Source organism: Morchella importuna, assembly GCF_003444635.1.
Source record: "Morchella importuna strain M04M26 chromosome Unknown Morimp01GS002, whole genome shotgun sequence".
NCBI classification, from domain to species: Eukaryota; Fungi; Ascomycota; class Pezizomycetes; order Pezizales; family Morchellaceae; genus Morchella; species Morchella importuna.
This window is the reverse complement of record NW_025763399.1, coordinates 1,736,713-1,873,784: the sequence shown is the minus strand read 5'-3', so window position 1 is coordinate 1,873,784 and position 137,072 is coordinate 1,736,713. Positions and strand designations below refer to the sequence as shown.

At 47.7% G+C, this 137,072-nt stretch overlaps 35 protein-coding genes across 35 annotated transcripts; 17 read left to right on the top strand and 18 right to left on the bottom strand.

Annotated features, from left to right (window-relative positions):
• Positions 1 to 779: 779 nt before the first annotated feature.
• On the top strand, positions 780 to 1,357 carry LAJ45_01341 (uncharacterized protein; the record flags this gene model as incomplete). Its single annotated transcript, XM_046110936.1, has 2 exons — positions 780 to 1,142; positions 1,220 to 1,357. The coding sequence occupies 2 exons, from the start codon at positions 780 to 782 to the stop codon at positions 1,355 to 1,357; spliced, it is 501 nt and encodes a 166-aa protein (XP_045976114.1).
• A 4,278-nt stretch (positions 1,358 to 5,635) lies between these two features.
• On the top strand, positions 5,636 to 6,550 carry LAJ45_01340 (uncharacterized protein; the record flags this gene model as incomplete). Its single annotated transcript, XM_046110935.1, has 3 exons — positions 5,636 to 5,763; positions 5,840 to 6,404; positions 6,485 to 6,550. 3 exons carry the CDS (start codon positions 5,636 to 5,638, stop codon positions 6,548 to 6,550), a joined length of 759 nt encoding a protein of 252 aa, XP_045976113.1.
• Positions 6,551 to 7,787: 1,237 nt separating this feature from the next.
• Positions 7,788 to 8,257, top strand: LAJ45_01339 (uncharacterized protein; the record flags this gene model as incomplete). Its single annotated transcript, XM_046110934.1, has 2 exons — positions 7,788 to 7,895; positions 8,012 to 8,257. The coding sequence occupies 2 exons, from the start codon at positions 7,788 to 7,790 to the stop codon at positions 8,255 to 8,257; spliced, it is 354 nt and encodes a 117-aa protein (XP_045976112.1).
• A 648-nt stretch (positions 8,258 to 8,905) lies between these two features.
• Positions 8,906 to 14,110, bottom strand: LAJ45_01338 (uncharacterized protein; the record flags this gene model as incomplete). Its single annotated transcript, XM_046110933.1, has 8 exons — positions 8,906 to 8,980; positions 9,078 to 9,988; positions 10,044 to 11,326; positions 11,386 to 11,567; positions 11,622 to 12,458; positions 12,581 to 13,646; positions 13,706 to 13,826; positions 13,894 to 14,110. The coding sequence occupies 8 exons, from the start codon at positions 14,108 to 14,110 to the stop codon at positions 8,906 to 8,908; spliced, it is 4,692 nt and encodes a 1,563-aa protein (XP_045976111.1).
• A 1,125-nt stretch (positions 14,111 to 15,235) lies between these two features.
• On the top strand, positions 15,236 to 17,046 carry LAJ45_01337 (uncharacterized protein; the record flags this gene model as incomplete). The annotated part of the gene is made up of 2 exons (XM_046110932.1): positions 15,236 to 16,138; positions 16,192 to 17,046. The coding sequence occupies 2 exons, from the start codon at positions 15,236 to 15,238 to the stop codon at positions 17,044 to 17,046; spliced, it is 1,758 nt and encodes a 585-aa protein (XP_045976110.1).
• A 1,043-nt stretch (positions 17,047 to 18,089) lies between these two features.
• Positions 18,090 to 18,480, bottom strand: LAJ45_01336 (uncharacterized protein; the record flags this gene model as incomplete). Its single annotated transcript, XM_046110931.1, has 2 exons — positions 18,090 to 18,262; positions 18,336 to 18,480. 2 exons carry the CDS (start codon positions 18,478 to 18,480, stop codon positions 18,090 to 18,092), a joined length of 318 nt encoding a protein of 105 aa, XP_045976109.1.
• A 1,430-nt stretch (positions 18,481 to 19,910) lies between these two features.
• Positions 19,911 to 23,307, bottom strand: LAJ45_01335 (uncharacterized protein; the record flags this gene model as incomplete). Its single annotated transcript, XM_046110930.1, has 6 exons — positions 19,911 to 19,987; positions 20,055 to 20,755; positions 20,808 to 21,563; positions 21,636 to 23,037; positions 23,095 to 23,169; positions 23,268 to 23,307. 6 exons carry the CDS (start codon positions 23,305 to 23,307, stop codon positions 19,911 to 19,913), a joined length of 3,051 nt encoding a protein of 1,016 aa, XP_045976108.1.
• A 521-nt stretch (positions 23,308 to 23,828) lies between these two features.
• On the top strand, positions 23,829 to 24,759 carry LAJ45_01334 (uncharacterized protein; the record flags this gene model as incomplete). The annotated part of the gene is made up of 4 exons (XM_046110929.1): positions 23,829 to 24,077; positions 24,155 to 24,168; positions 24,330 to 24,415; positions 24,497 to 24,759. The coding sequence occupies 4 exons, from the start codon at positions 23,829 to 23,831 to the stop codon at positions 24,757 to 24,759; spliced, it is 612 nt and encodes a 203-aa protein (XP_045976107.1).
• Positions 24,760 to 26,336: 1,577 nt separating this feature from the next.
• LAJ45_01333 (uncharacterized protein) lies at positions 26,337 to 27,154 on the bottom strand (the record flags this gene model as incomplete). The annotated part of the gene is made up of 2 exons (XM_046110928.1): positions 26,337 to 27,024; positions 27,114 to 27,154. 2 exons carry the CDS (start codon positions 27,152 to 27,154, stop codon positions 26,337 to 26,339), a joined length of 729 nt encoding a protein of 242 aa, XP_045976106.1.
• Positions 27,155 to 28,876: 1,722 nt separating this feature from the next.
• LAJ45_01332 (uncharacterized protein) lies at positions 28,877 to 29,410 on the top strand (the record flags this gene model as incomplete). The annotated part of the gene is made up of 3 exons (XM_046110927.1): positions 28,877 to 28,949; positions 29,013 to 29,110; positions 29,186 to 29,410. 3 exons carry the CDS (start codon positions 28,877 to 28,879, stop codon positions 29,408 to 29,410), a joined length of 396 nt encoding a protein of 131 aa, XP_045976105.1.
• A 364-nt stretch (positions 29,411 to 29,774) lies between these two features.
• Positions 29,775 to 30,653, bottom strand: LAJ45_01331 (uncharacterized protein; the record flags this gene model as incomplete). Its single annotated transcript, XM_046110926.1, has 3 exons — positions 29,775 to 29,956; positions 30,033 to 30,128; positions 30,203 to 30,653. 3 exons carry the CDS (start codon positions 30,651 to 30,653, stop codon positions 29,775 to 29,777), a joined length of 729 nt encoding a protein of 242 aa, XP_045976104.1.
• Positions 30,654 to 33,919: 3,266 nt separating this feature from the next.
• LAJ45_01330 (uncharacterized protein) lies at positions 33,920 to 34,844 on the bottom strand (the record flags this gene model as incomplete). The annotated part of the gene is made up of 4 exons (XM_046110925.1): positions 33,920 to 34,210; positions 34,276 to 34,479; positions 34,577 to 34,757; positions 34,807 to 34,844. The coding sequence occupies 4 exons, from the start codon at positions 34,842 to 34,844 to the stop codon at positions 33,920 to 33,922; spliced, it is 714 nt and encodes a 237-aa protein (XP_045976103.1).
• A 1,694-nt stretch (positions 34,845 to 36,538) lies between these two features.
• On the bottom strand, positions 36,539 to 38,790 carry LAJ45_01329 (uncharacterized protein; the record flags this gene model as incomplete). The annotated part of the gene is made up of 12 exons (XM_046110924.1): positions 36,539 to 36,779; positions 36,842 to 36,901; positions 36,952 to 37,028; positions 37,099 to 37,407; positions 37,465 to 37,851; positions 37,906 to 37,994; positions 38,050 to 38,134; positions 38,200 to 38,333; positions 38,398 to 38,449; positions 38,515 to 38,563; positions 38,631 to 38,664; positions 38,727 to 38,790. The coding sequence occupies 12 exons, from the start codon at positions 38,788 to 38,790 to the stop codon at positions 36,539 to 36,541; spliced, it is 1,581 nt and encodes a 526-aa protein (XP_045976102.1).
• Positions 38,791 to 44,194: 5,404 nt separating this feature from the next.
• On the bottom strand, positions 44,195 to 46,910 carry LAJ45_01328 (uncharacterized protein; the record flags this gene model as incomplete). The annotated part of the gene is made up of 12 exons (XM_046110923.1): positions 44,195 to 44,208; positions 44,296 to 44,345; positions 44,440 to 44,441; positions 44,497 to 44,501; positions 44,642 to 44,668; positions 44,731 to 44,748; positions 44,814 to 45,121; positions 45,178 to 45,559; positions 45,612 to 45,737; positions 45,796 to 45,969; positions 46,037 to 46,374; positions 46,426 to 46,910. 12 exons carry the CDS (start codon positions 46,908 to 46,910, stop codon positions 44,195 to 44,197), a joined length of 1,929 nt encoding a protein of 642 aa, XP_045976101.1.
• A 448-nt stretch (positions 46,911 to 47,358) lies between these two features.
• On the top strand, positions 47,359 to 47,763 carry LAJ45_01327 (uncharacterized protein; the record flags this gene model as incomplete). The annotated part of the gene is made up of 3 exons (XM_046110922.1): positions 47,359 to 47,439; positions 47,497 to 47,660; positions 47,730 to 47,763. 3 exons carry the CDS (start codon positions 47,359 to 47,361, stop codon positions 47,761 to 47,763), a joined length of 279 nt encoding a protein of 92 aa, XP_045976100.1.
• A 1,286-nt stretch (positions 47,764 to 49,049) lies between these two features.
• On the bottom strand, positions 49,050 to 52,636 carry LAJ45_01326 (uncharacterized protein; the record flags this gene model as incomplete). The annotated part of the gene is made up of 12 exons (XM_046110921.1): positions 49,050 to 49,403; positions 49,460 to 50,494; positions 50,547 to 50,937; positions 50,995 to 51,056; positions 51,117 to 51,237; positions 51,296 to 51,409; positions 51,474 to 51,540; positions 51,605 to 51,691; positions 51,748 to 51,815; positions 51,867 to 51,968; positions 52,022 to 52,502; positions 52,555 to 52,636. 12 exons carry the CDS (start codon positions 52,634 to 52,636, stop codon positions 49,050 to 49,052), a joined length of 2,964 nt encoding a protein of 987 aa, XP_045976099.1.
• A 5,079-nt stretch (positions 52,637 to 57,715) lies between these two features.
• LAJ45_01325 (uncharacterized protein) lies at positions 57,716 to 60,803 on the bottom strand (the record flags this gene model as incomplete). Its single annotated transcript, XM_046110920.1, has 6 exons — positions 57,716 to 57,772; positions 57,832 to 58,923; positions 58,974 to 59,783; positions 59,835 to 59,952; positions 60,012 to 60,340; positions 60,414 to 60,803. The coding sequence occupies 6 exons, from the start codon at positions 60,801 to 60,803 to the stop codon at positions 57,716 to 57,718; spliced, it is 2,796 nt and encodes a 931-aa protein (XP_045976098.1).
• Positions 60,804 to 65,521: 4,718 nt separating this feature from the next.
• LAJ45_01324 (uncharacterized protein) lies at positions 65,522 to 67,028 on the bottom strand (the record flags this gene model as incomplete). Its single annotated transcript, XM_046110919.1, has 7 exons — positions 65,522 to 65,606; positions 65,771 to 66,017; positions 66,100 to 66,224; positions 66,324 to 66,640; positions 66,732 to 66,745; positions 66,806 to 66,837; positions 66,919 to 67,028. The coding sequence occupies 7 exons, from the start codon at positions 67,026 to 67,028 to the stop codon at positions 65,522 to 65,524; spliced, it is 930 nt and encodes a 309-aa protein (XP_045976097.1).
• Positions 67,029 to 71,582: 4,554 nt separating this feature from the next.
• LAJ45_01323 (uncharacterized protein) lies at positions 71,583 to 72,362 on the top strand (the record flags this gene model as incomplete). Its single annotated transcript, XM_046110918.1, has 5 exons — positions 71,583 to 71,624; positions 71,685 to 71,753; positions 71,811 to 72,062; positions 72,118 to 72,229; positions 72,289 to 72,362. 5 exons carry the CDS (start codon positions 71,583 to 71,585, stop codon positions 72,360 to 72,362), a joined length of 549 nt encoding a protein of 182 aa, XP_045976096.1.
• Positions 72,363 to 73,421: 1,059 nt separating this feature from the next.
• On the bottom strand, positions 73,422 to 79,127 carry LAJ45_01322 (uncharacterized protein; the record flags this gene model as incomplete). Its single annotated transcript, XM_046110917.1, has 9 exons — positions 73,422 to 73,988; positions 74,059 to 75,382; positions 75,441 to 77,458; positions 77,511 to 77,735; positions 77,795 to 77,820; positions 77,918 to 78,170; positions 78,225 to 78,397; positions 78,505 to 78,828; positions 78,965 to 79,127. 9 exons carry the CDS (start codon positions 79,125 to 79,127, stop codon positions 73,422 to 73,424), a joined length of 5,073 nt encoding a protein of 1,690 aa, XP_045976095.1.
• A 6,491-nt stretch (positions 79,128 to 85,618) lies between these two features.
• Positions 85,619 to 86,855, top strand: LAJ45_01321 (uncharacterized protein; the record flags this gene model as incomplete). The annotated part of the gene is made up of 6 exons (XM_046110916.1): positions 85,619 to 85,626; positions 85,713 to 85,718; positions 85,877 to 85,962; positions 86,031 to 86,106; positions 86,176 to 86,731; positions 86,802 to 86,855. The coding sequence occupies 6 exons, from the start codon at positions 85,619 to 85,621 to the stop codon at positions 86,853 to 86,855; spliced, it is 786 nt and encodes a 261-aa protein (XP_045976094.1).
• Positions 86,856 to 88,319: 1,464 nt separating this feature from the next.
• LAJ45_01320 (uncharacterized protein) lies at positions 88,320 to 89,219 on the top strand (the record flags this gene model as incomplete). Its single annotated transcript, XM_046110915.1, has 1 exon — positions 88,320 to 89,219. One exon carries the CDS (start codon positions 88,320 to 88,322, stop codon positions 89,217 to 89,219), a length of 900 nt encoding a protein of 299 aa, XP_045976093.1.
• Positions 89,220 to 90,963: 1,744 nt separating this feature from the next.
• On the bottom strand, positions 90,964 to 93,549 carry LAJ45_01319 (uncharacterized protein; the record flags this gene model as incomplete). The annotated part of the gene is made up of 1 exon (XM_046110914.1): positions 90,964 to 93,549. One exon carries the CDS (start codon positions 93,547 to 93,549, stop codon positions 90,964 to 90,966), a length of 2,586 nt encoding a protein of 861 aa, XP_045976092.1.
• Positions 93,550 to 95,159: 1,610 nt separating this feature from the next.
• On the top strand, positions 95,160 to 98,927 carry LAJ45_01318 (uncharacterized protein; the record flags this gene model as incomplete). Its single annotated transcript, XM_046110913.1, has 3 exons — positions 95,160 to 98,291; positions 98,378 to 98,693; positions 98,752 to 98,927. The coding sequence occupies 3 exons, from the start codon at positions 95,160 to 95,162 to the stop codon at positions 98,925 to 98,927; spliced, it is 3,624 nt and encodes a 1,207-aa protein (XP_045976091.1).
• A 1,050-nt stretch (positions 98,928 to 99,977) lies between these two features.
• Positions 99,978 to 100,853, bottom strand: LAJ45_01317 (uncharacterized protein; the record flags this gene model as incomplete). Its single annotated transcript, XM_046110912.1, has 1 exon — positions 99,978 to 100,853. The coding sequence occupies one exon, from the start codon at positions 100,851 to 100,853 to the stop codon at positions 99,978 to 99,980; it is 876 nt and encodes a 291-aa protein (XP_045976090.1).
• Positions 100,854 to 101,713: 860 nt separating this feature from the next.
• Positions 101,714 to 105,202, top strand: LAJ45_01316 (uncharacterized protein; the record flags this gene model as incomplete). Its single annotated transcript, XM_046110911.1, has 2 exons — positions 101,714 to 104,341; positions 104,405 to 105,202. The coding sequence occupies 2 exons, from the start codon at positions 101,714 to 101,716 to the stop codon at positions 105,200 to 105,202; spliced, it is 3,426 nt and encodes a 1,141-aa protein (XP_045976089.1).
• Positions 105,203 to 105,975: 773 nt separating this feature from the next.
• LAJ45_01315 (uncharacterized protein) lies at positions 105,976 to 106,677 on the top strand (the record flags this gene model as incomplete). The annotated part of the gene is made up of 2 exons (XM_046110910.1): positions 105,976 to 106,476; positions 106,570 to 106,677. The coding sequence occupies 2 exons, from the start codon at positions 105,976 to 105,978 to the stop codon at positions 106,675 to 106,677; spliced, it is 609 nt and encodes a 202-aa protein (XP_045976088.1).
• Positions 106,678 to 108,337: 1,660 nt separating this feature from the next.
• Positions 108,338 to 109,602, top strand: LAJ45_01314 (uncharacterized protein; the record flags this gene model as incomplete). The annotated part of the gene is made up of 5 exons (XM_046110909.1): positions 108,338 to 108,414; positions 108,494 to 108,520; positions 108,662 to 108,700; positions 108,801 to 109,213; positions 109,397 to 109,602. The coding sequence occupies 5 exons, from the start codon at positions 108,338 to 108,340 to the stop codon at positions 109,600 to 109,602; spliced, it is 762 nt and encodes a 253-aa protein (XP_045976087.1).
• Positions 109,603 to 113,532: 3,930 nt separating this feature from the next.
• LAJ45_01313 (uncharacterized protein) lies at positions 113,533 to 114,915 on the top strand (the record flags this gene model as incomplete). Its single annotated transcript, XM_046110908.1, has 4 exons — positions 113,533 to 113,607; positions 113,677 to 113,721; positions 113,979 to 114,515; positions 114,571 to 114,915. The coding sequence occupies 4 exons, from the start codon at positions 113,533 to 113,535 to the stop codon at positions 114,913 to 114,915; spliced, it is 1,002 nt and encodes a 333-aa protein (XP_045976086.1).
• A 1,979-nt stretch (positions 114,916 to 116,894) lies between these two features.
• On the bottom strand, positions 116,895 to 120,096 carry LAJ45_01312 (uncharacterized protein; the record flags this gene model as incomplete). Its single annotated transcript, XM_046110907.1, has 7 exons — positions 116,895 to 117,005; positions 117,152 to 117,368; positions 117,452 to 118,441; positions 118,504 to 119,502; positions 119,603 to 119,775; positions 119,841 to 119,870; positions 119,929 to 120,096. 7 exons carry the CDS (start codon positions 120,094 to 120,096, stop codon positions 116,895 to 116,897), a joined length of 2,688 nt encoding a protein of 895 aa, XP_045976085.1.
• A 526-nt stretch (positions 120,097 to 120,622) lies between these two features.
• On the bottom strand, positions 120,623 to 122,388 carry LAJ45_01311 (uncharacterized protein; the record flags this gene model as incomplete). Its single annotated transcript, XM_046110906.1, has 7 exons — positions 120,623 to 120,687; positions 120,770 to 120,823; positions 120,946 to 121,245; positions 121,328 to 121,957; positions 122,068 to 122,169; positions 122,249 to 122,289; positions 122,351 to 122,388. The coding sequence occupies 7 exons, from the start codon at positions 122,386 to 122,388 to the stop codon at positions 120,623 to 120,625; spliced, it is 1,230 nt and encodes a 409-aa protein (XP_045976084.1).
• Positions 122,389 to 124,407: 2,019 nt separating this feature from the next.
• On the bottom strand, positions 124,408 to 126,472 carry LAJ45_01310 (uncharacterized protein; the record flags this gene model as incomplete). The annotated part of the gene is made up of 9 exons (XM_046110905.1): positions 124,408 to 124,623; positions 124,700 to 124,765; positions 124,821 to 124,888; positions 124,973 to 125,268; positions 125,426 to 125,573; positions 125,680 to 125,981; positions 126,036 to 126,058; positions 126,196 to 126,249; positions 126,443 to 126,472. 9 exons carry the CDS (start codon positions 126,470 to 126,472, stop codon positions 124,408 to 124,410), a joined length of 1,203 nt encoding a protein of 400 aa, XP_045976083.1.
• A 47-nt stretch (positions 126,473 to 126,519) lies between these two features.
• Positions 126,520 to 128,564, top strand: LAJ45_01309 (uncharacterized protein; the record flags this gene model as incomplete). Its single annotated transcript, XM_046110904.1, has 2 exons — positions 126,520 to 126,776; positions 126,842 to 128,564. The coding sequence occupies 2 exons, from the start codon at positions 126,520 to 126,522 to the stop codon at positions 128,562 to 128,564; spliced, it is 1,980 nt and encodes a 659-aa protein (XP_045976082.1).
• A 1,119-nt stretch (positions 128,565 to 129,683) lies between these two features.
• Positions 129,684 to 132,190, top strand: LAJ45_01308 (uncharacterized protein; the record flags this gene model as incomplete). Its single annotated transcript, XM_046110903.1, has 4 exons — positions 129,684 to 129,774; positions 129,977 to 130,500; positions 130,571 to 131,209; positions 131,261 to 132,190. The coding sequence occupies 4 exons, from the start codon at positions 129,684 to 129,686 to the stop codon at positions 132,188 to 132,190; spliced, it is 2,184 nt and encodes a 727-aa protein (XP_045976081.1).
• Positions 132,191 to 134,222: 2,032 nt separating this feature from the next.
• Positions 134,223 to 135,589, bottom strand: LAJ45_01307 (uncharacterized protein; the record flags this gene model as incomplete). Its single annotated transcript, XM_046110902.1, has 2 exons — positions 134,223 to 135,477; positions 135,540 to 135,589. 2 exons carry the CDS (start codon positions 135,587 to 135,589, stop codon positions 134,223 to 134,225), a joined length of 1,305 nt encoding a protein of 434 aa, XP_045976080.1.
• Positions 135,590 to 137,072: the final 1,483 nt, after the last annotated feature.

The window sequence follows — 137,072 nt, the reverse complement described above, 5'->3', positions numbered from 1 at the left end:
TATATATCTCGTTTCGTACAAGACTGTTATCTCTTTTTCTTCACTCCTTCTCGGAAACATATTACCTTCTTCTCCAAACTTCTTATTCCTTATTCAACCCATAGGGGGGCGTTATGGCTGAGGTGTATCACGATATATCTTCGGTGGTTCACATCATCTCGCCGTGCCTGATTCGTTTCTTTCTTTCTATTTTCTCTTCTACAACCCTTCTATCGTAATATCACGCGGGCTTGGTTGGGGTAGTTATGATCTGGGGTCTTGACTGGGTTTGGGTGTGGGTCGGCTGGTTTGATTGTGCGAGAGGTGCTTGGGTAAATTATATTGGGTTTGTGCGTGTGAAACTGGGCATTAGAAATTCCTATAGGAAGTATGAGGGGACTTTATTTTGTCTATTTTTTTTATGCATCACTGCGTAGTGACTCTAGCTGAGTCTCCAGTGAGGTATTCACTAGATACGTCAAACTAAGGAATAAAAACTATCGACCTACCTGATTGAAATGCCTAAACCTAAATTACCCACATGATCCAATAAATATAGACCCACGACTGTACGAATTTCTGTCTGGGTTAGAAGGAAAAAACTTAGCACTTTCGTCACTATACTTAGTGATAATTGTTCAAACAACACCCCAGCAACGAGTGATAGTCTGTGCATTTGGCTGGTCGTCTCCACGCTAAGATAAAGTTGAGGCTCTACCGCGGCAACGACACGTCCACCAACGCTGCTAGTCCGCTCTACGAACAGCCACTCCCGTGTTGGCTCGATCAATACCACAACTATGTCTGTGACACTGCACACAGACCTAGGTCCTCTCAAGATTGAGGTCTTCTGCGAGGCGGTACCAAAGACAGCCGAGAACTTCCTAGCACTATGCGCGTCCGGCTACTTCAACGATTGCCCCTTCCACCGCAGCATCAAGACGTTCATGGTACAGACCGGAGACGGCGAGCTAGGCAACGGAAAGGGCGGCAAGAGCATATGGGGGGAGAAGTTTGAGGACGAGATCCGGCCGGCGCTGAGGCACAACGCGAGGGGCGTTGTGAGCATGGCCAACTCGGGCCCGGGAACGAACCAGAGCCAGTTTTTTATTACGTATGGGAGCCATCCGCATCTGGATGGACTGAATACGGTCTTTGGCAAGGTATGTCCTGGGAGATAAGTTGTGGGCTGTGTTGGAATAATAAGACTGATGTGTGTGGGGGTTTTGCGTGTGGTTAGGTCATCGATGGGTTGGATACACTGGATAAGTTGGAGGCTTTGGAGGTCGACAAGAAGGGAAGGCCGAAGAAAGTCACAAAGATCCAGAAAATCACCATACATGCCAACCCCGTGGCTGAGATGGACGCTGGAGAATGATACTGTCTCGGGTGAGATTGGAATGTAATTTTAGGAATGTTGGAAACGGCGTTTGAATATCATAGCCTTAATTTCGAGACCTGAGAGTGTTAAGAGTATTTTGAAACTATCATGAATTTAGCTCTATGTTTCTATTTCTCCAATTACTACTCTAAAGACGTTTACAGTTTGAACGATCTAAAACTACTTTTCCGCGGCCGAGGGGCCCACACATACGGTGTTCCATGCGAACCACTCTGTATGCATATACTTAGAAGGAGACACCCTGATCAACATGATCAACACACAAATCCTACATATGTCTTGTTATCTTAGAAGGCTTTCCAACTGCATCCTTCCCTAAAACACACGCTCTACTAATACGTATATAGCCCCGCCAATACATATACATATATGCGTTGATAGAACCGACTCTGTATTTCTGGGACTTTCAGATATACTTATGTATTATTGCATTGAGAGTATATACGCATGCAACCATCCGCCGATTGCTTCTCATATCCTGTGTGCATTGTTACCGCTCGACAGCCTCACCAACCTCACCAACAGTGACCAACTCGCGAATAGTGAACCGCGTCTTTGGTAACTCTGTATTCCTTCCCCCTGAATCCTGCAAGGCACGCCTGCACTATGTTATTTACCACGTGCACGTGTATACGTATGTTTCCCTGCGTATATACTGTGAGTATCCTATGCCGAGATGCAACACAATATAGAGGCCAATATATATTCTGCAAACAGTGCCGGCGCTACGTACTCTCCCCTTTTTTTAATTATTGACGCCTAGCTCAGTCATAGGGTATCTTGTGTGGGGAGCTAATATAACACTACCTGCATAGCTCAATCTTCGGGACGTAGCTGTGGCCGTGGATCAGTGGTGGGTGTTTATATTGCCATAATCTCCTTTTCTGCACTTTAATAATCGCTCAAATTATACACCTCTCACAAGTCGTCATATATGGAGCTTGTGATCCGGATACTTACAGGAACCGGGGGGGGGGGGGGATCTGGGCGGGTGACCGTTGGACACGTTTTTAAGCAGCGAAATGGCATACTGCGTATACATAATTAACGACTTGTGCTTAAAAGTCGAAGGGTTAATCTCCTCGTTCTTGTACTGCGGACCTGATTAGTAATCTACGCGGCTTTCTTGATCATGGTCGGTCACTCGGGCCGTCTGGAGCCCACTAATTTGAGCGACTAATTAATTGATTGCTCCAACATGCGCATGCGACCCTCGACGTCATTTGGTCCGTATTCAGTATCTGTGGCTTCTTGTGGCCATTTGTAGTAGGTCGCCCATCAGCAATCTACATATAATGACCAACTCTAAGCTTGCCAAAGCGATGGCGCTGTCGACTAACCTTTAGCTAACTACATGTATCCAGCTGGCCAGTAGGGGGGGGGGTGAAAAATCACCTACTAAGTGAAGGATAAGAAAATCCACAAACTATAGGGACCCCATTCAATCCCTCAGACAGGCAGGATCCAGCGCACGGTCGATAAGACCCCGCTGACTTTAAACAAGTTGCGACCTGTTACAACATTCACGTGACCGTCATTCCAAGTGGTATGTATAGTACGTATCGCTAGTAAGCTCAGGTCTCCCCCCAGGTCCACCCGACCCGAGCCCCCCTCAAGGAACTAACACACACACCACCCAGGTCCACCCGAGCCGTTTCTTCAGTCTAGTACCAGATCCGACTAGTCCCTGTGAATTGACGACCAAGTGGAAATGCTTTTTTACGCAACATTCTACGGATCATGAATGATCACTCGCTCACGTGGACAGCTCGTAGTGTTGATTTTGTGCTTTCCCTGGGAGTAAAATCTTATCTTATTAAGAGAGTCTAGAACTTATGGTTGCCACCTGTTTTTTTTTAGTATATATAGATCTACTACTTACACTCATGTCGAACGGCCCAAACACTCCCAATAGAACTGAATTAATGAATTAAACAAAAAAAAAAATCCCAATAGAACTGGGAGGAGCTTTCATATGTAGTATCGGCAGACATTTTATAAGCACCCAAGATGCGTATAACCTGCAACCTCCATCTACCAGTACGTGGAAGCTGCCACGGCCACGGTCACAGTTGGAAATCCAGCGCGTACCGATAGCTGAGATGATTGTGGATTTTCAAGGTTACCCGTAGGGCTATCCGCAATACGCGCATAAGGTCCCACCAGCAGAGATATCCCGACGGAAGTCGTATAAAAAAGACGAACTTATGGGACACCCACCACCACTATTTAACCGGACGTCGACAGAGATCGCGACCACCTGCTACATACCGGCCGACTGCTACACATATGCAGTCCGATAACCTCGTTGGGAGCTTACCTGTACTTACTCTGTGGCCAAGCCCTACCGCTCTCTTAGCATTCTTAACACAAACCAGCAGTGCAGTACGTCTTGGCAACCTCACCTCCGTCTATAGAAGCTACCGTTCTCCCACCACTCTTCTCTACTCAACTATCCCTTTTCTTCTCTCTCTTCCCCCCTCCCCCCCCCCCCTACCTATCCTCCTCCTCCTCCTTTCCCTTTTTCTTTTTTCTCTTTGTGTTTTTCTTGCTGCCCTGTTTTCTTTTCTCTTTTCTTTGTTCTTCTTCCCTCCTCCCTCCTTCCTTCCTCCTTTTCTTTCTTTCTTTGTGACAACCTTTAACTATCAGCGCCGGCTGGACCCCCACACGCGCTGGCACCCAAATCCTGTCTTCGTGTGTGGGGCACAATCTTTAACTTTTTTTTGGAACTTCGTGCCCCCTGGACTCATTCTGGGGGTGCACTGTATCATTGGCGTTACACCGCTGCCGATTGATGCGAGCCAACTTTTTTTGGCCCTTTTTTTTCTTTTCGTTGCGGTCCCCTGGCGCGTTGCGAGGGGGTGATGGAAAGGATTGGGCTTTGGGGGGGTTTTTGGCTTTGGGGTTTTGGGGTTTTCGTGGGTTCTTTAGGCTTTTGTGGGGATTTTGGCTCTGTGGGTTCTTTGGGTTCCTTTATGGGTTTGTGGGCGGGTTCTTTTTGGCTTTTGGGGTCCAAAATTAAGTGGGGGAACACCCACGCTTCAACGTGCGTTCCCTAAAATCGTTCAGGGGGTATTTCCTCGCTACATAGGAAGAGCTTCATGGGCGGAAGGGTAGAGAAAAACCTCAGGGGGGGAAGGGGGGGTGGGGTAAGATGGGGTAGGCCGGGGCGGGGGCAAGAAAGGCCACGAACATTGGTCTATTTTTATTTATTTATATAATCATTTATTAGATATCGCACCAAGGTACAAGAAAAAACACGAAAAAAAAAAAAAAAAAAGACAAGAAGACACGAAGACACGACCCCGCGCCATCAAAAACTTCTCCCACGAACATATCAGCCCGATCGAAGAGTAAAAACGAAAGAGCCCGCAGTTCCTCGAGCTAGTCGCACAGAACAGAGACCAAAAGGCCCAAAACCACAAATCTGAGACGAGGGCCTGCACCAGCACGAGAAAAGGGAAAAAGAGGCAGAAAGCCAAAGACCCACGGGAAAACTCTTGTGATAGTCTCATCACAGATTCTCACTCGCCGGCTCAACGCCCCCACCGGGCGGTGCCAAGAGCGACTTGACGACGTAGGCTCTCTCATGCGTCCTGTGATTTCACGTGCTCTGTCTGGGTTGTCTCAGGGTGTTGTAGCCACTTGGATGGAGGAGGAAATGGAGACTTTTGATTATCGGGTTATGTAACGAAGGGGAAATGGTCAGATAGACAGGAATACCGGGGGGGGGGGGGGTTACACAGAGCGGGGCATGGCAACGGAATTACATGTAGTTTTGGTCACTGGTCTCCAGCCATCCATCACTGTAACAACATGACAGTCAATCAGTCACGAGCCTCCTCGCAGTCACCAGCTCCATCACACGCCCAACTCCGGCTCCGCGCAACCCTTCTCACCCTTCTCACCCCACCACCGCAACCCTAACCCACCCCCGCGAAGATTTCCCGGGTCGCTGGTTATCTATCGCATCCATCAAGCACGTCATAGCCAGCCAGCCTTTCTTCTCTGGCTTGGCAACCCTCACTCACACACACACACTCACCCCTCACTCGCACTCACTCGCACTCACTCACACTCACTCACACTCACTTGCCCCACCCCACCACCCCACCACCCCACCCCCGCCCCCGCTGCCTTTTTTATCAGATCCTGCCCCCAGCGTCAATCAGATCGAAACCTGGACACACCAACACAACCGGAAGTCAAGTGAACACAAGTAAGAAAATATTGACCAGCAGAAAACCGCCAAAAATGCCTGAAGTCACCAACATCACCAGCGTGGACCAGTTCAACACCCTCATCGGGAACGTCCCGCCCACGGCCGTCGTCGCACTAAACTTCCACACGCCCTGGGCCGAGCCGTGTAAGCAGATGAACGAGTAACTCTCCCCCCTCCCTCCCTTCCCTCCCTACTACAGCCCTCCAAGCTAACCCCTCCCTCCCCACCACTACTAGAGTCTTCAAAGCGCTCGCCACCACCGCCCCCCCAACTACCTACTTCCTCTCCATCGACGCCGAAGAGCTCCCCGACATCTCCGAGTCCTACGACGTCTCCGCCGTCCCGTACTTCGTCCTCCTCCGCAACGCCTCAGTCCTCAAACGCATCTCCGGCGCCGACCCCAAAGAGCTGCGCTCCGCCATCGAGACCCAGTGCGGCGCCTCCTCCACCGCTCTACCCCCCGCACAAGAGACCACCGCCCCCCCCGCCACCACTGCATCCCCAACCACCACCACCACCGCCACCTCCGCCGAGACGGGAGGAGAGGAGGACCTCAATACGCGCCTGGCAAAGCTGGTCAAGGCCGCGCCGGTGATGCTGTTCATGAAGGGGACGCCGGCGGCGCCGCAGTGCGGCTTCTCGCGCACGCTGGTGGGCCTGCTGCGGGAGAAGGGCGTGCGCTATGGGTTTTTCAACATCTTGGCGGACGATGAGGTGAGGCAGGGGTTGAAGGAGTTTTCGGACTGGCCGACGTATCCGCAGTTGTATTTGGAGGGGAGTTTGGTGGGGGGGTTGGATATCGTGAGTATTCCCCTGTTTTGGGGGTGAGAGGGGAGGGGAGTGGGGAGAGAGTGCTAATGGAGTGTGTGCGGGTGGTGTAGGTCAAGGAGGAGTTTGAGAACGATCCGGACTTTTTGAAGGCGCAGAGCGTCAGCGCGGATGCTTAGACTGGAAGAAGTAAAACGAAGTATGTAGCGGTTCGCAATTGGGTGGGTATTTTATGAATCTTTCTGTTCTCTCTCGCTTTTTTTTCTTGTCTTGTCTTTGTGCGGTTCTCTTTTTCTGCGAAAACAAAAAATTTCTAGAGGCGTAATATAATTGGCTTTTTTCCTTCTCCTTCTTTTCCTTTTTGCAAAATTTTTTTTTTCCCTTTTGAGTAGTAGAATAGTTAGTAGAAAAGTGATGAAAATGGTTAGAAAGTAAAAAATAAGTACATACAGGTAGCTGGGCTTGTTAACCGGAATCGGGGGAGTAATCGGGGGAGTAATCGGGGGAGTAATCGGGGGAGTAATCGGTGTCTAGATCCTGGGGTTGGATTGGGACGTTAGAGGGATGGAGTTCTCGCGCACGATGGGGGTTTGATCACAAAGACGTAGTTAGAGTTGCTGCCTTGCCAATTAGCCAAACGTTGAAACAAAGAGCTAGATATAAGCTTTTTTCTTTTTTTTTTTTTTTTTTTTTTTTGGGGGGGGGGGGGAATAATCACTCGGTTTTCGTAGTCGTGGAATTAAGGGTCTCCTCTCGCTAGGTATACTCGCATATCCATTATGTATTGGCGCACACACCAAAGGGCACAGAATCCTGAGAGTTCTCTCATTTCCCCTCATATTCTGTAGGCACCAAAAGGAGTCTGCATGCCAACTATGTATAGGCCTTGTTCATAACCTCAAGTACATGGTGTCCAAAGATGTCTTTTTACAGCTTTTCTCTATAACTTTTCCACCATCCCGATTAGACCAGGAATTTAATATATGAACCTCCTGCACCGAGATTATATTATACATGGACAGTCAAGCTTTGTTATATTTATGGAAACTTCCGTGTCCTCAATTTTTGGTGTGTTTTGATGGTTGCGCCAATACATACATATTGGATGTGCGAGTACAGCTCTTAAATATGCAATTGAAACTACATATACTCTGGGTTAGGCACTTGCACTGCGCGGCCGAACTACATGTAGGCAGAAAGGTTTCTACTCCGGACAGCTTTGGGAATTGCATGTAGGTATCTTCGTAGCTTAGCTGGTTGCGACAATCGATAAGCATCCTGCCCGCACTTCACCTCACCTCACCTCACCTCAACCAACCAACCCACTACTGCTAGTACAAGGGTCCACACCGCACCTACCCACTCCCCCCCACCACTCAATATCCCCCGCACCACACATACATACACACACACACCATGTCCGCCTCACCCCCCAGCCTCCTCTCCTCCAACACCCAAACCCTGACGCCGCTCGAACAAGAGGTCCTCGACGAATACGCGCGCCTCCTCGAGAACCTCAACAAAGTACCCTCCCTTCCCTCCCTCCTCCCTTCCCTCCCCGTCCTTCCCCTCCCCCTCCTTCCCCTCCCCCTCCCCCTCCCCCCACCCACCCCGCAGACAGCAGCTAACACACACAAAAGCTCGGCACCTCAATCGCCGACATCGCCGGCCTCCCCACCGCCAAGATCCTCGACAGCCTGCGCGGGCTGGAGCGCAAGACGGGGCTGGTCTTCACGCTGCTCAAGGCGTCGGTGTACTCCATGGTGCTGCAGCAGCAGCTGGATGTTGAGCGCCGGGACCAGGAGGAGGAGGAGGATGCCCATGGTGGTGGCGGGGGTGGGGGAGGGGCAGGGGGGAGTGATAGTGATGTCGAGATGGGGTTTTAATTAGAGGTGTGGGATGGGTATGGGGATGGGCGTTCCCTTCCCTGCTTTTTTTTAATGGAAGGGGGGGGGTTCTTTTACAGCGAATTATTCATGGGAGAGGGGGGTGGGTGGGTTTTAATATATCTTTTACGGGTGCGATGGTGTTTTGGTAGGCTTTGATGTGTGTAGAGGTGATTTGTAGACCTGGTTGTAGAAAGCACCAGGCGGCAGAGAGGTAGTAATTTACTACACCGCCCGCCGGATCTGTAGGGAAAGCCTAACCATAGATTGATCACATCATATTGCACCCGTAGACCTACATGTACTCCTACCCTTCTACAAGACTAGTACATCTCCCTCCAAATTACTTAAAACCCGAATCCGGCCTAGCTAGCTAGCCATTCCTTCCCAATTCCCAACCTTTTTTTTTTTAATAAAAAAAGAATCACAATTATTATCTACTACCAATGATCAAAGACCCCTCTTTCTCTCATAATAAAACAAAAACTTGTGGAATATCATTTACCAGGCACACGCACACACACACCAAACATATGTAGAAATAAAATAGGAATCATCAACAAACGCCACTCCAAGAAAGTAATTATAATGAAGAATTCAACGTCCACCGGCCCCCCAGACTGCTGCTGCTGCTGCTGTGCCAGCTCTTCACTGGTAAATGAATATCACACCACTCCTGTCAACGCTAATTATCATCCCGTACGGAACCTCCAAGAACGCCACCTACCACCATCACCGGTAATCAGCACGCCGCTATAAACCTCTAGTGAAGAAAAAGAGAAGAGAAGAGGAGGAGGAGGGGGGGGGGGGGAACACATGCATCCAAGATCGAGTCCAAATGACACTTCAACAGCTGCTGCTGCTGCATACTAATCACCGTACTCCTCGGCGTCCTCCCACTCGCCTTCGCCGCCTTCTTCCCCGTACTGCTTCCTGCCGCACCAGGCAGCAGCGTCCTCCCACCGCTGCTACTCGCCGCATCCGGCGTCGACCCCGCCGGTGCCGGAACCCGCTCCGTATTCAACGTCAGCGTCGTCGTCGGATGCGACGTCGTAAACGTCGGCTTCAGCTCCTCCGCATCAAGCCCGCTCACAACAATCGACGACTCGACCTTCGTGCAGTTCCAGAAGCGGATCTTCTTGTCTGCCCCGGCAGAGATGATGAATCCAGGCATAGTCCGCGACTCCCCACTATCCTCCGTGACATCCAGGCCCGCCACAAACGCGCGGACCCCGCGGTCACCATTGCTAGCGCCGCCGGACTCGAGGTGCGTTGGGGTGGTGGCGAAGCGGGCGAGCATTTTCTCTGACGACTCCTCTTCGACATTCCATGGCTCGTAGCCCTTCCCACTGTCTTTGCCGCCGGCACGGTAGACCTCGCGGCATTGGGTTTTTTCACAGTCCCAGACTGAGAGCTCGCCGTGGCCGGTGCCGCCGGCGACGATGATCCATTTGCCGCGGCCCTTGGAGGGGTGCACGGAGACGCGGTGGATGGGCGCTGAGCCCGGGAGGCCCCAGGCTTTGAGGCGGAGTTGGAAACGGAGGTCCCACATGTCTAGGAGGCCGTGAGAGGTGCCGACAATGAGCCAATTGTGTTTACGGTCGACACAGAAGCAGGTCAGGGTGCCGTGGAACATGGGGTTCTTGAGAGTATAGAGAATCTGCATAGTTCTCAGGTCTAGTCCATAGATGTTGGAATTGTTGGTCGCGATTAGTAGGATCGAATGGGTATCTATAATCGATGATCAGCTTGACAGGTTTTCGATATCTCATATTTGAGAACTTACCTGCTTTAAAGTGCTCCATCCACACCGCATACTCCTTCTCAGGCAATTGCCAATTCCTCATCACCTTCAACTTCCCATACTTCGCTGCCTGGCCCGTTAACTGTAGATCGACCTTAACCACATGCACAGACCCATCCGTAGCCGCGGACACAAAGCATCTCGTATTCTCGACGAAGCATAGCGCTTTCACCTTAGACCCGGCTGCATGCCTATACGTCTGCCTTGCCTTAAACGCAACGTTCTTCTCCAATCTACTTGAATCCCACACCTTCACTGTGCCGTCATCACTCCCGGTAACAAAGAAATTATGATCCGACGCCACAACAACCCTATTGATCGCGCCCGTATGCTCACCAAACTGCGCAACCAGCACACCCTCTGGCTTCCAAGTCCCGCCCGCTGGTCGCCCACTCGATTTTTTGATTGGTGTGCGCCGCTGCTGGGTTGGGATGGGAACAATCGCGGGACCGAACTCGAGGATGTCGCTAGGGTAGTTCTGTAGGTACATCGCGTCGAGTAGCTTCAAGATATGCGGGTCGTTTCCGTCATAGGAGTGCGCACCACGGAACTTAAATACTGGTGTTTCTACCGTCTCCGTGACCTTTAGTGCACCATCTCCGTTACGTGTGAATGGGTGCTCGACTCGGCCGAATGCTGACACCGATACCGTCCCGGTCTCTGGAGGCGCTTTCCCGGCTTCTTGTCCCCGGGCTAACAAGCTAAGCGTACTTGGCTTCCTTCTCAACAATGCAGGACCACCACCACCATTATGGCTGTTATCTACTGAACTTGCTGCGGTACTCGACTCACTGCTACCAGCTACTGTGACGACTGGTACTGCCAATGGCGCTGAGGTCTCAGCAGTTGGTGTCGGAGGTCCAGAGCCAGACATTGACATGCTATCTCCGCCGAGGCGGGACCGCCGGATCTCCATCCCCGGAGGCCTTTTCAACCTAGTTGAAGGAGAGCGCCTTGGTGCATCGATTGTCTTGCTGGCGTCCAGCAGCGCATCTGCGATTGTGTGCGGCCTATTACCTGTCGACGGAGAAGTGTCCGCGGCGAGGGAGAAAAACGACTCGTTCTCGTCAAAGAAAATGGTCTGAGGGGTGATGTTCAGGTTCTTCAGCGATATGGTGCTATTAAGCACTGAGGGCGTGTCGTCGGATATGAGCTGCGTTTTGGATTGCGCCATGCGCCAGATGTATTCGCGAAGAGCAATGACTTTCCATTCGTCTTCTGCGGTCATGCCAAGGTTGCGGAGTTTCCCAAGCCAATTTTCGTCTCTAGACTCATGTCAGCGTTCAAATATTTAATATAGAAAGTGGTACTTTCGTGAACATACTCTTCGTTCTTAGGTACCCTCATAAACATGTTGACCCCAACATCACGCACCCCAGCTTTCGGAAATGCCTCCATCACACTTCCATACGCAAAAGTCCTCTGCTCTTGTGCTGCGTTCCAGAAGATACCTCTCCTCGTTTGCGTCGCCCAAGTAACTGCCATATCAAAAACATTCCTCGATAACTAGCGCTTTATGTCAACGAGTGATATTCCATGATAAGACAAAGATTGACCTACTGGCTTCTTGAGATTCTCTAGGATACTCAATGCGTCCAACGAAACCACATCATTCTTCAAGAACGGTCTGACCATCGGCGCCACGATACAGTGCACATCAGCTGGACTCAGCCATTTTATCCCCGCAGCAATGAAAGCCGCCGCGCCCTGTCGCACCCATAGGTTCGGATGTACCATGAACCTTCCTACGACCTCGCAGCACTCCCATACCTTGGCTCGCCCGAGGAGACCAACTTCTGCCATCCCGGTTAGAGATCCGAGGACTTTGACAACAACAAATTCTTCGGGGTCCGTTAGAGATTGCACCATGAGAGGCATGATGTACTCCTCGAGCGCGGTGCCTCCAATGTATGTTGCGACGCCGGTAATAGTCTCAAAGAAGGCGCAGCGCAGCATCCAGTCTTTGTCGTTGAGGTATGTATTAAGATGGGATAGGATCACATCGTTGGCTTTATTTTTGCCAAAGAAGACACAGAGGCGGGAGACACTGCGTAGGAAAGCGCGGCGCACAGATGAGGAGGGGTCTGTTAGTAGTATCTTGGAATGCTCGCTGAAAAATGATACCAAGTCAGCGCGGGCAACGTCAAAAAGCGCGGACTCAGTCGCTGGGGCGTCGCCCTCGGCTTCGGGGTCCGCGGTGGGGAGGGCTCCAGATGCCCGTAGTGCCTGCGCCATGTCCAAAAATCTGGAGGCCGAGTCGGCTAGTGAGGCAAGACATGAAGCATAGGTGGAGCGGATGATGATGTGATCAGAGTCGACGAATTTGTCTAATTTTGGGTGTATATACTCCGGAAAGACATGAGCGTTTACAGGAGAGACGACTTCGACGAGTTCCATCTGGATCACGGAGATAAGAGCAATATCAGAAAATGCTTCATTAAAAAGTAATAGCAACAGCAAGAAGGACAAAAGAGATATTGATCTGATATGGTAGTAATGAAATGAAGCAGAGAACCGACCAGTTGTGTAACGGTTCTCAGAGCAGCCACTCGAACTATAACGGACTTGTCCTGCAATAGCAGTACGAGATGCGGTAAACATCTATCCATCTTTGCTTCATCTGTACACCTTTCTGCGAAAGCTAGAAACAAGTCGCAAGCCCTGACTCTGGCAGTAGCCCTGCTCGTGTTCCGTACACTGGAAGAGATTAAGCTCAGAAAGATCAACGTGCCATCATCAGAGCTTATTGGCCTTCTTCGTACAGCTGATGAACGCCGCTGATAGTTGGGTATATCCAGATGAACTGGTATAATACTGTCCTTTGAAGCAACCCGCTTCTCCTGTCCCCCGCCGTTAGTATCTTGGGACTGATCGAAACCTAGAAAAAACGCTATCTTATCAAAATCATGGTAGATCCTATCAATTCTATCGTCCGCCTGGTTGGCTAGATCCCGTTCGTCGACAGCAACAAGCGACCCCTGCCCAGATTTAGGGTCTGTGATGAAACCAATATATTGATGAAGAAAACTGTAAAAGTATTCTGGAAACGCTTTGCGACGCCACAAATTTAGATACTGCTCTGCAGAGTGCCTTTTTGAGGGGTCAAGATTTATCATGTGCTGCACCATGTGCCTAATATCCGGATCCTCGATCTTTTCTAGATGAGTCGCAGGATCATATTCTCCTGAGCGGTACTTGAACAACTGCGATAAGGTAAATAAAGGTGTCCCCTCCAGGAACAGCTCGGCAATAACGCATCCAAGACTGAAAATATCCATTTCGTCGGTAAGATTGGCTTCAGAGCTTCGTTCGCCAGCGCCGAGGAAGCGCTCTGGCGCCACGTAGCATATCCTCCTCCCCGACGTGTCAAAAAAGTACGAAAAATCCGCGGGGTTGTCTTCTGGTAGATGCGTCGGTTTAAACCTGGCAAAATCGGAGAGGTAGATCCAGTTCCAAGTAGTGACGAGGACATTCTCGGCTTTGATGTCCCCATGATGAATCCCTCGAGCGTGGCAGTCGCGAAGGCCGCAAAGAAGCTGGAATGCAACCCAGCGCTTCTCTATTTCTTCTAGAAAAGGACGTGTGCTGGGGGTAGGCGTTAGTTTATGTTTCGGAAATATGGAGAAGGATATGTAGTCAGGCACCTAATCCGATCGTAGAGACTGCTGTACAGGTACTGGCGAACCATATACCCCGCCTTATCCGTCTCGATGATCCTCTGATAGGAGATGGCATTAGGGATGTCTGCCAGAGATTCTTGTTCGTCTAGAAGAAGCTTTCAGCAAGGTACAAAGCTCCAGAGGCGGGGATGAGCTATGCATGGGACACGCACGTTTGATTTGTGAATGATATTCCTCCAGTGAGAAGGTTGGCGAAGGTTTTAAGAATATTTTTACAACAACCAGACCGTCATCATGGCTTGCACGAATAGTTTTCAGAAAGCGCGCCGAACCAAGAGATCTTTCGTAGTGTATATCCGATAGCTCAGTGATCTCTATTCCAGCACTACCGACGTTACGGTCGGGCAAGGCCGAATAATTCTGGCCCATGGCGTTGGAAATTTACCGGAAAAGCGGGAGATTGGAGTTATGGGATTTGGAATAGATTAGCATCTATGTAGGAGGATTGTTGAAGATTCGGAGGTGCTGCTAGAACAGACAGCACTGCAGACTGAGCAATTGTATCATAGAATCGTAGTGGGGGACTAACACACGAGGAAGAGGCTCTGTCACGTGAATGCTACATACCGTGCATCCAATCCAGGCGTCCAGGCGTCGAAGCCCGGGGTTGTGGCACCACGAATGCATCATCTCATACCTGCTCTAGGAAAGGCACACCACCAGCCACCTTTATGTTTTTGTTGTTTTTTCCCCTCGCTTCTTCTTTCGCCCGAATGCATGTACATATGTTTGTAGAGTACATACCCTCAGGAAGAGGAGAGTGGTAACTGATCCAACTGCGTTCCTTCAGAGTTGATGCAGCGTAGTATGATGTAGGTAGTGATATCAGTTGCCGTGGTGTGCTGTTTCACCTCACATAGTATTTTTTGGACGTGACAAAGCCCAACAACAAAAAGGCGTGTGCTGAAGGGCCAAACACTTCATCAAACGAAGCATTTACGTGCTCTAGGTGTGGAAATACGGATCTTCAATTATTCCTCTTCCTCTACTTCTTCACAGTGGCTCTACTGACTTAATAAGTCACTTCGTTTCACCGGTGTTGCTACTACTCATCCCACACACACACAATATCCCTCCTAAAACTCAACTTTCTTGGTCGTCCACCCCCCCCCCCCCCCCAAAACCTAAACCCAACGAGCTAACCCATCCATTCCTTTTCCATTCATACTCCTCCCGAGTCTCCCGCTCCTACCTCTTCCCTCTTCCCTCTCCTCCTCTTCCCTCTCCCTCTTCCCTCCTCTTATTTCTTCCACAATCCCCCTTGATTGTCCATCATCATCCTTTTACTTCCTTCCTCTCTTCCATTCACTACTACGGCATAGTTCCGCCACTATCCGTTATTTGTTGCAATTCACGCCACATACGCGCAGTGAATCCCCCCAACAACCAGAAAACCACCTGGCCCAAAACAAAAATAACCATTCGCAAATTTACCTAACCCAAAGTCACCCTTTTTTCATATTCCCAAAAATCTCTTTGAATCTCACCAACGACATGGCTCCCGTTCGCGCATCAAAGCGCAAAGCAGACGCTGCCGAGGCCAAAAAGGCCGAAGAAAAACAAACCGCTGCCAACACAAGCGCTCCACGCACCAATGTAAAGGACAGAAAAATTGCAACCCCGAAATCAAAGACTGCCCCAAAAGCCGCAAAAAAGGCCGCGCCTGAGAAGGCCGAAAAGCCCGCGAGCCAGGCGTCACAGAAGGCTTCCAAGGCCGCGGAAAAGACAAAGGCCGCACCCGCCGAGAAGGCCAAAAAGCCTGCTGCCGAAAAGAAGGGAAAGAAAACACCAATCTCCCCTCCTACTTCGCAGTCGCAGTCACAGTCACAGTCACAGTCACAACTACAGTCAGAATCGTTTAACGCTTCTTCATCCTTCAACGAGCCTGAAGTTGAACACGAGAAGGCGCATCCTCGCAAGAGAGGGAAGACAAGTACCACTGCTCCTCCCGTGATTAACAAACTTTCTTCCCTCAAACTCAATGTTTACGCGTTCGGCACTGGTGACAATTCCGAGTTGGGTCTTGGGCCGGAGCCGAATGCGAAGATTGTAAAGAGACCGCGTCTGAATCCGTTCCTGCTTCCCGAGAAGGTCGGAATTGTCGCCGTGGCTATTGGAGGCATGCACGGTTTGGCGTTGACCCACACTGGACAAGTTTACTCTTGGGGTGTCAATGACCAGTACGCCCTTGGTCGCGAGACCAAGGTTGAGGCTCGCGAGAAGAACGTGGACGAGAGCGACAGTGATGATGAGGAGCCATTGAACGAATTGGAGAGCACACCTATGCTTATCGATAGCTTTCCAGAGGGAACCGTCATTACGCGCATTGCCGCTGGCGACAGTATCTCTGTCGCGGTCACAGACACTGGTAAAGTCTGGTCTTGGGGAACTTTTAGGGTAGGGCTTTCCAATACTCTTAGACTTGTACCTTACTAACTTATTTGTTTTAGTGTGCCGATGGAATCTTGGGGTACACCAACAAAATCCGCGTGCAGCCCCGCCCAGCTCTCATGACTTCGATCAAGAATGTCACTGAAATCAGCGTTGGAAATGATCACGTCCTCGCGGTTTCCAGCTCAGGCTCCGTTTATGCATGGGGAAATGGTCAACAATTCCAATTGGGCCGTCGCGTCGTTGAGCGCACCCGTTTGAACGGTCTCATTCCCCGTGAATTCGGTCTCCCCCGCAAGAAGGTCAAGAATGTCGCCACTGGTTCATACCACTCCTTCGCTATCACCAATGACGGCAAGGTCTATGCGTGGGGTCTGAATCAGTTTGGTCAATGCGGTATCTACGATGAACAGAAGGCCGGCGAAGACGCTACGGTGGTCCCGGTTCCTACCCGCATCTCCTCTCTCGACCAGTACAACATTGTCCACGTCGCGGCAGGAGAACATCACTCTACCGCCATCACCGACGACGGGAAGCTCCTCATGTGGGGTCGTCTTGACGCGAACCAGCTCGGTATTGATCTTACGACGCTACCTCCAGCAGATGTTATCTCCGACATCTCTGGCAAGCCCCGCTTCTTGGCCGTTCCTCATGTCATCTCGGAACGCAGATTCAAATGGATTGGATGCGGAACCCACCATAACATTGCCATCGACGTAGACGGCACCGCTTACAGTTGGGGATTCGGTGACTCCTACCAGACCGGACACGGCCCCCCAGCTGTGGATGTCCCGCTCCCCACCAAGATCGAGAACAGTGCTACCAAGGATGTTACAATGGTATTTGCCGATGCTGGTGGACAATTCTCCGTGTTGACTGGTATTCCCAAGCCAGAAACGAACGGAACATCCTAAGTTTGCCAAGTAATAATAAACGAAAATGTCTGTCTAGTTGTTTGGGGGTGTGATGTGCTTGTTTCGTGTCGGTTTAGTTGTGGATTTACTAGTATAACCATATCTACCCGATCCATTGTATAGGCTGTGCTTCTTTCTTGCGATGATGACTGATTAACGCGGTTTGGGGTGTTGGTGGGGTCTTTATCACAAACGGGGCATCATATCTTGTTTTTGTTTAATGTTTCCTTCGGTTTTTTTACCTCCCATGCTTTTTGGGAAACGTGGGAACGAGTATTAAAATATGGTATGGGGTGTTCTTTTGCTATTGTTCCATAGTTTTATCTTGCTCTTCTCTATATTATTAGCTTTTTTCTTCTCTGTTTTTTATGTTTTCTTTCTGTTTTCTTTTTTTTTTTTTTATCATCTGGGTGGGTGTTCTTTTCCCTTCTATTTTTCCTCTTTTTTATATCAGATTCTTTGTTCGGATTACCAAAGTTAACAGCAAGTTGGGTTAATTGACCTTATGATCGTGTAAAGAAGAAGAATTACATCCATTCATCTTTATATCATCCTTTTCTTTCTTTTCTTTGTGTGAAGCAAGACGGCTGGGGGTCTCTGTTTATTCATTAGGGATTATAGGGGGGGGTTTTCTTTTTAGACATTATTACCACACGGCTTTTCGGCCCTTTGCTCTCCTCTCTTATGTGCACACGTGTAAATACATAGTGTCTGTCAATCACTGTTGTAAACCAACCTCTCCATCATTACGAGTGCAAACGCAAACAACCAACACCTATGATTTCCGTTCCCAATTCTCAAGGCAGTTCATTCACATCTCATTTATTTCATCCCCCCAAAAAAAACTAATTCCTCTATCACCACAGAATCAATCCAGTGACTCTCATATTCCCATTCCCATACTCATAACCCATTCTCATAACCCAATACTCGTACACACATACAAATACAACATTACAAACCCCGACCCAACACCAACACCAACATCAACCCTTACGAAGTCTGCCCCGCGGCCCCCTTCTTCTGCGCATCCTTCTTCGCTATCATCGCCTCATCCTCCGCCTGCAACTCGGCATCAATCTTGGCTCCTCTAGAAGGCTCGTTTCCATGCGAGATGGCCGCTTGCCGTGGTCCTTTGACTTCTCGGGGCCCTCGTGCGTCGAGGATGCTTCTGCGCTTGCAGAGGCTAGGCGGTTCTTGATGGATCGTTCATCCTCTGGCAGTTTGAAGAGTTAGTAAGGGTCCGTACGGTATATGATAGAAGAGCAGAGAATTGGAGAGAAACATACTGGAGTCGAGGTTGCTGTGGGCACCCTTCTTGCCCTCGTCGAAGCGGGCATCGGCCTTTGCCTTTTGCTGCTCGTCGCGGGAGTAGTTTCGCTGATCGCCGGCCTCGTAGATGGAGGCGGATCCGACTTGTGAATCTTTGGTCATTTTGCGAGCTTCTTTCCTGGTTGCGAGGAAGTTACGGTTTGCTTGTGTGAGAATGTTTTTTTTTTGTGTGCGATATAGATACTGATAGATACAAAGTCACCAAATTCCGTGTGGGATTCCAGCGTATTTATCTCTACTTCCACCTGTTCCACCCCTTCCTTCAGGCAAGCAGTAGTGAGGTCGTGGTGATGTCATTCGCGCGTGGGTCATGGAATATCACGCATGCCCAGATCTGCGGGGTGTTGGGTTGGTGTGCTCCAACTCTACTCTTTCAGGGTCAGGGTCGACGCTCTCTCTCCTACTAATCCCCCCACTCCACCACACCGCACTCAACGCCGCCCTGGGCCAATGTGACGTATAATCCATCCCGCAGAGCCGCGTTACGTCATCGCCCTTGAGCCACTTACATCCGTAAGGAGAGAGAGAGGAGAGAGGGAGAGAGGGTTCAGGCCCCTTTGGAAAAGAGGGCCCGATGGTTAAAATGTACCTGATCTCAGTGTCATTGGATGCATGGAGTTCCCAACATTAGAACTATTATGTTGGGTACTGTCCGGTTTCGGCAGTTCACGATGCCTACCTGTATCATGACTTCGACTATACGCCATTCCTTTATGTTTCTCGCCACTTTCAATCCTATTGATGACCATAATGAGAACCACTCTTTACCAAACCAGTTATACAAGTATATTATCACGTAGTTACTCGTTATTTCTAGTTGAGCGGTAAATATCTCACCCCAATGCATTATCTAGATACATTTCCCCTCCTGGGGCTTTTGATTCTGATCCTGTGTTAGTGGTCATTGGTGAGAGATTGATTCAGGTCGGATAAATGAAAAAAGAGTCAGCATGTTCCAACTTAAGGGATATTTCAACACTCACAATTTACACTGTAGATACTAGTCTATATGTGTGTGCGTTTTAGGATGAATAAAAAAAAAAAATGTGTTTTAGGAGGGGTGAGATAAACCACCGAGTGATAATTTATGAAGCAGAATACTTTCTAGTTTATATAATGTTCTCCAAGTACGTTCTCCAGTCTCTAAATATCCAGTACGTCTTACCATATTACCTGATATTATTTTCATTTAGGGACACGAGATCGATTAGCAGTGGTTCGATATTTCATCAATTGATCAGCCCCCTTGGCCTTTAGATGATTCCGCAAATAATATAAACACCCCAATAGACTCAATAGGTTCTAATGAAATATTGATTACACTAAATCGCCCAAGAGATGCACAATGACCAACTGCAGATATCTTTTATCACACCATGCCCTAAAATAAAGGAAAACCGCATGCTAGAACTACAAACAGATAGGAAAATAATAATCATACAGCGATAATAGGTAGGAACGGCCGTGTTTTTAAGCCTTTTTGGAATTGGGACTGAACACGAAATCTTGCTAGCTATTTAAAGAACACGTAGTTATTCATCCTCATCCTTTATCATTCCCAGAATTCTTGCATATGGGACCGTAATCCTCTGTAAATCACGATGTTTGCCTACAAACAGAACGGTTAGTTTGTTATAGGAACCAGAAGCAACGTGAAAAGAAAAGAAGGAGCGTACCAATAGCTAGCAAAATTCCCTTCAACAGTTCCATCTTATTCCAACCCACAATCTCATCGTTTTCTTTTTCGTCTTCATTATCTTCGCTAACATCCACCCTGCCCATGAAATCTCTCAACAACTCCTCTACCTTTCCTTTCATCCCCTCGGCCGCAATCCGTCTGACATACATGAACAGGTAGTTCTTGAATTCTTCCTTTGCACCCAAAGCCACTGCTGCGGCCATTCTGTTCTCCAGATGCGCAACGGACACAGCAGTCTCAAACCCTTCAAACCCTTCCCTGTTAAGCAGAGATTTGACGATACGTTGGAGAAAACGGCCACGGCCATGAAGGAGAACTTCATTGGTTGTTCGGCGTTCCAAATGGGGGATAATGCCCGCGGAGACAGAGGGGTTTCCTGGATCAGAGGGATTTTCCAGCGCAGCCTGGGATGCGCGTGAGTTCCCTGCCGTGTCCCAATATTGAGAACCAATGGCCCACCAGGCTTCAGTGAGCTTCATCCATGTAAACATGTCCTTCGCATATGAATATCCATCTCCGTTGGTCAAAGATACGACGATAGTGCCTTCCGAGTTTATCCCAGCTTCAGTGATGGCCTCTGCCTTAGAAAGACCATCGGCTTTTTGAAAAGTACTTGCAATATCTAATATTGGCGCAACAGATACTGGGGGATGAGGCGACTTCATAGTTTTGATATTCCTATCCTACCAGTCAATTGCTGCAAATGCCAATTTTGGAGAAAAGAACTTACCAGACATGAGCAACCCCCACAGCACTGATGCACATCAGCCACCACCCTCTGCAATCAAGGAAACATGGCTGTGCCTCAATAACGAGTCCGTTGAGAATTCTTCTGCCCACTGGAGAGAATATATGCAAACTTCCATCCTCACAGGCCGCGCACCAAAAATTACTATTTCCTGTAACTAATAACACTGCTTTGGGGACAAAATCCACCCATACGACCTGACCATGCTTAGTGATAGTTAGACGTGTTGGTTCCTTATCTGTAACATTCCTTGAATTCCTAGCCTCAAAGACGGTATCATCTGAGCCAGAGCCTTGTGCAGGCGCGGAACCTGACGCACCAATGCTAGGAACATTTGGGGAAGGTTGCCCAGCAGCGTCGATGACCCTATTAACGCAAATCCTGACTCTTGGAACCGCTAATCGCACTGGACTAGGCGCTAAAGCAGGGGATACAACAGCTGGCCTGATGAACTCCGGTGTTTCTAATGGTCCTACGGTACCAGCACCCCCATTTGCTAAAACTGCTACCCGTTTCCCATTATTTGTATGTTGAGGTTGCTCTTCTTCTCCCTCATCAGATATAGGCACCTTGCGCTTATTTCCAATGAGGAGGGCTGGCATTCCACCCTTCGGTAGTCCATCATATGGACGTGTAAGGTCAAGCTCAGTTTTTGGACCATTATTTGTTCCAGAGTTGTTATTAGCAGCCGCTTGAAGGAGGTGAGCATTGGGGAGGTTTGAACGATGGCCACCGCCTCTGTACCCGATATTGGAATCAGCTGAAATTCAAAAACAGACCCTACAATCAATAAGGCAAATAATTACTAACGTTGAGACCAATAGAGGCGCCACCCTTTTTTTTCCATCTTTAGTGATTGTAACCTTCTGTTTATAAGGCTTTTCTGGAAGCTTCTCCGCAGGAGGAGGGGCAACCCTTTCTGGTTCAGGTACCCGCGGTTGTTGCTGCATTTGCCATTGTGGACCAGGATTCATTCCAGAATTGGCCATTTGCGTATCCCCACCAACATTGATGTTATTTCCATCCATCATTAATTGACCCATTCTCCCTTCCACTTCCCTCCTCTCGCCATCCCTAGCCATCTCCTCTAATCTGACACTCTCGGTCCCCTCTGGCAATGTTGCCCCTCTCCTACCAGCACCGAACTTTTGCAATATCCTTTCATTCTCCTCCATTCCCAACACATAACCCAAATCGCCATCTTCAAAACAAATACATGTTGTGGTTCCGTCCAACGATGATACAAACAGAGTCATCCCGTCAGGACTCCATGTCAAATCCGAGATAGCCTTCGTTGCCAAGTCCTGTGTAATGATCAATGGGCGCGGATTTGATGTATTCCAAATTGATAAGGCCTTGTCTTGACCGGCACATGCAATGACAGTAACTGGAGCAGTTTGTGGGGTACCCGGGGTAAGGGGCGTTTTTGAAAACATTCTTGGAGCAAAGGCACACACTTCTACTGGTCCTTCGTGGCCAATCAAATTGATTTCACTGTCCCAATTGCCACGGTTGATGATAGCCACAGAACTGACAGGGCCATTCACGGCATTTGCAGCCGCGATATGAGAGCCATCAGGAGACCATGAGCAACGACGGAAATATGTTGTTAAAGGAGAGTCCTTGAAAGGATCAGTAATAGATGTCTCACATGTGAAATTGGTCTGTTGGTCATGGGCAGTTGCATTGGCTGCTGGAGATGTGAACCGGAATATCTTGATACTTCTGTCGTCGCTTGCAGTCGCAAAATACTTATTTGCTGGATCGAATGTAAGACCCTTAACATGCGATTGATGAACATCGAGCTTCTTGAGTCTTTCAAAAGTGCTCCCAGACCAAATGATAACCTTGGAATCTAGCCCCACAGACACTAAGATTGAAGAATCCGCAGACCAGCCGACGTCCTGAACGTCGTTATCATGTCCTGCCAATCTTCTATATGTCCTCCATGTCTCAGCGTGGGGAGCTTCGTTTGACCCAAATAGTGGACGGGACTGGGGAACCGCGTTGACATCTCGTTCGTAGACAAGAACAATTTTATCATCAGAGCCCGAAGCAAGGTATCGGTTGTTGCCGGAGAAACGAACTGTCAAAACAGCGCCTGAGTGGTGAGAAAGAGAGCATAGCTGTCGGGGACGAGTGGGAGCTTCATTATCGTCTCCGGTAACAGATGCCTTGATGGCTGCGGTGGACCATATGCGGACATTGCCGTCTATAGCAATTTTGTCAGTTTGAAAACAAGCTTATGGCTAAACGGTACAAAACATACCCAGACCCCCAGTCGCTAATCTTTCTCCGTCTGGAGAGACATGGCAAGAGTAAACTTCAATCGGCTTTTTATCGGCTAAGGAGCAAGGCGGGAAGGTGTTAATAGAGCTTGATAATTGGACGAAGGGACAAGCTTGAAAGCACGCGTTTAATCGGAAGATCTGTAAGACATACCAGCAGAGTGGGTTAGCCACTGGGGCCGGATGAAGTGCATTGTAGTTTATGCCTTTTGAATCTTCTAGCAGCCGTTCATGGGGCGAGACAACTTCAAGACGCGTGGTGGATGAAGTGATGATGAGTTTGGTGGTAACAAAATGGTGGTGGAAGCAGTTGGGACGCAAGAGACAACTGTAGTTGAAGAGAATGCACTCAGTAGACAACAACGGTTGGAGGCCGCGGACGGGAACGTGTCGCGGTTTGCAAGGATGCTGATGCCAAATTCGAGTTATGCGACTTAACAAAGTGAATATTGCGCCTAAGCACCCGATATAGACGCAGTAAGACTTGGCACTTATCGCTAAGCGCTTATCGATATCACATGATAGCGACATGGATGCTGTCTCTTGGCATGGGACTGTTGTTTGACTGAATAGGAAAAGCCCCACACTCCCCACAGCCCACAATTCCTCAATTCTCCTCCTCCACCAAAAATTATCTCGGTGAGCAGCAACATCACCAATTAATCTCGACAACCCTCGACAATTAACACCATCTCACAACAAAACAGCAGCAAAAATGGGCGCTCTCAAGTACGTCGAGGAAATCCAGAAGAAGAAGCAGAGTGACATCCTCCGCTTCCTTCTCCGTGTCCGCTGCTGGGAACTCCGCTCCCTCAACGTTGTTCACCGTGCTTCCCGCCCCTCTCGTCCCGACAAGGCTCGCCGTCTCGGGTACAAGGCCAAGCAGGGATATGTTATCTACCGTGTCCGTGTTCGCCGTGGAGGACGCAAGAGGCCCGCTCCTAAGGGAGCCACCTACGGAAAGGTTGATTGGTTCCATCAATGGTTGAATGATAAAGCTTGTAATTGAATTGCTGACTTTGGTGTTTTTCTCCAATTTAGCCTACCAACCAAGGGTTAGTCCTGAGTTCCCTTTTCTCGTTGCTATCTTCATTGATAAAGGAGACTTGGAACTTCAGAGACATTTGGAGTCCGGATTTTCTTATCGGCGAATGATAAAGGGAATGATTATTTGGAAGAATCTTGAAAGAAGCTAATCGCACTAAAAATAATTTAGTATCAACCAGCTTAAGTACCAGCGTTCGCTCCGTTCCACCGCTGAGGAGCGTGTTGGAAAGCGCTGCGCCAACTTGCGTGTATTGAGTTAGTAAACCCCTCACACAACAGCGCCTGCAGCATCAATTCGATTGCTGCTATTCGTAATCCGTCACTAACATTTTCTAGACTCCTACTGGATCAACCAGGACTCGACCTACAAGTACTTTGAGGTCATCCTCGTCGACCCCCAGCACAAGGCTATCCGCCGCGATGCTCGCATCAACTGGATCGTTAACCCCGTCCACAAGCACCGTGAGTTGCGCGGTCTCACCTCCACCGGCAAGAAGTCCCGTGGTCTCAACAAGGGCCACAGATACAACAAGACCACTGCTGGCAGGAGAAAGACCTGGAAGCGCCTCAACACCCAGAGCTACTGGAGATACCGTTAAGCGTAACGTGCCCGCCTTTATTGACGGGTTTGTGCGCGAGATGGTTGTGGCTGTTGGGAAAAATCTGGCTTGTCTTTTTTTTGTTCTTGTTGTAAGGTATCTAAAAATTAGGGCATGCATGATTTGATGGGTTGGATCTTTTTTTTTTCTCAAGAGGGTTCAGGAATACAATATCTTCTGTCCTCAGGAATGGCGTTCGGGTTGGGATGCTTATGCAACATCTTTTGAATTATCACCAACACGTTTGCCTCCGTTCATGAAATCAAAAATCCACAAAATGTGAGCCCTATGTATCGATAAATAGTAATAGATAATAAGCAGGCAAGCATCGGATAGTAACAGACACCTTCAGTTTCGTTGATGTTATCCTACAGATATGACTAAAGTGGTGATAAAGATCCTACTTCTTACGTCTAGGCAACCTAAACCTATGACCTATTGTGAACATCGTCTGTATAGAAATTTTTCGTATGTCTCTGTCAACGTTTTTTTAAACGACTATACACCTATTTTCAGTGTGAGGCGGCGTATCGCCGAAGACGCATCAGAAATGTATGTACATTTCGATCCTAAGGGGCCTCCCCAGATAGTTCCCCCCCCCCCCCCCCCTCCGGGCGCACGTTTCCAGTCCTAGCTATAGGTCCTCGTAGTTAGTAGTGTAGCTAGCTCCGTGAGAACTATCTGTGTTATGATTCATCAAGTGGTGCAGTCCCTTCTAGCAATGTTAATACCTGGAATCTGAGTCTGTATTTGATCAGGCCTCTCTCTAGTCTAATTAGGCTTAAAATTGAGGGAATGGTAGATACGTGTATCTCTAACCGGGAAGTGGGAAAGGAAAAATTCGACAATAGGATATGATTTGTAGTTTAATTACTCTACATTATAGGGATAATTCGAATGGCACGGAGTATGTTCTGCTCCATTACTTGTTTTAGGTCCGCTTTGAAGTTTTCATTGAGCCTATCATTGTTTGCCTTCTCGGTGAACATGGTGGGTTATGCTCATTTGCAGGCCTGGGAGATTGAGACTTTGTAAACAAATGTTAGCAATTAATGTGTATGTGCTTTTTACAGGAAATGACGCCCCTGTGTAAACTGTAAGCAAGCGTTCAATGGGTCAGGCGAGCTTAATGGGACCAGAGTCTGGATTTATACGAGTGGCTTAACCAAACCCTCCGAACCGAAAACATCATAAAACTCGGGCGCAGCAACTTCAGCGACCTTTGCTATAATTACCTCTGATTAGCTAACATGGTTGTTCACTTTTCCCTTCATAAAATCTCACTCGGTACCTTATTTTCGACTCTTTAAGAGATATGTCGTTCGACATCGATAACAATTGAAGCTTTAAGGCTACTACTTTCATCAGATCCACTACTAGATTAGGTATAAAGTAAGATTTTCTTCGATCACGTACTCGGATTACACGATAATCCTAGATTAGCGAGTACTTTAATTTGTCCTGTAACCAAAACCTCATAGGGGATCGAAAGGGGCGACCTTTACATTACCCTATTAGATTCTCTGATTACACCTTATTTTAAATTTAGATCACAACCTCGCTGTAATATCTCTCTACTAGCACTTAAAGCCCTCCCACGGCGGCCCCTCCACCCCCCGAAACCTCAACAGCGCCAAGAAAGTCTCAGTAAAATCCACTCTACCGCCCGTCGACAGCAACTCCGGAAGCTTATTCCGAAAAAAGTCCAGCCCCCATGCCGCACAGTGAGCCAGATATTTCACCAGCGGGTCAATCCCCCGCTCAGCCGACCGCTCAGGAAGATTATCACACGCGTATCTCATCAGGTTGATACACTCTTCGGCCACATCAGGCATTCGACTTTGAGGACCAGCGCTTAGGTCTTTCATTATCTCATTGATATTCCTAAGGGCTTCGTTTTTCAGGCGCTGGACGTTGTATATGTCCCCGAGGACGTAGAGCTTTGCATGTGACATCAATGCTGAAGCTTTGAGTATGCCTGCCTGTTTCCAGGTCGGCTTCTCCGCCTGCACCTCTGCCCTCCTCTTCTTATCTCCATCGTCGGCGAATTCTGCATATTTCCCCGTGTAGCAAAACTCCAGAAACTGGCACATAGTCTGCGGCGTCACATGCTCCATCCTCATGCAGCTCTCGTGGCCCTCCTTCATGTCGTTGAAGATGTGGTTCCTGAGCTCGGGCGACATCGCGGCGAGGAGCTCCTTGTGCACGCGGTAGGGCTTCTGGGACTGGCCGGCATAGAGAGTGAATGTTTCGGAGCTGATGAAACTGTGGGGGGGCGGGAAGGAAATGAAGCGTCAGATCGATGGCACATGTACAAGTGCACTGAGGCTCAATAAGATTAAGATTAGAATTACCTGGCATATTTGCACTGCGTGGGTTCCGGTTCTTTGCTCATGTTTTGTTTGGAAATGGTTGTGGATGGCCGGAGATAAAACTGATATGAGTGTTGTTTGTTTTGGTCGTAGGTTTCTTCTTCTTCTTAAAGTACTTCTTACTCATATAGATCCGGATGCCTGATTCTGTTCTGGGCCCTAAACATGCACACTGCCAAGAGTACATAGTCTGCATAATTATAATGTGGCCTGTTCATGAGGTATCACTCGGGCAGGAGATAAAGTGATCTATGAGCCAGGCCGGGGTCACACCATCCCGGTATTTTTATTTTATTTTTTTACTCGTCCTACTCTTGTAGGCTTGTGGTCGTGATTGATCCCTACCAGTTCGTGAACTGGACATATACAGTACGAAAATGGGGTGAAATCAGTACTGTATGACTACGGAATCCAGTGAATAATACGGAATTAAATCGGCGTTACAAAAAGAATACATAGTAATGCTGTATTCTTACTGCATTACTAGCGCATTAACGGGAGTAGCGTAGCAAATCCATACCCTTTTTTGGTAAATACTATAGGCTTCTTGAGCAGCTAGGTCATGGTTGAGAAAATATGAAACTAAGTTACGGTTTCGCTTGGGTTTATCATGAGGTCACTACATGTAATCAGAAGAACAAAATCAGATCGATGCTTTTTTGGTTGCTACATGTAGTATACAACCTTGCCACTAGTACTGTACATACTGCAAGACTAACCATACGACACGGATGAGAAATTGGCGATCTCCAGCCAGAGTTTATATTCTCAACAATTGACTAAAATTAATCGACAAGCCCCAGAAAACCCCCTTAGTATAGTATACGTAGTAATTGATCTTGCATGCATATTTGGCGCGCGGTATCCCTATAAAAGAGGAATTTGATTTGTATGAGAGATCTATTATTTGAGAGATAACGGGATCTATTAATAAAGCACACAAAATTTGCTTTTTATTGGTGGGTCAGCATTTTTGCGACAGCTTAAGGGATATGGCCGGTCTCATATGGTGTACCTTTTGGTGGCTATTACAGTTAGGTATAGACGACCATTGAGTACTAGTGTTCTATATATTCCTAATGGGACAAGTTTGTTGAACAGGTTAACCCGTTCGGAGTTTTGTATGGTGCTTCTAAACAGTGGGAAAACTCATTGAACCCGCGAGCGCCCAGTTCGTGCCCCCTAGACGGTGATTATTCCCAGATGACGCTCGATTACCTCCACATAATAGGTTTTGGGAGAGGGCGCTGGCCATGGCTAGCTGGTCGTGGGCGGGTTAGTCGGTCGAGTGATTGTGTGTGACGGAAATGTTCATGGATGATCACTCCGCTCGAAGAAGGATGTATTACTGACGAGAGGAAGAATTGGACGGAGAGATAATGTACATTCAAGCAATGGTATAGGTATGTCTATCCTTCCATGCAAATAATCGAGAGCGTCTCAAAAATGTAGTTGAGTTGGACGCAAAACAACAAGAGACGCTTTAAACCTAGTATGTGCCATCTCAAGAGCACCTGCCACTTAAACCCCTACAATTGTAGTTATAAGCCCGTTCACCTTATCTAAACCCAAGCCTTCCCCCCTCCCCTTCCTTCCCAACACTCCACTCCACCCCCACCCCTGCCAAGCCACCCACCCACCCAACCAGGGCAAGGGTTTCCACCGCCGAACCGATAAGATAACGCACCCACCGCACAACCTCACCTCATCACCTTAACCTCACACCCACCACTAGCACCGCACGAATGTCCACCTCCCGCCCCGCCGCCTCCGCCTCCGCGCCCGCCGCCGAGCCCGCCGAGAAGTCATTTTTTGAACGTACGCACCCCACCCCATAGCAAGGTGAATGAACAAGCTAGCTAACAAACCGTCGGATACCAGTGCAGCGCGACCAGCTGGTCAGTGAGATTGCGCTGTCGCTAGAACACGTGCTCATGAACATGAATGTGCTGAACCGGTCGCTGGAGGGGGTTATCGCTGTAAGTCTTCCTGTCTATCTATTATAGTAGGGGAGTATTTGATGTACTTATTGGGCCGGTGGGTGGGGTGTGTAGGTCGGGAAGGAGTTCGAGAGCGTCGAGGCGCTGTGGTCGCAATTTGAGAACGTCATGGCCAAGAACCCGGAGGAGACGAAGGGCGCGGAGGAGGGCGAGGGGGACGAGAGTACAGTTATGTATGAGGGGCTCCCGAGGGGGTTGGGAAGCGGTGATTGGGGGTCTTCTGTGGGAGTGGGTTCGTGCGTGCGTAGGCAATCGTTATTTGTTTGGCTGGCTAGCTAGGTATATAGCTAGCTGCATCCTAACTAGTTCTTACATGGGGTTTGCTTGGTATAATCTTTTTATTTTGACCTTTTTTTATTTTTTTTTATTTTCATGGTAGGATTGTATTTGTTTTTATTGCTTTGTGTAGCTAGCTAGTTACATGTAATAGAGAGGTTTAGTTTAACATTCAAGCAGATAGGAAAACAATAAGCGATTGCAGACTTTGATATAAGAATATATAGTTAGAGAGATCGAGATATATCTCTGGCCCTACCCAGCCCCACCTCCACCGCAAACAAAATGAAGCGCATTTAAAATGCCAGAAAGATACCCACCACATCTTCTCACCGAGACCACTCATCACACCCACACCTCCCCACACCTACAACCCCACTCCCGCAAGGAAGCAAATGATGGTGACAAGAGTCGCGAGCACCACGCCCGCCGCCAGTCCCAGCGGCATCATCAGCCCCAGCATCCCCATCGACGTGAAGAACGCAAAGAAGCCGCCCGCGGGCGTGAATGCGCCATACGCATAAGCCTGGAACCCGGCCGCAAGACTGCCTACAGCGGGGATTAGTTTTTTTCCGCACGACGACCCGGGATCCGGAGCTAGTATAATAGAACGGAATAGACGCACCTGCCACAACCCCCGCGGGCCCGAACCCCACAACTACCACCAACAGCTGCACAACAACTACAATCGATACCCAGATAATCATCAACCTAATCGCCTCTACGGACCCAAACACCACCCAATTAGCACACACCCACCCACACCAAAAAAACACCAGAAATGAAAACACCCACGCGGCCCACTGCACCACCCCAAGAAGCTCTCAAACAACGGCCCCATCGCCTCCGCAATCCCCGCAAACCATCCACCCATCCCGCTCACAGCCCCCGCAAACCACTCACCCACCCCGCCCACCGCCGCCACAATCCACGCCCACAGCGCGCTCACCCACTGTCCAAGCCCCGCCGTATACCCCGGGTCCAGCTTCAGCTCCGAGGTCCACACGGCGGCGTCCTGAGCAGCATTTACGCTGTGGTCGGCATAGGCCTTGAGCTGCTCGTTCTCGAGTACCCTTTGGGCGGCTGCTGTGCCACGCTGGGCGAGGTCGCGGGCAGTGTCGCTGAGGCCCGCGGTGTGGTACCAGGCGCCGAGACGGCTGCTGAGGCCGGAGGCGGCTGGTGTGGCGGCATCGGTGATAGCGGTAGCAGTAGAGCGGGTAAAGAGGTTGTGGGGGAGGACGGGCATTGTGTTTGGTTTTTGGGGTTAGAGATTGATGGAGTTCGAAAGATGTGGTAGAAAAGTGAAGAGGAGAGAAGAAGAGAGGGGGGAAGAAAGAAAGAAAGAAAAGAAAGGGACTGTCAAGTTTGTATTCCAGGCTGACCGCACAGACTAATCCGGCTGCTATCCTACTTTTGATTTGATTTGGACGGATCGGGTGGATACGTGTATGCCCTCACAGCCATCCAACAGACGGCAGCCTGTTCGAACAAACAGGCACCAGTACGAGTTGAACCTACACAACTCACCAATAGGCATCTACATACACACATCTCTATCTACAACTACTAGAATAATGATTCTAGAGAAAAAAAAGAGGTACTTATGTATATATATGATATTCAGTATACAAACAAATCCCCCCTGACCAGAGCCCCCTTGGTGGGGTGCCTGAAATTAAGGCAATGCCAGCGGTAGCAGCCGAGGGCTGTATAAGGTTTATGAGACACAATGAATGGACCACCACAGCTGTGTAGTGAACATGTGAACAAAAACGGGGTGTATATTCCACGACCTGTTTTTACTGCATGTACTCCGTTGAGTATAAAATACAGTCGATCAAAAGATCACAATACCGGCATTAACCAGCTGCGGTAGCAAGATTCAGGGCCGACTTTCGACCACAATGGCATAAGTGCACCTGCCGCGGGAAACACCATCTATTTCTCTAGAACACTTAACGAAGAAATATGGATAATTCAACTAGTGGAGTTGAAATACTAGTGAAAGTAGCTTCAACGAGCCTCAAGGAGATGTCTTGGCGGCCGAGTGATTGCTCTTGAAGCAGCTGGCTTGGCCAGATTGGCGGAGACTAGGAATAACTTCAATACATGTAGACCGTGTGCACCTGTGTCGAGCATGTACCTGTGCCGAGCACCTTATAATAAAGGCAGCATTTTAGCCACCATTTGGAGCGGATCCCTAGAGATCAGATAAGATGCTCGGCACAGGTACATTCTCGGCACAGGTGCACACGGTCTACATACCTACATGTAGTGCCCTCACATAAGCGATTACAGGTAATGTAGATCTACCAGGCACGGCTGGCGCAAATCAGGTACGGTACGTGCTGTGACTATATGTAGATAGATTAAATTGGATTTGTAATGCCAATTCTGGAGGCGGGAACTACATGTAGTCGCCTTATATAAGAAGCCGGAATGCTAGCTATTATAGTAGTATATTGATAATTTAGGCAAAAAGCCACTTCTCGCCAATATATACATGTATATATATATATATATACAAGCAGCTAGCGGGTTCGAAGACTGTTGGTTTTTTGTTTCTATATTGGTTACTTCATATCTATGGGAGAAACAAAACGGCATACAGCCCGTCCGCCGGCAATGTTCCAAAAACAGAGATCTAGACTCATAATAATAAGAGTATTATTTTATCATCCATTGAACCCAATGACCAAAAATCCATAAACACAAAACCCATCTAAAACAACAGCAGCAGCATACAACCCCACAATACGCCATTCCATTCTAGAGTCTCCAACCTACCTATGTACCATGGTAGAACTCAAGACCCATCTGTGTCAAAGACCCAATTTCTCCGGGCCACCCAAATACATGTACCTGACCCATCCCACCCATCCCTCAGCCGTGACCTTACAAGGTCCAAATAACCGCCCCATCTCTCCCCTGTCCCGACGCGTTACCCTCGCCCTCGCCCTCACGTGAAATCCACGCTCCGCCCCGGGCCATCAACCCCCCAAAAACGCCTCTTCCAGGCTCCCGCATGCTCTTGTGCGACAAACAAACACCATCCAGTGCGTACAGTCGCAACTCGATATGCCGGATCTCAATACGCCGGATCCCTTGCTATCCCGTACGAAATCCTCTGGGGTTTTGGTTTTTTTTTACTGCAAAATCAATTTGCTATCCCGGATTTTTTGCTATCCCGTATGAAATCCTTCGAATCTTGGCAATCCGGCATATCGAGTTCTGTACTGCATATGCAGCGAGCGCGCGGTGTGTATAATCAATAGCAAACGGGACCCTTCAGGTGCGTTTTAGTCACTGTGGGGCCTGGCTGAGCATGAGATAAAGACTGGGGGCAGAAGAAAGAAAGAAGAAAAAACCTCAAACGCCTTGAGTTGTCTTAAGGGAGCTGAAACTTACGGGCCCGCTACTCGAACGGGGAATCTATGTAATTTTTTTTCTCTTCCTTTGTTACACAGTGTAGTGTAGGGCTGACCTAGGTGGGAAGAAGTGTCCAAAAGGAAACACACTTGCAGATTGGGGGGATGAGGGTACATTACCAGAGGATTTCAAAACATCAACAATATTTGCAATTTGCCAGCCACCACAATAACACGAACGGCCATCCATCATATCAGCTTGGAGTCAATCTGTTCTCGAGCTCGCCATAATCATTCATACTACATACATGTACAATAAAATAAAATAAAAATACGAGTAGAGTAGAGCAGAGAAAAAAGAAAAAAAATTGGATGGTACAAAGGCTGTCGGTATATAAAATAAGAAAGAAAGAAAAAAAACAGTAAATAGATAAGCATTTACAAAAGAAAAGACAAAAAAGAGTACTCCACTGACGCCCTCCTCCATAGATGATATATGCGTTGCCTCTTTTTTCACGACCACCACCACCACCACCACCACCACCACCACCACCACCACCACCACCACCACTGCCACCACTTGCAATTGATTCCGGAAACAAAACAAGAAAGTAAAAAAACGAATCCCCTCCCCTGCCCGTGCCATGTAATGATAAACAAATACAGGAGATACACAAACTGAGTTGCTTGCTCAAAAGTAAAAAGAAGCAGAAGAAAAGAAAGAAAAAAAAAGAAAAAATCAAGCATCCCAGATCACTATGCGTACATAATATAGTAAGTAGTTCTTCTCTTAACTCGTTATGCGTTCGTTTTTTTTTGCCCAAGCCCTGCTTGGTGGGTTATTCATTTGAGACATTGAACATTAAGCCCTTCCCCGCTTACTCCACTGCGCTCGATGCAAAAATTTCCCCACGAGAAGAAAGAGAATATGAAAAGAACCGAACAAACCAACAAATAGGTAAACGAGTTCGCTCCTCCAAAAAGTAGAAAAGAAAGATAAAAACATGAAGATCGAAGGAAAAGGTATGATAATAAAGGGACATAGGTATAGGTATACGCGTAGCTCGTACAGAACGAATATCATATAACAAATGAATCAAAATAGAAAAGAAAAAAAAGAAAACTCATCACAACCGTGGTCGTCTTATAAAATTGTGCACTTCTTCTTCTTCTTCAACTTCTTCTGCCCATGACCCACCGCCATATCCATTGCCAAGTCGAATACCTCATGTACTCCAATCATATCCTTACTACTACACTCCGCATACCGCGCACCCATGCGTTTCGCGACCTCTTCTCCCTGTTGTTGCGTTACGGGCGTCATTCCATGCGTTTTGAGAAGTTCAATAACGTTTCTGTTTTTTCGAAGATCCGTCTTGAGACCGACGAGGACAACTGGGGTTGAGGGGCAGAAATGGAGGACTTCGGGGTACCACTATAAAAGAAATGTATTAGCCAAGATTTTATATGTAAATCTGCAATTCAAGGAGCGCAAATTACCTTGTCTAAAACGTTCTCAAGGCTATGCGGAGAATCTATCGCGAAACAAACAAACAGGACGTCGGTTTCTGGATACGATAGTGGTCTTAAGCGATCGTATTCCTCCTGCCCGGCTGTGTCCCATAACGCCAACTCAACAATCTTCCCACTGGCTTCATGTGTTTTATGCGTAATGTAATTCTCAAAGACAGTAGGTACATATTTCTAAAATAACAGTCAGTTTAATGTCACGTGGATCGCAAAAACAATTGCGCGATAAGCGATAAACTTCGTCACATGGAACAAAAGGGGGCGCACGAACCTCCGGGAAATATCCTTGTGAATAGGAGATCAGGAGACATGTTTTTCCACATCCACCGTCACCGACAACGACGAGCTTTTTTGAGTACGAGGGAGTTACTCCAGGGGTTGTCACGCCTGTTGAGCGTGATGTTCGTGAGACTATTGTTGATGGATCCGACATCATGGAGGCAGGTGTTCCGCTAAAAGGAATTAGCTGCCATATTAAGACCCAATGACAATACAACTTACATTCTTGAATGCGCGTTCGCCCAGCTGGAAGCACTCATTGTGATCAAATGCTGGACCGGAGCAATAGCAGAAGGGCAGATGGGATGGGGTGAGGCCTGGTTCCCGAGCTAACTAGCAAATAGAACGCGGGCTAAAACGGGTGATATAGCTAAGACGAGTCCTTCGCGGTCGATGGCAATTGTGTTTCGTTTGTGTCGGGCTAGTAGAATCTAATGACTCAAGAAACGAGAGCAAGCTAAGGTTAATGAACAAACTTCTTGATGAAAATAAACAGAAGTTGTGATGAGAGGGAGGGGTTGGTTGAGGTGGTGGTGATTGATGATTGATGATGGAGGGGGAGCAGATGGGCGTTTTGAAGAAGGTTTATCCGTTGGGGCAGGTCCGCAAATCACAACAACACAACACAAGTTGGGGCGGTTGCCGCGGTAACGCCAAGGTATCGGGGGACCGAGTCGCGAACACCCGCGATGCTGCAAACACCCGCGAAACTTCGGGATGTTGCGTCATATGTGCCTAAAAACAGAGGTGCTAGGGATAAAATGGCAAAAAGGCTCGTGAATCCGTGTTTTCGATAGATCAAGGATTCGCTTGATTGGTTCCGAGATCGTAGATGAGACAATCACTCCAGGGAAGAAAATGCTGCAACCCTTGTCAAACATGCGGGGACGACATGTCAAGGTTGTCAACAACGACCTTCCTCGACCTTTTTTTTTGTTCTCGTGGATCAAACATTGAGATGTGTTAATTGAATTGCAAATAGTTTATGCAGAGAAGTGGGGTAAGGGCACCATTACCGTGGAAATCGAAGAAATAGCTGGGTTTGATGAAAGCTCCATGATGTAAACAATAGAAAGAACTCTGTTATGGATATAAGCATCATGAATTGTTTATACTTATTCTCACCAAGTCTGGGCATCGATATATCCCTCCTCCACCATAATGCGCTGCTACACCAGTATCAAAACAGCAGAAAAAGAGAATTTCAGCAGACCCCTTGACGGGCCGCCGTCGTACAGGCTTGCATGGGCCGTAGAGATTCTAACGGTATATGGATTTGCCTAAGCTAGGGCGGCCGCAGTTTGCAGAACCCGGGCAGACTACATAGTACTAAACTGGGGCAAGCATTTGATAGATGTGACGTAAATTTTCCTGGTTTTATTCGAGCTTGGCTTGGTAGAATTGCACCACTGGATCATTGATCCATCACAATGCAGGTCACAAATTCAATCACTGCCCGTCACTCGACAACGCCAAGATTAATAACCGCCAACGTCGTTCGTATCGCAGCAGACCGACTTAGCTTCAAGCAGCGAAGAAATCGAGTACAAGCATTACAGGCCGGATTTTACCTGGATGCAAATACTCCAATGTTCGTGAAATTGTGGGGACAGTACTCCGAGCACGTAGTATAAACCCCAGACAGAAGTCCCATTTTGGCCATTCGCTAATTTGACTGAATTGATGTAGGAAGTTGTACATCGTAATACTACGTATGTAGTGAGCCGACACTCTACCGTAGCCCCGAGCACTGATATTTTTGCCCCCGACAATACATGTATGTGTAGTTTTCTAACATTAGATCCAAGCTAATCAATTAAGGTTCATGACGACATAGGTAGCGTAATTCACTATAAGTACATGTACTAGCACTTGTACGACTTTGGGTTAAACCATCTGTCATTTACTTCGTAGCTAATATGTACACGAAAAAAAAAAGAGAAAAAAAAGGCTATCATCTCCTCATATTCGCATTGTCAACACTATCGATCAGTTCATCAGAACCCTTCTCCAGTTCCCCCGTCCGCTTCATTCCCTCGCTCTCAATCCTCTCCGGGACCCCAAAAAGCCTATCCATGTCCTCCAACGTAAGTCCTTTCGTTTCCGGCACGCAGAAGAATGACCATATTCCCATTAGAATCATCAACGCTGCAAAGAAGAAGTAAGTCCCATAGCCGAGACTCGTAATCATATATCTACATTTATTATTAGTAAAAAAGTTTCGAATATTTGAATGATTACAGAGCGGGGGCTTTACGGGGTCGAGCGAGATATAATAAAAGACCAGAGCCATTGGTCTGCTGTAGTTATAGCGACACTACCACGGTCTTAGCATTTATTCTTGGAATTCAGATGGTAGCTACATACCAGAACATACGAATACCAATTGGGAAGATTTCCGAACAGTACACCCAGGTTGTTCCCTGCCAGGTCATACAATAAACCTACAATGCAGCATACAAGTCAGAACTCAATACTTTGAAGCTAGCCAAGGGGGGGGGGGGGGGTACGCACGAGCCCATAGAGGTATACGCAAACCATCGCAAGATATCCCCAACCACTCTGGGTGAATCTTCCTTCCGCAGCTGCTGTTTCGGGGTCGGCTTTCATAACATATCCTCCAATATACCACATCGGAATACTACCCACAAAGGCGCCATAAATCAAGGCTTTTCGTCGACCAACTCGTTCAACCAGCCAAACAGCGAAAATCACCATCCCAAGAGTTTTAGCGATTCCGTAACATCCTGTCGCAAATAACTTTGTTGAGGTTCCTGTTAATCCAAGAGTTTCAAAAATACGAGGCGAGTAGTAGGTAAGAATCTTCTTCATGTTAGCAAATGTGATTAGGTCTGCTCTAGGGTTAACAGGAGAACAAACATTAACACCAGTCAGGTTCTGACAAGCCATCAATAATAGTCCAATACCAACGCGGTTTCTGTTCCCCTTAAGGGTCATCTCTTTGAGATTCGCTTTCAGAGAACTGCCCCCTGACTTGAGCTGCTCGAGCTCAATCTGCTCCCTGATCCCAGTGAGTTCTTCCAGGATATATTCATGATCGCCTGGGAGGTTCCGCAACAAAACCAAATTCTTCCTGGCCTGATCCCAGTTATCCTTCTTACAAAGCCAACGAGGTGATTCGGGGGCAAAAAGAGATACAAAGAAGAAAATAGCTCCGGGGGCCAGTTGAAGTCCCACAGGAATGAGCCATTGAGTTGGGCCAGCGGGGTCTATGGTTCTATCGACGATGTAATTGATCCAGAATCCCTGTGCATTGTCAGATCATCTCATACGTTGCACATAGTGTGGGGTAAATTTTACCAGCATCCCACCGGCTTGGCTCAACACTTCGAATACTCCTACTAGTCTTCCACGAATACTCGGTGGTGAGGTTTCGGCAATATAAACGGCTTGGTAGCATCAGCTTGGGTTACACCAGTGTTTCGTTTCGGGGAAATGACTTACGAACGATCAATGATGCACCACCAATTGCTAGGCCAGTTATTGCTCGGCCAGCATAGATGAGTGGCAGCATTCCAGATGAAGCAGTCTAACTAGAATGTCAATCTTGTTTCCTCTCCCTTTTCCCTTTAAAATAATAATTGTGGCACGCACCATCAAGGCTGCACCAATGCAAAAAACCAATGACGACAGGATCATCCCTTTTCTGCGTCCCCATCTTTCGACAATTGGAAAAGTTATGAGCGACCCCACAACACATCCAGCTTGAAATGTTGACACAATATTCCCTGGGGGAGAAAAATGTTAGATCTTGAAATTATGATTTAGCTCCCGAAAATTTTCAGTACACACCCGATAATGTGTCACGTTCATACTGACTTTGGACATCTAGTCCAAAATCCCGCTTTTGGTGAAACAAAGTTAGCCAATTTATGAACTTTTAGATTTTCGACAAGAAGTAGGGAATACCTTGAAAGACACCAGTGCCTGGGTACCTCCTATAAATGCAGTATCGAATCTTTGCAATACAGAATACTTTGTTAGCAAAGTTGCCGTGTTCGTTGTATGGCACAGGCTTGTCTAACCCTACTGCTACAGCAGACATCGACACCCCAAAGCCTTCACATAACCACCACGAATCAGCGATAGTCCGAGAATAGTCATAGCTGCGATATACTCACCCAGTAGGTGAATTTTCCAGTTCCTGACCTCCTTCGGGTCGTTGGTATTTTCTGCGTGAAACATAGTTCACAGCTAAGGCTATAATTCTGCCTCGAGTGATAACTAGTAGTGGAATTGAACCTTGAGGGGCGGGACGCAATACCGAGGCGAGTGTGGCTATGTACTGACAAGGCTTCCATAAATCTGGGGGAGCGAAGCTTTTTAAAAGCTATTTCGCCTTGTTAAGCGAGTGGTCGTAAGTGTTTTATCCAGGAGTGCACGCATCAATTGACCATAACGGCGAAACTGCATCTCCAAAGAGAACTTCGAGACGGGGCCATGCCCGCTCAATTGTGTGGCCGGTATGCTTGTTTTCCTTCTGTCTTTCTCGCGAGTAAAACCTGCATAAAGTGCGGTAGATGGCATCGCAATCATCACGCGGCCCCAAAACGCGAGCAGAAATTTGGATACCTGCAGTGGTCGGTGATCTACAATGTTGTCCCGATTCTAGATAGGATCAACATGCTTAATGCGGGGTTTTCTCCGTTCTTACCAGAATAGCCTAGGTGTAGCCGCTTGCTAACCACTCCACCACTCAGAGACGTAGCCTGCCCTGACCAATCTACTAAAGATGACAATTACTACGCTTGTTGTTGTCAACAAGGCTGGTAATCCAAATAATTCATTTATTAGCTCCGTAGACACTTCTTTCTTCTCTCTTGACGGCTTCTCCTAGAGCTCTTCAACTGTCTCTGTGAATCTATGCCAAACTTTTATCAACCCGAAATTTGGGCCGATTATTCTCCTCTCTACATATCGTGTGTGCCTACTTTGCGGGGTCAAGGGCTCCCCCTTCATTCCTTTGCACCATCGGTATAAAGTCGAATAGATAGCGAAAAAGGCCTAGCTAAGAGAACCAGTACATAGCGGAGCATCTCCGCTCACTGCCGTTCGTCAGTTTCCCTCTTGGCAAATATCCCATACAATGCGGGGTAACTCGGCTATTGAGCGTCTGGGAATCTTTCTAACCGTTTTCCGGGGTTATGAAAAGCTTAACACGCTCTTCACTAACAATCATAGAATAAAACAAACCGTACTGAGCTAGCCAAGACTATTGTTATTCAAACATTACTTTCTTCGGAGGCGCCTCCGATGCATATCGACGACGGTGCCCTACGTCCTGTAGTGGAGGTTCGGATCGAGCGGAACTAGCACTGGCGGCCATGATTATTTTATCAAAAACTCTACTTTCGCCTCCGCTACATACATACAAAGACTTGGTTTGGGTTCCTTTTACTAACACCGATGGCTATCTCAGATACCATCTGCAGCCTTTACCCGCAATCTAAACCTACCCGCTTGCTATCAAAGTTGAACGAGGAGATCACTCTCGTTCGATTACTTTGCCGCCAGTTGTAACCAACGGCCGGCCGGCCCTGACTTCGATGATGAGACATTTGATGATTTAATCTTTTGGCACATATGGACAGAACTCAACTACTTCAACATGGTGGTGCGAGGATTTTATAATTTGGGCTACATGGGAGGCGGGCTCTATTCCGGGACCACCTTCAGAAAATCACTTTCAATTGATGAAATACATACTTCAAATTGCTTGTAGGAGGCAAACAAATGGATTAAAAAAACAAATCTAGATGGGGATTCATAACTCAGGACGATGAGTTAACGGCCGCCTGGCCGCTCTTGAGAAAACTATAAGCACCTTTGGGGTCTGGATCAATTCCACGTACGAGATTTTCAACAGTAAAAACCCGTTTTTCCATCAATAACAGACTCGGAGACCCTCCGTGTGGCGGTCACTAACAAGCTATTCGGTTCATGTGAATATTTTGTGGGTGGAACAGGCGATGTTGACCAAGAATTACCAATCATCCTCTAAATAAACCGCATATCGACCTTTTTACTTATTTAAGATGAATTCTTGGTGATAAAGCCACTGCATCCTCCCATTTCATAAGTAATGTCAATGATACCCTCCAACAACGCCGTTGAGCTTTCGATCCTTCGCATGCGAGTGATCTTACATGATCCAAACATTCCATGATCCAAAACACCGATCGAAGCATATAACAGATATTGATCTATGAAATGTCTCGCCACCATTCTTCGGGGATCCAAAGGCTTTAGGAAAGGGTAATTTTGGGCAACGATAGGTAGCTGCGTGGCACCTGTTGAAATAAGCACGCCAAGATGTCTCATTCATTACCCTACATTATTGAGTTGACCTAGCTCCGTGATCTTCAAATTTCTTCTGTCAGCCGCTTAGACGACGCTCAATAGCCCAAATCAAGAAAGTATGCCCGAGCCTATAATCACACAAGAGAGAGTTCAGCTCTTTGATCTATATACTAGATCGGGCGGAAATAACACACACACAAGTCAGGTGTTGACACGCTTCTGCTGCTTAATTCTTGATTTACGTACTGATGAATGGAGCCATATAGGCCAAGCTAATTACGGGGAAGAGAGATTTGCCCACAGATGCAGTGGTTTCACGAGAGCACGATGGTAGGGTACCATGGTGATTGGTTGCATGTGTCTGCTAGATCACCCCTATGATTTATGTATATGTTAGCGTAAATGTAACTGTAACAGAGAAAGAGAGAGGGAGAAAGAGATAAGCAAGCGGTTGCCAACAGTGACACCTTTCGGAGGCCATATGCATACTAACACCACAAACCTTATTGATAGACGCATGAACCTGAGACGAGCACGTGTGCGATATTACATGGTCCAGCAAACCATGATCAACAAGCTCAGGCCTCGGTGCAGAAACTTCCTCAGATGTGCATTGTAAAAACTGTGGTGCAAAGCACAGGCTTCAATTTCTTAACGGTGGGATCGCTCCCACGTATATATAAGCGTAATATAGCTTTCGTGCACATGTACTCATGATTTTGAGAAGTTTCAACCGATCTAAAGCGATAGGTAAATTACAAATCGAATGATATATACACAGGGCATTCATCCAGGAATATCCCAAAAGGATAGGAGAAATTTACTTCTCCGAAGCTGTCTTGGCGTATCGGCTTTCAATTAACCTTTTTTGGGTGGTGATTTAGCACTTAGAGGATCGAGAGTTACGACATGCTAGAAATTAAAAACAATCTGATTTGACCTGCTCATTTTGCGAATTCAGACAATATAGAACACTTAGCTAGATATCCCAAAATCTGGGCCCACGTAGTCCTATCTCATATCCATGGTGAGAGGGCTGCCCAGAAATAACAGGTGGCTGATATAATACCACCATGCTCATGGGACTCTTATCGCCAGCCTAAGCCACATAAGACCAGACTCTTCATAGTTAATCACTCGGTCACATATTTGATTCTAGCTGCCATACGTATTTTTCCTCTTCGGTGCCAAATATATCCCATGTGCCAAATAAAAGAAAACGCGGGCTATCTATAGGTAATAACCATAGCTAGAAATTTTTTTTCAGATTTACTTTTCTCTTCTGGGATATGTATGGGGGGGGGGTGCGTTTTAGCTACCAGCTGCAGACGGCCGCTATCAAATACCAGGTTTAGGGGAACGTACGTGTAACTATCCACCTCAAACCATAAAACATAGCAATCAATGTATCAAATAAATCATTGTTTTATATAGATTAGTATCAGCGGCGATGTACATGTTGGTCTATCTTGACTAACGTTAACATACAGTACAGCGACAGGTAATAAGTGATGGAACGCCCTGAGAGTACAAACACCAAATGTTGGTGGCGTTTTACCAAAATAGGTATTGCTCTGTTCCATCACTTATTACCTACCGCTGTATATTGCATTTTCACCAAGCTGCAGTTGAAGCAGGCTCAATCCATGGAAACAGCCTAGTCTTCGAAATATCATTGGATGGATGGTTATCTTACACTTTAAGATGATAAGTACACCGGTACCTACTAACCAGATAAAGGATAAAGTATTGCTCCGCCCAGTCTTAATATAGGTCATAGAAAACCAGGTAGGAAATGTTAATAGAAACATCAGTGCTCTACCAACTATTGAAATGAATCAAAAAATGAATCTTATACTCACGTAAAAATTTGGTGTGAAATGAATCATCGGAAATGTGTTTATTAAGTGAACTGTCTTTACCAAGGAAATGAATCTTTTTACTATGGGGAAATGAATCCGGAAATGAATCTTAAGTCTCATATGTTACTTTAATAAACACATTACCACTAATCCAAGACTTATATATACATTATATAAAAGATACAAATAAAAAAAATAAAAAAGACTTATTCAGGGATTGAACCTAGAGAACAGCGATTACACAGTCCACATCTTATCACCTACGCCATTAATCGATATATTAAGCTCTATACGTTCCCCATAAACCGTGTCTATTGTAGAAAAGTCACAGGAAAAGACATAAGAAAAGCCATTCTGGGTCCCGGTGCAGCCCAGGAAAAGGCATCAGAAAAGGCATCAGGAAACTTAAAACATATTTTGGGATGACGACGCATCCATGTCCAGAATAGGTAGTACATAAGCGGAGTTGGATCAAGAAAAGGGGTTTTCGGCTTTGGAAATGAATCTTTTATGCCTTTTCCACAAGCGTCCCAAAATTCGCTTGGTGGGAAACGAATCAAATGATTCATTTCCATGGCTGGTAGAGGTGGCGAAGACTATACTACTCAAATATGAGGAGATAGAACGTGGAATTGGCCACCAATGTATACGCATTGAAAGACAACGGCTCAAGATATGAGCCCTAGGTACTACCGTCTTTGAAGAGACCACCTCTTGCCTTCTGGTCGGTTTACTCACAGGATATCACTCGGTATAAATCCATCTTACACCCGATCTTTATGATTTTATTTTATTTTATTTGCCAATTCATTACATCCTAATATTTGTGTAGAAGGATGTAATGCTACATTGTAAAGGTGGAACTATAGTAAGAGCTCGTTATAAGTTATCAGCCTATACTTTAAAGAGCATCTCTAGGTGCCTCTCGATTCAGCCCTCCTTCTATAGACTAAGTCATATACACTCAAGATAATGTACTATTGTTTTCTACCGTCGGTCATAGCTCATTGATAATGCTTTTTGAATCTCTGTTTTACGCGTCTTATTTGCTTCTAGAGAGGGAGAAAAACAAAGAAAAAGCTTCTTTTACTCGGGTTCATGAAACGCACGAAACGAAACAGCTAAGCCTTTTGAGGGAAGGGCAATGCTGCAAGTGCACATATTCAGATCTGACCAACGCACACGTAAACTCTAATGAATAAGCAAACGATGATCAAGTTTGATACATCAGTATATCATGTACTAAGGAAATACCTCTCTGCGTCCAGCTAGTTAGATCCGCAGGTCTATCTAACCAGGAGAAGCAGCAAAATCATGAAGGTAAAGTATGCAACGCAGAATCAAGAGCTAATGCGAAAAAAACTTCACGCAACACCAAAAAGCAGCAAAAAGGAGATCCGTTCGGGATGAACAAACTACCTAAATATTCACATAAAACCATCTGCATAATCACAGCGTTATTCCTGTTATTTTTTTTCCTCTCGTTTTTTCTCACGTCTTATCCACACTGACTGCTCCTCCAACTTACCAAATTGTACCGTTTTAAAGAGCAAAAAGTATGCTAACCCTTCCGCCAACCTGCCCACCCGCGAACCGCATTGTTGATATAATGAGATGGAAAAAAAAGGAGAGAGATATAAGAAATAAGGAAAGAAATTCAGCAATACCGTACCCCTCCAAGACCAAGACCAAACTAATTAAGGAAAGTAACTAATAAAAATTCACAAACAAAACCTAGCCCCGTTAATTGCGCAACTATGATGATAAGGAAAGGGTGAACAGAGTAAGGAAAAATGCAAAGAAATTAAGTTCCCAGATATCGTAAAAATATTGTCCTGCAAAGAGAAAAAAAAATAAAAGAAAAAAGGGCATACTAGCATAGTGTGCCAGCTTCAATTGATCTATCTCATTTGTACAGCATCCTCATTTAATTCTTCATGGTGTTGTTGATGGTCGTGATCACCATCATGATGCAAAGTGACTATTTAAACGAACATATTAGCACTCGTCTTCTAAACTTCTAAATGATAGTAATAGTCCACATACCAGAATTGAACTCTTCAAAAGGATCGAAGTCCTTCTCGCCAGGTGTTTCAAGATCGCTTGAGAGCGGTACTCCACGCACCCTGGCGGCGCCAATATCAACACTTTCACTCTCCTTCACACTGCGGAAGTTCACTGCATCAATGCCCTTCCCTTGGTTTGGGACCATTGGAGGCCTCATATGACGCAATAGAGCCCACTGTGTTGACCTAAAGAAAGCATGTCCTTTAACATCTGATGCACCGGCACGAGAACCCAATCGGCGGTTTTCATCCTTTACAAGCAATTTGCGTATTAAAGACTTGCAGTTACTACAAACAAAAACCTGGTTAATTCCGAACAATATAGGAGTTTGAACGAGACTTACTTTGTTATTGAGGGCGAACCTGGGTGCTCCGGAAAACCAACTTCATCCCTGAGGATATTTGCAAAAGTCCCATTTCGGTTTTTTCCTTTAAATGGGGTAGTTCCATACAACATCTCGTATACCAATATACCGAGAGTCCACCAATCCACAGCACTAGTGTGTCCATTACCTTTTATTACCTCTGGAGCGATGTACTCCTCAGTTCCAACAAACGAATTTGTCCGGAAATTAGCAATGCAAGATTTTGTATCGATCGCAGGGAGTGAGTTTTGAGAGGCTCCTCCCCTAGCGACAATCATGGTTGGCACACCACCAGGCTCTGATTGTTTTGACAAATCAAAGTCTGACAACATGATATGTCCAGACTGATGCAGCAGAATATCTGGAATATGAGTCAGCACGGGTCAGCAGTGGCGGAACTTATGTAGATATACTTTCTGGCTTGAGATCTCTGTAAATGAAACCCATCAGATGCAGGTACTCTAGAGCTGCGGTAACTTCCGCAGCATAAAACCGCGCGTCGTCCTCGAGGATACATTTTCCAGGCCGCGTTTGCAAAGCTGTGGAAAGTTAGTAAGACGACCCGCTCGATCCTGTCCCATGTTGAGTAAGCCTCACCTCTGAAGAATTCGCCACCACTGCAGTACTCCATGCACAGGTAGAGATGATCCTCCGATTGGAAAGAATGGTAAAGGGTGACAATGAACGGATGATTACTGGTAGCCAAAATCTCCTGTTCGGCCAATGCCCTTTTGATTTTGTTCCTCTTGATCATTTCCTTTTTACTCAATACTGCGGCCAATAGTTAGCCAAATAAACTCTTTCCCGAGAAACACTGGAGAAAAACAGTCATGCTAACCCTTCATGGCATACAGCCTATTACTCTTCTTCTCCCGTACCAAATATACCTTCCCAACATCACCCTTACCCAACAACTTGATCTTATCGAAGCTCCCCGGCCCAACTTCCACATTCCTTACTTTGATTGAGTTCGAGCTATACGTCCTCCTGAATTGTCCATTCCTAAGCCGCTCCGGTATCGCCTCGCCAGCCCCTGGCACAAGTAAGTTCGATGTCGACGTACTTCTCAGCTCCCCCGATCCATTACTGAGCGGCGATGACGCGGCGGGCGAGTAATTCAACGACGGCGGCTTCCCCCCTTCCTCTGTCGCAGTATCCGGCCGATTCCCCTTACTACTATCACCGGATGAGAATAGACCCTGAGCATTTGGAGCCGAAGCCACCCGCCTCAACTTTCGTGCCAGCTCCTCCTTGTTCGCCTGTAGCTGCTGGTCATTTGCACCCGATACGCCGATGCTGATACCCGGCGGAGACAACGACAATTCGGGCGTTTCCGGGGGGGATGGAGGGGCACTCCCTTCATTGTGATGTCTGAGCGCCGGAGGGCCCTGGTGGGCAAAGTACGGGTTCGCGTTCGCTGTGGGCGAAATTTCAGCATGATCCAGCTGGCTGGCCGATGAAGTAGATCGGCCTCTTAGGAAACGGGATTTAGGGCGGAGCGAGCTGCCGAGATTAGAGGTATGGAGCTCACCACTGGACGACGCGTTACTGTTACTACCAAGACTATTTATTCGGAAGAAATTCTTGAGTTTTGTAGGGAAATGAGAGGAAGAAGAGGATGAAGATGAGCCGAAGCGGCCACCGCTTGAGCTAGGCGATGAGGGAGTCTTCCGCTCATTGTGGCCCGACGATGAACCGAATAATTGGGTCATCAGAGCAGGGGCCCGATGTGAGAAGTTAACAGGGTCGATAGTAGCCAGTGTCGTCTCCGGGAGTGAACTGGGGGGGGGTGTTCTAATGTGTGGGGCTCTATTGGTGGTGATGGTGTATGAGGATCAAGAGGATTCCCAGCAGCGGAGAATTAATATTAATGCGGGGGGGGACGGGAAATTGGAGCTTGGCTTCTCCCGCGTTTACAGATAAATAATAGCTGGGAAGAGGGGGGGGGGGGGGTTTGGTAATAGCAGGTATGGGTTTGTTGGAGATCTGTGCTGTAAGTGACTGGTGGGTGGTGGTTCAGAGGCTGAAAGGGACGTTGGTTGTCTGTCTGTGGTGCGGGAGGGAAGGCAGGCAGATTTAGAGTGACTATGCCTATGTATGTATATATGTACGCTATGAACCGCAGCCTGGGGAATGAGCAGACGAGTGAGTGGTGGTAGAATGTGGCCGGAGAGTAGCGCAGCGGGCGATGATGGGGGATGTGGTGGAATGACAGTTATTGGGGGTGGGGAGGCTGATGTGGTAGGTGAACAACGACGCAAGTATAAAACTATACCATGCGCAAAGTACGTGAAATAGAAAAAAAGTTGGGTTGAGTTGATTGAGAGGAAGGAGGGAAGAAGAACGGAAACAGAAACGGAGGCAGCTACTCTCGGACAACGGAGAGAGACCACAAACTTGGGCTACACAAAACTGACTGACAGCCAGACAAGACTTACAGGGAAATATTTCTTACTAGCAGGGTAAACACACAACCGTTCCCTCGTATGACGGAGAAATTATTATGGCTAAGTTGCTGTTGCCCGTGGCAGATTATCAAGCAGGGTGGGGAGCCGCGATGGTTAACTGCTGCTTCTGTGGTTGTAGGCAGAGCAGGCAGTTGAGGCGGAGCAAGCAGAGCAGGGCAGGTGGGCGGACCAGGGAGGTGCACAGACACGACAAACAGCAGAAATGGCCGAGTAAGAAGAGAAGGGAAGAAGGAGCAGCGTGGAACAGAACAGAACAGAGCCAGATGTTAAAAAAAGGGCAAGAACAACACACTACGTATTGACTTCTGGAATGCAGGTTTTACTTCTATATACACGCCTGCCTGGCTGCGCTGCGCGGGTTACCTAATTGACTTGATTCATTGTAAAGCGCAGAGTTGGCGATGCTTGGCATTTATAGAATGGAAGAATCCATACTGTTTGCCCTCAGCCTGAAGCTCCTCCCTAAAAATTCGCGGCAACAACTATATCCGCCAATCGTGGAGTTGATGGAGATAACAGTAGTGTCCACCCATACTCATACGGATATGCCTCCCGGCCATGCTTTATCTCCCTCTCGAGCTCATGTAAAGGGTATTGTAGGTAAATGATTACGATAACAGGTCCCCCTTCTTTTCTTTCTGGAAAACTCACCTCGGAAAATTCTATCGCGAGAATCAGCCAGCCCTTAGCATAAAAGAGTGTCTGTCTGGAGAGGACAACATCGCTACAACCGGTCATTTCCTGAATTCCCTTCCCCAAGCAACAGAAAGTTGGAACATAAAACCCGTTAGACGCGCGAACCCTTTCTTCCAAGAAACGCCGAGTAAGCGATGATTCCATGCCAAGCCCGACCCGACACTCCCCCAAGTAAAGACTTCCCCCCTTAGTTAACCGGTTGCCGAAATTGCAGCAAAAGAAACCTTTCTCCCGGTACACAGATGCTTTGATGCAAGATGCAAGTGTTCATTCGTGTTCAACCGCGTCATCAGTAGATATGATAATTTGGTTTTTTTAAAAATTTTTTTTTTTCAATCTCAAGATCCAGAAGGGGTGGGTTGGCAATGGTAGGTGACACGAATCAAAGGGGGTGATAAAGGGAAGACAGGCTGCAGACAACCTCCCATGGGCCATAAGTGGGTCCATTTGTTGTTCCTGCGGTAGCGGCTTTTTAATCGGGATCCCGTGTGCTTTATTTAGTGTTTCATTTCGCTCCTTTGGGATTCATCGTTTCATTAAGGGTTGGGGTTTCATCATGTAATATCACTCGAATACTATGTTCAATTGAGAACCCATGATATAATTTTTGGTACTATTGACTTCGCACCACGTGAAACAATACAATGACAGAAGACATATACTGAAATACCATCTATCTACTGCTCTCTAAGCAAAGTCCAATCTCTCCTTTGTCCACTCTGGTTGTAAGTATTTACCGTCAAAATCAAATTTGAAAGAACTAGTAAACCGATCCACCTCTTTCAACTCTAGGCTCTCCAACACCGCACCTGCTTCATCCTGTGCCCAGATCGCGACACCAATTGTGTTCCATCCACCATTGTTAATGATACCCGGTGGGATCGGGAATTCAGTCTGTGGGCCGATGTGGGATATGTATTTACCATATTGGTATCCGTTTACATAGATCTGAATTCTGGAGATTGTGGTTTTCGGAGCACCAAGAACTATGGCAAGGGGAACATCGTGATTTGTGGGAATTGAAAGACGGAAGGTGGTTCGCTAATTTAGTCTGTTAGAAAGGTCTCTGGGTGATCATGGGGCTTGGGGGTACTTACGTAAAACTCGATACCAGCACCTACTACACCCTCAAGTGGGCTCTTTTGTTTCCATTTTCCATCATCGAATCCAGGCAGCGCCCAGCCAAGTCTCTCGGCCCTCAATCCACCCTCGTTATACACACCTCTCACCATATCCACCGGCGACTCACCCCCAGCATTTCCGATTAATCTCCACTCAGTAAATGTTGTATTTCCTCCAGTCAAGCTTGCCTCACTAATCCCACGGGGGTTTCGTGGGCCATCAGGACCAACAGAGTCTTGATCGTGACCTTGGTAATCAAGCACAACAAACACTACATTCCCAGTATCGAGGAGAGTTTTGTTCGTAAACGACAAGGTGAGAGTCGCACTTGCATTTGCAGGCGATCCTGACCAAGAACCAATAAACTCCCCGTTCAACCAAGTGCTGTATCCAAATGCGCTCCCGCCAATAGCAGTGAGTGTAACGCTGCTCGCTGTCTTGCCGTTAAAGTAGCCGCGGTAGAGTTTGATACCGGTGTGGAAGCCGTAGTCATCCGGATACAGCACCGGAAGAGTCTTCGGCTTCTGTGCGTTATCTGTGGTGGTGTGATTCGCATGTGCCCATTTTGAATCGTCATAATCGACTAGACGCTCTGGGATCGAGTCGCTGAATTTCCACTTAAGACTCTTCAGATCGGGAAGATTGTAGCTGAGTGTCTCTGGTCCGGCAGCGGTACCAACGAGAGAACCATATGAGGTGCGTTTAATGTCGGATGGGGTCCTGCCGTTCCATTTAAAGGATTTGATCTTCTTGGGAGCGAAAACTTCAATAGTTGATGTTGAGTTTAGATCACCTCGGAGCTCTGCAACCGATCCCTCGAGGGTGGCCGAACGAACAAGGTAAGGTCCTGATACGAGAAGTTGCTCATCGGCGTGGACATTGGGGTTTGAGGTGAGGGCTGGAGCCCAGATGTTCCAGCCTGTGATGCGGTCGACAATTTGGATGAGAGGGCCGTTGGGGAACTGAATGAATGAGGAACCTCTGGCTTGAGTATAGGTCACTCTTGTATGCTTGGTGAGTGTTAGTATGGTGTTAGGATCTGGTTGGATTGGAAATTATTACCTTTGTAAGATATGTTTCCGTAGTAATCGCAGCATCTCCAAATACTTTCGGAGCCGCGGTGATATCCTTAAGTACAAACTCCACGGTTTGACCCGCATTTGCATAAAGAATCAAAACCGGACTATCATCAATAATGGCAAAAGTTAAGACCTCGGCAGACGAATACAAGAGTCCGTATTTTCCAAAGGTATAATCAGTGACAATAAACTTGCTCTCTCTGCCATCAAGCTGAATATTCGGAACGACTAAATTTCCAGCACTCGTCTCAACATTCAGACCGAACTTTACTACGGTTCGGGAACTTGAAGTGTTTTGATTGACCCAGTAAAATCCAGCATTGGTTGTCGGGTTTCGGTTATGAACTGTGTAAATTGCAGTGTTATTGGTGAACCTGTGTTTGGGTCAGTAAATCTGCGTCATGGATTATCACACGGGTTTATTTGCGTACGTTGTACCGTTACCAAGCTGGTTTGTTTCCCGAAGATCGGTGCTAACTCTGAGGAATAATGTCTATAGTATATTGGTAAGTTATTTCGTATATATTTGTCTTTATAGGGTAGGCATTTATACCAAGAGTTTAATTTGGCGCATCTTGTCGCGGATAATACGGGACTCGGTCAATGGCGCTCCGTAGTCATAAGACGTATACACTACAGGTGCAGCAACACTCCCCCAGTTGGTTCCGCCGTAACTAAAATCAACCAGAGAATCAGCTCTTAGTTCCTAACAGGGACTGGATGACTACATACGTCATGTAAAGACTAATCAGTGAGATCTTCTGCGCGACTAATGTCTTATAAAACACGTCCGAAAACTCGTTACCAGTGAGTTGTGCGCAATTTTCAAAGCCATAACCTCCCCATCTATAAAGAAGTACGGGATTAGATTCACTTGCAATTGGAGTAGTAGAGTTATTGAGATGCATACGGGTCAAAAGCGCCTCCTTGGTATTCAGGAACATATGAAGGCTGAGTTGGTGAGTAGTTATTAAACCCTATATATTGGATGTTTTAGCACATAAACTTGGTTGCGAAACTTCTCAGAGAAAGACTCAATACATTGATAGTAGGTCTTGACAATGTTGAATCCTCCAGTTGGGTTGGCGCAGTTGAATCCGTTGGGATACGAGTCCAAGCCATAGATATCTAATCAAGGTTAGGTTTCACACTCAACTACTAGCCTTTGAAGATTGAGTTCATACCAACTGAACCGCCAACATCCAAGTAATCCGTGGACCAACTTTGACCTCTCATTCCTTTCTCGTTGTGTCTGAATCAATGTTAGTTAACCTGCTTCCCTTTTAAAATAGCCACCACTTACGTAGAAGGAACAACAACACCTGCGTTTTGAAACGCTTCATCGATTTGGACCATATACTTCACACCCGTCCAATTGGGGTCATGATAAGACTCGACGAATTCACTAATATAATGTCAGTAACAAGCTACTCCTCTTTTACATGGAAAACAGCATACTTCTCGTGTTGATTCAGAATAGCCATTCCTCCCTCTACGATCGAATTCTTTGCAAAGATCTTCCCTACCTCCGTGATAAATGGTAACCACGCCTCATGGTACTTCTCGTCATCGGTCCTGTGTATACCCCATGCGCCGGTAGTAGTCCATAAAGCTACTCCGCCTGCACTAGTTTCAGCATTAATATAAGGTCCACTTCTCGTAATGATCCAAATTCCGGCCTCCTTCGCGTAGTCGAACAGCCTCTGAATATCCAATGCAGCTGTGGTGAAATCGAGTGTGTCAGGATTCGGAGAATGGTATGCCCAGAAGAAATAGATTGATACGGCATTAAAGCCAGTCGCTCGCAGCTTCTGAAAGATGTCGAGCCATAGCTCAGGGACAGGAAGACGCGGGTAGTGAAATTCACCCGCGAATACATAGACTCGCTCGCCGTTTATGTAGAGGGAGCTACGATCCCACTCGACGAGGTCGGTTTTGCCTATAGAGTGTCAATTATGAATCACATTTGAGCATAGGTATTTGGCAGCTACCATTGTTTTTTTGCGCAGAAACTGAGGAGGCTAGCAAGCTACTCGCAAGCACGAGATGCGCGAAGACATTGAAGAACCTCATCGCGGGAAAAACGCTTTCCAAAGATACTTCCAACGCCGAGTTACAGGGCAAATCCAAGGGCTACTGTCTAGGTATTTATTAATACCAAAGACGTCCAGATAATGTTTTCTTTTCTTTTCCTTTCCTTTCTCCCATATTAATTGCATTCTTTGACATATATTATCATCCGATTGTCCACAATGGTTTTTTTCTCTTTCCTTTTTTTGCTTTCGGTTCTCATCAGCCCGAACAATGTACGGATAAATTGATAGAGGGGGGGGGGGGGGATATCACGAGAAAGGTACGCCGTTGCAACATTAATGCGGGGGCCAGGGACGGTCGATATTAAATCCTGGGGTAAATGACGATTTTGGCTTTAAGGGGAGTGTGTCGCCGAAGATCTCGTTCTCGGTTCCGGGTGATGGTTAGAATTTAGAGTAAGATGCTGCAGATGATGTACCATTTCGGCTATTTTGAAACGATCGTGGACCCGGTATTGACGGCATGGAATATTGACGGCCGACCGGGAGTGAGCTTCGAGGAATCCAGTATGGTATCCCCATTGATCCTATTCATAAGCCATCACTCACTGTGTCACACCTTACATGGTTGGTTTAGGCGGCCTTCCCAGACAGCTTCCTAAGTGGTGGGTATTGGCGCATTTTTCCTGCCGACTTTGGCCTTGTTAATGTTGTCGATGCCAACTGGGGTCCGGATGATATATATCGATAGCTATGCGCAGGGGTGCGTTCTACTCCCAACTACATATGGTACTACGTAGTACGTACCGATTGATGAAGATTATAATTATACTGAAACTATTGATTGATATGATGTAAAGATCGTAAGCGAATGAAAGTAGATATCGATGCATGTGTTAGAATGGTAATTGAGGTTAATTTATCACACCCGGAAACGATACATTCGACTGTTACTGTGCATGGAATATTATCCAAAGCCAACTCGACATGTTTCCTATTAATCGAGGTTAACGCTGTTGTTATAAGCTGATTTGAGGTTTTATTGAACATGCAATCGACCAGTACTCATTGCTTATCTTATAAGTATATAGATATACCGATATGCAATGTGTTATTTAAAGGTTTTGATTGGCTAGGTTTGAGAAGTTGGTGATTAAGATTGCTTTTTTTGAGTTGCTAACATATTGATTTTTCTTTGATTTATATATTGATTTTTGCTTTTCTTGAGATGATATCATGATATTAATTTTTTATTTTCTCGGTAGAACTTGAATATAATAGTATTGATTTTGCTTTTTTATGACAATATAATCATGATTGAATTGATTTTTCTTTTTTAGAGCAATATAGTAGCTATAATTATATTGATTTTTATTTTTCTTTATACGATATCAGGGTATTGATTTTTGCTCTACTTGATACGATATCACATTATCAATATTTGCTTTTCTCGGTACGATATAATCATGATAACATTGATTTTTGTTTCTCTCCATAATTAGTAGATTTTGGTATTATCTTCCACTCAGAGATTCTCCTCTGATTCCGTTCTCAAACCTGTCCCAACTCTGCCATATTCAAAGTTGTTCCTGAATGCAGACCAGAGCCATTAGAACTAGTAAAAGATTTTTTGCTGATTAAGTATTAATAGACCAAAATGAATGCAGGTAAAATCAAAAATAAAAGGTTATTTTTTGCTAATTTTTAATTAGATTCTTCTACATTAATATAAAGTTTTGAGTATACCCTTCCTGTGGCTATATTCTCATATAGAATTGCACTAAAAAATAATATATGATGGATTATCCTCTCCGGCCGAAGGCCGGCAACGACTTGTAGGTTTCTAGGATGACGTCTTGATGCGGGCCGGTAGGTTATAATTAGAGTAAGGGCTTGGGGGTCAGAGGACAAATCCTCTGATAGAACAGTTCTCTGGCCCTGCGTAATGTAGATGCCACATATGTATATACATATGTATAAGTACATATATGTATATAAACAAGGCCCCACGATTTCTTCAACGATGTCCTCGAAAACTTATTTGCCAAGACTAGCTTTCTATAGTATAGTACTTGTGCTCAGTATTGTGGTCTCACAAGAAACCCTATAAACCCACCGTCAATCGGCCCAACCATAGATTCACGAGCCTCATCCCAAAAGAAATTGGAACAGAGAAGCCGGAGATACAGGGCCACGCTCCCAGTTCGAAATATTTTAAAACTGGAGATCAGAGGATCCGAGCGAGATCGATTGTGCTGCTGAGGGGTAGCCGGCTCGCGAAGCACTATATATATATAGAGGTGGAGGAAAACTGAAGCATGAATTATATTAGGGATTTGCTAAGAGTATATATTTATTTTGGCCGCGCCGATAATATTAGGGTAAGCCAGTTCTTCTTGCATGTTTGGCACTTTGTCAAGATCTGAAAAAGTCGAAAGATGAAAGGTAAAACATAAAACAAATCCGGGTACCTAGGTCGTAAAAGAAAATAGAGACCTTTGCAGTTGACTGTGATCTGGCCGAAATCACCTGAGTCATATGTAATAATTGTGCATGTACTCGCACTGATAGATTGAAGTACTCGCCGCCTAGATAAAAAAAAAGGCAATTAACCCAAAGCTGGGAAAAGGTGGGCTCTTACTGGTCACCAGATCGACATTCACTGCAGTTCTTTGGGCGGAAGCAACCAGTAGTGATGCTATAGAGACCAAGCTACTACATGTATGTATATGTATAGTTGTAGTCAAATGACTGAATGTAGCTTAAGTCTTACCCTTTATACACCATTCGAACTAATGGTGAGAGTTTTCAATCTAGAGTATATACATATACGGCCGGGTAGAGAGAGACTTTACGCCTTCTTACATATTTATGATGTTTAAATAATTACCAAGGCTTAAACATAATTAAACAAATATCAACAACTAATTTTGTGCCCCTGAACGTTAGATTGTAGCGGTTGCAATTGGAGTATCATATATGCATACTATCATTATTTCAAGTGCTAACATACTCGAAATATATGGTCAGATGTACTACATATTTTTTGATATACGTATATATACATGTAGTCTTTTGGTCCCGGGAAGTTTGTCAAAGGCTTGATATAACGGGAGACTAGCGTACACTTCTTTTATAATATTCTCGTTATCATATGACTCTTACGATTTGCGCTTTTGACCCAAGAATGTCGTTCCCCGCACGTGGGGGTGGTTGTGGTTCCTTCCGAAAGCAAGTAAATGCACGTTTATATACATATATATGCATACATATATACAAGTAGTTTCCGGCCTTCGGCCGGTACTATATGTATATCAATCAGTCCAATATACAGGCAAACCGCTTTGCGGCTTATTTCTCTATTTACCTGGCAGGCAAAGTCTATCACTATATCTAGATCTGCTCTGGTCAATATGTGACTTTTCTGATATATTATCCCCATATATCAACGGATAAGTCAGACAATTTCTCCAGTTAAAACTACAGGTATATCCCTTTAACAGCTACCAAACCGCTAAAATCGAACCACTATCGATTCCCAGAACCAGTAGAAACCCTATTAACACTCTAACAACACTCAGCACAATTGTACAATACCCTAAGTTAATATCCAACACAACATGTTTCAAATGAAACAAAAAACATCCCTCAATGAACCAATCAGAAGACTATAAAAGCACATTACATATGTAGGTTATAATTATATACTTATTAGATAGAGAGATAAGATGCTGTCAATAGTCTAGAGTAGTGGTCATATGTCTGATTTATAAGCCTGAATATAGTAAACCGAAAATTATCTTGTGCAGGTGCGGGTGTCTCGCATATATGCCCGTACGTGCCGCCCAGGTGACCGAGGATATCTCACGAGTGATAGTCTATGAACAAAGTTCTAATTAAAAAGCACTGATACCAACCAAGGCTTGGCAAAACACTTAGAACAAAGCTCACGGGGCTAAACACCTAACCATTTTTATCAAAAACGAACTAGCTACCCAACCGAGCCACAATCCAGGGTTCGATCATTGTAAAACGCGGGTATCCCCTTTAATGAGAAAATAAGATTCACGGAGTGACTTGGCGAGGGAGGTGGTCTGTTATCAAGATATTCCCAACTTGCACAACTCCAAATTTCTCGATTTGGTTTATGCCGTTGGGATCTTAAATCCTGGTGCAGTGTCCTCTAGAAACTCGTATTACTGTAGCCACTCGATTACATGTAGATACCCTGCCTACAAGTACGGTGTGTACTACATGTAACTAAGAACAGACCCGCGAACGGCCTCCATACTAACATACTAAGCAGCTTGAACACAATATAACATTGAACCTTGACGGGTTATTACATGTACATACAGGTATATATCGCTAGCCCCCTAAGAGAAGTTGATTGACAAACCGATTACTCAATTAAGATAATCGAGGGTAGATAAAGTATCAAGCAGATACTCTACATGGACACTGTATCTGCTCTATGCTCACCGCAACATCCCTGTTGCTCCTCCAGGAAGGGTTGTAATATTGGAGAATTTTTTTATATTCTTTTTACAATTTACAGAGCACGATCAATCAATTGAAGAAATTAGTGTATACAGTGGTTCCAAAAGAGACATCTTTTTTTTTTTTGCGCCTTAACAAAGGTTAGAGGCTGACTGAGAGCCGTTTCCCGCGCAATATAAATAAACGATCCTCCCAGGAAAAAAACGGAAGTATCCCAAAACATCATGAAAGACAATCCTGATCAGAAATGAATAGCTCCAGACCCCCCACGCTGAAGCAAAAGACATGACCAAAAAAAAAAAAAAAAAAACACCCGTCGAGAAAAAATGGACAGGATAACCAAAGAATGGGACTCAAATTACAAGGAGAAGAGTAAAGTAAAAGAAGGCCACATCGTAAACGCACCATAATGAATAGAAGACTCCAGGTAGTATTGTACTGAAATCGCAAAAATATTCTGTCAATCCCGGACTGATCTTCAGAAAGTAAATTCAAAACATAAGAAAATATTCTGGACAATAAAGACAGTTAAGAAAAAGGCGTGAGACAAACATCCGCTTGAAAAAAAAAATCAAAACAAACCCCCTTTCCTATCCGTCCCTCAGTGATCTATTCGCACTCATAACGATAAACGCCCTAGTAGAAGCGGTCTTAAGCGGTTCCGAATGCTGATACTCTAAGCCCAGCCCTGTTAATGATGCCTTCTGTGTTCTTGATAGCATTTTCCTTCTGCACCTTCTGGAGAGCTAAGTACTGCTCGGAGTCTTCGACATTCTGCGCACTTTCGGCATCTTCAGCCTCAACAATCCTTGTCGGTATATCAATATCATGATATTGCATAGAGATAGAATGGCGTTCTGGCGATAATGTTGAAGCCATCGACATGGCGGTTGATGCCCGATGGGTGAGCTCCGGGGTTGGTGGCATTGATGAATGAGCGTCGTTAGGCCTCAATAGGTGTGTACTGTCGTTGCTAGATCTGTGACGGTGCTTTGGGCGGGAGTCGTGCTCTGAAACCGATTCGTGATCATCATCATCATCCTCAGAATCCGTCATGGGATGGTTGTCGTGAGTTGCTGCAGCCTGTGCAAGATGAAGGCCCTCGACGGCGGCAGCACACTGCTCTGAGATGTTTCTGATGATGTCTGCAATTGCATCGGTCTTGTCTCGCAGATGACGATCCGCGACATCAGCGACACTGTTCTGGGAAAAACGCTTCATATATGTTGGACTATTAAAAAAGCGCCTTTCCATGTCTGGATTGACATCATCAACATCTAAACCCCTGGCGTCAACAGTACTCGCGCGTGATGTAGTCCTTGATGATGCACGTGATGATCTTCTGGACTGGTTAGGGGTAGCTCGGACAGTTGCCTGACCGCCGCTTTCGTTACCGTCGCCATCAATAGAGCCATCGATGTACCCAGCAACTTCTGGGGTGTCATTCAATGATCGGACAATGTGTTCCATATGATGGGCCTGTCCGTCAATGAGAGCACGGAGATGAATAACCACTCGTTGGGCTTCATCCCTTTGGCGGAGGATGGCCTCAGAGGTGTCATGAAGGGCCGAAAGATCCTTCTTATTCCTCTTGCGCTCTCGCTCAAGCTGCTCAGCAATCTCTTGCTGCATCACCAAGGCCTCAAGAGCTTCATCCCTCTGCTTCTCTGTACCAGCCAAACGTAAAGTGAGGGAAGCGGAGTCCGCCTTTTGTTGATCAATAAGATTGACGAGCCTACGGTTCTCTTTTTTATGTGTTTCAATCTTTGCTTTGAGCTCTTGGGCCTCCTTAGTGAGTTGCGCAGCAAAGGCCTGGAATTTCTCGAACTAAAAATATAGTCAGTATCATCCATGGGGAGTCTGTCAAGATAAATCACCTGCTGTTTCCAGCTCTCAACCTCTTCCAAAAGAAAGTTATTTCTTTTGGAAACCTTCTGCAACTCTGTATCCATACGGCCTTTGAGATTGATAAAGTCTTGCCACGCCTCCATAGCATCACGTGAGTACTGATTTCTTTCACGAACGATCTCATTGAGATGTCGCAGAGACACTTTAGTCATCAAAGGTTTTTTAACGGATCCACCAAAGAGAGCCTTAATACCAGTGTTACGGCCCATCTTCTCACAGACATGGTCCAAAACACTCATGACATCGTCCTGGTTCCACCACTCAGGATCCTGGATACTTTCCACCTCTCCGCGCATGACTATAATTTGACCAGCAGGAACAAGCTTACCACCGGCATACGCTGAGCGAAGATGTGTTGGAACACCTGAGATCGCTACATCGCCATGAAGAGCCTGGGTCAACCGTGAAATCAGTTTGTTACGTTGGCCTTGAGATAGTGCCGTTGGCGGTGATGATGTGAGGACAAAATTTCTGTCTAGATCGATAACAAGCGCGTCACTCGGTGCAGTAAAAAGACTTCGGCATTCAGCGGTGAAACCCAAAATATATGGGCCAGGCTCTTGCACAAGGTCCTTGGCATGACGTGCATGTACTACAGGAACATAAAGACCACTCCACTCATATACTCTTACGCAGTAACGAATTGTTTCTGCTGCGGCAGTGAGCATCGCAGGGTAGTGACTAACAAAAATCACTCGGCGAGTAGGAGAAAGAGCAGCTTCAATTACACCCACGATATTGGGAATTGATAGACAGCAGAAAAGGGGCCACATAGCAAACTATCGATAATCAGTGAGTGCCTACCAGAAATTATCAATCTGGACACTTACATTCTGGAAGCCTGTTGGCGACGAAGGGAATTGGTAGCAGAGAGCGTAGTCTTTCATATCGATGCGCACAAGGTCGTTAAGGCGAGGAGCGGGGAAACTCAAAATTCGTGAAACCTCCCTATAATTATTTTCATTAGAATTGTCATAAAAGATTCCAGGATACATAATGGAACATACTCGGCATGAAACAAGTTTGTAGCCTTGTTCCAGTGAATCCACATCCCCCTCAGGTAATCACCCAAAAGATTGAAGAGTGGATATCTAGACAAGAAACTCAAGGCATATGGAATCCAGTAAGTTTCATCCGGCGAATCATAATAGTCGGGTTCGTTCCGTTTCCGGAGATCGCGAATTGTCTCGGCACGTTTTTCATCTGCCCTCGACCACACCCGCAATGCTATTCCATACAGGGTGTGAGAAGAGTCTTGCTGCAGTACAAAAGTGTGATGAACGCAATGTGGTTGAGTACGTCCGGTGCAGATCTCAACATCGTGTGGGAAACAAGCCTAGTTTGAAACACATGATTAGTTATAAAAAAAATTCCATATAACAAAAATTTATTATTCCGGTTGTATCTACCCTCATAGCAGCGTGCAGAGCGCGAGCAATGTCATTGTCCTGCTCTAGCCTTGGGCTACTTCCTAGAATTTCTGGCAACCAGAACTGGTTGACAGCCCCCTTAATATGCGTGATTTTGCCCTGAGATGGTGTTGGAGCCTTGACCCATTGAGAAGGCTCTCTACCCACTCCACATACTAGATATGCGTGAGTGAGAGTTTTTGGTGTTCTTTGCTGCATCTTCATGTTCAACGTGGATGGGATGGGCTGGGTTATCCGGCTATGAAGAGAAGACGTCCTGCTAGGGATGGGTAGCGGGTTGTCACTAGCATCCCTCGTAGTGGGACGACCATCTCTATCTGATGTTCTTGGACGGCTGAAAGACGGCTGGTTTCGAAGTGACGGAGGCATCTTGTGTACAATCAATTGACGGGTCGTAAGTGAGGTCGAAGGTGACCAGAGGTAAATAAACGAACGGAAACGTTAACTGCAGAAGAAGCAGGGCCTTTGGTGGGATGACTAGCAAGCAAGCAAACAAACAGGCAAGCAAGCAAGCAACAGCAGCAAGCAGCAATATGGACGAAGTCTAAAAAGACAACTCGATATAAAACGGAAGAAAAGACTGTAGGTTAGTTGGAAGCCAGACCCGTGTGTCTAGATGGAGGCGGACACGCTCGAGTGACAAGCGTTCCTGGCCAGAGAACGACGTACGGAGGGGATTAGAGGATATCGCTATGGGAGCATGAAGGAAAGACAGCACGCGGTAGGCAGACAGAGGGGGCAAAAAATGAGAGAAAAGGGAAGGGGATAGCAGTGTAAGGGCAGCAGTGGGGAGGAGGAGGCGCTGCTGGGGGGGAGGAGAAATCCTGGGCACGGAACCCAGCTGGGTAAGTTATTTGGTGGTTGACCGCTTTCAGGTGGGCAGCTCATCTTTCTCTACCCTCCTACTTCACTCAAGTTGGGCTCGGTCCCATCCTAGAGTAGAGTAGAACGGACGCGCATGGCCCTCCACCCTACCTTCATCCCATCTGAGGATCCGAGACCTCTCAGTAGCATGTACCCTGAAGCGGGATGGTCTTTTATCCCCCTGCTCATCAGGCGGTCCAACGGCGAACGGCGCCGTGGGGTTGGTTAATGACCATGGTCACTGCTCATCCTTTGCTGCCCTATTCTGTCCCTTGCTCCCTTCTTTTCCCTCTCACTTCTTTCCTTAGAGTTCTTTTTTGCTTTTTTCTCTTCTTTTTTTGCCCCTTCCAGGATTGTTGCCCTCGGTAACCAGCTTCTGCATGCTGCACTAGTCGCAGCGACCTGTCGTGCCCGCTTGGGGCGTATTTAGACATGTTGGACAAAAACACTCCCCTTTTTTCTCTATCCTCATCCCGTTTCGTTTGGGGTTGTGTTCACAAGTGAAGGGTTAGCCTATCAGGTACCGCATAATGCTGGTGCAGGGATTATTCTCGGAGCGTTCCTGCAGGGTGCATTAGTCCTCATCGGGTTCAGCCATTCACCCCATCACATTTTGCATCTACTCTACTCTACTGTGCAGCATGCAGCTTCTGCACAGCTTCGTTTCTTTTACAAAGCTACGTGCCCACGCCTCGACAGACTTATCCTATGTCCGAAACGGCCGTGACATTGATTCTGAGAAAGTTCTGTCTACCGGCTTCCAGCAGTTTGGTTCGTAGAGCGATGAACTCTCTGGAGGATCATTTACCATGCACATCGTGTACCTAACCACCTACTACATGACCTAGCTGCTACACGCACATATATCTCCACCTCAAGCCACACGATGGGGAGCATGTGTTAAATCTACATTGCGTACTCACGGAAAAAATCTCTATTTTACTTAACATTATTCTAGATTAATGAACCCACTTGCTCTTTCATTACCTCTCCGCGATGGGAAACATGTGCCGTATCTTCTATATCTCGCTAGTACAGCCTCCCACCCCCGTCACGAGTCACCCTTTTTCTCCCAAGTTGACATGACCTATATCAACAACAAAAGACAACTAGAGCAAGAGGGAACCCCAATCGGTCTTTCTCAATCTAATCGGTGCCTGGGCCAATTGACATCCGGACAAATAAGTCACCGACGTCAGAGAGATAATAGGTTCCAGAAGCCTGCCACTCCACCCTTACTTCCTGTCCATGCATATATATGAACCCAAAGGTCACTGCCAAACTCTACAACGATTCCCGACACGGACTACGGCTTACCGAGTTGCATGAGTCGGGGTTGATAGCGACAGCGACGATCCTCATAAGAATTGAAACCCACTAACTTCATATCACCCTATCCCGTCATCAGTTAGACACTGAGCAAGCAAGTAGTCCCAGTGGTTCGGTAATCTCGCTCGGATTTGTGAAAACCCGCATTTACGCACAAATATGAGCAGGGAAGAGCATGATGGGCTTTATGGCGCCTTCTAAACCACCGTCTTAGGTACCAAACTTCAGTATTTTTCTCGCCATGTGGGCGACTCCGAAAGAATGAAACCAAAGGATAATTCATAGCCTCTCCTCAAGATGTAGTTAAAAAGAGCGAAACAAACTCGTACATACACAACATTACATTTTAGCGCTAAGAGGAGATGTATCCTTGGTGACCGGGGACGGGGCTGCTACTAATACGGAGAGTCTTAAAACCGACTATTATCTATATTGAACAATTGAGGTCCTGAATGGCTAGCTGGAGAGGCAGAAAATTCTAGAATCAACCAGCAGACAAACGTAAAATGAGCCGAGGCTACACATTTTGATGGAGTCAAAATGTCTCTTACGTACTTGATCTCTTGGTAGATCTGGTGTGACACTTTAAGCTTTTGGGGCGAGTGATCTGTCGTGTTGCCTCTAAACCACTATGCCTCGCCATAGTACTAAGCTTTCTTGACAGAGGAGAACGTACATGTATGTATGTACATGTATTCTTATTGGATTCGTAAGTGGCTCCGAGCTGAACACCCTTACTTTTGGATGAAGCGTGTCAAGTACATGTAACTTGATCTATGGAACGCGGTTTTAAACGGTGACTTGAAGTCGGGGATCCGTAGTGTATCATATAGACTGATTCTAAATCTTATTTGTGACGATTTCAACATGGACCAGGAGGCTCCCAATGCGTAAATACCTGAACCTAGAATACTTCTTGAACGGCAGAGATAGAAGGTGGGGGACACCCTGTTGCACCCCGCAGGAAAGCAGATATAACGAGTTTCTCGAGAAGCGCCGGTAAATACTCCGAGAGTTTAGATAACCTTACTTTTTTTTTCTTTCCATGAGTGGATAATTTCTCACCCTCCTCAATGTTTCTTCTGCTCACAGCTTTCTCCTTATTTTTGTTTTTTCTGTTTTTTTTTTCTTACGCATGAATCTGCTTACGTTACAGCTTCACAGCAGCTCCATCTGCTTGCTACCACTCACAAAACAGCATCCCTACTGATAACGGCGTTTCGTACCCACTCAAGGCTGTGAATAAGTTCTCCTGCATCGTGGTTCTCACGACGAACCAGCAATACCCTGGTTCGTGCATTGTGCAAGCGTTAAGATCTTTTTCGAGCAGGGTCATCTATTCCAAGCATAAACGCCCTGTTATCACAGGTTCATCCCAGATATTTACGTCCGCCTCGGTTTTATGCTGTTGCACACTGGCGACGAATGACCATTGCAACGTTTTGCTTGTCTATCGATAAGCACAGCAAGCAAGTACTCTAGTCAAGAAGTTGATAGGCCGAGCGAAACTGGGGTCTCCTCAACCACGTTGGATATCTTAATAAAGCTCCTGATAACAAATAAACGAACGATAAGATACCGGTACGCATACAAGGTGCCAGTCCCGGATCATAACATTATTGCGAATAGTTAAGGAGGAGCGAAAAAAGAAATCAACCTGGAAAAAGGAAAGAAAGGACGTAGGTTCGATTTAATCGGCGCCCATAGCGGAGGCTGGGATTGGTATGCATTGCTTTTCCTTCCTTCCATTGACCAAGCTTGGAACTTAACAGTGCCTCCATACAATGTACTCGTTTTTTCACAGCGTTTGTGAACACAACTAGCATTACATACACACAAAAAATAGCCAAGACAACCTTTTTGTATGGCATGCAATAGCGGTCGTGTTCACAAACGCTATGAATAGACGAGTACCTACATTCATGATTCAATTATCTGTACAGTCGCCAAGATTCGAAGGATTTCATACGGGATAGCAAAAAATCCGGGATAGCAAATTGATCTTGCAGTAAAAAAAAACCAAAACCCCAGAGGATTTCGTACGGGATAGCAAGGGATCCGGCGTATTGAGATCCGGAATATCGAGTTGCGACTGTACCTACCCTAACCTTCTCTACTCTTACTACCAGTCAGGTGCCTAAAAGACATCCCTCTCCCTCCACTGGTACTGCATGTACTCGCTACCCCGGTCTCAAATACCACTCGGAGACCTACAAACTATGCAAATTGTTCGCCTGCAAGTCCTCTTCTGTTGGTACTTGCCCTAGCTCTCGGCAACCTAATACATTGTGTCACAGCGGAGACCTGAAACAGGCCTGTTATTACATCGCGAATGGTTAAACGTGAAAATGAGGCCGCCTAGTCGGTATGTTTTGCGCTTTCCTCCTCTCTTCCCGTGTGTCGAATGAGAGGCGGAGACCTACAGTTGCAACTCGATATGCCGGATCTCAATACGCCGGATCCCTTGCTGTCCCGTACGAAATCTTCTGAGGTTTTAATTTTATTACTGCAAAATCAATTTGCTATCCCGGATTTTTTGCTATCCCGAACGAAACCCCTCGAATCTTGGCAATCCGGCATATCGAGTTGCGACTGTACTCCAAGCTTTCCTGGCTACCGAATCTTATTTCTACGATAAGATTACCTTGTCCAATGTCAATCCCCCGAGTCACTGTTGCCGCAGCTACCCGTCAGACTTCCGGGGGAACATGCACCTCATCGTACTACACATCACCGCCTACTTTACATCTAATCGTGAATACCAACCCTTTTTTTTTATTCTTATTTGCGGAGCATTCTAGCTTAACTTCGTCATATATACTCTATGGCCTCTCGATCCCCTACAGAAAGAAACAGCCTACTACAATTGGTAAAGTAAACTTATTATAACAATGTTAATGAAATCTTCCAGGCATAGTCGGATGACTTCCACTAAGTCCACCATCAACAGCCCAGAATTGGGCGTTCACGTACGAGCTCCTATAGACAATTCCAATAATCAGCATATCAGAAAAAACCTCTCGGCGCGATGTCTCTTAATCTACCCCACGATTTGGTTGAAGCAATCGCAGGCCACAATTTTTGTTATATAACTATCTGGGGGATCGCAAGAAAAAAATTGGTGGAGAATAAAAGCCACGTACTCATCACTCCCTAAAAACAGTGCTACCCTCGCAATCTCGTCGCTTACCCCACCCCTCTTTAAAGGATTTATCTGGCCGATATTTCCCACAGTGCCCCTCTTCCTGGCCGCCTCCCAGACCACGTTAGTCATACCTGTTTCTATCAGACCAGGGCAAATTGCATTGCAGCGAACGTTGGTGCCAGCGAGTTGAAAAGCGGATGATTGCATTATATTGATCACTGCGGCCTTAGATGCGGAGTAGTCGGCTAGGAACATGCATATGTAAGTACCAGTTTGGCTTTTTTTTTTTTTTGGGGGGGGGGGGAGGGGGAGGGGGTAGATATGTACTTGATCCTGCTCCAGATCGTATTCCAGCTACAGATGCAGTGGCTATAATCGAGCCACCTGAAACAGGTTTCGAGGAACTAATCTTCTGCATCGCTTTCGAGGCATACTTTACTGCTAAGAAAACACTGTTGAGACCAGTTTCATATCAGTAAGTTAGTTCCTATTAGATTTGATTGAAAATACTGGGTGCACTGCCGTATAATAAAATGGAGTTGTTGTATTACCTCAATGTATTCACCCTCATGACCTCCAGAAATTGTTCCGCCGAGATGGTATCTAATTTCAAACCTTTTCCTAGGATCCCAGCATTGGCAAAGAATATATCGAGCCTCCCATAACTCTCCAGAGCTTCGTTGACAATATTTATTACAGACTTCTCGTCCGCTGCATCAAATGCTCTCGCATGAATTTCAACCCCTGGGTATTGTTGTCGTAGCTCCATCTCAATTTGTGGTAGGTTGTCGGATGCATAATCGCAAATATAGAGGGCTTTCACGCCATTCCGCGCGTACTGGTTTGCTGTTGCGCGTCCGATTCCGAGCTATCATCAATTTCAAAACAGTAGATTAGGACCCGATTTAATGCAGCGCGACTCTCGCATAATGTGTGTTTGAAGCTTGAAGCTAACTTACAGCAGAGTTACAGCCTGATTCAAGTTAATTAAGTGCATCAAGGGGCCGGTATTACTCCAGAAAAAGAACATTACCTGTTATTATAGCGACCTTATCCGCCAATCGTCTGCAACGTGACGCTTAGCATTTTGCACAAGGATCGTCCAATCGAAAACATCAAGGACTCTCGAGTGCGATAGATACTCACTTCCCAACAGAATCCTGAGCTACCTCGGGGATAGCTGGTAAAGAGCTATTCGATGTCCCTATATGTGACGCAACCTGGGCCAATCTGTTTTGAGGTGGTGACGGTGCCATTCTGAGTATAAATCTAGCGATGGTTTATGATAGTGTCAATCGTATTTCGCGGGGAAGCTAAGGGAAGCGCGGGGGGTGTGGGTTAAAGAGCTCTTAAGTACACGCTCCCGACGAAGCTCGGTACCGAGGCACGTCTTCTGATAGCCGCATTCCTCCCCACCCTGGCCCGCATATGCATACGCGAACTGATTGGCCGACAATCACAGTAGTACGTCGGTACATACATACATGTATGCACTGCGGTTGGACTTGAACTGCACGATGCGGATAGTGCTGATATCGCGATCTGTGGATTAGAGTACCTACTCGCGACCAGCAACAAGAACCCGAATATGCAGCTGCAAGTCTTTGGTGTATTTTTGACTTCTACTCCAATGGAAATTGCAGATAAGGACGTACATTTTCGGGTTCTTGTTGCTGGTCGCGAGTACATAGGTACATACAACATAGCTGAATGTGATGTCATGATGCATTTAATATCTTCGGCAATCCACCAAGTCAGAAGCAGGCGCTACAGTTCTGTTTTAATATTTTTGCTTTGGTAGGGTAATGGGAATATGAATCTATTTCGATTTTCGTTCTTATGTATAAAGCCTACACTAAGAACCGGCAATGCTATAAAACTCCTATAACCATGTACATATCGATATATCTTTTCAAGTATATATCTATCGCAAAGAACTAGCTGTAGCTAAATCACCAAGTGGCAGTATGTACCAGCTGAAGTAGTATGGGCACGAGACAAGTTGTCTCGAGACTTTCAGCAAGACAAGACGAGACCTGAGGGTTGACAAGACAAGACAAGACAAGACTAAGTCTAAAAGTCTCGAGACTTTTTGGACTTTATTTCCACACCTAAATATACTCCCCAGCCACGGTTCCAAGAAAAGTTGAACTTTTCATCGAGTTCCAAAAAGAAAATCAACCTTTAATTTGTATTAACTATCATGATTATAGAGGTTCCCCAGAAACAAAGACACATGACCAACAGTCTTGGGACTTTGACGAGACTAGACAATTGTCTCGAGATTTTCAAGACCTAGTCCAAATAATACAAGACGAGACGAGACTCCCTCAAGTCCCGTCCCACCCCGTCCCGTGCCCATCACCAAGCTGAAGTCCTAGTTAAAGAATTTTTTTTTTTTAAAAAAAAAAAACAGAGCCAGTTTGGTAGGTTTAAAACCGTACAATACTAGAAACCAAATTGCAAAACCTGTTACAGGGCCTACTAGATCAAACCTCCTGGGAGTTGGAGAAGGACGAGATAGTGGGCAGTTAGGCCGGAATCGGTTTGTGGTGAAGCAGTTAATATTGATTAGAATGGATCGTTATATATACATATATAAATTTAATTTAAGGGCTGAAACAAATCTGAAACACAATTGTTGACCCCACTTCGAAGGCTTTCGAATAGCTAAAAAATAAAGGGTTAATTTAGCAGCATTACACACTAAAGAGTTCCGGTCGAAGTAAGTTTATTTCCTTCGGGCCCCGCAACCAGAACAGCACGATAACCGGAACCCCGGGTCAAACCACCGGGATTCCTGTTCGGATGGTAGAAAATTGTGCTTAGCACGAACTTAAGTAGTTGCTACTGCTATATTGCTTTTCTGCCACCTAGAATAGCTACCGAGTGATAGTTAGTGATGGACGGTAAACACTTACCAACTCACCTAACCCTTGTTCCAAATACGCCCGACCCCGAGGTTGTATCCTTTCTTCATATGGAGACTTATTAAACACCATATACAGCTGGTCCAGCTTTGTTCAATCTGTCTTTGTTCTCGATAGATGTCGGATGCCATAGAGTAGGTAAGCCGCATAAAATTAAATATATACATGTACAAGTAGTTTCCGGCCTTCGGCCGGTACTATATGTATATCAATCAGTCCAATATACAGGCAAACCGCTTTGCGGCTTATTTCTCTATTTACCTGGCAGGCAAAGTCTATCACTATATCTAGATCTGCTCTGGTCAATATGTGACTTTTCTGATATACTATCCCCATATATCAACGGATAAGTCAGACAATTTCTCCAGTTAAAACTACAGGTATATCCCTTTAACAGCTACCAAACCGCTAAAATCGAACCACTATCGATTCCCAGAACCAGTAGAAACCCTATTAACACTCTAACACCACTCAGCACAATACCCTAAGTTAATATCCAACACAAATGAAACAAAAACATCCCTCAATGAACCAATCAGAAGACTATAAAAGCACATTACATATGCAGGTTATAATTATATACTTATTAGATATGGGGACCGACTATGGCAGGATGAACCTTAACTACAACATGTACATATATACATGTATGTATGTATGTACTTAATAGTGTCCTGCTATTCTAACAAATACATGTAGTGTAGCCCTGCATGTTCACGTTCGTTGAAAATGAATAATTGGCTGCATGTAGCTTAGTATGCATATGTACATACATGTACCCAGTGTATTGGAAAGTGGTGCGCATTTTTGTCTGACAACGTACGCCCAATTACCCCAAATACTTATATTTCGGCACAACACAACACAACACAACACGCTCCCTAAATTCAAATTTCGAGTGTAAAACGTCTCTGCAATACCTAAGAGTTCATTTGGTGTTATTTGAATATGAAATAACCATGCTCCAAGCAAGGAGTCACTATGATAGTAAAAACCCCAAAAGTATCGATGACAGGCCTTTTTTTTATTTATTTATTTTATTATGAAAGGAATCTACATACTTAAATTGACCTAACGATAGACTTGTGTGAAGATTAATTTTCTCATAGTTGAGATATCACAAAATGTGCATCATTTTCCGACACCCTGGGTACATAAGTATCTTTATACATACAGATTGTATAGACATATATGTATTAATCATTTATAAATGCCCCGGAATTCTTTTAGGGCAGAATAAGTAACTAAATACCCTGGTGCACTTTATATTTATGTTTTCGCTATCACAGTAAGGTTTTTTTGCGTCGTGCTTTATAGTTGGTATTTCTGGGGAACAATTGAGGGAATTAAGACGGGGTAGGGAGTTATAAGGCGCTCATTAAAAAATCACTCATTGCTAATTATAATTTGCTGCGCAAACCCGGATTGGCACTTTTTCCTTTCCCCTAGGTACCACATAGGGCTAAATGCTAATAGTATTAATGGGAGCATCAGTTATCACACCGCTGCAGCGTTGGGCAATTTAACCCCCACGGCCGACCATACTTTAATTACTATATGTACGTATGATATTTCTTTTATGACTTTGCGTAAGTTTTGAAGTATTTGTTACTAGTGCGAGCTGAGTTGGAATGGAAATACTCCACAATCATATAGAACTCAAGTAGCCACTGCAGAGTATATACACGCGGTACTCTATATATGTCTTTACTCTATAAAATTATGACTAATTTTCTTCGTAAGAGTAAAATCCTTTGAGGTAATGGTTATATGTTATTTCTAGAACTAATTTCCCATAGAAATATAGGCATGTACATACAGCCACTCAGCAAAAGTGTTAGTGATATAGTTTTAATGTCGGTGCGCAGTGTGGCGCACTCGTAATACTAATGTTATTAAAGTTGAGATTCAAAACAACGAGAAATATATAATATAGTTCGTGACTATATATAAAAAGAAGATAGGTCATTGATCTTATTCTTCATTGGGCACCATTAGTCACTGGGAAAGTCTTCTCTTGAGGGTTCTTGATGACCCACCACGGTTACATATGGAGAAATGTCTCACTCCGAAATCGGAATCACGAACACTTTTGCAGAGTGGCTGTATATATAACTACATCTGATAATTGCTAGCTATTTTTTTCTCGATCTAGAATCATATTTATCGATATGACTTAATCATCGAAAAGGAAATCAATTACAAACGTACAATGCATGGTAAATTAATATATCTCTTTGCCCCTTGATAATAATATATAGGTATTAGGCAAATTATTTTTCAACCGTAATTGGTCTAAAATATAGTTCGTTTCTCTTTACTTATATATAGTTTGGGATTCTAGATTTGTTTAGCAGGAATTTTCCGCCTAGCTGATAAACATTGGATTGTTTTCAATATAGGATCCGGAGAGGCCCGCTCGTGGAGTTCCGGACCTGCCACATCTGTAATTACAAGCCTATGTAGATGAGCATTTCCGGCCGGTAGGACTAATCAAGTAAAGTAAACCCAGGAGCGCTGGATAATTGAGTGTATTTAGTCATGATATCATGATAATCAATTACTTCACAGGTTATATCAGCTGCTGTCTCTCATATCTTTGGCTTTCGTTACGCAATCAAGGGCGAGATTATTTACCGTGGTTTACATACTGTCTATTTACGTTTGGTCATTTATTATAAATAGAATTGATGATCTTTCTAACACTAAAGAAAACTACGTTGGTTCCAAGATGTCAATGACAGAAATGCCCAAAATTTTGTGAGCACGTGACAGTATGTGGGGTAATTTCTTCCCTTGGCAACGTGGCATTCGCAACCACTTTGGGTTGTCAAATTCAACGCGTCCCCTGGACCCTGAATATTGCCACCTCTGCCATCAATGTCGTACTATGACATCGACGCGATCTTGACTGATGCTCAGGTAAGGCCAACAACTCTCCACTACCATTACGATATATGTCTGTTAACTAACCAAACATAGAAAGTTCCATGCATCTTTGAAATCACAATTCCTGGGCTTGGTTACCTGGAGGGAAACTCAAATACTGATGTATGTGAATCTACCCCGAGCTCATACCATTTAATCCGAGCTCACGCGGGGTTCCAGATTAAGCAAGGCACACGAGTAGAGCTTCCTCTATGGCTTGGTGAAATGTTAGGCGTAAGCCAGAGACTCGGTACAATGACCAATGTTGTGTCCCTCGACCTCCCTACGGCTCTAGGTCCCCGTATCCAGAATGCCTTGAAGGCGGATCCAACAACCGTTGATTTGCGTTCTCTTGCATCACACTTTTACTCTCTTGGGGAGCGTATTTTAAGCTTGCTGGAGGAGGATGAGTTGGTGGATATATTGACAGAGGTATAACCCCCAAGCTTGGACATCTATCGTAGGATTGAGCTAACAGGAATGATAGACGTTTAAAAAAAGGGCTGCGGAGATCGCGGATCATGCACATAATCCCGCGGGCGCTATCGGAGGTGGTGGTGGTGATTTTTTGAAAGGGTTGGATGAGAATGAGAGACACTGTGAGTATATCGCAGCGGCTCTATTAATTTCAAGGAAGACTTTATTTAATGTGAAATAGTGTTTCGGACAGCGCACGAGAGCGCAAAGGCCATCAAGCAGTTTTTGGCAGACCGTAATTCTAGCAAAAAATAAAACGCATGAAAATAGATGTTGCACTGGCTGGCCCAATCTTAGAACGTTATCAATTCTCAATTACGATATTTGAATAATCACATGATGTAACTTTAAAAAAAAAAAAACCACCCTCCTTCCTACATACTCCAATGCCAACAGAACACCTCCATCCCCCCCAAAGACCCCCAAGATACTACTAAAATAACGCGGTAAAGAAAAAAAAGAGGGGCAAACCCTGGCTTATGTATATGCAGCACTTCCAATCCTGTCGGTTGAATCACAAGAGGATACTTGTACTCGAAAGAGGAGAATTGCAAGTTGAACCAGAGAATGGAGAAATAAAGAGTAACATATACCAAAGCTGACCGGGTTATCCTCAACAGATACGGCCCTGGCAACAGTAGCAAGTTTAAAGTAGATAATAGCAAGAATCGCTCTCTTCATAAAAGAGATAATAAAATCATCTCGAGTCAAATAACGCACGACACCCCTCTGAAGCGAAACCCGAATTCCAACACCTTTAGCCCGTGCATAATGCTAATAGAAACGAAAGAGAAAAACAATATGAATATTGAACAGGAAAGTGAAGAGAAGAGAAAAAATAAACCCCCCAAAAGGCTTGCGAAGAGAATAAGATGTAAGAGGCCCTTGAAGGGGCCGTTCGAGATGTAGTTTGTAAATGGGGTAGATGCATAAGCTATGGTTATGTCGTTAGAGTAGCCATCGCGTCCTGGTAGACATTGTTTTTTTCTGTTCCTTTTCCCCTCGGATGTCGGGGAATTGGCACAGACACCTTTTTTTTCTTCTTTTTTTCCGGAACAATAAAGAAAAATCGTATCAAAAAAGAAAAGCCACAAGCAGATAAAGGATAAAAAGGAAACATTCATCAAAATCACTTTCATCCACCCATGATCCGAAAAGCAATAGAACCTAAACGAGAAAAATAATTGACCAAGAGATATGGGGAAAGACGAGGGATATAAAACACGAATAGAAGGGAAATGGATATCTTTTTTAATGAAATGAATAAACTCCGGAAATGAAGAGCAAATATTGACAAACGCGGGCCGGGTTGGTTTAAAAACAGGCGAACGAACGCTTCTTCTTCGATAAGGCCTGCATTCTCTGTTCGAGCTGTTCTCGAGCCTGTTCTGCCTTCTGTCTGGCAAGGCGTTCTTCCTCGACAGCTTGCATGGAGTACCTGCTCGTCTGAGACTCGTTCTTTGTACGCTCTAACTCTTGCTGAACTTGCGATGCCTTTACCTGGAGACTGTCGCGGTCGGTTGTCAGACGTTTCATTGTCTTTTCGCAATCTGTCAGTGCCTCTTCTAGAGTAGAGGTTAAGGCCTTCTCGGCCTGTAATTGTTTCTCCAGCGTCTTGATACGAGCCTCCTGGTCTTCCATATGGGATATGGCGTAATCCTTACTGGGGCGTCTAGATGCCGTAGTTGGGCTTTGCGCACCAGAGGGAGGAGGAGCTGCGTTGCTGGGAAGAGGGGGTAAAGGAATAGCAGGGGGTGGTGACGGGAGTGAAGTCGTAGATGTACTCTTTCTGAGGTTGCTATTCGAGGAAGTTGAATTAGAACGCTGAGCGCGGGTAACTCCAAGGCCTTGGAGCTCCATTTGAACTTCCGCGAGTTTTGTCTAGAAATTACAGATCAATATCTCGTATAAATAAAACGAAAGGAAGAAGTTCCAACAAAATATTACATACCTGAAGACTCGAAACCTCGTTGCTGAGGCTCTCAATAAGAGTCTGAGACTCGGTGTTCTTAGCTGTAGACTCTTCGATAAGTGTTTTTCTCTCTTGTTGCAACTTCTCATACTCCGCAGTCATTTCAGCCAGATTCTTGGCCGTCTCCGCGTTGTTGTCGAAGGTAACTGTGAGTTGCTGTTCGAGATCCTCTACAAATTTGGCGTGCTTGGCCTCTTTCTCAGTGAGTTGCTCGATCTGCTTCTCTGACAAACTTCGTAGTTCCTGAAGCTCTGCGATGGTCTCAAGGTGTCGTTTAATAGTCTCCTGGCTCTGTGCGACCTCCGCTTCAAGTGCTTGGATAGCTGCATTACGCTCAGCTGATTCTTGTGTAGCAATTGACAAATCCTTCTCGAGCGTTTCAATACGGGTGTTGGCCTCAGCATATGATGCCTGTAGTATCGTAAGATTTGCAACGTGTTCTTTAATCGTTCCCTTACTTTCTTCTAGTTCTTTCCGAACAGACTCTAGAAGCTCATCGTGTCTGGCATTGTTGTCGCCAGTAAATTCTCCAGAGTTAGATACGCGGGCTTCAGCCACCTTAAGAGCTGCAGTAACCCGAGCTTCTTTCACGCGCAGAGTCTCTAGTTGATCCAGAGCATCACGATACGAAGCCTCAAGAGTATTAAGACGGGCTTGCTGAAGCTCGATGGTTTCCCTGTTATGAGCAATGGTTGATTGCAGTGTTGCAGCCAATTCTTGCTGTTCCCTGAGTCCGGGACTGCTCGAACCGTCGTGGGAATCAATCTGCAGCTTGGTATTTGCGTGGGCTCGCTCCAACTCAGCAACGCGAGCCAATTGAAGATCTATGGTAGCTCTGTTCTCAGCAACAGTCTTTTGAAGGGATTCAACTCTTTCTTGGTGATAAGTCTTTTCTTCCTCGACGGCTTCCTTCAAAGATTTTTCTTGATCAATCTTCTTTATAGATCTTGCTAGCTCCCCTTCGAGCATGGTTATAGTAGACGAAAGAGCGTTCCTGGATTCCTTGAGGGAGTCAACCTGGGCATCATTGCTCGCCCGAAGACTATCCATTTCATTCTGGAGCTCTGCAATCTTCTGTGCCTGCTCAGCGGTCAAAGTGCGCTCCTTAGTCAACTCCTGCAGGAAATATGCAGCATCTCCTGTGGATTCGCCTGCTCGTGTTTCCAATGCTGTCTTGGCTCGCGAAAGCTCTTCCTCACGCGTTGTAAGAATCTCAAGAGTTTTTGCTAACTCTGCCTCGCCCTCTTCGATCCGGCGTTCCATAACGGCCACAACAGATATATCCATAGGTGAAGATTGGATACTAATCTAGTTAGAATCATAAAATTTTAAAATACGGATATGGGAAATGAGTGATGTACCTTGATCTCTCGCGGGCAAGGCCAGTGATAATCGCAGATTTAGCCTCCATCTCTTTCTTTAAGCCTTTGATATCATCCTCCAAATCACAAATACGATCTGAGCGATTTTGAAGCTCGCGTAGTGCCGCATCTAGATTGAACTCAAAATTCTCTAAGACTTGTGGTTGATCCTCAAAGTGTTCAGTTGCGATCTTGCGAAGATTGGTAAAAGATCGGTTGGCGCGGTCAAGAACAGCAAGAGTCTGGCTCGACTTCCGGCGGATGAACGGACTGGTCGAAGGTGAGATAACACCACTCTGTCTTTCTTTTTGTCTCAACTCAGCCACTTGATCCAAAGACTGTCGAAGCTGTATATGAAGGCGATTATGTTCCTCCTCCTGAGCTAACAAAGTCTCCTGCATCTCCTGCCTGACACTCTCTAACTCCCGGAGCAAAGCTTCCTCCCTCGCTCGGCTCTCCCTACTATGTACTTCCGGATCATCTCTGACCCGGGATCGTGGACATTCATCATATGTAGTCTCCGACAAGATTTGCGAATCCCCAGCCAAGGACAACTCCGATGATAGAGAGCGCGAGGATGAGGAATGTCCCTCTCCATCCACTTTCAAATCGTTCACCCTCGCGTCCACTAAAAAAGAAGTAGGTCTCTGGTTGGGAGATGGAGGTGGTGATGTCTCCCGAGAAGGGCCAGACTTGGAGTGGCGGATTTCGTCAAGTTGGTCCTGAATTGATGCGAGATCACGCAGAGCAGCCTCGTAATTTGCAGACATCTGGTCATACTCATTAATTGTCGCTTCATGTTCGACTTTCAGGTCAAAGAGCTCTTGTTGCACTGATTCTAGTTTATCCGCAACAAACTGAGACTGGGCTGGGCTTTGGGGCGGGTATTCAATGTGAGTGTGTTCCCCAAGAGTAATTTGGGGGATCCCGTGGTGGTAAGATCGCTCAGACTTAGCTTCAGATACGTCAGATAGAGGTGATCGTCTTCCATTTTCTGAGGAGCCTTCAGGGGTATCCAAGAATGTCTCATCAACCTCTGGCACCGATTCGACCTTGGATGTAGGGTCGCTAAAACGCTTTCCATTGATCTCTATCACCTGCTCCACCACATTTCCGCCACCCCCGTTGATCTCCCCTTTCACATTATCCTTCTTTCCTTGTGCGTTAAGAGAATCCAGCTCATGTAAAAGGTGATCAAGTTTTCCAAGACTGCGCTGACGTTCAATCACATGCTCAAGGCGATCGATTTCCCTCCGCATCAACTCTAAATCCTGATCTGCCTCGGCCAGTCGTTCTTCTAGCGTTGAGATATAATCTTCGCAGCCAACCTCGTTTTCTCTGGCCCTGGCAATCTCCTTGCGTAAATCAGCAATGATAGAAGCATTCTTCTCCTCGCCGGATGTATGCCCATCCAACTTGCCCTCTAAGTCGCGGAGGTAGTTTTCTGTAGCTGATTCTCGATCCATCAGCTTCTGAATACGGGCTTGCAATTGCTGGTTGACAGTCTCGATATATGCAAGCTTAGTTTCCCTCTCGAGCAGCAAACTTTCGGAAGTGGCCATTGAAGATCGGGTACTGGTAAGCGAGCTTTCAAGACTCTGAATTGTTTTCTCATATTCAAGAACAACTTGCTCAACAGCCTCAGCGAATGAATTTGATCTTGCTAGTCTCTCCTCCGCACTATCTGTGTATTCTGCGTTATTGGCAGCATCCTGGCAGTCACGAGCCCTAGTGATCTCCGAGATGAGTCTTGCGTGTCGTTGACTTAAGAGGCCATAATTTTCCTGCAGATCAAGAAGTTGATTTTGAAGCTCCATTTCCTTTCCATTTGACCTTTCCGATCGGGCTTGGCCAGCTTTTGATGGCGTTCTATCATTTGATTCAGAAGAGCTCTTGACTTGTTCCCGCAAAAATGCAATTTCGGCTCGAAGACGTTCGACAAGTGCTTTCATGTCCCCATCATCCGAAATTTGTTGAATTCTAGGCTTACTTTGAATTGCGCGAGCACGTTGAGCATACTGGGATGTGTTAGGCATGTATCATATAAGACAGAAATATATTAGAACATACCTGAACTGTGTTAAGGGTTTCACTTAAATGGAACTCGGCGGGTGTAACACATGCAATCATGTAGGTGATCGCATTACCACCCAGTGAGTCTTGCAAGAGACGAGTAAGTTTAGAATCCCGATATGAGACATGAGACCCAGCTTGACGTGAGGACAGTTGGGATATGACTTTTCCCAAACTAGCCAGACCAGCATTGATCGAAATCCCTTCCTTAGCCCTCTCACCCTGTGCAAGTGTGTTTTTCAGCCTTTCACTACCTGCCAAATCCACGAAATGCATCTTACTGTCCACAGTAACATAGCCATCTTGACTGGTTTGGTTCATCATGTCAAGTGGTACTGAAAATCGCTTCTCGTGTTCTCTTGTTGGAGTCGTAGCACCATTGGCTGCAGCCCCTTTAGCTTTACGCTGAACTAGGTTCAAGCTAAATACGGCATGTGAGCGTGAAGATTTCGCGTTGATAGCTGTAGCGTCGGTTTGACGGATAGAGGAACCGAAGTTCAATGCGCCAAGCAAATCTTCTACGGTATTAATTGTGACTTGGTGAAGACCCGTGAGAAGTATTCTGCCTTTGGTGTCCTCGCGAATTGTGATAGGAACCCTTTCCTCCGGCCTAGTTCCCTCTGGAAGCAATAAATCCCGTAGTTGTTCGTTATATATCTAAATTAATTAGATATCGATTGATTGTGTAATTAGTGTTCAAAGAGAACAAACCTCTACATAACTAGCTTTCATAGTCCATCCTTTTTCGATGGTCGGTTTGTGCATTGCGGAAACCGGCGATGAGTATCTTGCCGGCGCTCTCAATCCAGATCTCGAGTCCCGCGGGTTTGGTGCGCTAGTCCCAAGCTTTTCGAAAAGAGCCTCAGCAGCTCTTGGAATTACCCCTGAGTGAAACAGCCATGTCAGACAACTCCACATCTACAAGAGAAAACCACCCCCTAAACCACGGCCCCCCCCAAAAAAAAATCTTTCCTGAATGTTTAAAACTCACCCATAACTTTATGGTCACTCTGCTCATCAGGGCCAGAAGTTCCCATAGTGTATGATTTTCCCGCACCTGACTGGCCATAGGCCAGGACAGAAACATTATACCCTTGAATAAACGCGTGTACACTTTCTTCCAAGTATTCCCAAACACCGTCTTGGTTCACATCCTGCCCAAAAACCCTGTCGAAAACAAATATTTTTCTGCCCTGCGGACTGTCTACAGCCAAACTCGTGGGGCTCGTAACATGTACCATTCCCTTCTGGAACCGCTGAGGGATCAATTCGAAGCCGGGATCGGATGATCGGAGTGGTGGTCGCACGCGCACAGCTGTGTGAAGCCGTCAGTTTTATTGAGTCCTCATGGTTTGTATGACACGGCATGGTGGGAAATGTTTCCCGCGAAAGCAGCCAAACAATTGGGGCAACAATCGAAACCATGGTTTAATAAAGTTCCATGTACGTACCAACTTTGACGGATGTCCTGCCATCCTCATCAGAAGCCCTACTTCCGCCAGGCCTGCTGCTGATGCTCATGCGACTAGAGCTTCGCGCGGGTCGTAGAATGGCGCTCATCGGTCGAGACTGCGAAGGCGAAGAGGGAGTTGGGGACGCTGGAGACCCGACCATAGTCCTCGCGCTAAGTAAAGATCAAATGAATGTGGTTTTGAAGCAATTTTTTAGATGTGTCGTAGAGATTTTTCTCCTTGAAATTCAAAATGGCTGATGGTTATTTCGGCTGATTGCTGCTTGCAAGGGGTAGAACGAGAGACGAAGGGAGCATAGAGCGTTGAGAGCCCCCGAAAAGAGTCGACTTGCGTATGAGCGGAGTTAGGGGAGGTGAATTAGGATGTTGGTATAGCAGGTTGAGGAAAAAAGAAAAAGACAAGAGGGGAGGGATGGGATAGAGGAAGGAGAGCAAGGCGGCTAAGAATAACTAACAGCTGCGTGAGACCCTGAAGAGTGGTAGCAAAAAAGTCTAGAAGATTGAGAAGGCCCCAACTGTGTCTCTCTCGTCTGGTACTCTCACAATCTCCCTCCAGAGCAATCTAGCTAGAAAGGAGATAGACGCAATCCCACGCTTCTGGCTGAGGGCCACCCTTTTCTTCTTTGGAGAGATATGTAGATAGTTTTTCTCCGGTCTTGTTCTCTTGCTACTGTTCTTTTTCCCACTAATTCTGGCCCAGTCCCTGGTTCTCGGATTGTATGTAGAGTATTCTTGGGAGGAGGGGAGCTAGGTATCTCGTTTGTGTGGTATCTGAACTACTGTCTAGGTACCTATACCGTATGCAAGCCACAAGTGCTCGCTTCCTCCAATTGTAGGATCGGAAGTTGCCTGATTTCTTTTTCCCTCTAGACGAACCGGAAAAAGAAGACGACCCGACAGGGGAGAATGGGGAACGAGGCACACGCGCAACAGTAACAGGTACACACCTACACACATACAACAGTAGCGGTGAGGGGAGAGTGGGAAATTTTAGGGTCCACAGGATTGGGGGTGGGGATGGAATGAGATTATGGGATGGGTCGATAGGTGATAAAAACAGAAAAACACCTTGAGGTCCACAGAGGGTCCCAGAAGGTCTGGTGGGTGGAAAAGAAGGCTGGGGATGGATGAAGGTATGGATTTGGGAGTACCTCACAGTTGCACAGAAGCTGCTGCGCGTACAAACCGGCACCTACCGCTGTCCTGAAATGGACAACAATCGCACCTCCCCCATTAACACACACAAACACGGCTGAGCTCTTACTACAATGGGACACCCTTGTGCCTGCACCTTTCCTCATTGTCACTTGTCATCCAAATTATCAGAATACTTTAGGAAAGGGGATACAACCCAAAGCCTATGGTTCTTCTTCAGATAGGTAGAGTACCTACATGTGTACCTACCTAATAAAGCCCCCCGGAGTTTGACTGCTGCAAGCTGCAAGTCGTGTTCAGATTGAATATGTTGTATAACAACGACACCAGATCTCGTCGTACCTACAGTTCCCTAGTGCAGCGGACATTGAGGGAGAAAGGTACGGGCTACGGCAGTTTGTAAATGTGGGCTACCGGTATCCACCTGGTTATCTTCTCTCTGAGCGTGACCGCCGCGCACGAGTGAGCACAAACTAAAACTTCCCCCTTGAAAACATGCAGTTTCCCGAGAGGAACAAACTCCTGGAACTCCCATCAGTTTACTGAAAATGATGGCTGAGAGAAAAACGGTTTTGCCTACCCACGCCTAAAGTACATGTATGTACTTTATGTATCATGCTATGGGCACCGGAGAAGCCACTCGCACATGAACCGATGGAAAAGAGCGAAAATGTTGGAAACCCGGTCTTCCGCGAGTGAAGGGATGGATTCACACCCCGAAAAGGGGGCCGTTTGTTCAAAAGGGGGCGTGGGCTAGACAGGGGTCCAACTTTGGTGTTTGTCACGTCGTATGGGGAAGCCCTCGTCTGAGAAACAGATACCGACTCTGATGTCGCTTCTTGACATTTCAACTTGAGAAATGAACAGGTAAATTGGTTGCTCTATCGTTGCAGGTCAGTCAATCAATATGCACTCTAGCCAGGCCCAAGCAATCTCGTACCAAAAGTTATGGTGACCCAAGATATCAAAAGATGACGACCAACGCCAACTTCTCGGGATAGAAATTTGTGCCCTCCACCCTTGACATTAAATCAATGTGTTATTGTTATCCATTGCAAGGTCTTCAAAACACAGAAATCCCCGGGCGAGTCCCCGATAAGACAAAGGGCCAACACGACAGCTCCTATGATTTCTATCGATGCAGGGACGTGCCTTCTTCTCAAACCATTGGAACTACAGTTGAGCCACATCCGGAGAAGATATTCTCTTTTTATATTTGACTCCAAACGTCCTTTCTCACATTGAAAATAAATTGGCACCATGCCTAAACACCGAAATCCATCACTTGCGAAAGACTCTAACAACACCACGATACATGCATGGGAGAACCCAAATATAAGCGACCGCTGATCAATCCGACGTCGGAACATCCGCCACAGAGTCTTAACTAAGGTCCGTGTCTCACTTGGAACCGAGATTGGAAATGCCGGCTCCCCGCAGCAGGCATCACCACAACGTCTACCGTCCGATTTCATGAGTATACAGTTTAAATACCGACAACGCAATAGCAGCTCAGAGGGATGTTCAACCGTCTTGAGTACTGGCGCTCATTCTTTTTTTTTCTTGATTTTTTTTCGAGTTCTCAAGCTTGGAAAAACCGTAGACTTTAGCATCACGAAGAATCATTACATGATACATATCCCATGAACCGTAGAAGCCTGAGGTCCCAATTGGGTACTTTGCAACTCTAACCTAGATAAAAACACAAAAACGATATAATCCAGCCCTGTTCACTAATAACAAAGAAGCGGGAAAGTTTATCAACCGATCCCAATAAGAGCTCCTAATATAGTACTCACGAAGCTGGTGTTGCTGTGAATTTAAGAAAGGTCACTTTATTTCAAGTGGGACCCAATCGGGTCCTCAACTCGGTTGCTACGGTTGATGGGATACCTATACGTACATGTAGGTACATGTATTACGGAGCCGTGGCAAAAAATGAAAATACTTTCGTCTCATAATTATAATTTAAGAAGCCTCTCCTAGACTTCGGGAATTGAAAGAGACGCCCCATGCATGCATTTGTGTTTGGTTAGACATGAGGAATCACTCGTTCTAGAAATATACACACACATACACAGACACGGACACGGACACGTGCACATACCATGCCATTCGAGATTATATAATAGGCAGCTTCTATTCAATAGGTACTCTAGGTATGCGTATGCACATTATGTACTCGTATTTCTCTGACGTTTTTGAACTGGGCCATTATTGCATACACCCAAAATCATGAGCTTGGCGTATTTTTGTATGGCATGCAATATCAGTCGCGTCCACAAACGTCAGTGAAATACGAGTACAAGGCACATGAGGATTCTGCTGTGGGTACTATATGTAGGTAAGCAAATCTTGACAGTAGCTCTAGAGTCCAGACCATACCATCTGACATAGCCTACTCAGAGGATATTAGTATATATTAGTCCCGAATATGGATTTCGGAAAAGGTTTGTATGTATGTCCCTACATTTATCTTCCAGGTATCTACAAGGATACCGCGGGAACCAGGTCACCCCCAGTGATGTTCATGCAGTTAGTAAAACTCATAAATACACGTAACAACATATTATCACTCATATAAGACAGGATATATATATTTTGAACTACCCCCTGTGCTGATCATAGAGCCATTTCGCTCAGCTACCCCTCAACTAACCATTTTTTGTCATTTTTAGAGTTGTTCCGGATGATCCGTGTACTAAGCCCCATATGAGGCAGCAATGTGATCTTTAATTATATGCCGTCTGCCCATAGCGTCCTACCACGATGTAACATGTGGGAGACCAAATATTCCGGATTTTACACTGTTGGAAGTGATATATACGTCGTTGTACTGCATATTGCTACTCCTATGTAAGACAACCAATGTGTATACTCGCGGTCTAGGTAGATGGCGTTCTCAGCGAATACCGAATACATGGTTTTTCGGTAATCTTGATTTGATTTTAGTAAGGGTGGCCGTTATCATTCCGTATTAGCTTCGAATTCTAAGAGACGACCGATTGAAGTTATAATACATATAGTTTACTGACAACCAGTATCGAATTACGTGACGCTATTGTCGCATGCATGTCTCTAGCAGTCACTGGAGTATAATTGGTGTTATTTAGTATTCGTGTTGGGCATAGCAAATCACCGAGGGACCAGAAATATCGATAGCCAAGCTTGACCTTTTTAATTCATGTGGTGTCTCCGCGAGACATCTTTTTGGAAGCGGTTCACGGTCCCATATGAAATTTAAAATGATTATCGGTGTACGGGCCACATACGGGCCCGCTATGATGTTCCACAGCCCTATAAAATGACTCACAAAAAAGGCCTTGGGACCTAATATGCTTTGGGCTCATGCCACGGGTGGAAGAAACTGTGACAAATTTCAGCTGCAAAATTAGCTAAGACTCGGATTAGATCATTTTTGGCAAGAATACCAGTTAGGAGCCGGCGCTCATATGTGCTAGGTAATTTATCTATCCGTGATCTTGCCTATGATCTACGGTACGGCCACGATATCGTAGCTTCAGATGCTGTATCTGCTGTTCTAAAAGGCGATGATGATTCAAACCCTTATAAGTTACGCTAAAATATATGCATGCTTAACCAAAATACCAACAAATTGGTCGAACCCGTCCCAAATGTTTCGACCCGCTCCACCGAAATTTAGGAACATTTCTATGCACATGTGACCGCACACTCTTCAGCACATCCTTCAGCTGCAGCTGGTAGTTAATTTATATCTGGCTCCTGTTGCATCCTGTTAATTGTAAACAAGGTATTGCGATTGTTCTTAAGTCCATGTCGATGAAGTTCTTAATGCCGAAACCCAATGCATCAGGATCCTTGCTGTGCCGTACGTACGAGATCCTCTGGGAATATTACTCTTCCTACTGCAAATCATTCCGTAGAATCTTGGGAATCCGGCATATCGAGTTGCGTTTATTAGTCTAGCAGATATATAAGGGAGAGGTGATCGGCTTTTTTCTTACTGGGTAACACCCTGTAGATGGCTCTTGGATAAAATTCATTGTTGTGAGCGTAAACGTATATATGTATCATGCACACCAAGGATAATCACTTTCAACAGCTCTTCAGCCGCCACCACTAATTTTGAGAGGATTGATATAAAGCCCTGTATAATGAGAATCGTTGGTAAACCTTAAACAGTCTGCTCTACCCAACGCGACTGCCGTTATAACTAGTACTAGCCTTATTTAGACGCCGTGAGTATGATTCTAGGTACGATCTCTGCGCATACGTCAGCATCTGATAAGTGGCAATCATGACCAGAATATGACCACTGCGAGCTTTCGGCACATCGTATCTTCTATATATGGTCAGTAGTCACTATGATCGGGATTTTTGTGAGAGTATCTATTCCTGAAACTCCAGCCAAGACCTCGCATTTTGGATGGCTTGGCAAATTCCACAATGACTTATGACACCATCTTGTGGAGTTGGTCTAGACCTGCAGCTGGTTTTGAAGTTTATCCAGAAACCACTGTTGAATATTTATCATGCGTTATATATTTTACTTTCGTCTAACATTCTTCAGAGTTATATAACGTACCATATCGCAACTCTTCTCCTCAATGTTTTAGTTGCACAGAAACTAGCACTAGAGTATCAAAGTATAATGCTAGGGCATCTACACAGAATACAGCTCGACTCCCGGCCTTTCAACAACTATATACATGTATACATAGCTCTGTTTTATTCTGCCATATCGGTTGTCAGTTTGGGTCACAGCAGGGTTCGAAATACGAGAATCTTGCTCCAATGGAACGTCTCAACTGTATAGTGTGCTCGTCTAACACGTACCATCGGTGCACATCGACTGCCTCCCCTAACTTCAAAGGTGTAACGATATGCATGGCGGGTAATCGGTTCATGATGCCTGCTGGGCATTGAAGAATTACAGCAGCTGTTCCGAGATAAATTTTGCACTACAGCAGGATATTGTGGTTACAACATGAAGATTTTGTCCTCTGGGAGCGTTCCTATATATAGCTATTTCAGGATCGTATCAAAGCTAATTTCATGAACTATGCAATAGGTGCGGTGTCCAACCTTAAGAAATCGAGGTATTTATTATTACTTGCACTGTTGTTAATTAATGGGTATTGGTATGGGGCGTACTGGTGTAGCGTTGCGTGCGTGTACCTACAGCATAGCTCAAAAAGAGAGCCAATGATTGGAATCAATTGTAAGCGACAAGGCTATTGTCCTCGCGTAGTTACCCCGAGTGACCTCCCATGAATAAGTTGTAGTAGTTAGAGGCAGGGTTTGTAACCCTGAAGCACACAATTATTGTGACGGCCTTCTTACTAAGGTTTACTTCTTGGCACCACTCCCCACGAGCCAAAATTCACCACACCACACGAAAACTCTCGCGAGCCTCGACTTCACGACTGACGAAAACCACCGCCGACGACAACACTTTCGTATTTTCCCCCTAAAACTAAGTCTATAATCAGCAAACATGGGACGGTATGATTCCTCCCCTCGCAATTCTATTTTTTTTAGCGAGAAAGTTGGAGAAAGAATTTTGGCTGACATGGTGATGAAACTTTTAGTGGACCGTAAGATACACCCTTCCATTGCCCCCGTCTTATCACGCTTCGAGATTTGAGAATTCTTGGCTTGCTTGAGTTTCTCGATCTCCCCCGAGTGGAAAATAGGAACGGGATTGTGGAGATTGATTGGTGGGCTAACCTGCGCTTGTGTTTGTGGTTTACAGAAAGAAGCACACCAAGCGCCTTGCCGCTCCTTCGCACTGGCTTCTCGACAAACTTTCGGGAAAATACGCTCCTAGGCCTTCCCCTGGTATGTTTCGCTTCACTCGTTGAAGTAGTCTCCGGACCTATCATTTACTGATGGGTCTTGTTCACCAGGTCCTCACAAGCTGAGAGACTGCTTGCCGCTTGTTGTCTTTATCCGTAACAGACTCAAGTATGCATTGAACGCTAGGTACCTAACCCCCCTCCTTTCATCTATGGTGAGTTGAGATGATTAACCTTGGGAAACGTGGACTCATAGGGAGGTCAAGGCCATCGTCATGCAGCGCCTGATCAAGGTCGACGGAAAGGTCCGCACTGACCCCACCTACCCAGCTGGATTCATGGACGTCATCACCATCGAGAAGACCGGCGAGAACTTCCGCCTCATCTACGACACCAAGGGACGCTTCACCATCCACCGCATCTCGGAGACCGAGGCCAGCTACAAGCTCTGCAAGGTCAAGCGTGTCCAGCTCGGCGCCAAGGGTATTCCATACCTCGTCACCCACGATGCCCGCACCATCCGTTACCCCGATCCCGCCGTCAAGGTCAACGACACCGTCAAGATCGACATTGAGACCGGAAAGATCACCGACTTCATCCGCTTCGACACTGGAACTATCGCCATGGTCACTGGTGGTCGCAACATGGGTCGTGTTGGTGTCATCACCCACCGTGAGCGCCACGATGGTGGTTTCGATATCGTCCACATCAAGGACGCTATTGACAACACCTTCGCTACCCGTCTTAGCAATGTCTTCATCATCGGACAGGACAAGTCATGGGTATCCCTGCCCAAGGGTAAGGGTGTTAAGGTAGGCATTGTCCTGTGTAAATCTGCTGAGCTGGCGGAAACGTGTAAACTAACAAGTCTCTGTTTGACAGCTCACCATCGCCGAGGAGAGGGACCGTCGTCGTGCCCACGCCATTGCCGCCTAAATGTTTTCTTGATTCTACGAGGGGAAATATCTGGGTCGGGCAATATCAAAAAAATCAAAAAAGTTTGGCGCTCATTACTCTGGGGGCATCCTTTTTTGTTTGTCTCTCTTTGTCTTTTTTTAGGAGTGACCGGAATTCAAAAAAATACGGAATCTTAGGCGTTCAGAATGTGATTTTGGGTTTTGGGGGCAATTGTAAAGTTTTTCGTCCGCTTTCCTGTTGCCTCAATGTCTTGTGCGTGAAATACTGTAGGAAATCTGTTGCATCCTGTGAAGTGGTCTTGAAACAAGCTGCTTAGTTTGAATTTCGAACGTCTCCAAAGAGTAAAATTTTCCCCTAATATACTCTGATGCTCTTTTACCTTCGTTTTTCGAGATTCCCTTCTCACCACAGTGAAAATATGGGTTAGGACACCATTGCTGCAATAAGTATCAGTTGTAAAACTGACAAAGCTTGCCATTTGCTAACAAAAGGGCGTAAAATCCAATGGTATCCATGCATGGCCAGAGAACGTTGCGATGGTAGTGGGAGTCCGTAAAATGATCTATACTTAGAATACGTATCTCTAGCTCTAGAGTTATTGCAATTGTAGATATAATTGTATTGCAGGGTGACAAAAATAACTACGCACCAAAGTTTGTATTGGAAAAGAGTATTTTCTAGACCTACCACTCCGAAAATGCGACCACTAACTTGATAACCTACAGGAAAGATCTTTGGAGCTCTAGAAACTCCCATATACACTTATGTCTCTCACAGCCTATATAGTTATGCAATAGCTATACTTCAAAGTTCGGCCTTTTTGTTAGTAATCCACACAGCAACCATACAAAAATTGACAACTTCAATTCTTTGTAACTCCATGAGTATACAAGATATCAGAGAGATAACCATATCTCTAAAATTCTTTCTGATATGAAATTTGTGGCGGTATGTTTGAAGTAGCTAGGTCCAAAAAACGTTATTTTACCATACAAGTTTGGGTGCGTAGTTATTTTTGTCACCCTGCAATAATATTAGCTATGATATATTGGTGCATATGTCTACGCAGTAGCAGTAACTGCGTTGTAGAAATGGCACCGAGGATTTCTCTCTTGCCCAAAACCACAGACTGAAATCTTAGTCTTTTCAGACCCTTTCTTATGAACCCAATCTTTAAATTGCACCTGATCGATCTCATAAATAGTATACCTACATGCTGGACTCCTAGCTTATTTACGTTGTGGAGGAGCCTGGTTACCCGGCATCCGCAGCCCCACCAAACGCGACCTCCAAAAAAACATTTTGGCAATCTGCAGATCTGAGCATTTCAGGCCCACGAAACCCAATTGCCCACAGCCCGTGAAGCATCCATTCCCATAAAATCTTCACACTCTGTAAGCCTTCTCTCAACCCAATTTATATCAGTAAAATTCCTATATAATAATAACCCCCTCATAGATAGGCTGAGCCCACCCGCCCACAATGCCCCCCCGACTACCACTCCCTGCGCTCCTCCGCGCCCCCTCCACCCTTCTCCCCCGTGTCCGCACCTACGCCAGCATCGCGCACGCACCTGCCGCGGCACCCCCTATCGCCCGCCGCGCAGCCACACAGCCTGAATCGCACAAAGCCGCATCCACGCGCAAGACCCAGCTCCACCGCACCTACCTCTCACTCATCCGGTCTTCGCCGCTGCTGATCATCTTCCAGCACAACAACCTTCGTGCTGTCGAGTGGAGCGCGCTGCGCCGTGAGCTCAAAAACGCTCTCACAAAGCTGGACGCTGCCTCAGCACCGCTGACCACAATCAACCTGGTGCGGCCTGCGCTGTTCTCGTCGGTGCTTAGGGTCGCCGAAGGCTTTGATAAAGAGCATAGGTTCGATAATGGTCTTGCCGGAACAAGTAAGGAGGCGTATAAGAGTACGTTGCATCTCAAGGAGACGCTGGATCTGCATCCGCTGCTGACGGCGAATGTGGCGACACTGTCGATGCCCGTTGTGGCGCCGGCGCAGCTGAAGCTCATACTGGAGCTCATGTTCCCTGAGAAGAGGTCGAAGAAGGGGCTGGATCCGTTGGCGCTGAGCGGACTGCAGAAGTTGGTGCTACTGGGCGCGAGGGTTGATGGCCATGTTGCAGGAGGGAGGATTGGTGAGGGCAGGGTCCTGGATGGGGATCAGTTGAGGGCATTGAGCCAGCTCAAGAGCGTCGAGGAGATGAGAGGAGAGCTGGCCGCCATTCTGCAGAGCGTTGGTGGTGGAGAGCTGGTCAGGAGCTTGGGAAGCGTGGGGTTGACGCTGACGAGGACGGTGGATGGGAGGAGGAAGATGTTGGAGGAGGGGGCGAGTGATGGAAAACCTGTAGAGGAGACAAAGGCCGAGTAGAAGGCTGGAGGATCTTCTGTATATAGCAAATAAAAATTATTTTAGATTCGAGAACTATGGAAATCTTCTAATCATTAATAATTTCTTTAACTAGTGAATAAACTAATTCTCTGTTTCTACCTGTTCTTGTATCAAACAGCTGGTTACGGTTGAATTGAAACTTGAAGACCGCGTCACAGCTTATCACTCGGTGCCAGAAGCAGGTCCTAATGGCTACTTTGTTGTTCATGAGAGCCTTATGGCAGAAGGTTTGAATATATTTCTTGCCACGGGATCAAGAAGAATAAAGTATCGAGTAGGAGTATGCCTTAAGGTTGCGTCAAAACATTTGATAGACTTATTTTTGTATGGGCGGGAGAAATACGGGCGTATGGCCGCAGAGTATCTAGAGGTTTATGGTATATATTTGATGTTCGGCATTGTACTCAGAGAAACCACTCTAAAATCCCATGGAAAATGTCAATGATTAAAACGTACTTTATTTATGCCTCTGGCCGGTAATGCTCTTTTTGGATCTAGAGTTATTCCCTATTAATCAATTGTAATTACTCCCAAACTCAAAGTGGCTGCCCAACAAAGCTTCGGTTTTTAAGTTAGCCTTGGCAATGTTTGCTGGGAGTTGAAATACATACTTATAACTACCACCACTGGGCCATTTGTTGTTTAGTTCTTTTAAATGCCCGGCTTGTGATACACTCTTAATATAGCGCCCCGCGAGTGAGAATATGTGGTTCTATTGTGATCAATGCAACCACGTTGGCCTTGGTCTTTCATGACACGATTTAATCTAACAAAAATTCTAAAACTAAATATAGTGTGGTCTACGAGCCCACTCGAGGCGAGCAAGAGCTGAAGCTCGAGTCGGCTCGTGGCAATAGCTGCTCGACTCGATTCGACTTATAAATACTCGAGTACAGCTCGAGCCACTCGAGCTTTTTAGCAGTCTCAGATATTAGTCCTTGAAGTCATTCTAGATCTCATTATTGAACATATGTACATAGGATTAGGGTTTATTAGAACAATATTGTATGAAATAATTACTAAAGATATTGTCAGTATCTTTAGTATGATTAAAATAACGCCCAAAAGGCTCGAGCTTTTCAAGTCCAGCGGAAAAAACTCGAGCCAACTCGACTCGTGAGGGTGGCTGCTCGTGGCTGCTCGAGTTTTGGGCTCGAGTCAGCTCGACTCGTGGGATACACTGAGATACAAATTCCTCGAGGTGCCTCTGCCTCATATGGTCCACGCCTTTGCTCCATCGTGCAAAGGGATGTGATGCCTCATGGTGTTTAAGCTGACTGAGGTAGTTGGTAATTACTATACTTGGGCCTATAAAAGTTGTATTTTGCTATATGATTATGTTATTTGACTGAAGAATCCGGGAATACTACAGGTACTAGTGTTCTACTAATATTGTGATCACTTAAACCTTGAGCAGCTCGAGGCGAGTAGGAAGGCTTGCCTAGTCGACCCCCATGCATTGAGGCCTCGAGCATCAACGCCTCGTGGACCATGATATCTATAACGTATTTGACTTGAAATTGTCTTTACTCTTAGCCGTTTCAAAAAGTTTTGTGTATGCTATTCCGCCCAGCCACATATCATCATCTTAACAATCCAGGATCCTCTACACTCAGCATTCCATTTTTTCCCCACATCCATTTCTGCACCCCCCTTGCATCGATGATTAGCGAATTCAAGGACCCCACCCTACCCCCATGTCCCCCCCAAAGAAAGAAAAGGGTCACAACGCCACCCGAAGATAACGGATGGAAAATATGCGTCCTTTCTTGGCAGCTTCCTCTTCGTCGATCTCCTCTGCAGCTACCTGTTTCATCACCTCTTCAGACACGCATGTTTGGTATCCAGTTATAATATGTACCGTTTTGCTCGATCCTAGCCATGCGCGTGTTTCCGGCAGGGCGTAAGCTGTTGGAAATACGGCGTCTTTGTCACAGACCTTGACCGTTTGGGCCTTGTATTCAAAGATCCATCTTCGAGTGTTCTTATCAAATACTTTCGTTCGGAGGGATTCCCAGTCTTCATCTGGCGTAGCTTCTTCCAGATGGTTGTATACTGTTGGTTTGACTTGACTGAGGGGTATTTGTGGATCATGGATTTTTCTGGGTGAACGCTTGACACTGTTGATACCGTTGATGAGGCGCCCGAGTTTGATAGACCCGATGTCTGAATGCTCTCTTATTGAGAGCGTTTCCGTGGTATCGAATGCTGGTGCCGGAGCCTTCCTGCTACCTAATACTACGGCAAGGGATAGCAATTTAAATGGAGTTACCGCTCTTTTGATTCTCCCGCTCCCCGTCTGTACTAAATCATCAGGATGGGAAATAACTTTATCCAAAATCTTCAAGATATCAGGTCGAGGCTCGAGTCCTAGAAGAATCGCCGCTCGTGGAAGACAGATGAGATCATTTTCTATCAAGTCCTTTATGGTGGATATAGCCAATTGGAGACGGCTTGATTCCCCGTTACGTGCCCAATCATATATGAATATATTTATCCAAAGAGATACGACATGTCGTAGATCCGCGTGGTCTTTCGTCGTCCAGAACCTCTTGGCTAAAAGGGCTGCAAAATTGACCTGGGATGCCATCCTTTTTACAAGACCCCGTGTTGTTACCACCTCTTCCTCTGCATTTGATATAGCAGTGTTTAGACTAGCGATTTTCTTTTTTGGTGTCGCCCTTTTGGCTAGGATACTTGGTAGCTTGAAGGTGAAATTTCTTGAATCACGAAAGTCGTCCAACAATATAGCTTCTGAGCCTGATATAGTTGATTCCGTACCATCTAGATCAACTGGTCCTGATCTAACGCCTGGAGTCGCTGATGGCTTTGGAGTATACACATCCCGAGCGTAATTCTCAGATACTTCCTTAATCGCTTTTTCCCGGTACTTTGTGGCTTTCCCAACATCATCTGGGTCTTTCGTCCACTGAAACCTTATAAGGAGGATAGCTGCTAACTCTGAGAGGCAGGCTGCTCGGTGGAGACTACCGACCTGTGATTCAACAATTGCCATTCTTACCCGCTGTATGGCGGATTCTAAAACAGCCGGGTCTTCCGTTAAGTTGAATTTCTCCATCAGGATATCTCCTAACATGAAGAAATGAATAGATCGGTCAGGGCTTTCCTGCGACTCCGATATGATCTCTTCTACATATAATATCGTTGCGTTCAGATCGTCTAACTCCTTGGTCGCCTTGAATCTCGCGATTAAAAGGGCTACAAGCTTGTGGAGGTAAGTAATTCGATCGCGGTGCCTCGGGGGTGTTCCTGCTACCGCTTTCTCCGCTTTTGAAATGGCCTGCTCTAAAAAGCTCAAGTTGAATTTCAAGTTGAATTTTGTGAATAGAATATCTGCAATATAGTAGAGATAATCTGAGCTCTGTCGTTCTGGTGCCTTTATTTCCAGGAGTAAGGCATGCTTTAGTTTGTCGTTATCATCTGTCGATTTGAGCTTCTCGAACAAAATTTCCGATTTGAGGAGACCCCTTAAACTGGTATTGCTCCACAGCTTGGGAACTGCTTGTTTTGTGTACAATATGGTCTCCTCCAGGCTAAGTGTATGATCAAGCTGACTATATTTTCTGAATAAAAGGCTTATTAACTTGTACAGATAAACCGGTCGATCGGGGTGATCTTCAGCTATCTCATCAACTGCCTTCTCTGCATTCGATACAGCCAGGTTGAGGTCGCCCAAGCTATCTGTCCATTTATGTTTTTCAAACGAGAGGTCTGCAAGCCTCGAAAAGCAAGCACTTCGGCCTTGATGACCACGAAATTCTTGCTCCGCTTGGATTGCATGGTATAGGGCATCATCAAGGTCGGATATGTCGTCTATAACCTCGAACCTCAATTCCAGAAGATCAATCAGCTTCGACACCAACCGGGCCCTCTCGGGGTCTCCCTGAGACGCTTTTGAAACCGCCATCTTTGCATATAGTATGCTCTGGCTAAGGTCCCTGAGATTTTTTATCCATTTAAACCGCAGGTACAGAGTGTCTACGAGGGTCGAGAGGTGGACTCCTCGATGGGGATGGTCCGGTACTGACACTGCTTTTTCTGCATACGTCACTGCTTCATGGAGATCTGTAATGTCGTCTGTGTACTCAAACTTTGTGGTAAGGAGCATGGCGAGATGGTGGGAATGCTGCGCATACTCGAGGCTCTTGGGAGTTGTTTCGCCGAGGGCCTTTAGGATGGCATCGATGCCGACGAGACACGTAATCTCGCGGGTCCATTTGTGGTGGTGGAGGAGATCGAAAAGCTTTCCGGATATGGTCTCGATTATTTGCTCTTGAGTGTGCGCCATATTTCTCTTTTAGGTAAGGCCGCTGCTGGCGCTGTCAGTGCTTAATCTTCTTAGATTTTTTGTGTAAACAAGAATTGAGTATTCCTTACGCTAGCTCTGTCAGACGTGCAAGTAGCCGGGAATCCCTTTTTGCTTAGAGAACAGGTGGTTTATTGAAAGTTTGTCGAAAAAAAAAAGTTTATTCCGTTATATAGTTATTGTATGGTCGCCTAATTGGGAGGCCTGAAAACAAATTTTTGACACCACATCCGCCAGATGGATTAGGATGACTAATCTACATATTATGGATCTGTATGTAGCCAGCCGCGACGGGTGGATGCCTAGAGGGAAAAATGCACTTGCGGCTTACATGTGGGGTTTGCGATCGAGCGTGATGCCGGTGGATAAAAAGCTACGAGTTACAGAACTAGGAGCGGCCTACTCATAGGGCATCACTCGTTCCACCATGGGCGTGATTACCTGGATAAATTGCATGTAAAGATATCACAATGGCTATTGTATATGCATCCAAGATCTGTAGGCTTTCTGGACTTTCGCATTTTTCTGATCGATTATATACTTATACACACCAGTTTGGGAATCATTCCATCTCGATGCTGCTTGCCGAAGGAGGCCGCTTTACTGGAAGTTTTACACGACAATCCAGACTTAAGTAATTAGTTCTCCAGATACCAGTTACCGGCGAGATTCATATAGGAGATGGTAAATGCTCCCTCGGGCTTTTCTGAAGGGTGGGATGTGAGTCAAGTCATGGCTTGTCACTCGAAAGTATGTCTTGGTCGTAGTCATCTAGCGCTCACAATAAGAGATACATGCCTATGTCGGGCGGACCTTCCGGGTCTAGAGTATACAGAGAAGACTGGAACCGCATAGGCGGAGTCTCCTGCTATATATTGTCGCGAGTAAGATTCATGCTTGGTGATTTAACTGTGAGAAATCGTACCAGCGCTGCATGATTGTACAATTAATTGCCATTCTCAGAATTACTGTGATGGAGATACACTCGATCTTCCTGACCTACGGGCCATTGATGCTGTTCCCAATAAGCGTCTAGATAAAACCTGGGCGAGTGGGACCAGTGGTCACTTGGGGGTTCTAGTACTGTGCGTAGACAGAATATAAACTTGTTCAGTCCCAACACTGGGCGCTTAGATACAGAGAAGGAAGGAGACTTACAGGGAAATGCCGGATGGCCTGCTCTCTTGGTGTAGCTCGGTTCTTATATATACATCTTGGTGCCCCCAACCCAAGCCCGGTTACAGCGGTATCCCTTGTCCCCGTGTTTTTTTTTATTATTATTATTTAATTCATTAATCGCATGTAGCCCTAAATCTATGGCGATTTTTCCTACATGTAGATACATGTACTTCATAGACGCGGGTAGACAGTAGTGGTGGTGAGGTCGTCAGGGCTATTAGACACTTTATCATACCCTGTCACTCGGTTGTGGCTCGACAACCAAGCTTGCTGCCCCACACTTACGTAACATTGTGCCACATCCTGCACGCCAATTACTCAAATCGCGTCCTCCACGCTGTCTTCCTGCTTCTCCAGCCCTCGACGGAACAGTCAGGCCAGCAAATACCAGCAACTGCCACGGACAGAAAATAATGGATTCGCTCGACCCGCTCCAGAACCTGGAGTATTTTTCTCTTGTTTCCAAAATCACCACGGAGCTCTCCAACCATCTCGGCATCAACGACAAGACACTCTCAGAGTTCATAATCAACCTCCATGACACCTCGGGGTCGCCCGCCGAGTTCAAGACCGCGATTGCGGCAATGGGCGTTGAGTTTCCGGACTCGCTGATTACGAGCGTCGATAGGCTAATCCTGACAATGCATCCGAAGCACAAGAATAAGCGCAAGGAGGCGAAGGAGGATGGTGAGAAGAAGGGAATGGACTTGGATACCAAGAGTCGTGTGTTTAAGGGTCTCGCGCTACCTGATCGGGAGCTACCATGGAAAGACGATGAGGAACAGGACGAGGGGAAGGGAAAGGATGCCATCGATGATATGATGAGTATGCTGGAGAACCTGGAGGGCAAAGCGAAAGGAAAAGCTCCCCAAGCTTCAAAGCCCGCCGCTGGTGGCGACGACCTCTTAGGCTTTTTGGAGTCGATGGAGCCCGGCCGGTCTTCTAAACCAGTTGACAGACCTTCACGGAAGCGATCTCGCTCTCCCAGTCCCGGCTATGGTGGCGGAAAGAGCTCTACGAGGTACCGGTCTCGTTCGCGGTCAGCCTCTCGCGACCGCGGCCGGAGACGACGGCATCGTGACGGTTACGAGGATCTAGAGGATCGTAATGGTAGTGGGAAAGGCTACGGTGGAGGGCGGGAGCGTCGCAGTCATTACGATGATGATTTCAAGAAACCTGCGATGGACCTAGACGACGAGCCGATTCTTTTCAAGATCTACGATGGGAGGGTCACCTCGGTAAAGGACTTTGGCGCATTTGTTAACCTCTTGGGTGTCCGCGGTAAAGTCGATGGCCTCGTTCACGTCTCTGAGATACAGGAAGAGCGTGTCAATAACCCATCAGACCTTTTGGGCAAGGGTCAGCCTGTCAAGGTCAAGATCATCAGCATCCAAGGTTCGCGTATTGGGCTATCGATGAAGAGCGTCAACCAGAAGACAGGTCGTGACCTCGATCCCGCAAAGCGGATAGCCTCAGGTGCAAACATGGAATCTCTTGACGGTTCGAGTAACCGCTATGGCTCTCTCGACACAGAGACTGTCCCTGTCTTTGAGGGCGAAATCGATCACAAAGCAATGCGGACTAAGAAGCGTATGACCTCCCCCGACCGCTGGGAAATCAAACAGCTTATTGCATCCGGAGCCATCAGCGCAGCAGACTACCCGGATATTGATGAAGAGTACCACGCGACACTTACCGGCGAAGGCCAATTCGAAGAGGAGGAAGACGTTGATATCGAAGTTCGTGGCGAGGAACCCCCGTTTCTCGCTGGTCAGACCCGACAATCCCTGGAGCTTTCGCCGATCCGTGTTGTCAAAGCTCCAGACGGCTCCCTCAACAGAGCTGCCATGGGAGGTACCGCATTGGCAAAAGAGCGCCGAGAGCTCCGGCAACAGCAGTCCGCTGATCAGGCTGCTGAGGAGGCACAAAAAGTTGATCTTACCGCGCAATGGCAAGATCCAATGGTTGCTCCGGAGGAAAGGAAATTTGCAAGCGATCTCAAGAGCACACGCCTGAACAAAGGTGCCGACGATATGCCGGAGTGGAAGAAAGCTACCATGTCAAAGAACATGTCCTTTGGACGTATTACAAGCATGTCGATCAAGGAACAGCGTGAATCGCTTCCTGTCTACAAGCTCCGGAGCTCCCTCATCAAAGCTGTTCACGAGAACCAGTTACTTATTGTTGTTGGAGATACCGGTTCAGGAAAGACTACACAGATGACACAGTACCTCGCTGAGGCAGGATTTGCAGACCGAGGGATCATTGGTTGTACTCAGCCGCGTCGTGTCGCTGCCATGTCAGTAGCTAAGCGTGTCGCCGAGGAGGTCGGCTGTCGAGTGGGTCAGGAAGTTGGGTACACTATTCGTTTTGAGGATTGCACAAGTCCTGAGACAAAGATCAAGTACATGACGGATGGTATGCTGCAGCGTGAAGTCTTGCTAGACCCAGATCTTAAGAGGTATAGCGTTATTATGTTGGATGAGGCTCACGAGCGGACAATTGCGACGGATGTGTTGTTTGGTTTGCTCAAAAAGACCTTAAAGAGGCGGCCGGATCTGAAATTGATTGTCACTTCGGCGACGTTGGATGCTGAAAAGTTTTCGAATTACTTTAACCAGTGCCCTATCTTTACGATTCCTGGAAGGACATACCCGGTAGAGGTTTTGTACACGAAGGAGCCGGAGAGCGATTATCTTGATGCAGCACTTATTACAGTTATGCAAATCCATCTTTCAGAACCTCCCGGAGACATTTTGTTATTCTTGACAGGTCAAGAGGAGATTGATACCTCCTGCGAGATTCTATATGAGCGGATGAAGGCCCTTGGACCTAGTGTGCCGGATCTCATTATCCTACCTGTCTATTCCGCCCTCCCTTCTGAGATGCAATCGAAGATTTTCGACCCCGCCCCACCAGGGTCAAGAAAAGTAGTTATCGCCACCAATATTGCAGAAACATCCATCACTATTGATCAAATCTACTACGTCGTTGATCCTGGTTTCGTCAAACAGAACGCTTTCGACCCCAAGCTCGGTATGGACAGTTTGGTTGTTACGCCAATTTCACAAGCACAGGCCAAACAGAGAGCTGGAAGAGCTGGACGTACCGGGCCCGGAAAATGTTACAGACTATACACGGAAGCTGCGTTCCAGAGTGAAATGTTACCTACATCCATTCCCGAGATTCAACGACAGAACTTGTCAACTACCATTTTGATGTTAAAGGCAATGGGGATCAACGATCTGCTGCATTTCGACTTTATGGATCCGCCTCCGACCAACACTATGTTAACAGCGCTTGAGGAGCTCTATGCGCTCTCCGCTCTCGATGACGAAGGATTGCTGACACGTCTTGGTCGCAAGATGGCTGATTTCCCTATGGAACCTGCACTAGCCAAGGTGCTGATTGCAAGTGTAGACATGGGCTGCAGTGATGAGATGCTCAGCATCGTTGCCATGTTGTCCGTGCAAACCGTCTTCTACCGCCCCAAAGAAAAGCAAGCCGCCGCCGACGCCAAAAAGGCCAAGTTCCACGACCCCACGGTGACCACCTGACGCTGCTCAATGTGTACAACTCATGGAAACAGTCTGCGTACTCCAACCCATGGTGCTTTGACAACTTTATTCAGGCGCGGTCTATGAAGCGTGCCAAGGATGTGAGGGCACAGCTGGAGATGATCATGTCTAGGTATCGCCATAAGATAGTGTCTTGCGGCAGGAATACCATGATGGTTAGACAGGCGCTGTGTTCGGGCTTCTTCAGAAACAGTGCTAGGAAGGACCCGCAGGAGGGGTATAAGACTTTGATTGAGGGTACCCCGGTGTATATGCATCCTAGTTCAGCGCTGTTTGGAAAGCCGGCGGAACATGTCATCTTTCATACACTGGTCATGACAACGAAGGAGTATATGCACTGCACTACTGCTATTGAACCGAAGTGGCTAGGTACGTCCCATCACCACCCCTATTATACTCCCATAGTAAGCTAACCAAAACCGTACAGTCGAGTGTGCCCCCAACTTCTTCAAAGTCGGCGGCGGGAAAGGCGAGCTATCAAAACGGAGAAAAAACGAGCGGATTCAACCGCTATTCAACCGCTTCGGCGACGGCGACGACTCGTGGCGGTTGTCTGCGCAGAAGAGACAAGGAAGAGGAGGTGGTGGCGGTACTTGGGGTTAGACATGCATTTGGCGGCGAAAGTGTATTTTTATGGCGGTGTGCTTTTTTCATTTTGTACTATTTTGTGGACTGGATTTTTTTATGCGTGGTAATGAGCGAGACATGATGCCCTGGTGTATGCGTGCGTGCGTGTGGATGTGTGTATGTGTGTGTGGTGGTAAGGTAGCTTTTCTTACTCACTTCTTTATGATAAATGGAATGGATAGATTGCTGTGAGTATCATTAGTGGGTAGATGACTATGTAGTTGAGAGGGTCCGGTAGTGTGGTTCTTGAGTTGTGGTGAGGCAGGGAGGTGGAAGACTTCTTTCAATGATATGGTGGAAGCTTAATACATGTAGCTAGATCAGTAAAATTAAAACCTGCCATACTTCAATTAGCACGGTGGCTAGAATTCGCTGGAGATATCGTAGGCTAGTATAAAATTAATCTAGCAAGACACAGGGCTCGCCTATAGCTAAGCCCCCCCGAGCGCAACACTGGGGTTTTGGTGGGTTAATCAATTAGTTGATCACTAAACACTGTCTAGCGGACCGTGTAGCGATGTTAGACGGAGCTAGCCTGCATGAGAACCCCCTCCCCCCCCCCCAACTCCCCCCAGGGGTCTCTTTTATACTCGTTTGGAGGTGATTGTGTACTGCAGCTATAGGAGGGCGCTCGTGGAGAGAGACGTGGCTGAAGTACGGGTGAAGATATGTGGCCAGCATGTAAAGCTACAATGTTAATGACCTCCCTCTCCTTCAATCTTCTCCGGCTCCTCTGTCAATCAAGCTCTCTATCTTCCTACCTCGAGACCAGTACTAAAGCTCATTATTTACCTACAGCAGCACGGATATCAATGACTTTCGACGGGGAATTAATCTAGGAATTAATCAATGAACGTTACTTATATTGCTAAAAAGGCTGGTTCACATTGTGTCACTCGGTCCTTTGGCCAACGGTTCTAATTACATATCGCGCCATACCTCATACACTCGCTGCCTGGAAGCAGCTAGGTTGACATATCAAGCCTAAAAAAACCAATATATACATCGAAAACTAATAATTAAGTCCTAAAAGAGAAATTCCTCCTCGTCTATGACACAGCTGTCCTTGGACCCCAACTCATCCTCGTCTGCCAAATCTACTTCCAGCACATCTTCGTCATCTTCGTCCTCTTCGTCCTCTCCGCTATCCTCCTCCTCCTCCTCCTCCTCCTCCTCCTCCTCCTCCTCCTCCTCGTGGCCTCTGATACCCTCCATCCCAGTCCAGCACAGCTTCCACCGATTTTCTTTCTCTAACGCGCCCTTCTCGATCCTCTTACTAGAGAACCACTTAAACTCCACCTTCCTATACTGCACCGCCCACACCCTCTCCTCGCTCTCATGCCACTCCCTTCTTCCGCCCCAGGACGTCTGCTTCTGAATCCCACCCTGTCCTTCAACAACCCCTATCCCGGATCCTAAAATCCCACTCGAAATCACGACGCCCCCAGTACTAATCTTGGCGCCCTCGTCCTGCGCCACAAATTTCGTATCCGTCAGTGTGTGGTATCCTACCACCAGATACACCGTCCCCGCACACATCACGGCGTTTTCAAACCACTCGCGCACCTCCGCAGACCTGCATGCCGTCCGGAACCAGGCGCCGCTGTTGAGGAGTGTGTATGTTGTGCCCTGCGCGGCCTCCAGCGTGACGCTAGCTGACGCGGAGGCGCTGCGGGACGCGGCGACGAGCGCGGTGAGGCGTGTTCGCAGCTTTGTGGTGCTGCTGGACGTCAGGTGCGAGATGAAGTTGGACTGCGAGCGGGTCTCGGTCTCGGGGGCGGTGGGCACCGGCGGATCGAGGTAGTCTTGGTGCGGCGAGTATGGAGAGAGTACCAGACGGCCGAGTTTTATTGAGGTTGGGGGGAGAAGCGTGGGCTGGATGAGGGAGCGGGGCTGCTTCATTCTTGGGGGGAATAGTAGGTAAGATGCTTATTTGGATTGAATAGTAAGGAATGTTGGTTGGATATCGCTTAATACAGTAGTAGATATGCACTTGTAATATTTTAGTGGAGTAAGCGGTAGTCGTGGTGGTGGGCACTTATATATAAAGTGCAGAACTACTGACCTACTGGCGATAACTTCCGCAGTACCGATACCCCCAGCCAGCCTAGATCTTTTTTTAAACCACTTTCCTACTAGAGCAGACAGAGTACATACGTAGTCTAGATTGGCAGATGCATGCACCCAGTACATACCTACTCGTATTTCACTGACGTTTTTGAACTGGGCCATTATTGCATACACCCAAAATCATGAGCTTGGTGTATTTTTGTATGGCATGCAATATCAGTCGCGTCCACAAACATCAGTGAAATACGAGTACTATGGAACTGGTATAGCTAGAAGACACTTTGGTGGCTTACAGCATAGCCACGAGCAGCCAATAACCCGCCCGGTAAATAACGTTCGTTACACAAGCAAGGCAAGAAGACTGCGCCGCTGCCAACCAAATTGTCTTCATGCAAGTTTAAAGAATCGACTCATAACTTTAAAGACAGGCAATTGCCATTGTAGGTACATACTTTAAAGCATAAAATCCCGCTAGTAGGACTACATAGGTACTCTACCAGCGGGATAAATAAATATATATATATATAAAAAGAGAGACGCCTTCAATTAGTTATTGTTTTACCCCCCCCCCCCCCAATTCTCATAGCCTCAACAGCAGACCCGTGATAGGTATTTATATATATACACACAGAAGTATATACCCCCGTAATTAAATAGCAACAACTACATGTAACTAACAACCCCCCCCAAAGATGTCCAACACACCACCACCACCACCAACAGACCCCTCAGAGCTCATCAAGCACTTCCAAGCGCTCTCCTCAACCCTCGACGACAAATACGACACCACCCACGACCTCGCCGACCTCCACGACTCGCTGGCGGCCCTCCAATCGGCGCTCTCCGCCCTCCCCGCCGACGACACGGACGATGCCCGCCGCGCCGACATCGTCGCGGGCCTCTACAGGGGCCTCAACAGATGCTACCGGCACACCGGCGCGGCGGAATACCTGGACGGCGCCACGGAGTATGCTAAAGAGGCTGTCGAGCTCACGCGGGATGCACCGGCGCAGGTGGGGCATCTGGCGAACACGGCGGTGTTTGTGAGTATGAAGCATGAGAGGTCGGGCTTGTTGGGTGAGATTGAGGAGGCGATAATGTATTGCGAGATTGCGCTTGCGGTTATGGGGGAGGGGGAAGGGGAGGGGGAGGTGGATGTGGAGGAGCGCGCGAGCACGTGCTCGAAGGCGTGTGTGTTTTTTGAGCGCAAGTATAAGCAGACGGAGGATGTGGGGGACCTGCAGATGGCGGTGCACTACGGGCGCGAGGCGGTCGAGTACTCGGCGACGGCGGGCGCGCTGCATCGCAGTGGGAGGGTCAATAATCTGGCGAAGCATCTGTGGACGAGGTATCGGCTCCTGGGCGACATTGATGACCTGCGGAAGGCGGCGGCGTGCTGGGAGGAGGTGGCGGAGACGATGCCGCAGGACCATCCGGACTGGACGAGGCTGGTGGCGAATGTGGTTAATTTTTTGAGGGAGGTGTATAAGGAGTCGATGGATGTGGATGACTTTAGGAGGATGGTGGCGTTCTTTAGGAGGCGGGTGGAGGCGACGCCGCGGGTGCATCCGGGGAGGAGGGAGGCGCTGGTGGGTCTGTGTAGTCTGTTGATTGATGATTATATGCAGACGGGGAACTTGAAGGCGGTGCGTGAGGCTATAGAGAATGCGGGGGAGGTGCTGGAGTTGACGCCGCCAGGACACCCGGACAGAGCGGAGGCGTTGACGGATCTGGCGAGCTATCTGACGAGAGAGTATCACGATACTGGGGACCTGGAGACCCTCGATAGGGCTATTCGTTATAGCGAAGAGGCGGTAGCGTTGAACGACCCTACGGTCTATAGAGCAAATCATCTTTCAACGATATCTCTCGGCCTGGGTGCGAGATACGAACGCAAGGGCGACCTGGATGACCTCCGGCGGGCAATACTGTACGCCAGAGAAGGAATCGCAGTGGCACATGAGGACGAAGAAGCACGGGTCCCGATTGTCCACAACCTGGCCAGGCTTCAGTACATGATGTTCAAGCGGGCCTCCACGCGGGAGAATCTCGACGAGATGCTGGTATGCGCCGAAACAGCGGTGGAACAGACTCCGCCGGGCCAGCCGAGAAGCTACATCCCGCTGTCGAATCTGGCGGGGTGTCTGGAGGCGAAGTACTACTTCACCAACGACCGGGCGGCCCTCTTGCGGGCCGCGGAGATTATGGAAGAGCTGTTGACGCTGGCGCTGCCGGGGGATACGACGCGGCACAAGTTTATGTCTAACCTGGCTGCCTTCCTTACGCTGAAGAATCTGGGGCTGGAGAAGCCGGATGAGTTGGAGATGAAAAGGGCCGTTTACTATGCCGAGGAGGCGCTCTCGGCGGTGCCGAAGGACCACACTGATCGCGCAAGCTTTTTGGTGAATTTGGGCTTGACGCGCATGGAGGTTTTTGACGGGGCCGATATGGATACGACGCAGCTGTTTCTGGAGGCCTGGGAGTGCCATCATTCGCCTCCCTTGACTCGTATTCATGGCGCACGATACGCCGCGGGGGTGCTCGTGCAAATGGGTAAGTGGGAAGAATCGAGCAGGATGCTCGAGGACGCCATCCGGATGCTGCCAAAAGTGAGTACACGGTCACTCGAGGGGCAGGATAAGCAGCAGATGCTGGTGAAAATAAGCGGGCTCCCCACAACGGCCGCCTGTGTGGCTCTTGAGGCTGGGAAATCTGCATATCATGCCCTGGGCCTGTTGGAGATTAGTCGTGGGATCATCATAGGGTCGACCATCGACTATCGGGGCGATATATCGGATCTGAAAGAGAGGCACCCCGAGAAATTCCAGAAGTTGGAAGAGCTTAGGACGGAGATCGACACGCCGCTGCCGGATAGTTACGAGAGCCATACGGTTGGCTCCCGCTCGTTTCAGACGGAGGAGGCATATCTGCAAGCGCGGAACCGCGCGTTCAAGAGACGGGAGGAAGCGCTCGAGGAGATGGACGAGATATTAAAGGAGATCCGGAAGCTTCCGGGCTGTGAACGGTTCCAGCTTGCACCTTCAGAGGAGGAGTTGAAATCTTGGGCGAAGGATGGCCCCGTGGTCACTTTTGTCAGCTCTAGCTATCGCAGCGATGCAATCATCCTCACGAGCTCTTCAGTCACCGCATTGCCGCTGCCAGACCTGGTTCATGATGACATCGAAGGCCGATTAAGCGTGATCTTTGAAGCGCCGGCAAAGAGGTCGAAGAAGAAGAGATCGCCGGCAGCGGAAATGCGCGAGTATGCCGAGCGCAACCAGAAGATGCGGGAAATGCTCCTGTGGCTGTGGAATGTTGCGGTAAAGCCTGTGCTTCAGCATCTGGAGATCATAGACGAGCATGGCAACTCTAAAGTTGACAAGCTGCCCCATGTCTGGTGGATTGGCACCGGCAAGCTGAACATGGCGCCATTCCACGCCGCTGGAGACCACGCTCGAGGCTCGACTGAGAATGCGTTGTCCCACGTAATCTCCTCATACACGCCGACCATCAAGGCGCTGTCATACGCCCGCGGAAAGAAGCTCAGCATATTCAGCAAGCCGGACCCGCGCCTCCTCCTCGTCAGCATGGCCAAAACCCCCGGCGGCGGCGCCCTCCCGGACGCCGCAAAGGAGATCGAAGGCATCATGGACATCACAAAGGGCCTCGTCTCCAGCAAGCACCTCGAGCACCCCAGCGCCGACGACGTACTCACGCAGTTTGGCTCCTTCGAGGTCATGCACTTTGCCTGCCACGGCGTGTCCAACCCCTACGACCCCTCCGAGAGCCACCTCATGCTCCAGCGGGACAGCAACACGGCCGACAGCCTCACCGTGGCAGCCATCTCGCGCAAGAATGCGAGGACGGCGCAGATTGCGTATCTGTCGGCGTGCTCGACGGCGAATAATGCGGCGACGCAGCTGGCGGACGAGATTATTCATATTGCGAGCGGGTTTCAGTTGGCGGGGTTTAATCATGTGCTGGCGACGATGTGGCCGGCGGAGTCGGCGGTGTGTACGGAGATTGCGGTCGCGTTTTATAGGGCGCTGTTTGATGGGAGCGGCGGGGAGGAGGGGCATTTGAGGGTGGGGAGGGCGATGAGGGAGGCGGTGTTGGGGGTGAGGGAGAGGCATCCGTTGTTGCCGAGGAAGTGGGCGCCGTTTATACACTTGGGGGCTTGAGATGTGGGGCCTGGTGTTGGGATTGTATATAGAATTCTTTAGTTTTAGATGGGTTGCGGGATGTGCCCGGCCCTTGACCAATCAACGATCATGACGCAATTTGTGCTTGCACCACCCACCGAGTGACATCTCAAGACCAATCACAGAATATCACTCGGCGACGAAGCGACTGCGATGGTCGAGGTAACGGATTCACTAGACGTGTTACCTTCCTGTGTATAAGTACACAGACTGGCTCATCCTTCGCAGTTCGCTCCTCCATCCCATCATCTATTGAGTTTTCCTACAGCTGGTTCCCCGTTATATACAAACTCCCGCTGGGCCCTCACACTGCAGATCCATGTAGCAACCTCTCAACTCACCCTCTCCTACTCTTTCATCCATTTGTAGAGTTTCGGAGACCGGAATAATGCATTTCCTAAGCACAAGTAGCTCTGGGATGGTTGTTTCGCTCGCATCACAGCGCATCACTCACCATATCTAACAAGCTCCAAAACTTCATAGCTTGAAACAGCATCATGACACACACATCGAGCTCTCCTACATATTCTCGATAACTACTGAATGGAGCAGCACCTCTTTATCACGTCTTGTTCCAGATGACTGCATCTTGGCACACGTGCACCCCTGCATGGCGCGATGACCGCGACCCGGTTGCGCACCTCCGATCAGGGGCAAGATATGAAGCCAGCTCTCACCTTTACAATTTCTCGCCTTCACCTTCACACTCCACACTCCACACCCAAACACCAAACCACACAACCACCACCACAATGCACCACCACTACCTCACCCCCGCGGCCCTCCTCCTCCTCCTCGCCCCCCACGCCCTCGCCCACAACCACCCCCTCCACGACGCCGAAGGCGACCTAACCTGGTCCGAGCGGCACATGCAGGAGGAGCACCACATCTACAACTTCGACTCTGGCGCCTTCTTCCACCTGCACGATTTCGACAACAGCGGCACGTGGACGCGCGACGAGGTGCTGCGCTTCTATGGCCTCGAGCAGCCGGACAGTACCGCGAGCGAGGAGACGAAGCAGCATGTCTGGCAGACCGTCGCCGACTTGATTAATACCGGCAGGCCGGACGGCGAGATCACGATGGGGGAGTTTCAGGCGTTTATACATGCGGGGAATACGCTGCCGGATTTTGGCCTCGGCCCGGGACATCATGGAGACCCGGAGTATGAGTATGAGATTCATCACTTTGAGAAGTACCATAATGAGGATAGTACGGAGGAGGAGCTGAATCATCCGGAGGATATTGAGCATGTGAGTTTTTCTTTCTTTCTTTTCCCGTTCTTTCTGCGTTTGAGGGGGGTGGGTGAGAGGGTAGAGGGTGCTGACGGGGGTGCGGGGGTACAGTTTAGGACGCATGATGAGGAGGAGGATGCGGAGATTGCGCAGGCGGTCTTGGAGCAGAGTCCGATCATTGAGAAGAATATTCCAAACAAGTTCCGGGTGCGGGGCTAGATGGGGATGCATGGGCATGGGGGTTCGTCGGGGATGTGGCATTGAGTGCCATTTGTATGATATGATATATACGAGGAATGGAAACTGGGAGTAAGAAGAGAGAAGTAACGAGGGGCACAGCACGAAACGAAAAGGGGACAAACAAATATCCATCTAGCCATATGAAGCATTTCCGGAGTCGGTTTAAAGAAGGGAAGGGGGAAGGAGCTCTATATAAAAATATTCGTTGTATTTTTTAATATCTACACTCTAAGAATAATATTATTACCACCACAATACTGCTACTGCTACTGCTGCTGCTGCTGCGGGTCCTCAATCCTGATATCAAAAACACAATGCACCACCCCCGGCGCATAAGTCTTGACCACCTCCACATGCTCACAGCACACCCTCCCGCCTCCCCTCCCCCCCTCCCCCTCCCCCAGCAGCCCCGCAAAGCTCTCCACAACCCCCTCCTCATACTCCCTCTCTGCACCAACCTTCACATTCCCATGCACATGCGCCGTCCCCCCTCCTCCTTCAACAACTCCACCGCCGCACCCCACACCGCCCGGCAATCAGGCAGATACCCCATATTCACATGCCGCACCCCGCGCACCCCCAACGCCCTTAGCCTCCCAACAGCAAACTCATTACTCTCATGAAACACAACGATGCGCACCCCGCGCTCATCCAGCCCCGCCACACCACCGGGGACCTCGCAGCCCTCCTTCACAACCTCGACGACCCACCCGTTCTCGCCCGCGCCGCGGCGGAGCGCTTCCACGCTCCATGGGCTCACCTCCCAGCACCACACCCGCGCTGCGGAGGCTTTCGCGTACGAGAAGGCGAAATAGCCGATCCCGGAGTAGAGATCTACGACCTGCTGCCCGCGGATGTGGGGGAGGCGCAGGACGCGCGCCTTCTCGGTGATGTTGCCGCGGGAGAACATGCAGTGTGCTGGTGGCCAGGTCTGGATGATGCCGTTTTGGGCGGTGCGGACCCATAGGGGGGGATGTGTGAAGGTGCCGTGGAGGGGGGTGAGGGAGAGGGGGGAGCGGGTGGGGGAGGTGGCGGGGATGGGGGCGTTGATGGCGAGGTGGGTGCAGTGCAGGGCGGCGGCGAGGTGTGCGAAGAAGGGCTGGGGAAGGGTGGGGAGGATGGTTGACCATGGGGGGGAAGAGAAGGTGCTGGAGGGGAGGAGGAGGAGGGGGGGGTAGAGGGTGTAGTGGGTTGGGGCGGTGGAGAGGAGGGTGCGTAGGGTGGCGGGGGGGAGGGGGAGGGTGTGCAGGAGGGTGGTGAGGGCGGCGGTGAGGGGGTTGGGGGGGAGGGGGAGGGGGGCGCGCGGGGTGGTGGTGAGTGTGAGGGCGGTGGTGGTGGTGGTGGTGGGGGGGAGGTGTAGTGTGGCGAGGAGGGTGGTGGTGTCGGTGCTCCCGGCGGGGAGGGTCGTTGTGATTGTGAACATCTCTTCTTCTGCAGCTGCAGCTGCATCTGCATCACCTTCGCCTTTGACTGCAGCGACACGGGAGATCTGACGACCGAATAAGCGTTGCGCCTCTAGTGCTGTTTTGACCGTCTTTACGAGCGACCGCGGCACGAGCAGCGCTACTACTTCTTCTGATTCTGCTTCTTCTACTTCTTGTGCTTCGAGTCTCTCTTCTTCGCCGGCGGGGTTGGCCATATGGAGCGGATACGCGACTTTGTGCAGCGCCTGGGTGCGGGGGGAGGCGTCGGTGGCGGGGCGGAGGAGGTTGCGATGTATGTCTTTTTGAGATGGCGGCGCGGGGTAGAGGGGTAGATGATGCGATGAGGGGAGATGTGCTAACGGGTGCGGTAGGGCGACGAGGGAGCAGACGGAGGAGATGTGAGTACTTGGGGCCTGCGTGTGGATCTGGGGGAGGATTTGGGGATTTGGAGATTTGGAGATTTGGGGATTTGGAGATGCGGTTTGATTTGGATTTACAGAGACTAGCTAGGCTAACTAATTGGTGATTGATGGCGGCAGACTGGAAAACCTTCCGCTGACACGCGAGTTTCTCGCAGAGTAACTTCCCCCCCCTCCCCCCCCGCTCTCTCTCCCCCTCTCCCCCGCCTCACCCCTACAACCTCCCCGCTCTTCCCACCCACCACTAACACCCACACAGACTCCCCCACACGCGCCTCCTCACCACCGCCGCCCAAAACGACACACTCGCCCACACCGCGGCCACGCTCATCAGCACACTCAACACCCACCTCACCACGCACCACACCACCACCACCGCGCTCCACAGCCACCTACGCTCCCTATCCAGTCTCAGCAGCACGCTCACCGCCGCACAGTCGCACGCCGCGGCGCTGCACAGCCAGCTGCTGGAGCTGTCGGCGCTCGTTGCTGCCGCGGAGGAACAGGGCGCGGGCGCGGGAGGGAGGGAGGAGGAGGAGGAGTTTGAGAGGTGGGCGGGGCGGAGGAGGAGGACGTTGGAGAGGAAGAGGAAGGGGTGGGAGGAGGGGTTGGTGGCGTTTGAGAGGGAGAGGGTGGCGATTGGGGCGGCGGGGGAGGCGGTGGTTGTGAAGAGTGCGGGTGCGGGTGCGGGTGGAGGGGCAAGGGGGGGTGGGGGGTTGGAGAGTGTGGAGTTGCAGGAGGGGGAGGAGGGGTTGGAGGACTTTTTGGGTGGGGGGTTCTATGAGGGGGGTCCTTCTTCTTCTTCTTCTTCTTCTGTGCCGTCGTCTTCTGCTACGATACTCCCTCCTGCGATAGATACGACGGATACGGCAGATGCCGCTACGACGGCCAGCAAGAAACCGAAAAAACCGAAACCGAAACCGAAACCACAGACCAAGACACTACCGGTTGCTAAACCACCACCACCACCACCACCACCACCCTCGAGGCCGAAGCAGCGGATGGCGGTCATGGCTGATGAGGATATCGATGACGAGGAGGACCTTAAGAAGTGGTACTAACCTGTTGGTGGTTTGGGAGAGGGGGGGGGGGGGGGTAATGATAGATTCTCCTTTTCTTTTCTTTCTATTTTCTATTTTCTTTTCTCTGCTGTACGTATGGTTTTTTTCTTTTACTTGCTTTCTTGGGGGTGGGGGTTGTGCAGTGGGTTTTTGATCCCAATGGTGGCATTGATGAGATAGTGGGCGTGGGGTAGTTGTGACGTTTTTCAATTGACGGTTTGTGGGCTGGATATCTGGTGGGTTTAGGTTAGGTGCTCGTAAGATTGGGGTTTCAGCCAGGTGCTCCTGTATCTGAAAGGCTGTGGATTTTCCATCTCAATAGTAAAAATACACAGCATCAATAACCATAGCATATCACCCATCATGTTATAGCCTCCGGGCCGCATACAATTAATAAATTATCAATCAACCAACGCACCACCCCGTCGCCCGTCATCCGAGTGATCCCCCATGACCCTACTCATCCACATCCCATCCTCTCCCACCCCGCGCCCGCCGCAAAAAGACCCCCGTCCGCGTCTCCCTCCCTCCTCCGCTCCCGTACGACTCCCACTAGTGAAAAAAAAGTAAAAAGATATGATGAATGTCCTCAGCGAGAGTCGAACTCGCGACCTTCGGATTTCCAGATCTAGAGACCCAGTCATAATTATGAGACCGACGCTTTAACCAACTAAGCCATGAAGACTGGTTTTAACCGGGTAAATTGGCATATAGAAATGAAATCCTTACCTCCACCACTGCGAAAGGAAGAAATGATGTAAGGTGCAGGTTCGGGGGGGGAAAGTGCAGTAGATAGAAATAAAGTTAAGCGAGAGGTCGTCTTGATTACGTTTTTTTTCTCTTTTCTATTGGGGGATTACATCGGGGGGGGGGGGGGGGAGCGGCGTTTGCTTTAGAGCGGCGGACGCAGTAATATTGGACTTGCACTTTGATATCCTCACGCAAAACCCGATCGATCAGGAATTGCAATTGAAAGCCACGAAGTGCAAGTGCAGGTACCCTAAGTCAAGAATAGATCTGCGCTTCTAGAGAAGAATTTTGAAAAGGCATTTTGCACACTGCTAGGAGCTCGTGACGAAATATAGAACCTCAGTACAGGGTTTTTCTTTTCAAAACCACTGGCCTTCGATCCCCTTCACGAAATTGTTCACTCTACTAGATTGACTTGGCGATAGTATTTTTGGCGCATCTGAGTAAGATGTAGATAGTAGATATGGGTTGTGCAGTTTTCCCCTCTTTTCTCTCTTTGACTTCATCATGTGGTTCGATCGCAGACTTCGACTGGAATTGGAGAAATTGTACGAGTGATGTTCTGTGAACCCCACCACACAATCGATGAATTTCTCCCGCTCTGTAAGTCTCCGAGTGGGTGGATCCTGCCCGGTTCCTTCTTCAGCTCAGCGCCATGAGGTTCCCCGCTGGCACCATCAGGTGAGCCGTGAATCACAAAGGTCCAGGCCATCCAGTCTCTGGAACTATTCTGGATCCATTATGTTTTCATTTGCCAACTCCAGCGATCTAACCTCCATCACGCAAAAAACCTTTACCTTCCAACCCCACCCCACCCCACCCCACCCCCGCCCCGCCTCAACCCCACCATCAACTAAAACCAAAAGCGTCAAAAACATCCCCCTCATCACTACTAGCAAAAGGTAATGTCCTCAGCGAGAGTCGAACTCGCGACCTTCGGATATCCAGATCTAAGAGACCCAGTCATATTGTGAGATATGAGACCGACGCTTTAACCAACTAAGCCATGAAGACGGTGCACGGAGTCTCCCGACCGCCTTTTTAGCTAATATTCTTTCCCGGGACCAAGGAATTGGCCAGGATAATGGGAAGGAAGGCCCAGGATTTCTAAGCGAGCAGAAGATGAAACGGCGGGCTGTGGTGGTGGTGGTGGAATAACCATAACGGTGGTACATGTATGGTAGAGTAATTTCAAGGGGGATTGATAGGTAGTTACGTGTGGGTACTGTAATTAATTTTTTTTTATTTTTATGTTTGTGTTTTTTTGTTGCTGCTGGATCGGGATTGTGTAATACGTGCCGAGGAGGGGGAGAAGTTTGAAGAAGCCTGATGGAATAGTAAACTTCTGCATGGGTGGGGGATGATTATTTGCGCATCCAAAAGTGAGATTTTTAACTATAGGCCTCGAGCTCTAGGTATATACAGTAGTAGTATCCGACATTTCTAATCCGGACCCTCGAATCATATTCTCTTTCAAGTAGAGCGCCGGAATAGGAACCCCCAATACACTATCATGTTAATCCCAGATCCACCCCGTCCTTGGATTCCCCTGCGTGCAAATTAAGGGCATGTACTCTATGCGTGCCCCCGGACCTTGCACGACCTTGACCGTGCAAAACCAAACAGGCCCCGCCCGACGAGGCCCGTCCGGCGGGCGGGCGGGCGCCGAGTAAGCCGATTGATGTTTGGGGCTGCCTATGCGACGAGCAAACGTTCCGGCAGCTTTGGTCATGAGGGCTTGATGTCAAGCCAGGAAGATACCGAGTCCGAGTCCGAGTCCCTGGCAGACGATAGAGTTACCCATGGCCAGCTGACTTGATGGGTGTCCCCAGCTCTACCTCTGCTGGCATCTCCAACCCAATCTCCAGCTGCTATATCCCAGCAAATAATACGAGGACTGTTGTTTGCATTGGGAATGGATAGCCAGAGGCTCTCAACTGACAGGCAGGTCCGTGATATCTCTCCTTCGTGGACAGATGGACGTCACTTGGGAGCACTGGTAAAGAAGGCCATGTCAGCTCGGGCAAAAGATTCCAGCAGAGAAGACGTTCGTTTCCCTGGACATGTGAACCCTCAATGGTTGCGGCGCCGGCCTCAATTCCAGTTGGCCGTCCAGGCAGAGTAGTCATTAACAAATCGCTAAGTGGGCCAACGAGAACCGTCTTGCTGAACAATTCGTACGCACCCCCCAAGCCTGGCCTACGAATCATTCCTTGCACAGAAAAGGCTTCTAAATCACTTTAAACCCGCCGAACACTGCCCACCACATGGATCAGATCAGATGAACGACGACGACGACGACGTGCTATTTCTGGGTTCCGCAAAAAAAAATTAAAGTTCTTGGCCTCCCTTAGTTTACTATTTTCCCGGATTTTTATACGAGGTGCTCTTTTAGAGGCTTGCAGAATAGATAAACAGAACTCAATTCTTCGTCGTAGATGTTTGTAGTTTGGTATCGTGACCACACAACGTAAGCCATGTTCGTATGAGGACAAAAACAAAACCTCAACCCCACATCTCTCCCAATGAGGCCAAAAGTAACGAACGAGCCCGGCCGGGAAAGCTTCACCGAGAAACCGTTGTCATCCGCTGGGGGGAGCCACAAAGGTCTCAAATCTGCTACCCGCTGCCTTTAAACGCCCCGGAACGTTTTTTGGTGTTGTACCCACCCGGATGTCAATAACAACCAGTGTATGTACCAACTTGTAGCGCGCGCTGGATTATGGTTCACTGCTGCAGTGCAGCTAACCTTCCGTACGATGATGGTGATGTAGTTTATTTACACTCCGCCTCCTATTCCAGCAGCACAGAGTTGAGAGAGCAGCCCCATGATCATTCCCTCAGCTCATCCCTTACCACGTACTCCCTACCGTTTACTATGCTTTCCCCATCTCCCAATCTCAACCCTCTTGGCAAATTGCATACGGTACTGTACCCAGTGCCTGATCGTACTGGCAGCCAGTCGTCGCGACGGTGGAGATAAAAGTGGTGGTGGGCTTACGGAAAAACCAAGCGCTCCCTTCTTCTCCAAGCCCATCCCGTACAAGTCCCCCAAGGTTTCTATCTTTGGTGGGCCCGAGAGATCTACATTCTGCCAAGACTGGGCTTGCACCTAGAGTAAAGTACTAGCGCAGGGGCGTGTGTGTGGATGGTCCAGGGTGGATTGCATGAACCCTTGCTATGGAATCAAGATTCGAAATTCTTTATTTCCCGTGTTTTTCAAACGGCCAGCCAACCACAGGGCCTGTGCTCGGTGTATGTACGGGTACCTATGGGGGGGCAATATGTTTGCCTGGCCTAAGCTAACATGACCTCCCGGAATAGGTAGAACAATCTACGGCGGCGGGTGGGTCTGCCTCCGTAGCTAGGGTACGGTGTCTTCTACATGTAGACAGATGGACATTGAATTCTCCTTAAATACTGCCCATTCTATCCCATCACCCTCCCCCCTCCTTTCGTTTATCCCATTCACTCACGTTCACTCACTTCAAACAGCCCTATTGCTTTCGAGCCCACTATCGTTAATAACTTAATCTACAACTTACTTTACACTCTTTTGCTACTACTGCAATCTACATTCTAATTCCTTTAAAACAAACTACCACAAACATGAAGTACTCACTCAGCACCCTCCTCTTCGCCGCGGCCGCCGCCGTCGTCTCCGCCTCCCCGTTGCCAACTTCGAAAACGGCTTCAACATGGGCGCCCAAAACCCCGACGGGTCCTGCAAGACCACCGCCGACTGGACCAGGGACTTCCAGGTCGTCCAGGGCTGGTCCACCAGCACCGTCAAGTACAACACCTTCAAGTTGTACTCCACCAACGACTGCGACACCCTGAAGAACGCTGTCCCTGCCGCCCAGGCGGTTGGCGCAAAGATCTGGGCTGGTGTATGGGCCGTTGATGAGGCAAAGTTCAACGCCGAGAAGGGCGCGTTGGAGTATGCCATGCAGACATGGGGAACCGACTGGTTGGCTGGTGTCAATGTTGGCTCCGAGTCACTTTACAGGATGGAGATTGACCCCGTCAAGCTTGCTATCCAGATCTGGGACGTCAAGGGGATGGTCAATGAGGCGTACAAGGCTGGTGTCCTGGTTGGATGTGCGGACACCTGGACCTCATGGGTCAACGGCACCAACGCCATCGTCATTGAGGCTTCTGATGTAAGAAACTCACTCTCCCCACGCATTTGAAACAATAACACTAACATAACCGCAGATCATCATGATGAACGGCTTCCCCTACTGGCAGGGATCCACCATCGAGCAGGCCAAGGACATCTTCTACCAGTCCATTGCCGCCACCAAGGCTGTTATCAACGGTAAGCCGTTCATGATCGGCGAGACCGGCTGGCCCACTGGTGGTGACAACTTCGGCTCTGCCGTCCCCACCGTTGACAACCTCCAGTCATACTGGAAGTCCGCTACGTGTGCTCTCCAGGCCGATAACATCCCGTACTTCTTCTTCAGCACCTTCGATGAGCCCAACCGCTCTGCCGGTGTTGAGCAGCACTTTGGTGTCGCCAACAGCGACAAGTCTTTGAAGATCTCTTTGGCTTGCTAAATATCTTCGACTTGTGTTGTGAAACGAGGTGTGGAATAATGGCCTGAAATGGGTTTTGAGGTGTCTTTTTTTTTTCTTTACTAAAGTGGTCTAATGGGGAATTATGCATTGCGTGGTTATTATACACATGTTGGTTTTCTTTTAATTTTTTTTACTGTTATAGATGTAGCAGTTTGTATATCCTGAAGCAGTGGGGAGAGAGGGGAGGAGTGCCAGTAGTAGAGCTAGACGGGGCGGGCAAGTTGTGGTGGGCCCGCACATCTAGATAGGCAGAAGTATGCATCATCTCTCTAGAAGAATTGAAAATACCTTTCGTGCCTACCTAAAAACTCGTTCATTCATCAGTCCATTACATTTCTCGTATCGCGTGGTTTGCATACTATGGTTAAAAGGTTAAAACGGCCCCTGACTGTAAACAAACCCAACCCCACTACGCTAGCGAGTAAACATGAAACGGCCCCTGCCAAGCAATCTCGGTACCTGCAGCCACCCTCCCTACCGTGATGCGATGTGATGTGATCCGTCATCGTGAAACCGCATCTGTTGCTCCTGAAAGCCTCAAAGAAGAAATTAACACGGTGTTTGGGATTCTTTCTTCCGGAGGCCGAAAAATTGAACCTCACCCTCAATTCCGACGTGGAACACAAAATGGCCTTTAGGGCGTTGGGTTGGGGCGGGGAGGGGGGGGGGGGGGGCGGGGAGAGGGGTGCTTGGAAAAGTCTTGGACTGGGAGAAACGCGCGTTCGAGAGACAACGTGGGCTGCTGGGCGCGCTAGTTATATGTAGTCGCCGGTAGGTGGGGTCTGCGTACCGGGTGGCGGCGGCGGCGGCGCGCGCGTGTGTGGGGTGTAGTGGGGTGGGGATTGGGTGCTTACTGTACTGCGCTGTACTAGTGCGTATCCCGGTACCACGATGTTGTGGGTTGGCGGACTTGTGCTGGTGAGGGCTGGAAGATACAGTATCAGAAATGGGGGGGTAAATCTGATACCGCATCAGTACGGTATTGTGAGAATGTGCCGCTTTATTTCCGTATTTTAACGAAGTACACGGTAGTGTTACGGCAGCGGTAGTCGTTTTATCCATGTTTCTGTCACTGCAGATGCCGCAGCTGTGCCATTGAGATTGAGACCTCAGATTCTCTGCTTGCCTCCGGTCAATGCTGCGCGCTCCCGTAAGCTGACATAAAAGTCAATCGAGCGGATCCATAGCTTTTAACCACACCATCTACACGTGCTAGCTCTCAATACCCTTCTTCATAGACTTTCATCGATATGTTCCTTCGTAGTATTGGAACCACCCATCCTGCTACCTCTAGGTCTTGATTGATGCATGTTCCTACACAGGATCCTCTAGCTAATCCAAGTCCAGGACGAATGGCTGGTAGAGTTAAAGAATTAAACTAGCTTCAATAACCTCACCTAATCTTACACTCCCAGCTCAGCATGTCGTACCAAGTCCGTGTGTTTGCCCCTCAAGATGATTTGTTCTACAGACTCTAGTATACTTTTACCAGAGGGGTGTTGATGTGTGAGTTGTCTATGTAATGGATCTAAGTCAAGTATTAACGGGGCTTAGCACTGGGTATGTCTAGGCTCGGCATACATTCATAAAATATCACTCGCCGAGCCCTCACTCACTCACTCCCACTCGCTACTCACTCCCACCCACTCTCAACATCACCACCATCATCATTGCAATCACCATCACCACCGCAAAACACACGGCCTAAGCACCATACTCACACACATCTAATTATACTAACTCATGTAACCAACGCCATGCAATCAATCCGTCTCCAGTTCCGCCACATGTAATGTCTCGATCGAATCCTTAGCTATATATCCAAATCCCTCAACACCAAGCAAGCAAAAGACTTACCCACCCCCACCAGAAAGCAAAAAAAAAAAAAAAAAACACCAAGAAAGAAGGCAAAAAAGAAAAAGAAAAGGGTTTAGAAAGAAAGAAAGGAAGGAAGCAAGCTAGATCTCAACACTATCCGGATCCCTATTCATAAATACCCCACAAATCCTCCTACTAATCGACTGCCCCACCGTCTTATCCGTTGTCCTCCCACCCCTTGTCGTCGAGATCTGCATCAACCCCCCCATCCATCCATTAGCTCTTCTCTTCTCTTCTCTTCCCACATCCCCAATTCCCCTCCCCCCCCCCCCCCCCCGCTTAGAATCTTCAAGCCACAACTAATACAGCAGATATATATATAAAAAAGAACACATACCGGCAAATCCGCCAACATCTCCTCCCCATACCCCGCAAACGCCTCCACGAGCGCCCGCACATCCGGATACACGCGCACCACCGCCTCCGCCACGCTCGGCGTCACACGATGAATCTCCTCCAGCATGCGGCGGAACGTATCTGCCTTGCCAATACCGACGCGGAGCTGGCCCGCGTCTGTGCAGAAGCCCGCCGCGCCGATTGCGCTCCGCGAGTTCCTAGCAGGGGGCAAAAAACAGACATCGTCAGCCACCCTCATCATCAAACCGATACAAGAGGGAGGGGGAGGGGGGGAACTTACTTGTAAGGAATAGTCGAGATATCGGTCGTAAACTTACTGATCCACTCCGCCGACTCGACGCCCGAGGCCGTGTGGTGCACAAGACACCCATGGACGATCTGGAGCTCCAGCAGTGCGTCCTGCAGCACGTCTTCATCAAGAATCTCCGCGTCGGCCGGTATACTCGCGCCCTCGCCCAGCGCCGCGCGAACCCTGTTCTGGTACTCTCTATTCCTATTGTTCCGATTCCCGCGGACAAATGCCTCCACCCCCTCCAGCAGATACAACACCTTCACATCCTGCATCCCCGGCGAGAAGCCACTCGCCAGCTGGACATGCTCCGCCAGCCTAGCTTCTTCCGCACCCTCTGCCAGCTGCCAGAACTCCTGCGCGGTGAGATAGACGAGCACATGGCGCTCATCGGTGACCTTCATGGCCGGCAAGGGCACAAACAGCGCGCGCCTCTCATCCCACTCCGTCGTCACCTTCCTCCGCCACTTTGCCACCCGCCACTCCCGCTGCGTGCCCTCAGGCAGCGTCGGATACCAGGTGGTATTCACCTCGCACCCCAACCCCACCAGGAAGCGCGCCAGCGACTGGCCCGTCGCAGAGTCCTTGAGGTGCTGCGACATGTCCACAATCATCTCCTGCACCGAGTCCTTCCGCGACATGCGTAGCTTATTCGCCAGCGCCAGCTCTTGCTCCTGCTTCTTCTCGAGCTCCTTGGCCTCGCGCTCCCGATTCTTCTGCGCCTTTGCTGCGTCGCGCTCGGCGGCTTTGGCTTCTCGTTCCTGCTGGCGCTGCAGCTTGACGGCTTCTTTGGCGGCTTCCTTCTCGGCGGCGCGCTGGGCCTTCTCGGCGTCGGTGAGGCGGGTGCTTTTCTTTGCCGCCGCCGCCGCCGCCGCCTCTTCCTCCACCGCCACCTCTGGAGGCTTCGTCTTCCGCTTCCCGGGGGCAGCCTTCGTCTTTACGCTCTTCACCGGCGCCTTCTTCTTCTTACCCGCGCTGCCGCTAGCACTCACAACCAGCTCCCCGTCATCATCATCCGAGTTCCGCGAGCTTCATCCCCAAACTCCTGCAACAGCGAGCGCGTAGCAGTACTCAACACCGGCTCTTGATCTTTTGTCGGCGAAGAATAAGAAGATTGTCTATCCCTCCGGGCTCTCCGCGGGATCGAGTCTGTGTTGGGCACAGAGACCGCACTGCGCGGTGCTGCTGCTGGTCCGCCAGAGTCGGGGGAGGAGTCGGAGTCGATGGATATGACATCGAGTTTCTGCCGCTTGCCCGCCACGGGCGTCTTGAAAACCGGCGGCGGCGGCGGCGGGGCCGCAGCAGGAGACGGATCGACCCGGAAATTAGCATGCGTCACAACCCGCGGTTTCGGTTTCGGTTTCGGTCGTTCTGGCGACGATGACGGTAGCGGGGCCGCCGCAGCAAGAGTAGCAGGAGATGATGGGTCGACCCGATAACTAGCATGCGTCACAACCCGTGGTTTCGGCCGTTCCGGCGACAATAAAGGCGGCGACGGAGACTCAGAACCCTGATATCTAAATAGCGGGGATGCGCTAAACACCGGCTGCGGAGGAGGAGGCGACGGCGGGGGTGCCGCCGGTACATGGTGTCTCACCGGCGGCGCTGTTGCAGGGCCGCCCCACGTATCGACATGATGGCGGGAAGCCGGCATCGCGGGCGGAGGAGGAGGTCGGGCTCGTACGGGGGTCGTCCATGCATCACTACTACTCGCCGGGGGGGCGGCTGCACTGCTGCTTTCCGCAGCCCGGTGGTGCGGTGCCGGCCTCTCCGCTGGTTCAAAGGGGGCCGAAAGCAGCGGGAGAGGCGGGGGTGCTCTTGGTTCGCCCGCGGGGCGCCGGGTGCGTGTCCACCTCGAGCTGGAGGCGGCGGCGGCGGCGGGCTGTTCTGCAGCAGGGCCTCGCTGCCATGTTTCTGGTGACGGCTGCATCTGTGTCGCCCGCTGTGGCTGGGGGAGGGGCGGCGGGGGTGCCGGGGGTGCCGGGGGTGATTCGTCCTCTTCCTCCGAATCGCAGAGATCAATAACCTGCATCGGCACATTCCTAGCAGGCGGGGGGAAGACAGGGGGAGCAGTCTCAGTCTCAAGTCACTACAGGTAGGTGACCCATGGACAGAACAGAATAGAACAAAACAGGTACGTACTTCTTCTCAGGGCTTCTACTCTCCGTTTCCCGTTCTCTCTCACTCTCTCTCCACGGCCAGTTGTGCACCACCGGCGGCGGTAGCAGCGGTGCTGACGGCCGAGGATCCAGCATCTGCACCGCATTCCCGTCCGCATTCCCACTCATGCCCATACCACCCGCACCCCCAGCCCGCTGGTTCACCGCCGCCCATCCAACCCCCTCCCCGTTCCCGTCCCTGTTCCCACCCCGACACCCACTCCCAGCTCCCTCGGTGTCCCTTTCAAAAACTGTCCCATCAGCACTCACTCCCCCAAACACCCCAAACACAGACACAGACAGACATACCTCGCCCTCCATGATCCTCACAATGGTCCTCTGCGGGTCGCGCGTGTACTCGAGGTCCGTCCTGATCTCGTTGAGCGGGCGCCCGGTTACGTCATGCACGAGCTTGACCATGGCCTCTAGCTGTGCGCGGCCTGGCGCGCCCGGGGCTCGCGGGGCTGCTGGCGGCATGGGGGTGGTGGGTGCGTGGGTGGATAAGCCTTTTTGGCAGATGGTGTGTGTGTGTGTGGGAAAGTGCTGTTCTGTGTGTGGTGTGTGGCCGGTTGCGGGCTGGGATGTGGAATTTGGCAGGCAGGCAGGCAGGGGAGAAGGTCACAGGCGCACGCGTTGGGTTGGGTCTCTGTTCGTGTGGTGCTTAGTCAGGGGAAAGTATCACAGTGGGAAGCTGCGCTGCCTCACACTGACGGAACTCTAGAACACACAGTGGTCAAACTCTACTCCTTTGTCCGCGCTGTATGACCAAGTGATCAGGTAGGTACAAGTGTGTGTCATTGAGTCGTTATGAAGTATGTAGCTTTTTCTTTGATCTAGGCTATACATTGTATGTATGTAAATAGGTATACAACTAAAACATTCCCTCGCTCCAGTTCGCCCATAAATGCCCATCCCATCCCATCCCATCGTAACCATAAATAACTGGGTGTTCTCCCGAAACCGATACTAAATTACATGTACACACCAACGTAATAATTGGTGTCTACTGTACAAGATGCGCGCTCGACGCCTGCCTCTGTCGCCGTGGATAAAACAGCTTCTTGATCACTACCATAGTAGAAACACAACCTCATTAGCTACACACTCACCTCACATACAATAGTTAGAAAGTAAGAAAGATAACACTCACAAGTCAGCGACGGCGTATACACCTCATCCTGCGCCGGATTCCTCCCCGCCCCGTCTCAACCCTTCGTATCGGCAGTCCCTGGCGGGACCCAAAATCCGCCAACTCCAACCCCCCAATGCTCGCCAACGTCCTATCAAGCCTGTTATGCAGCAGGTAGAAATCGTAGTAGCACGTACCCCCGTGGCCCCCGCCGCGCAGCGAGTCGGCGCCTACGGAGCGCGGCTTGATGCTCCGCAGGTTCTCGTGCACGTCCTTGACGCTCATGAGCAGGTACTTTTTGTGGTCGGGGTAGATGCCCAGGCGGACCTGGCACTCCCGTATCAGCGTGCCCAGGATCATGAGGTCGCAGTCCTCCAGTGGGGATGCGGCGCTGCAGAGCGGCTTGCCGTCGCCGCCGGCGAGGAACTTTTTGAGCACCGTGAGCACTTCTTCGATCATTGCCGTGATTGCTGTTCGGCGGATGTCGAGGATGATTTCTACCAGCCAGTACCCCGTTAGAATAGCTCTCCCGAAACCGGCCAGAAGAAATATAACCGGATATTTGTAGGCCCTACTCACCCATGACTGGATTCGGGATCGCCAATCCGTCCAGGTTCCATCCCTCTTTGCTCAGAAACTTGCCCCCCTCCGTCTGGTAGTAGCCCTCGAGGATAAGCTTCTTCGAGATAAACGTAAACACATCCCCGAGCCCAAACGTCCAACTGATAAACAACCACAGCCCATGTCCGCTATTCCTAAACGCCCTGCGCCGCCACCCATCCGCCCACCCGTCCACCCACACACTGAACGCCGATGTACAATCATACTTGTCGCAGATGATGGCCATGTTCCAGATGGTGCGCTTCTCCTTGATGAACGTCGGCAGCTTCGAGTTCTGCAGGTGCAGCGCAAACAGCACGATCGCCATCGCCTCCGGATCGTCGTCCTCCAGTGGCAGCACATACGGTTCCGCATCCGCCATACCACCGCCAGCAGTGGTGTGAGTGCGTAGCTCGCACGCCTCCCGGAACGAAGAGTTCGGGCCAAGCATGGCTCGGAATACCGGTGACGCTAGGCATAAGACTTGGGATGAGACGCGGAAGCGGGCTTGCCCGCGCTTGAAGGTGAGCTCGAGGATCAGGTCACCGTGCGGAGAAATTTCGACGGCTGCGACCCGCTCGGGACGGGTGCTAGGATTGGTTTCTTCATCTGTGTAGGATAGATAGAATAGATAGCTGGCGTTAGGCCAAGCCCGACGACATCACGGCCATGATTGCGGCCGGCGGGAGAGGGGCAGCAAGGAGGAGGAGGAGACATACCACCATACGGATCGACATCTACGAGAGTGCTCTCAAAGTCAATTTCACTGAGGTAGCCGCCCTGGTTTGGGCTTAAAAGCCCCGGTTCCGCTGGTGTTCCTACTGTAATAAATGTCAGTGCTTGCTTGTCTCCCAAGCTCCGAGAGCTCCCTGCAATGCAATGCGGACGGGCCACACGAACCTTCCGTAGCTGATCTATTCGAAGCGAATATCGATTGGTACCTAAACCTCAACGTGGTCAGCTATATATCTATGGATAGATAGAGACGCAATATGCACGCACCTTACGTTCACACTCGACAAGTCCAATTCCATGGCCATCTTGCTTGGTGTTTTGTTGTGATCTGCGCTGGAGACCGGGCAGCATGTCAGGCAAGGAGGAGGCCTTGGCAAAGGGGCTGGTTACTGACCCTGTCGTATTTGAGTGTGTGGTGAGTTTGACGATCATGGATAATCACTCGGGCGCTGGTTGCGTCACAACCCCGCCAAAGGGTTTAATTCCGGACTGCAAGCTATTAACTGTATAGAGATATAAATAACTTTGGCGGATTAACTGAACGTTGTGCAAAACTAGTAACCGCCTCTTGATCCCGGGAGGACTTTATCGTCTTGAGGAATTCCTGACTGTAGCAGTATGATGAATCCGAGTGTGTTGAGCGAACTACTTAGTTGAAGGATTCAGGCACCAAGAACTCTGCGATATTTCTAGCCCATTACCCCATTGGACGACCTACTAAAGCCTAATAAATTCCCAATTAGGCTTAGTGAGTAGTGCAATATCCAATAAAACGGCCCGTCCATTAGTATTAGGGCCGGACAAAGGCAAGGGTGTGTGGTTGGATTACTCTGGAGCTCGAGCTTGCTGTTGCAACGATCGATATAACCATCTGTTTTCAAAGTTCTGGGCCAAAATTAGATGGTAGATAGGAAGCTGCCGTTGATATTTCCGCTAGGTAGTGACAGGAAGAGTCCGGACACTACAGTAGTCCAGGTGACATTTGCTAGTTGTTGCTTGCTTATCTGCATAGCCATTTTTCAGAGTCAGAAATCTGCATCATCTGAAATCAAAACCAAGGGATAGAGCTTCACATACCTGTGTATAACTACTCGATACCAGGCGCTGCAGGACGATTCCATGGTGCACCCATGGGAAGTACTGGGAGGAGATGGAGGGGCGGGAGCAAAAATCCTAGATGTTCTTGCTCTCGTGGGCTTGAGCCCCCTATATACTGAACATATATCCCCCAACTCTAGCCTCCAACGTATCCCATATGTCGGGCTACGCATACGTACGTACATGTATGTATGTGCTAATTCTAAGCGCACTAGACGACTGACCTGCGCTACAACACGTCCATGTAGTTATCACGCCGCCAGTTTTCGCGCCAACTATATAAGTGCTATTCAGGGCTATAGATGAGCTCCGATTCAAGGATTTTGGGGTAGAAAGATAGTGCGGCGAGTACATAGGCGAATATAGCTATCAGCATAGGAATTATTGACCGCTCCATGGGTGTTTTGTGGCCTTTTCCCCCACCATGCGTTCGTCTTTCCTCATCTCTTTAGTTCATACTGTTAAAGTGCACGCTACATGTAGTTGGTCACCGGAGAGCTCTCCCTAATGTCTAGTAGGCTCGATGGTTTATATCGTTCAAAAATTGGTGAGACTCGTGGGGGACTAAATAATATACATAATATGTAGTCTATATTAGTATGTTGTTTTGAAGCCTCACCAAGTATCACTCGTTGGCGATGGGTTAGGATAATCATCTGCGACAACAGATTAGGTTCGCCAGGCCTAGGCCTTGGTGACGGTCAGAAAACCAACTATAACTTATACTGCCGCGGATCTATTCATTATTCTCATAATTTGTCCTGATTCTTTGGGGGATGTGGAGGACCATTAGGACCTACAAAAGCCCCATGACTAGCTGCGAGAAAATAAAATTTGTATGTACCCAGAACCCCATAACTACCATTGCATACCATCTTAACTATATGAATCTAGACTGTAAGGCAGCAATCCACCCAAAAGCCCCTGCATCAACACTGCACAAAAAACCTCTTACATAGAAGGAAGAAGACAGTTGGAAAAAAGAAGAAAAAACGCAACAAAATCGCAGCAAGACTCCCAACGTTGACCCTCTTGTCCCCCGGCCCCAAACAACCCAGACCCAGACCAACTAACAGCCTACAAGAAAGAAAACCGTCCACAACCCAGACACCGAAAGATATAATGCATGATGCGTCGCTTCGTAAGAAACCAGCACGCTCTTCTCAACCAGGTCCATAGTATGGTCCTTTTGTTGGAGTTTTGCGCATATATAAAGTTCCATCTCGTTAAAAAAAAGTATAACTTGAAGGTTTACAGGAAATATTCGCTTCGCCCCCCCTCCCAGCTGGGATTATCCTTTGATCATCCGGCACTGCTTGAAATATGGTGAAACTCGGTGAGAGGTCTTTCTCGAGTTTCATGATACTTGCCACATTTCCGCAGCGGTAACAATAGTTTGGTGCCGACCAAACAGTTACTACATCTTTATTTTTAAAGTGATACTGCGGTACAAATAAGTTACTATAATCGCAAATTCCTAGACTGGGGGGGGGGGGGGGGAAGAAATGGGGGTCTTACTTTGTATCCTTCATTTACCAGCTGATGAGCGCGCGCTATTAGTGATAAACCGTTTACATGGTTGAACTAGTAGCAAGAAGTAAGCATATTGTCGAACAATTTTAGAATGAGGACCATATACCTCTGTTGCTACTTTATCACCAAATAGCCACCCGGCCCCTCGAGGCGATACAGCCCATGTTTCTACATCTGTTCGCGCATCTCATCAGCTATCAATCCTCTAGAATTGAATATCCGGGGGTTTATCTAGCTTTCTAGATAGAATGAACGTACCTTCTGGATCACTCCAAACCAAATCACAAAATGCTCCTTCGTGTGGAATTTCCTGCGCCCTTGCAACAACTCTTATCTGGTCCAATGTCCTGATCTCAGGGCTGAGCCCCCCATGTACACACAGTACACTGCCGTCTATGATTGCTGCAAGCGCCAAGAAATCAAAAACTTGACAACATGATTTCCATACACTAGCGTTACCGTATTTCGTTTGGCATTCCTCGTAGAAACCGTAAACTTGGGTAATCTGACGAGATTCGTGGTTTCCGCGTACAAGAGTTATCCGATCGGGATATCTGTAAATTTATCAGGTTAGCAGATGTCATTATACAAGTTTCCCGCGCATAATCAGTGCGACCATGGTGCGTTGCGGAGAAACTATGGGTGGCATTCCGAGAGACTGACTTTGCTTTCAAACACATCAATAACGTAAATGTTTCCAGCGAGAAATACCCTCGATCAACGAAATCACCCAGAAAAACGTAGTTGACCTTGTCCGGCAAGCCTCCACCCACATTGAATAGCTCCATGAGATCATAAAACTGGCCATGGATATCACCGCATACCGTGACGGGTGTTGATACGGGCTGAATGTTCGACTCTATTGGCGCACCCCCGAAAAACGGATTCATTTAGTTTATTCACTCTACATACATGGTTCATAGATAAGGCAGTGGGGATACGAGAAGCGGATCTGAGATACGAACCCTCCATCAAGCACTCCTTGACAAGCTCACATAACTTTTTCATATCCCCTTCCGTCAGATATTTACATTTTTTTGCTTGTTCCAACCATTGATCGGGACCCCCGCTAGTGGCTGCAGCTGGGCCCCCACCCTTCTCGCCGGCCGGATTCATATTGTTGCTAGTAAGGACTGTAGATGTGCGGTGATTGGGTCGGGATAGTGGGGTTCTGCTACCACCTGTAGGCTGAGATGACGGAGAAGTAGATGTTGGAGATGGGGGGTTTGGTACGTGTGTGAGGGGGAGGAAAACCGGGATGAGCTGACTGAACGGTATGGTTGCGAGATTTGGAGGTGGAGGGGTCTAGTAGAAGGATTACCGATAGGTGCGAGATGAGCTGGCCTTTGGGGTTAGACGGTCAGAAATAGTCTGGATAAAGACAGATAGAGCTGAACGGAAGGGGGGGGAGGGGGGGGAGGGGGGGCGTTATTGGACAGACTAGAGCGACGGGTTGTAAATGGCCTAGGTGGTATAATTACCAATGTCACGACTTTAGCTGGTGAGGCAGTAAGGCAGTGCTTTGAGGTCGGACGCTTGAATAATCACCTCTGCTTGCCTGTTGTCGATTAGGCAAACGATAAACGCAGGTGCCTGGCCGAAATCAAAAACGTCACAAACTGTGGGGCTCTCTCACCCGCCACCACAACTATCCCACTTCAGCTCTCTCGTGCGTAAACCAGTGTATTATTACGTAAGCATTGGTTTGGTGGCCTCGCCTGTTCTCACCCAAGACCTTCCATTTAACTCGTCATCCATCCACGTCTGTAGCTGATCAAAACAAGCACTTATTTACCTATTTAGCTATGTCGACAACAGCTCCAACCATTCTAGAAAAACCTAAATCACGGTCGAGGACCGGTGGGGGTAGCAAAGGCGGTGGTGGTACGGGTGGTGGTGGTGGTGGTGGTGGTGGAAATCAAGCTACTGTCCGCTTGAGGATCGTCGTCCGTCATCTTCCAAGTTTGCTTAGAGAGGAGGAATTTAAAGAAGCTCTAGCAGAATACATTAATGAAGAAACTACGGAGTGGTTTAGTTGGATACAGGGCAAAATTCCGTCAGAGTTAGTTCTCCCGGTCTTCTCCACATCAAGGCCGAACAGCATCACTGATAATATAAAATATGCAGTCGTAACAAACTACCTACCTTCTCACGCTGCTATATCAAATTTAAAACACCTGCACAAATAACTGCTCTCAACGATGCTCTCCGTAACCATGGCCAATTTGTGGATTCTAAAGGCAACGCCACAAACCCACAGATGGAATATGCACCTTTTCAAAAATTCCCGAAAAAAGGCATCCGTGTAGATGCTAGGGCTGGAACTATTGATAGTGATCCAGATTTTATCACCTTTATCGCATCTCTTAATGGATCATCTGCTGTTCCTACAGCAGGTGATGGCGCTCAAGCTGATGGAACAACCACTGACGGTGCAGCGGCTGCTGGTGGGCGTGCAGTCGTCCAAGATGATCCTTTATCTGCCCCTTTGCCAACTCCGGAGAAAGAAGGGAAGCCCAAAACAACACCTCTTGTCGAGTTCATCAAGCAACAAAAGGCTGCGGCAGCCTCTGATAAGGCTTCAACAGGAGGGAGATCTAAGTCTGATAAATCAAAAGATAATAAAGACGGGAAAGAAGGTTCGATGAGGCGGTCAGAGAAACGGCGACTTGAGAAGAGCAGAGGAAAAGGAAGGGAAAAGGACGATAACGATAAGGAAGATAAAGCCACCAAGCAGGCAGCTAGGACTGTTGATATGGAGACAGCAACTCTCCTAAGGCGCGAGGGATCAGGCGTCGGGACGCCCAGACGTGAAGGGTCGGGCGCTGGAAGTATACTTCGAAATATGTCTAGCTCGGGATCAGGATCGAAATTAGAAAAAAGTCCAGCTGCCGATACAGAGAAGCCAAAAAGGGAAAGACGCCGGGAACGCGGAAACGCAAGCAGTGTTGCAGCTATTCTTCAGCGCGATCTCGGGCTTGCTGGTCCTCGTCGTTCTCGTGTTAGTAAGACTGCTCTTGAGACTGCTGCTTCTGTTGTTGAAAGCACCAATTCGACCCCCGCTCCTGCTACCGTTCAATCTGACGCGCCACCGGCAATTAATGCGACCCTCTCTTCAAACAATCCACAATCCCAGCAAGAAACAGCGGCTAAAACACCTCGTTCCCGTGGCGGTTCCCGTCGGGACCGGCGCAATCGTCTAGAGCGTGAAGAAAGTGCGAACACCACTGCATCTGGTTCGTCACCTCAGTCAAATACAACTCCTGTGGCTATCCTTAAGAAGCAGGTCTCCTTAAATACTGGCTCTCCCCCAGTTTCTACATCAACAATGCCAACGCTACTTAAACGCGAAAGCTCTGTTTCTGGTTCTTCTGCGGCTGCATCAAGTGGTCCAGCAGTTACACCAGCTAGTCCGGGTAAAATACAGAGTCCTACAACACCGACAGCACCAAAAGCTGGTGGTGGCGGAGGGAGACGTCATGGAAGAGGTGAAGGAAGAGGTTTCAACGCTACTGGAGGAGGAGGAGGAGGTGGTGGTGGTGGTGGAGGCGGCGGAGGTGGAGGAAGACGTGGATCTCAGCATCCGACTTCAATAGAAACTCAGGCAGGGATTCCTACTGCTCCTGCTGCTGATACAAATGGGCCTGGTGGTGGTGGTGGTGGTGGTGGTAGTGGTGGCGGTAGACAGGGTAGGGGACGGAGGGGTAGTAATAGTGGAGGCGGCGATGGAGGAGGCGGAAGAGGTGGGTTTAGGGGTGGAAGGGGTAGGGGTGGTGGTGGGAAAGGAAGAGGAGGGGCTGTTAATACGGGTGCGGCCGCCAACACCAGCGGTGGTGCTGGAGGAGATTAAGGGCAAATCAGCAGGTAGATTTATCCTCGGTAGACGTCAGAGACAGTATGTCGAGGCATGCCTGGTAATTAGTAGTTATAGCATTCTAGTAGTTCTTTCATCCAGAAGATACTGGCGGAAAATGAGACTCGTATCAAAAAAGCCTTTAACTACATGTAGTTTAGTAACATAAATATGATGAGCTTTGCTTGAATCTATTAGAGGAATGTAGTTTGACATTGTGGGTATATTCCCAACAAAAATGCTGAATCATAAAATATCACTCGTCGACATCTGCCGACTAAGCTCAACGGCCCACATGTAACTGAGAGCATTATTATATCTCTTTATAATAGGCGTTAACCCTTATCGACTCTGAAAACTTCAATAAGACAATTCATGGTAAAACATAGAAAGAGAATTACATGTAGTTACGTATTAATTATTTGGCCGAGGACCCGGTGCCAGGGTGAGCGGTGGCAAAAATTTGGAGCGTAAGGGCGCTGTAATATAAGGGACAACTTGATACTACCGTTAGTATAGTCCCAAGGGACAACGGCCACATAAAAAAAAAGGGTATGAATTCGCTACGTTATTCCTCTTAATGCGCTAGTAATGCTGCAAGAATACGGCATTACTACGGTATTCTTTTGTAATGCCGGCGCGGTTTGATTCCGTATTATTTACTAAATCCCGTAGTCATAGTATACAGTATACTAGTACGTACTGGTTTCACCCCGTTTTTTTCGTACTGTATATATATGTCGTTGGAATAGGTGGTCACCACACACGTTGTTGTGATAAATTAGCTAGTATAAACGAGGAGATATTTATTTTATTATTTCACTCTCAAACCTTCCAAATACAAATTATCCAGATGTACATGTACCTACATGTATATTTATGAATTATGTCGCCAATATTGGTTGTCGACGTTACCCTGTCTCCTGATCAGCAACTACAAAGCCATTGTATTATCCTGAACAACTGGTACACCCCTGTCACCGACCCCACGGTTGTCTCTGGCCTTTGCCCTCCTCTTTCGCCCTCAACCCTCTCTCACAATATTTTACACACAGGGCTTCGGGCTCAATCAGAGGGCAAGCAGCCAGCACAAAAAAAATCCCGAATCCAAAAGCTATGTCTTCGACGTCACAGCAGAACTCCCTCCCACCGCCTGCTGAGGAGCAAGAACAAATACAGGATCCCCAGCAGCTCACAACGACAACTGGTATGCGATTACTCTGTCATTTAGCTCACATTAATCGTGTTGATCCTTCCCTTCTATTCATTTCTTTTTCGCCCAAATTCCTTGAAGTCCAATTTGTTTCTCCACACCCAACCACCCCGCCCTCAACACCCTTGTCCATATCTATTCTCGACATCCGGTAGCCTCTTGATCAAATAATTAACCTAACCCTTCGTTTCTTTAGAGCTTGAGTCGGTTGATCCATCCTTATCCTCAATCGCTGCATTTAATGCTTCTTTTAATGCCCCGAATACCTGGGAAAAACGCCCGGATGGGCACAATGATGCTAATGGGCCTTCGACATTTGAGCCCTCATACGACCCACCCCCGGCAAAACGCCAACGCCTCGAAACACAACATATTGACGGAGTCGTACCCGTTGTGAACACTCATGAAATGCAGGATGAAGTAGCCGAGGCGCATATTCAAAACATCGGAGACGTTGTTGCCGTTTTTGCAGATAAGACTGGCCAGCCTGGTTCAGAAAGTCAGTACGAAAACCAACATCATGAGCATGATGGTAGTCAGAACGGCTCGCTTGAAGACGACGGCCTTGAACACGAATTTGATTTGGATGAGTCTGACCATGAGAATGAGCACCTCAATCATATTAACGTTTGGAACCTGAGTTACGGTGATCCGAGCTGCATGTTATGGGACGCGAACCAAAACCTGAGAATACAGAGCTTACCCATCCTAGACAACTTGGTATGTTAGGACCTACCCTACTGATCATTTCCCTTCGGACTTTGGACAACGTGCTGATTATCAGTACTAGTCCTCACAAATCCTGACAACACTGGGCAAAGGGCCATATCAGGAAACACTTAGCATCGTGACTCAGCCTGAATCCGACCAAGGTCAGGCCTATTTCACGATGAAGTCACTTTTCGATCAGACAAAAAAGCTTTACACTCCCGAGGCATTTCTTAGTGCGGACGATTTAAAGCTCGATCTTCCTGAACAACGCACTACTGTGCGCAAAGTTAATCTTGCGACGTTCGTTTCATCTGTCTTCGGTTCGCAGGAAGTTGGATTCTTTCATTTGAATGAACATTTCCTAGATACTTTTGTCCCCGATGGAGGTCGCCTTCTAAAGTCACAAGGTGCTTTATATCTCGATTTGAAGACACAAGCATATATCTCAGCTATGTCCACAAATGAGCGGGCTAAAGACGAAATATTGACGGACTTATTTCCTGACGATATGAAAGAGATCCTGCTTCATAGGCGGCCCGGAGCAAAGGCTTTGACCCCTAGCGAAGCTGATTTTGTTGCTCGGCTGATTCAAAGAAAAGGACATCTTATGCATATTTCTGATGATGTTAACCTCAGCGAGAAATATGTCTGGCAAGACTTTTTAAAAGAGGTCAGCTGGTATGTCAGCAAAAATTACGAAGTGATAGTATCTGCGCCGGTAAGATTTGAATTCTCACCCCCATTATATATACTTCTAACTCTATGCTAGATGAGAAGAGCACGTAAAAGAAAGTCGTCGGGTACACAACGTACTCCACCCCCACCGATGTCCCACCAAACCCCTCCCCCTCCCCCTATTCATCAACAAATGATGAATCAACCAAATGCACACGTTGAGAATCTTGATGTTCCAAATGTTTCTACCCTGGCAACTCATAACTCGCTCCAAACTGCTCCTCAGCCGCCTCTCAACCCTGAAGCGGTAACTCCCGCACAGGTTAACCTCGAGGCCGAGCTCTTTGGTTCGAACACCTCGATTGCCATGTCGCTTGGTGCCCCTCCTGCTCAGGCTCCAATCCCGCAACAGTCGGCACCCACCCAAGTTCTCTACGAACGTGCTCGCCTTGCCGCTACTGCCAAGGCTTCCCCCAGCTCCCGTCGTGCAGGCCTTCCGTCCCAACGTCGCCCGTGGTCAACTGATGAAGAGAATGCACTCATGGCCGGCCTTGATCGTGTAAAAGGCCCTCACTGGAGCCAAATTCTTGCAATGTTTGGTCCTGGTGGAACAGTTAATGAGATGCTCAAAGACCGGAATCAAGTTCAACTTAAAGATAAGGCGCGCAATCTTAAACTCTTTTTCCTTAAGAGTGGCATCGAGGTTCCTTACTACCTCCAGTTTGTAACAGGAGAATTAAAGACTCGTGCACCAGGCCAGGCTGCCAAAAACGCTGCCAAAAAAGGGGACGAGAGGAGTTCGAGTGAGGATATCGCCCATGCCAATGCTATCACAGCACATAGCAACATACGAGGCATGGACACGCCAGATATGCAGACAATGGATGGCCAAGAACTTGGCGTGAGCATGATGGATGGCACAAGCCAATCACCACAGAACCACTCGCCAACTGATGTTGCACCGACTGCAGATATGGGGATGGGCTTGGAGGTCCCAGGCTTTGAGGATAGAGCGACTAATTAGACTTTGACGAGGACATAATACTAATCACGGCGGAGACGCTGTATAACAAAGGGACGATGCGTTTTATGCTAGAAAATATAGCGTATACGTATTTAACTAGTATCCTTATACTAGGAGAGCAATGTTTAAGAGTTGGAGACAATAACAGGTGGCTGTAAACCGGAGTTGTTTTGGGTCTTTCCTTCTTTCTTTCTTTCTTTTTATTTCGTTTTGAAGAGCTCTTTACGCTCGGATCTCCTATGGGGGAATGCAATGTGCGGTGAAATCACTAACTTTTAAGTATGGCTTCTACCTCGGTTTGCTTTACACGCGCGCGGGGAAAGAAAAAAGTCTTTTATGCCCTTTGTAAGAGTGTAGTCAAGTTTAATATGCACCCCCGAACACCTTCTCTCCCAGAGGTTTGGGATAGTATGTATCGACGGCAGTTGTATACTACGAGTTATTTTGGGTCTTTCTTTTTTCTCCTTGGTGGGTATTTGGTTCGGGTAACTCCTGGGTGGTCTATATAGTTTTATATTTCTTTTCTCTCTCTTTTTTTTTTTGAAGTAGTTGGGTGTTTCCCTGTTCTTTTTGCTGTTAATTAAATGCTACTATAGCAGACTCGTCTCTATGCCTCGATACCTGAGAGCCATACGCACATGACATTTCACATTCTATCTTCCTGAAATTGCAAAGAGAAAGCTCATTATAATCACATGTAGTAATACTGCCGGAATGTTGAGTTGGGTACGTTACGTATACTGCGGTCCCCCGAAATTCAAGGTACGTGGGAATCGAACATCCACCACCTGGGCCACAAGACATAAGGTTAGGTGTATACACCGGTGACGAGGTTAACCTATCTCTACTCTGGGCCGCTATTATCTGGTCATGGCCTGTCTACTTTTACCCGTATATTTAGTTATCATGATCAAGAATTAGGAGAATGTTGCCTCAGCTCCCGGATCACCGCAGAAGGTTATAAATATATCTAGAAATATCCAGTCGTTTATCTTAGATCAATGAGAACAAGTGTCGCCAATAAACGCAAGATTATTCCCAGAGTCGCAGGTAACTACGATAGACTTTGATCGTGAGATAATTTTTGTAGGATCTGATCTCGTGAGCATGAGTGCAAAAAAAAAAAAAAAAAAACCTAGCCAATAACAAAAAGAAACCTCGTAGAACCACTAGGGAGTGATTTCACACCGAGCTAGTCCTCCTTACCTGGCTGGCCCTTAGCACTGGCCCCAGTACTATTTTGCTATTTTTGAAGGCCTCGGGCTCACAAAGTTTTGAACGTCCCGAATTCAGGTGCCTAGAGTTGGTTTATCTACAGGCCGGTAGCTTGGTACTGGGAGGTACATACATAGTCTACTGATTTTTATATTTTAAGGTTTACAATCAAGGCTTTGTACTAGTTATATATACACATATGTATGTACATACCTTCTCCATTTGCCATAAGGTTTGGAGTAGGTTATCTCGGGACTCCTTCCTGGAATCATGGAGTACAGTAATATGCTCCCACCTTTTCTAGTCGGATTTCATGGATACAGGCCCGTATGATGCACTGGAATTAGCAGGAGAAGGACTTTGGTAAAACACAGTACAGAAACCCCTTTTAGGGGTTCTCCCGTCTTCTACGTATACAGGTGATACTGTTACTATATCTACCCTGCGAGCAACGTTCGAAAGAAAAAGGAAGATTCCTCGAGAGAAGATAGAAATATGTATCAGGCCGACTTACAAGATTTTATCTTGTTTGGACTCGGCCTTCGACCAGTGTGCGCTCTGTGTTGTCTTTGTTGTCAAGCAGGATCATGTATGGTCACTCGGACGAAATTGGCAATGGTACGAACTTTGTGACCTAGCGTGTGTATTATTATTATCAAATTGCTCAACAACTCAATTTAAAGCCGAAAACAAGCTAATGATGCTCTATCTACCTGCCCCCCAAAATCTAAAAAGGTCCACGAAATGCAAGACCTAAGCCTACGCGGATGCAACCCGAAAGAATAAGCAATATCTATACATAAAAAGAAATGTTCATCTAAACTACCACTCCCCTCTTCTTCCACATTCTCCAGGCATACACCCAGCCTGCCATAGCCACCAGAGTTCCCACCGCCATTATTCCAAATGTCTTGGCGTAGCACCTGTGATCAAAACATCTCCCATCATCACCAGCATGCTCATCATACACAGTTGCATATATCACACCATAGGCTGTTGCTCCCAACGCAGGGGTCATGCACACCATTCCCCAATTTGTGCCAAAATTCTCAGTTCCCCATACTACACTCACCACTGTTGGTGCTAATGTAAATGTCGCACCATAGCCAGCACCAATTGAGGAAGAGACAATCCAGAACTGCGATGGGTGCAGCTGAATGTAACCTGATGCCAGAAGAAGGTGTGCCATGAGGAGGAGGGTGCCAGAAAATAGAAGAAACACCATCCGGGAGCAACGGGGGCGAGAACTGTGCACGGCATGACAGGCTGGGGGAGCAAGGTAATCGGATACAACACCTGCAATTATTCGGGCCGCAGTGGAAGATATGGCTATAAGTGATACGTGGGTTGCCGGATCGATTTGGGTACTGGTGGTTGCGGGAGGAGTGAGTGAGAGGACGAGGGAGCCCATATTGTTTATGAAGGCTTCGCCAGGGCCGGTGACGAGGAAGACTCCAGTAGCGAAGAGCCACATAGTTTTATCGAGGAGGAAGCTTCGGGTGGCATTATTGATCCAGCGCTTATCGTCAATGATGCTATCGACGCTATCACAACTGATGCTGGTGCCGTAACTCGTCTCCTCCTCTCGTAATAGTCGTCCTTCTTCCTCGTCCTCCTCCTCATCATCGTAATTATCTTCATATACCTCTCCACTAACAACTTCTTCGGGGAAAACTTGAAGGAGCACACCTCCGACTAGCCCAACAAAGATTAAGTATACAGAGTAGGCCACAAATACGGAATTCACCATCACTGCCCCACTCGCATCCACAAAAACTCGGGAAACAAGTTGACTCTGCCACAATCCGCTCAAGCCGAAACTTGCAATTGGGAAGCTTAATGCCAGACCCCTACTACTTGTAAAGTTCTTCGCACAGGTTGTGACAGCAGAGAAGTACATGGCACTGGTACCCATCCCTACCAGAGCAAATGCAATAACCATATACTGGTAGGTAAAATCGCTCGAGAAAGCGAGTGATGCCAAAGCGTATCCGGAACCGAAGAAAGCTGCGGAAAGGATACTGAGCCGGTCAGGTCCCAGTTGGTCGCATATGTAACCGAATATTGGGACTCTGGGGTATGTTAATCATGGGTCAAAAAAATAGATCAAGAATGTGGCGTTTTGTTATCATACGGAAGATATAGTCCTAGCTCTCCAGCGATAGAAATCGCATTCACCTGCATCTGGCTATATCCTAATTTCTGCTGAAATGCCGGAGCCCATAGTGAGAATAGGACTATACTCCCAGCAGATAAGCTATGGTAAGTAGATATGTGTTAACGTATGATCTTTCTCATGATACCTCCTCGTCCTCCTACGTCTTGTCGCTTTTTAGGCCCATATTTTGAGGTAGACAAACCAGTTAAAGATGGCAGAGCCAAAAGCTATCCATCTTCTCCATTTCTGGAAAGAATGTGTTATCGAAGTTGTAGTCATTTGATAAGGCAACCAGATCTGCAGAGGTTTGGTTACAACGGAGGAAAGGAAAGAGTCCTTGTATCAAGTGTAAGGAAATCTTTCTTTTCAACCGAAAGTATGGAGGAGTGAAGGAAAAAAGGAGGCAGTGAACATATCTATATAGCATGACTGGCGCAGTCACGATTTCGCCATTTTTCATCACGAGGCACCCGGGGCCGTAAGCTTAAGACTTATCTGGCTGGGATCCTGCTATTGGCTTAGCGCGAAAAAGTTGCACATGCGACGGTAGTTCGGTAGAGTGGAGTAGGAAGTTGATGTGCCTTGCATACTTACCTACGCCGGGATACTTGCTCTCTTAAGAGAGATCTTGTGATGAGGAGTTTACAGAATATCAAATAACCAAGAATTAAACCCGACCCCCCGCCTAGGTCAACATAGAACAAATACACACTTTTCTTAATTCGCTATCAATTAGTGAGCTATCCAGGGAGTCTCCTTCTTTCTTTTTTCTTCCCCGCGACCGTTGGTCGGATTCGGCATTAAAGAAAGACATGACGTGCGCCTCCTAATCCTATCTCACTCACCCTCTCGGCTGCGGTTTCACCTTCAAGACTTAAGTGAAATTATTAGTTCACGATACTACTAGCTATGTACCCAATTACTACTATCAGATGTTGCGAAGTATCAAGGTCCAGAACCAGAAATTGGTATATGTAGGCCGCCGTGTCTGGAATTCCGGGACCAATAAGGCTTTGTGACTTGAAACACCATGAATCACCAATGACCTTTATCTTCTCGTTCAAATAACGTGGCAAAGTATAACTCAAGTCGTAAGACATGGGGGTAGGTCGGGAGATTTTATGATTATAAATAGGTACATATAGACCCAGTATAGTTAACTGGCATTATCCTCTACAGGATTTCCATACCACGGAGCATATTTGGAGGTACAAGTATGAGCTTTACCTCATCCATAAGCATAAATCTAAGATAATTGGTTGGAGGTTCTCTACAGAGTAACGACGTTTAGGTAGCAGACATATCCTGTTACTGGGGTAATAATACGTATGCATGCAAGGACTCTTAAATTTACTACATGTAGTTGTCTAGAATAAAGGACAGTTCCGCTGATATATGATTGGCTTGCAAGAGTACTTATACCACATACATACATACATGTATTGTAAAGCACTTGATGGATCAAAGTCTAGACCTCCTAACCATCCTATTTATTGATTAATATGCGAC